Source organism: Balaenoptera physalus (genome assembly GCF_965194825.1).
Source record: "Balaenoptera physalus genome assembly, chromosome: 14".
Classification (NCBI taxonomy): Eukaryota; Metazoa; Chordata; class Mammalia; order Artiodactyla; family Balaenopteridae; genus Balaenoptera; species Balaenoptera physalus.
The window spans coordinates 9,532,710-9,646,562 of record NC_138893.1 but is presented as its reverse complement, the minus strand read 5'-3'; the positions used below and the strand labels follow the sequence as shown (position 1 = coordinate 9,646,562).

Here is a 113,853-nt window from a genome sequence, read left to right as displayed (position 1 = left end):
AAGAGGCTGGTCTTGAAGCCCGTGAAGACTGTTCAGTGAGTCCAACCAAACAATGCGCCTTCCATCTCCTTGGTGACAGCTAGCTGATGAGAGCGCCCTGGACCCCTGCTGTCCCCTGGGGAGCTGAAGATCCTGCTCCTCAGACAGTCTGTGGAGGTAGGGGCCCTGCTCCTAGTACAACCATCCATCTAACCTCTTTGCCCTGCCGCCCTCTCCCGGCACAGCACAGGCCAAAACACCGAAGAGGCCAAAGTGATCAGGGCAGTAGCTGGTGGATTGGGCCAAGTTACAGAAAATCATCATACGTTTGCTGTGGACTCAGTAAATAACAACATGGGAGAACCAACTGGACCAGGTAAACGAAGAGAAATAAATGGCAAAAATTGGTTCTTCCTCTACATGTATGTCTCTGAAACAAGCCAGATCAAAAAAAGGGTTAGTTTTCTGGAGTGACCGATTCAGACAGATTTTACCTCTTTTAGATGATTTCTGTTTCTAGTTTTAATGTTAAAAAGACACTAATAGAGGAATTCCCTGGCGGTCCAGTGGTTAAGACTCCGAGCTTCCACTGCAGGGGGCGCGGGTTCGATCCCTGGTGGGGGAACTAAGACCCCATGTGTGGCGTGGCCAAAAAAATTAAGAAGACACTAATAGAAGAAACCACATTAGTTCAGTCAACAAACATTTACTGAGCATTTACTGTGGTCAGGCCCTCAGCTCACTTCTGAGAATGCAATGACAGCTCTTGACAGCCCCCAGCCTCAAGGGGCCAACAAGTCCAGAAATGAGGACAGACAAGAAGACAGGCAACTGTCGTGTTAGGAAGCTAAAGGTTATCTTTGATAGCTAGAATTTAGAATTTCTACTTGTTTCAGTCAGTGTCTTTTTGGAGAAACAAATGGTAAGTTCCATCAGGGAGATTTAATAAAGGAACTAATTACAAGAGTTCAAGGAAACCAGTGAGGAGCTAACAGATGGAGGCGTCTTTAGGTCTAAAGGAGGAAGGTGAGGGAGAGGTCAGTGGGAACATGGCTTGGTAGCTCATTTCTGGTTTTTGGGGGGTTTTTTGGCCATGCCACACGGCTTGCATGATCTCAGTCCCCAACGAGGGATCGAACCCTCAACTTCCACAGTGAAAGCACAGAGTCCTAACCACTGGATCGCCAGGGAATTCCCCGGTAGCTCATTCCTTTTTAGCACTGATTATCTGGTTGTAACACAGTTTATTTAACCACTCACCTACTGAGGGACATCTCGTTTGCTTCCAAGTTTTGGCAGTTATAAATACAGTTATATTATACTGCTGTATAAACATTTATGTGCAGCTTTTTGTGTAGACATAAGGTTTCAGCTTCTTTGAGCAAATACCAGGAAGTGCAATTGCTGGATCATGTGGTAGGAGTATGTTTAGTTTTGTAAGAAACTGCCCAGCTGTCTTCCAAAGAGGCTCTACCATTTTGCATTCCCACCAGCAATATATGAGAGTTCCTGTTGCTCCACAGCCTCACCAGCATTTGGTGTTGTTAGTGTTCCAGATTTTGGCCATTCTAATAGGTATGTAGTGTTATTTCATTGTTGTTTTAATTTGCATTGTCCTGATAACACACGATGTAGCGCATCTTTTCGTATGCTTATTTGCCATCTGCATGTCCGCTTCGGTGAGGTGTCTGCTCAAGTCTTTTGCCTATTTCAAAATCAGGTTGTTCATTTTCTTATTGTTGAGTTTTAATAGTTCTTTGTACATTTTTTTTTTTAAACTTTTATTTTTTTTTTTAAATTTTTATTTATTTATTTAGTTTTAATTTATGGCTATGTTGGGTCTTCGTTTCTGTGCGAGGGCTTTCACTAGTTGTGGCAAGTGGGGGTCACTCTTCATCGCTGTGCGCGGGCCTCTCACTATCGCGGCCTCTCTTGTTGCGGAGCACAGGCTCCAGACGCGCAGGCTCAGTAATTATGGCTCACGGGCCCAGCCGCTCTGCGGCATGTGGGATCTTCCCAGACCAGGGCTCGAACCCGTGTTCCCTGCATTAGCAGGCAGATTCTCAACCACTGCGCCACCAGGGAAGCCCTCTTTGTACATTTTGGTGTCTATTGAGGTCTTTGACCCATTTTTAAATTGGGTAGTTTTTTGTTGTTGTTAAGCTTTAAGAGTTCTTTATATATTAATATTTTGGATAACAGTCTTTTATCAGAGGTATCCTTTGCCAGCATTTTCTCCCAGTCTAGGGCTTATCCTCTCATTCTCTTGACATTGTCTTTTGCTAGCAGAAGTCTTTAATTTTACTGAAGTCCAGATTATCAATTATTTATTTCATGAATCGTGTCTTTGGTGTTGTGTCTAAAAAGGCATCACCATACCCAAGGTCATCTAGGTTTTCTCCAATATTATCTTCTAGGAGTTTTATAAAAGTTTTGCATTTAACATTTAGGTCTAAGATCCATTTTGAGCTATTTTTTGTGAAGGGCCTAAGGTTTGTATTTAGATTCATTTTTTTACATGTGGATGTCCAGTTGTTTCAGCACCATTTGCTGAAAACACTATCTTTACTCCACTTTATTCCCTTTGCTCCTTTGTCAAAGACCAGTTGACTATATTTATATGGCTCTATTTCTGGGCTCTCTATTCTGTTCCATTGATTATTTGTCTATTCTTTCACCAATACCATGGTATTCTTGATAACTGTAGCTTGAAATCTTGAAATTGGGTAGTGTCAGTCCTTCAATTTTGTTCTCTCCTTCAATATTGTGTTGGCTATTCTGGGTGTTTTATCTCTCCATATAAACTTTAGAATCAGTTTGTCAATATCCATAAAATAGCTTGCTGGAATTTTGATTGGGATTGCATTGAATCTATAGATCAAGTAGGGAAAAACTGACATCTTGATAATATTGTCTTCCTTTCCATAAACATGGAATATCTCTCCATTTATTTAGTTCTTTGATTTCGTTCACCAGAGTTTTGTAGTTTTCCTCATATATATTTTGTTAGATTTATACCTAAGTATTTCATTTTCGGGAGTGCTAATATAAATGATAATTGTCGTTTTAATTTCAAATTCCATGTGTTCATTGTTGGTATATTAGAAAGCAATAACTTTTGTACATCAACCTTGTATCTGCAGCCTTGAAATAATCACTTATTAGTTCCAGGAAATTTTTTTGCCACTTCCTTCAGATTTTCCACATAGATGATCATGTCATCTGTGAACAAAGACAGTTTTATGTCTTCCTTCCAAATCTGTATACCTTTTATTTCCCTTTCTTTCCTCATTGCATAAGCAAGGACTTCCAGAACAATGTTAATGGGAAGGTTACATAGTTTTTCAAAATTCCATAAGAGGTTATGTGAGCAGAAGTGTTTAAAGACCACTTACCTGAGCTAGTGTATCGTCGAGCTAGGATTAAGTTCCTTGTCTCTCTCAATGCCGAAGCTCAAGATCTTACACATAAAGATCTATATCATCTCCAGGTATCTCATGGTTTGCTGTTTTTCCTGCTTCTCCCATCTCCAGATAAACAAAAGTACTAACATGCGTCACCTCACACAACCCTAAGGTTTAACCAGTTGGCTGTTTAACCTGGAAACCATTTTTATTAGAACAAACCATTTTATTAAAATAAACAACTCTACTTGTGGCTCAAATGCAAAAGACCATAAAATTCACCCTCACTTTCCTAAAGTTCCTTGCGCTTTAAAAGTGCAATATTATAGCTAAATTATAGAAGAAAAATGAATATAACTACTAAGGTGGGAGGAGATGTTGAGTGATTGTTGCCCATTCTGCATGGCCCGTAAGCCCAGCTAACTTGGGCAAGGCCATGGCTGGACAATGTGTCACCTTTGTACAAATTAGAAGAAGGTGGTCTACACCCTACCACTATTCCTTTGCACCTGAAGATGGAGCACTTCATCGGTTCGGTGAGTAAAGTAGAAACTGGGTTTCAGCTACCATGTCTTCCTTCAGCTAATCACCCTTGTGCATTTTATAAACATATGCAGTGACTCTGTGACTTTGCATTATGCTCCAGCCAGCCAAGAAAAGAATGTAGAAAAGCAGCTGCTCTTCTGGGTCATTACCTTGACTACTTCCCAGTTTGCTCCCAACCTTTGTGCATTCATTATTCCCACACTTCTGTTCCTGGATTGAAGCTTCCATATCTCCTCCTGGTCCCTATTTGAAATCCCCTAGATTTCCTTCCTGGCTTCTTGACTTTGACTTTCCATGTGTTTCCTGGTCCTGTTTACTCCTTTGGTTATTTTTTGTGCCTCTCTCATCTCGGATGAGAGGTTTCTCAGTACAGCTTCTCAGGCCTCACCTCCAACACCCCTTTCCCATCAGAGTAGCCTGGATCTTCTTCTATAGTAGAGTAGGGACAGAGAATTTGAATGAATTCTCAAAAAGTGCTTGGACACATATCTAGCAAAATTACATAGCATTTAACCTTTGACATAAAAATGCCACTTCTAGGAATCCCACAGAGGCAGTGTGGCAAATATACAAGGACATGTACACAAAGTTATGTGCTGAAGCATTACTTACGATAGATAAACAATCCAAATGTCCACAGGTTAAGTAAACTATGGTATGTTGACACCATGGAGTAATATGAAGCTATAAAAAGAAATGAGGAATGTCTCTGTAGTATACTAGTGCAGAGAGATCTTCAAGCTATATGTGAAGTAAAAAGAGCCAAATGCAAAACTGTTGATGGAGTGCCACCTCTTGTCTAAGGTGAGAATATGAATAGAGATAGAGGTAACCATCGACCTATGTTACCTGTAGAAAGAGGGAGGGAACAGGATGGAGAGGACAGGGGTGGAAGTTAGATTTCCTTGAATGTATCTTGTCTGTAAATTTGGCTTTGAAACCGTGTAATATATTTCACAAAATTATAAACCAAAATTAAACCAAAATGAAATAAATGAAAAGCAAGGCCCAAGAACTGAAAGCAAGATGAAACCAATGAGTCTAATGGTGTATTGAGATGGTGGCTTCCTCACAGAGATACATTGTTTCAAATTACTTTTTTTAAAAAATTGTGTTTAACACATAAAATTTACCATCTTAACCATTTTTAAGTGTAAATTTCAGTAGTATTAAGTACATTCATACTGCTGTGCACCAAATCTCCAGAACTTTCAAAACTGAAACTCTCTACCCATTAAACAACTTCCCATTTCCTCTTCCCCCAGCCAATGGCAACTACCATTCTACTGTCTGTTTCTATGAATTTGATTACTTTAGATGCCTCATATAAGTAGAATCACACAGTATTTGTCTTTTTGTGACTGGGTTATTTCACTTAGCATAATATCCTCAAGATTCATCCATGTTGTAGCATGTGACAGAATTTCCTCCCTTTTTTAAGGCTGAATATATGACATTTGGTTTACCATTCATCTGTCAATGGGCATTTGGGTTGCTTCCACCTCTTGGCTATTGCGGATAATGCTGCTATGAACATGGTTATGAAAATATCTCTTTGAGATCCTGCTTTTAGTTCTTCTGGACATATACCCAGAAGTGGGATTACTGGATCATAGGGTAATTCTATTTTTAAGTTTTTGAGGAACCTTCATACTGGTTTTCATAGCGGGTGCACAACTTTGTATTCCCAACGGTGCAAAAGAATTCCGATTTTCCACATCCTTGCCAACACTTATATTTTTGGTAACAGCCATCCTAATGGGTGTGAGGCGTATCTCGTGGTTTTGGTTTGCATTTCTCTAATTACTAGTGATGTTGAGCACCTTTTCTTATGCTTGTTGGTCATTTGTATATCATCTTTGGAGAAATGTCTATTAAAGTCCTATGCACATTTTTGAATTGGGTTATTTGTCTTTTTGCCGTTGAGTTGTAGGAGTTCTTTATATATTCTGGATATTAACCCCTTATCAGATATATAATTTACAAGTATTTTCTCACGTTCCACAGGTTGCCTTTTCACTCTGTTGGTTGTGTCCTTTATGCACAGAATTTTTAGGTTTGATGTAGCCCTATTTGTCTATTTTTAAATTTATTATCGATGCTTTTGGTGTCATATTTAAGAAATCATTGCCAAAATCCAATGTCATGAGGTTTTCTTCCTATTTTCTTCCAGGAATTTTATAGTTTTAGGTTTTTGTTTAGTTCTTCAATCCATTTTGAGTTAATTTTTGTATATGGTATGTTAAGGATCCAAATTCATTCTTTTGCATGTGGACATCCAGTTTTCCCAGTATCCTTTGTTGAAGAGACTGTTTTTCCCCCGTTGAGTGGTCTTGGCACCCTTGTTGAAGATCATTTGACCATATACACGAGGGTTCATTTCAAGGTTCTCTATTCTGTTATGTTGGTCTGTGTGTCTGTCTTTATGCCAGTACTACCCTGTTTTGCTTACTAACTTTGTAATATGTTTTGAAATTGGGAAGCGTGAGGCCTCCAACTTTTATGTTCTTCTTCAAGGCTGTTTTGGTTTTTCAGGTTCCCTTGAGATTTCATATAAATTTTTGGATTTTTTTTTCTATTTCTGCAAAAATGCTGTTGGGATTTTGATAATGGTTGCAGTGAATCTATAGATCACTTTGGGTAGTATTGTCAAATTACTTTAAAACACAAAAATTTGATTATATATATCTTGTGAGATATAGCCTCAGGACAGAAAAAGATGGCAAATAAACCTTAGTTTGGTTATGTAATCATATTGTTATGATAATATTTATATTTTTATCCTGAAACTATTATATATGACAGGATAAAGTAAATAAGTAATTTTGTTAGAAACTAAGATTTTCATAAGAAAAATGAGGTATAAATATAAAATAAAAAAGCTAAATGAAAACATTGTAATCCTAAATTGAATGAAATCAGTATAAACTCAGATATTAAAAACAAAAAACAAAAATCAAAAAACTTTTTTCCTAGCTCTATCCACTGAGGAAGTCTAGTAACCAACCCAGTTGCCATGAACACCCCTTTCCAAAACTGTAGTCTCTGTATACCATTGCCCACTAAAACTTTCCTTGGAGAAACTGCTAAGTCCAAGTTTGGAAGGAAATGAAAAGGATATCGTGGGATATTTTGTCATACCAGGAAGCAAGGAAACTAAGATTACTATGTTGTGTCAAAAGAAGACAGATGCCAGCTCAAAGGGGTCCCCTTTGGTTATAGATGGGATAATTTAAGTATCAGGAAAAAAAAGAAACACATCAAATATATTAATATTCATGAATTCATAATGACATTTTAAAAAACCAACTCATTGGTTACCTTTTGTGGAGGCTAGGAAAGCAGCTTATTATTAAGAAAACTCCTAAGTAAAGGGAAGGAATCAAGCATTTGGCCTGCCTTTCTGGCATAAACTCCACCTTGGGGTCGCCAAATAGGAAACAATATTTCCTTATAGAAGAACTCTAACTCATAAATGCAGGAGGAATGTTGGAATTGATGTATCACCACTTTTCAATTTCTAATGAAATAATGGCTCTAGGCAGTGAACATCAATAGCCAGCTGCTAAAACCATTTGATCAAAACCCGATGGGAACTTTGTAATAGATGGATGGATCAGGCTGAGAACAGCTGAAACCACTGACCAGTCTTGATATCATACAAAGAAAAACAACCAGTATTGGCGTAGTTGCAGTGTCGTCACCAGTGAGGTTTATCAGAGGAGTGATTATTGCTAATAGAAAAACAACCAGACCTTCAGTTTCTCCTGCTGACTTGCAGTTGGAAACACATACCACCTGTGAAGCCTTCTGGCCAAAAAAACTGAACCTGGGTCTTATTAACCTTAAAGTCTAACAACCAGTTTTGAAGTTTTATAGATGAAATGAAGTGTGAGATTTGCTTCAAAGTGGGCCGGGGTGGGGAGACAGTAGGTGAGGAGTAGATGAACCAAGATAGGACGTGTTGATAAGATATGTCCATGTTGGAGCTGGACCGTGAGTGGATGGGAATTCATCACACTATCTCTTATGTGTATGCTTTGAAATTTCCAAAATAAAAAAAATCTTAAGTATTTGGACTTAATAACATTTTTCTGTTTGGAAAAGCCACCTGGATTTCTTACTTGCTTCAACCTGTCACAGAAATTCTTCCCTTGAAGTTTCGCTTGTCACTTTATTTTATAATGAGTTGTGTAAATACAAGCTGGAAGGAAATTAGCTATGTGCAAGACGGGTTGGTTAAATATTGAGAGAGCGAGGCTGAGGGAGGCCTTTTAATGGTTTTATGAGTTGCAGCAACTTTGCAGGAGCAAAGATCACAATGAACATTGACAGTTACTAACAGCACTCTTTTGCACTTTTAAAATTCCATATATGTGATTACTGAATGTCTAACTCCCACTGGATTTAAGCTCCAGGAAAGCTATATTTTTTACCTACCGTGTCTCTAGAGCCTAACATGTTGCCCAATTTATATATATATATATATAAACTTTTAAAGGATTCTGTTTTGTTTTGACTTGTAGATAATTTCAGATATATTTTCATGTCAAATAACAATACAACATTTTCTAGATAACATACCATAGTGTGCCAAGCCATTCAGGAAAAGTATTTTAAAAATGGGACAGCATCTCATTCTTTGAGCCACTGGGATAAATTAATCCACACTACTCTGAAGATTTCTCCCATCTCCAAGATTCTTTTATTTTATGACAGAGCCATAGTTCTAGAAGCTTGTTTCTCACACCTGAAAAGACTAGATTTGGGACATGATCCTGTAGAACATAAGAGGTAAGCCTGATCAGTCTGAACACAGGGTGTCTGGAGGGTGAGAAAAGAGTTTGAGTCCTTATAGGTGGTACTAGTATTGGTGTGTGGGAGACATGAGTTCAAAGCATGACGATTCAAAGAGGAAATGAGTCCATTGAGAATGGGGAAGATAGAGGAGGAAGATGACGCCAGCCATGAAAACTTCCCTGGGAAGTAGACATACGCATGAGAAATATGAGTGCTGTGATTTTGTAAAGAATGCACTCCTAAAGACTGCATAATTTAAAACCTGCATAGTTCAAGACTAATTTTTCCATGGGAATAAATGGAAAGCAGAGTATGTGTTCTCAGAGTTCATAAGTCTATAACTTTTGTGGCAAGCTTTTACTTTAATATCGCTTTTATTTATCATTATTATTGCTAAAGGTTCTAGAGTTCTGGCTCCGAAGTTCTAGTGAAAAAAATTGAAGTAATTATTTAAAGTTCTTTACAATGTTTTATCACATCTAACTTGTATTTCAAACTTATTGATTTGGGAGCATATTTTCCTATCAATGGCACCACCATTTAATGAATGTTTGGAAGGCCAACATTTAAAAAAATTACTATTATTATAATAACAAAAATAACACAGCAACACAATAATAAGCAAAATCACTACCAGAGGTGTTTCCTAGCTTGAAACAACATAGTTCACATTGTTGACAAAATATGGCAGGTATTTGTTTAGTCAACTAATCCTGCCAAGTAGCAAGAGTATATACAGTTTCAATTCATAAGTCTAAAATCATGTGATTTTTTTTTACTAGTTTTTTGAAAATTGGGGCAATATATATTACTTCACATTTTAATTTTTTTTAATTGAAGTATAGTTGATTTACAATGTTGTGTTAGTTTCAGATTTACATCAAAGTGATTTGTTGTTATATATATTCTTTTTCATATTCTTTTCCATTGTAGGTTATTACAGAATATTGAATATAGTACCCTGTGCTATACAGTAGCTTCTTGTTGTACATCTATTTTATATAAAGTAGTGTGTGTATATTTAATATTTTTATATCACACTATTTCTAAATTTGTACTTTGTGAATGTGGCTTCTTGGGTAAGGAAAGAGGACAATAAAGATAGATGGAAAAGAAGTTGATCCAACCAGAAATAATCCCTTCATCTCTGGAAGTCTAAGGCAGTTGTCTACAAATAATTTGTAACATCTAGTCTTGCACACATTTTAGTGAGTTATAAGCAATATTTTTTTTAATGAAAAATTAGAATGCTTCATGCATAACAAGAGTATCGTTTTGTGAAATTTTTTTTCCATGATTTTAAGTACATATGTAACAAGTCACAATGTAAATGTATTTCTTTTTATTTTTATTTTTTTGGCTGCACCACACGGCTTGTGGGATATTAGTTCCCTGACCAGGGATCAAACCTGGGCCCTCGCAGTGAAAGCACAGAGTCCTAACCACTGGACTAAATTTAGTACTAAACCACTGGACTAAATACATTTAGGTTCCCTAAATGTATTTATTTCTTTTTTTTTTTTTAAACATCTTTATTGAAGTATAATTGCTTCACAATGGTGTGTTAGTTTCTGCTTTATAACAAAGTGTGTATTTATTTCTTATTGTGGTTTACTTGATAAAAGTCTAAAAGGCACCACTGTAGTATCTTCTCTTTTAAAAAACAGACAAAAACAAGACAATCAAAATATTCCCTTTACCCCACTGCTTCCTTAGCCTCTGCACTTCTTTGTTCACAGCGACACTTCTTGAGATATTTATAGTCATTAGTCCCACCACTTCTTTACCTCAGGTCTCAACCCACTTCAGAGTCAGTCCCCAATGACCTCCATGTTGCTAAATCTATTGGTCACTTCTGTGTTCCTTGACCCCAACACCACAACTGGTTGTTCTACTCTCTTGAAACACTTCCTTTCTTTGGTTGCTAAGACACATTTTCAGCAGGTCTCCATGGTCGCCTCTTCCCAGCCTCTTTTATTGTTTTTTTTTTTTAATCTCCCTAGGGCTCTGTCCTAGGTCAGCTTCTCCGTCTATCTACTCGCCCAGGTGACCTCATCAAATTCCATGACTTCATCTCATATAATTTCCCCCTCTTTTACTATGCTTAGCCGTGCTGGTGGCCTCTCTGTGCCTGAACACACTAAATGTCTTCTCAGGAGCCTTAGAGACTTTGCATTAGCTGTTCCTTCAGCTGAGAATGCTCTCCCCCAAGATCTTCATGTAGCTGCCTCCTTTCTTTTCTTTTCTTTTCTTTTTTTTAATTGAAGTATAGTTGATTTACAATGTTGTATTAGTTTCAGGTGTACAGCAAAGTGATTCATATATATATATACTTTTTCAGATTCTTTTCCATTATAGGTTATTATAAGATGTTGAATATAGTTCCCTGTGGTATACAGTAGGACCTTGTTGTTTATCTATTTTATATATAGTAGGGTATATCTGTTAATCCCAAACTCCTAATTTATCCCTCCCCCCTTTTCCCCTTTGGTAACCATAAATTTGTTTTCTATGTCTGTGAGTCTGTTTCTGTTTTGTAAATAAGTTCATTTGTATTATTTTTGTTAGATTCCACATAGAAGTGATATAGATATTTGTCTTTCTCTGACTTCACTTAGTATGATAATCTCTAGGTCCATCCATATTGCTGCAAATGGCATTATTTCATTCTTTTTTATGGCTGAGTAATCCATTGTATATATGTACCACATCTTCTTTATCCATTCATCTGTCAGTGGACATTTAGGTTGTCTCCATGTCTTGGCTATTGTAAATAGTGCTGCTATGAACATTGGGGTGCGTGTATCTTTTCAAATCAGTTTTTGTCTTTTCCGGATACATGCCCAGGAGTGGGATTGCTCGATCATATGGTAACTCTATTTTTAGTTTATAAGAAACCTCCATACTGTTTTCCATAGTGGCTGCACCAATTCACATTGCCATCAACAGTGAAGGAGGGTTCCCTTTTCTCCACACCCTCTCCAGCATTTGTTACTTGTGGACTTTTTGATGATGGCCATTCTGACTGGTGTGAGGTGGTGCCTCGCTGTAGTTTTAATTTGCATTTCTCTAACAACTAGCGATGTTGAGCATCTTTTCATGTGCCTTTTGGCCATCTGTATGTCTTATTTAGAGAAATGTCTATTTTGGTCTTCTGCCCATTTTTTGATTGGGTTGTTGGGTTTTTTGTTTTTTTTGTTTTTTTTGATATTGAGCTGTTTATATATTTTCGAAATTAAGCCCTTGTCGGTTGCATTGTTTGCAAATACTTCTCCCGCGCCATAAGCTGTCTTTTCCTTTTGGTTAGCTGCCTCCTTTCTTTCATTCACTAGCAACTTAAACTTTACCTTTTTGGAGAAGCTTTCCCAGGCATGCAACTAAAGTAGCCACCCAAGTGCTCCCAATTATACATCATCCTATCTTAATCTTCTCCGGAATGTATCACTGTCTGTGTCGCCCACTGGATTAAGCACCATTGAAACAAGAACAGTCAAAACTCCCTGTCCTCATGGAGTTTGTAGTCTGGTGGATGAAGTAACATAAAATAAAAAGGTAAATAATGTAGCATATTAGAATGTGGTAAATGCTAGAGAAAAAACAAGAGTGATAGGGATTCTGTGTGTGTGTGTGTGTGTGTGTATGTGTGTGTTTTGGGAGGGTGTTTGCAATTTTAAATACGGTGGTCAGGAAGGGCCTCACTAAGAATCGACATTACTCACTGTCATTACTCAACTTTAAGGAGGTAAAGGAAACATCACATGCAAAAGTTCTGAGCTGAGAGTGTGACAGGCAGGCGGTAAGAACACCACAAAGGCCAGTACGGTTGGTACAGAATAAGGGAGGAGGAACTTAGTAGGGAATGAAGTCAGAGCGTGTGGAGGTGGAGGCAGGTCATGAAGTGTAAGGACTTGGATCTTTACTCAAAGAAGGAGCAAAAGCTAGTGGAAGGTTTGAGCAAAGTAACATTGTTTAGGTTGTGTTTCCCCATGAGCTCTCTGACTGTTGTGTTGAGAATAGACTGCAGGGGGAAGGGCAAAAGCAGGGAGATCAATGAAGAGGCTACTGTAACAATCCAAGGAAGAGAAGTGGGACTTCCATATATTTATATCACTTCTCTGCGTCTAGAGGGCCCTGTACGGCAAATACTACAAAGCCCTTTGTATACTTGTCACTGTGCCTTGTCATGGTGGACATCGAGTACATATTTGTTGATTCTAAAAGATAGAAAAAACATACGGAGCTCGTTGAACAAAACCGGACCAACGAAGGGGTTTTTCTAAGATAAATTCTCTGGATTTGTGGATCTTTTAATGCAGAATTACTGCACCAATACAGGATTTCTGGCCCTTTTGCACAGTCCCATTTATACCTAAATTCTACTTACCAAAGAAGTGGAGCATTGATGTGTATTTATTTCAACTTACTTTGTAGGGGGGAGGTAATCAACCCAGGCAAAGTTGTGAAGACATTCAATTGCTCCTCACTTTATCAATAACCTATCATTTCAACCTAATATTTACAGAATGTCTACTTCATGCAAAGCATTACACTAGGCATTGGGGAATATTCAAGACAGTTTCCTCTCAATTTAAATTCGAGTTGGATAGATAAAACACAACACACAGAAAGATAAGTACAAATCCCAGGCAGTGTATGTTAAGGGTTAAATACAGCTATCGAAGTTGGATCCTAAAGAGTGACGTAAACTTGGAAAATGAATAGGAGAGAAAAGTAATAGGGAATCAGAATGTGAGTTCGATGGTATTGGGTGTGTAATGAATTTCTCAATTTAAATAAAAAATAATAAAACCCAAAGCTACAGAGGAGAAAGCCCAGAGCAGGGACACCAAAACATGCCTTTCAAAGGAAACGTGGTTAAAAATCAAGTAGAGACAAGTAGGAAGATAAGAACTTTGTGATCCCTAACAGAAAACAAACTATACCAGCTGTTCAAGGTAGCTTACATAACTTTATTTGTATTTCTCGCTGACGTTTTTTACAGCCAACAGGTCAAACTGGCAGTCATGATGGGCACTTGCCTGAAAAGTTGGTTATTTCTGAACATCTACCGTGCTCAGAATTGTGCTCTCTACTGCTGACATTTTCCCCGGGGTAGTATGTAACTTAGAAAACAACAACACACAAAATTGGCAGATAAGCCGCAGTGGCTTAAGTCCAAGTTAGACTCACTGGATGGGGGCTCCGGGCTGGACTCAGTCCAGCTATACTGAACCCATTTCCCCCGTCATTTTATTTACACCCAAAGGTGTGGCAAAAAAACCCCACCGGGATGCCTGCAAGTCAGCTTCTCCTTTATTGCACTGTATGTACTGTTTGGACTCCGACCCAAGGCAGACAAGGAAGCAGACCTTGAGAAATACCTGGCACCGACCCCGTTGACCCGGGCGACCAGGGAAGGTCACAGACGGCCCCTCTGGCCGCGTGGGCCCCTCTCGGCCATCGCCGGGTCGAGGCGGGGCCTGTGCGACGTCCACACCGGCCCTGGAGGCCGGGCACACGCGGGCCGAGGGAGCAGAAGGTCTCTCCTTCTCTCTTCCCCATTTCCCGGCCCCCCAACCCCGGCGGCGGAGCAGAGGCGGCCAGATCCACCCGAGAATTTTGGAAGCACACACTCTGCCCCCTCCCTCTCTGCTCGCCTCGCAGCAAGCCGCTGGCGGTCCGAGTCCCCGAAGCCGTGCAGGGGGCCCAGCGGGGGAGGCGGCCAGCAGCTGACCCGCCACCAGCCCAGCGGAGCCGCGAGCGCGCCCCGCACGCAGACGCAAGGCCGACGGCGACGCCAGGGGCGCGCGAACCAGGAAATGGCGGCGGACTGACTCCTCTCGCTTCCCGTCGCCGCCCGCGCACGCCCGGCCGGGAACCCGCACAACGCGCCGCAGCCAGAGAACAGCCTCCTGCGCAGAGCGTCCGCGACGCCAGTCCCGGGGTGAGTCGGGGGGCGGTCACGGCGGTGGGCTCGCCGGCCGGGGAGGGGATGCGGTGTTTCTGGCCCCGTGTCAGAGTCAGACGGGCGGGACCAGCTCCGGTAGCCCCGTCGCGCGGGTCCTCACCGCGGAGGGTCGGGCCGGGCGGCGGGCAGTGCCCCGCGCGCTGCGCCCCGGGAACGAGCGATGGTCGGGAGTCGCGGTCCTCGGGCAGCCGGCGCTGTCCCTGTGGGGAGCCCCGCTGTCGACCACCGCCTCGCCCGGGGCTGTCTTCGCACCTGCGACCTCCCCGCCCGGGACCGAGCGCCGCCTTCGCGCAGTGGAATCCGGGGACGTTTCCTTACCGATGTTTTAAATGACGGGTTCTTTAAATTTAATGACAGACCTCCGTGGCCCTCCCGGGCTCTGAACATACTCTTTTGAGATGCAGAGTCATTTCCTGCAGTGTGAAACGTTAGGAAACGTTTGTCCTCTGAATTGCAACAGCATCGTGATGGCTTCTTGGGAAGCGAAGGAAGAGTTAGTAACAGCGGGACCCGTGCCTGTGGATGTTTCTGGGAATGATTGGTTTCACGCGGGCCCGTGGCTTAAATTGGGTCACTGTCTACTAACGATGTAAATTATGAATGTGGCTATGGCATCTCTGTATCCTTTGTTTTTGCTCTTGTTGATGCTTCCTGAGTTTGATGGAGCAAGACAGTTCTGAGGTGTTGACTAACGTGTAAGTTAATAGATGGGGTTACATTTATAAACCAAGAGGGATGCAGGGTTTTTGTTTTTCCAGCTTTATTGGGGTATATGTGACAAATAGAAATTGTATACATTTAGCGCATAAAACTTGATGTTTTGATTACACCCACTTATTTTCTTAACAGATCTTAGATCAAAAATTAGGGGGACCAAAAAAAATTAGGGGGACCAGGCTGAGTACTCTGATTAGGGTGTCACAAGCTGAAGTTCAGGTGTTATCCAGTTTGGGCTCTATTCTCTGGGAAAGAATCAACTTACGGGATACTTTAGTTTGTTTTCTAGGTTTGTTTCCTTCTTGCAGTTTCCGTGTGTGCCCACCCGCACTCCATCGAAATGCCACCAAGAATGTGCTGAATCCTTCTCAGGCTTCAAATCTCTGATTTCTTCTGCTACCGCATCTCTCTGGCTTCTTTGTTTATTAAGGGCTCATGTAATTACATTGGGCCCACCAGTTAATCCAGGACAATCGCCCTATCTTGACATCAGCTGGTGTCAATTACACCTGCAAAATCCCTCTTGTGAGCCCATCTGACATTGTTCAAAATAGAGTAATGCCTGTCAAAGGCCACTGTCAAGTCTCTTTCAGACACCCAAGGACTGAAAAATTACTGAAGACAAAAAGTTACAGATTCTCAGAAAAACCACATCCTATAGAAACACAGCAAGCCCCAACACAACTGTGGGCCAAAATAGATGTGAACCCACCCGCTCTTTCCTGCACTTTGCCCTTTGAAACCCGTTAAAAGACTCAGACCGCCACCCTTCAGGGCCGATGCCACTCTATGCGTCTGGCCCCTTTCCTCCCTTGGAAAGTGAATAAAAGCTTTCTTTTCTTCCCTTGTTAATACTTCTGTGAATTCTTTCACAACCTGCATCTGCTCACCTAACACCTCTTGCCGTAACTTAACCACTCAGTTTATGTTGCATCCAGGGTTGGAGATGCAGTTTTTTCTTAATAGAGAAAAAGTAATAGATGTGATCAGTGCGTATTGCCCTTTGGTATAATGACAGAATTGGAGGAAGTAAAATGGTAGGAAGCTTGAGTTTCGTTTCTCTTTTGGTTCTGCTTAGTCTTCAGGTCTTCCCTGGAGCTGTTGTATGTAGTACTGATGGGTACTTTTACCTTTAAAGCTTTTATCTTTTTTTTAGCCACATGGAAATTAATATTTGAGGCATTGGATTTTTTTTTTCCTTTTGACTTGTTTAATTTGGAAGAGGAAGAGCAATCCCTTCTACTAATAACAATAGATAAAACTTATAAAGCACGTGCTATTCCATTGCTTTATTAATTCATTTAATCCGCAGAACAAACCTGTGAGGTGAATACTATTATTCTCATTATACAGATGAGAAAAGTTAAATGACTATCTCAGATAGCTGTACAGGAGTATTTGCTATTATTTGGTTTAGTATTTTAATAGCAAGTTTTTGTTTTTGTTTTTTTTTTGGCTGCGCTGCCTGTCTTGCGGGATCCCAGTAGCCCGACCGGGGATTGAACACGGGCCACAGCAGTGGAAGCCACTAGGCCACCAGGGAACTCCCAGTAATAAGTATTTTTAATAAATTTTCCAAATTAGAAGTTTTCTACTGATGTAGTTTTAAAATCAATATTTCCTGTACTCATAATCCAAAATTATTTAGTAAAGTACATTAGATAAGAATTGGAGTGAGATCTTCGTAATAGCATCCTGTTATTTGGTAAATATCAGTAAAATAATTTCTGTACTTAAAAATAGTTATGAAGAAAAATGGTGCTTATTTTTCTTTCCCTCTATTTTGATTTTACACAGGTCAAGTGCCTCAGTTTCAATCTGGGAATTCTTTAAATGAAACTTGTTTAAAATCTTAGATCATACGCAAAAGAGAGACCCCAGTCAACAATAAGGTGGAAAAGAATGATGTCCTTAAACAGTCTACAGAATGTCGTCTATAACCCGGTAAGTAATTTCTGTAAAATCACTTTTTGCCTGTGGCAGGGTTGAGAGCAAGCCCAACTGGATAGTAATTACCCACTGCTGGGGGGTAGGGGCAGAAGTAAAATTCAGTAAACATAAAGCACCTGCTGTGTGGTGGGACTGCAGTGGGCCCTGACTGAAAACCAGATCCAGCCCTTGGAGCTCCACGGATGCTTAAGTTCCCTAGTCAGCCCTCCTCGGTGCCCGGGGTTCTGCCCCTGAGGATTCAGCCAACCGCCCATCAGGTGGTGTGTGTTTATTGAAAACGATCCGAGTGTAAGTGGATTCAAACCTGCGCGGTTCAAACCTGTGTCGTTCAAGGGTCGACTGTATAAGGCGATGAGACATGTTATGAACGGAGAACGTGGGAGGACAGTGGAGGGAAGGCTCAGACCATCGTAAGACATAATTTTCAGGGGAAAATGGATTTCTTTGTCTACACATTTTAATTTTCTTTTTTAATTAGACCTGTTCACGAGAAGTTAATTTCTCAGCTTTTCCCTCTGCCTTTCAAATCCTGCTTGGTAGTTGAGCAGGGGAATGTCAAAAGCCAGTGGTGAGATGGAGAATGACAAAAACTAATGGTCACGTCCCAGCCTCAGGCTGGTCCAGGAACCCCTGAATGTAATTGCTGGAAATTTCAGTGTACGTCCTGGGAAGTAACGAACTTGTTCCAGTTTCATGTGGTGTGCGAATCTTTAGAAATCTCTAGCTTCCATGTGTCTGAAGCTGAATCCTGAATTTACGTCTGAGATAGAGTTGCTGCCTTTTTTTGTTTTTGTTTTTGTTTTTTGTAAACACTTTATAAGAGATTCTTGGTAAGGCTTCAAGTAAGGCTTTAAACCAGTCCTATTAGTGTAAGTGGATTCAGTTTTTTGTTATTTACTTTGTAGCTGTAGCTCTTTTTTTTCCCCTGAGGTTTACTGTCATTGTGCAGGAATGAGGCTTAGAAGAAATAGCCTTCAACTGTAGTATGTTTAAAAAGGAAGACTTGCTGAATTTGAAGTCAGCTAGACGTTTAAAATAATTTCGTGCGTCTTAAGAGTTAAAAACATCTCAAAGTTGTAGACTGACTTTCTGCAAAGATTAAAAAAAAAAAAAAAAAAAGGCTGCCTGCCAAGGGGGACTGAAGTAATGTTGGTGCAAGCCAGGAGGGATGGATGGTCGGGTTAATGCTCTTCGGCTCTGCCCTTCATCACAGAGATGTCTTATTTGAATGTTATTTAGAAAATAATTTTATAGCTTAAAATTCCTGCATGTCTTGGTATTAGAGTGTAATGATGATTCCTGTAATTTCTGGGGTTAGCACCCTCGACTACAGAGTTGAAACAAAAATCAGCTGACGTATCATTTCCTGAGGACGGGGGGCCTGCAGAAGTAGTGCTGCTTTCCAGCAGAAGCTGCATTCAGGGCTCCTGGTGGCCTTGTGCTGTTCTGAGGATACCGTCATGATAACTTTCCAAAGTAAATATTTTGTTGCATTCTGGTTATTTTGTTAGTGATCAGTTCAACAACAGGGGAGTGTTGATTGAGTTTCTGCTATACTCTTTATTAAGCCTTGTGAAGACACGGAACTGCCATCTTTCTGTTTTTATTTCTTAATGTTTCCAAAATTTTGGTCCACATTGATTGCCTCCTATACCGTAAAATGTTAAATTTTAGTTCGTATAACCCTGAATACTATTCATTAATATCAGTAAAAAACTTAGCTTTAGGGCAGTTTTTTATTTTGAAGCATGAAGTACTGAATGTGTCAATGATAAAGCTGAAGCCTCTTGCAAAATGATTTTTTAAATGAAATGCATAAAGTCTTTTTGAATAATATAGTATGCTCTATTTACTTGATTATGTGATGTCAGAAGTGTAACTATTAAAAAAAAAGTATAACTATTGAAACAATATATTCCAAATACAAAAACAAACTGGATTACTTTGAGGATGTTGAATAGCATTCACAATGGCTTTGTTTTAGTTTGGTTTGGGGCAGTTGCCAACCAGGTGAAACAGTGTTATTAAAATTAATTCAATAAAAATGACTTAAAAATATATTTTAAAAATTGTGGTAGACAAATTCTGTCCATATTAACTGTTGGAAAAGATAAATTGTATAACTGGCCTGTGTAATTTTTTCCTACATAGTATATTTCATTGACTAGTTCAGTTGATAGAATTCCAAGACTTAAAAAAGTCCAGCTCACTTTTCTATTACTTTTTTTTTTTAAATTAATTAATTTTATTTTATTTTTGGCTGCATTGGGTCTTTATTGCTGCACGCGGGCCTTCTCCGGTTGCAGCAAGCGGGGGCTACCCTTCGTTGGAGAGCATGGGCTTCTCATGGCGGTGGCTTCTCTTGTTGCGGAGCACGGGCTCTAGGTGCATGGGCTTCAGTAGCTGTAACGCGCGGGCTCAGTGGTTGTGGCGCACGGGCTTAGTTGCTCCGCGGCATATGGGATCTTCCTGGACCAGGGCTCGAACCCGTGTCCCCTGCATTGGCAGGCAGATTCATAACCACTGCGCCACCAGAGAAGCCCAGCTCACTTTTCTTTCCACTCAAATTGAGTGAATAATTTGGAAGACGGTATCTTCATACCAGAAATGCCCTCAGTGAAATCTGTTTGGCAACTCAATATCTGCTTAAATACTTTATTATTGTTGTTTATAGAGTTAAGACGTGATTAAGTGTTAGTTGAGAAGTTATTTAGAAATTAAACCGATTGGTTGTCACTCCTAGTTAACAAACCACTTATTAACATTAATCCCACCTGGCCCTGAAAAGCTCATCGGTTCCAATTTCCTTCAGAACCTTACTTCCACACTGATCCTTTTTTCCTTAGTATTCTAAGTACCTCCGTTTCTACCTTGCAATTTAATACAACACAAAACAATAAAATCTTTTCTTTTTAACCTCTGAAGGTCCTTCCCCCATCTTTGTTCCCTTGTTCTTCTTTTGCTGACTTCCCTTTTTTGTTTTTTTAATATTTATTTTATTTATTTATTTATTTATTTATATTTTTGGCTGTGTCGGGTCTTAGTTGCAGCACACGGGATCTTTTGTTGCGGTGCGCGGGCTTCTCTCTAGTTGTAACGTGTGGGTTTTCTCTCTCTAGTTGTGGGGCGCAGGCTCCAGAGCGCATGGGCCTTGTACTTTGTGGCACTCGGGTTTAGTTGCCCCGCGACACGTGGGATCTTAGCTCCCCTACCAGGGATCGAACCCGCGTGCCCTGCCTCAGAAGCCGGATTCTTTACCACTGGACCACTAGGGAAGTCCCTGACCTCCATCTTGAGAGAGTCGATTTCTGCTGCCTTAATTTCCTCACCATGGCTCTGCCATCTGATTTTTTTTTTTCTGAATTCTAATTCTTTTTTTTTTTATTCTAATTTTATATTGGAATATGGTTGATTTACAATGTTCTGTTAGTTTCAGGTATACAGCACAGTGAGTCAGTTATACATATACATATATCTATTCTTTTTCAGATTCTTTTCCCACATAGGTTATTACAGAATATTGAGTAGAGTTCCCTGTGCTCTACAGTAGGTCCTTGTTGATTATCTATTTTATATACAATAGTGTGTATCTATTAATCCCAAGCTCCTAATTTATCCCTCCTGCCCTCTGATTTTTTTACTCTCTTAATTTCTTTATCAATCTTGTCTTCAGTGTCTGTCTTTATTTCTCTGATGTCTTTACTGACCACCTTTTGAATATGTATACAGTTTGCATACAGTCTGCATACAGTCTGCGTACAGTTCTGCCCTTTCACCCAGGGTGAATCTCCAGCCCTTTTAGATGCCCTGCCAGCCCTTGAACACTGTGAGTTCAAAATGAAACTCCCATCTTCCTTCCCAAACCAGCTTCCATTTTGTGGTTTTCCATTTCTCTCAGTGTCCTTCCACGCTGTCAAGCCCCTAACAGTTTGAAGATAATCTGTCTTTAAAATTTTAAATTCATTGATGTCATCAAACTCAGTGGCTTTTCCTTTTTTATTATTATTTCAAAAGTATAAAGAAAATACGTGTAAATCATTTTTAAAAATTCAAGCATTATTTAAGGGTTTCATTAAAACATGAATTTTCCTTCTACCTGGTGCTCAGTTGCCCTCCCTAAAGGCAATCATTTCCTCCCAGATTTTTGTATATCCTTCCTGAGAATACGTGTGTTGTGTGCATGTGTTGTGTGTGTCACCTTTTGTATACCCTGTTTCTTTACATGCATATATCATACTGTATAAACTGCCATACCCTGCTTTTTTTCATTTAACACATTTTGCAGGTACCAGCATATTTAGAGTTTACTCACTTTTTTTTTTTCATACACACACACTGTACTTTATTTTTACAAGAGATAAATAGACTGACACCAAGCATTGTAAATGGATGACCACAACAAAAGCAACAATGATTGCAATTACCAAACACGAAACACACTCATACTATGTCATAATATTGACATTCAGTCCAGTAATCCTCCACTGTAACAGCTCCTTTACTTTGCAGTGAAAATTGATTTGTATATTTTTGCCTCTGAGTCCTTGTGGGATTTTTTTTTTTATTCAAACAGAAAGTCACAAAAATTATAATCATCCTCATCAGTTCACTCAGTCCCATGTAATTAATTTTTTTTTTCATCTTGATAGTTTGCTAGCACTTTTATGAGTTCATCAGTTTTCCATTAGAGTTCTGAAAATGCTTATTCATTCACTTCAGCAGTATAGTCAGTTACCAGAAACCTGTGCTTGTCAGAGTCTTTTCCATGAATTCCTTGAAGATGAAACCCTTTTACAGGAACATATTTGCAAAAGCATCACAGTACACCCAGAACTGTCTGTAAATGACAAAAGACTTAAAAATGACCACGGTTAAAGATGTGATGAAAGTTCATAATAATGCAATTGACAAGGAAATTTAGCTATTTCTGAGATATACATTTTAAAGTAATAACTAGAATTATGACTTATTATACCAGAACATATAAGATTTTTAGAAATTTCATGTAATGTCTGAAACATTTATATTAACATATTTCCATACAAATAACCCAAAGAAAGTTTAGTATTAGTTGTTTTGCTTGTTTGTTTTTTTATACTGCAGGTTCTTATTAGTCATCAGTTTTATGCACATCAGTGTATACATGTCAATGCCAATCGCCCAATTCAGCACACCACCATCCCCACCCCACCGTGGTTTTCCTCCCTTGGTGTCCATACATTTGTTCTCTACATCTGTGTCTCAACTTCTGCCCTGCAAACCGGCTCATCCGTACCATTTTTCTAGGTTCCACATACATGCGTTAATATACAATATTTGTTTTTCTCTTTCTGACTTAACTTCACTCTGTATGACAGTCTCTAGATCCGTCCATGTCTCAACGAATGACTCAATTTCGTTCCTTCTTATGGCTGAGTAATATTCCATTGTATATATGTACCACAACTTCTTTATCCATTCGTCTGTCAGTAGACACTTAGGTTGCTTCCATGTCCTGGCTATTGTAAATAGCGCTGCAATGAACATTGGGGTGCATGTGTCTTTTTGAATTATGGTTTTCTCTGGGTATATGCCCAGTAGTGGGATTGCTGGATCATATGGTAATTCTATTTTTAGTTTTTTAAGGAACCTCCATACTGTTCTCCATAGTGGCTGTATCAATTTACATTCCCACCAACGGTGCAAGAGGGTTCCCTTTTCTCCACACCCTCTCCAGCATTTGTTGTTTGTAGATTTTCTGATGATGCCCATTCTAACTGGTGTGAGGTGATACCTCATTGTAGTTTTGATTTGCATTTCTCTAAAATCAGTGATGTTGAGCAGCTTTTCATGTGCTTCTTGACCATCTGTATGTCTTCTTTGGAGAAATGTCTATTTAGGTCTTCTGCCCATTTGTGGATTGGGTTGTTTGTTTTTTAATATTGAGCTACATGAGCTGTTTATATATTTTGGAGATTAATCCTTTGTCCGTTGATTCGTTTGCAAATATTTTCTCCCATTCTTAGGGTTGTCTTTTCGTCTTGTTTATGGTTTCCTTTGCTGTGCAAAAGCTTTGAAGTTTCATTAGGTCCCATTTGTTTATTTTTGTTTTTATTTCCATTACTCTAGGAGGTGGATCAAAAAAGATCTTGCTGTGATTTATGTCAAAGAATGTTCTTCCTATATTTTCCTCTAAGAGTTTTATAGTGTCCGGTCTTACATTTAGGTCTCAAATCCATTTTGCGTTTATTTTTGTGTATGGTGTTAGGGAGTGTTCTAATTTCATTCTTTTACATGTAGCTGTCCAGTTTTCCCAGCACTACTTATTGAAGAGACTGTCTTTTCTCCATTGTATATCTTTGCCTCCTTTGTCATAGATTAGTTGACCATAGGTGCGTGGGTTTATCTCTGGGCTTTCTATCTTGTTCCATTGATCTATGTTTCTGTTTTTGTGCCAGTACCATATTGTCTTGATTACTGTGGCTTTGTAGTATAGTCTGAAGTCAGGGAGTCTGATTCCTCCAGTTCCATTTTTTTCCCTCAAGACTGCTTTGGCTATTCGGGGTCTTTTGTGTCTCCATAGAAATTTTAAGATGATTTGTTCTAGTTCCATAAAAAATGCCATTGGTAATTTGATAGGGATTGCATTGAATCTGTAGATTGCTTTGGGAAGTGGAGTCTTTTTCACAATGTTGATTCTTCCAATCCAACATCATGGTATTTCTCTCCATCTATTTGTATCATCTTTAATTTCTTTCATCAGTGTCTTATAATTTTCTGCATACAGGTCTTTTGTCTCCTTAGGTAGGTTTATTCCTAGATATTTTATTCTTTTTGTTGCAATGGTAAATGGGAGTGTTTTCTTAATTTCACTTTCAGCTTTTTCATCGTTAGTGTATAGGAATGCCAGAAATTTCTGTGCATTAATTTTGTATCCTGCTACTTTACCAAATTCATTGATTAGCTCTAGGAGTTTTCTGGTAGAATCTTTAGGATTCTCTATGTATAGTATCATGTCATCTGCAAACAGTGACAGCTTTACTTCTTTTCCAATTTGGATTCCTTTTATTTCTTTTTCTTCTCTAATTGCTGTGGCTAAAACTTCCAAAACTATGTTGAATAATAGTGGTGAGAGTGGGCAACCTGATCTTAGTGGAAATGGTTTCAGTTTTTCATCATTGAGGACAATGTTGGCTGTGGGTTTGTCATATATGGCCTTTATTATGTTGAGGAAAGTTCCCTCTATGCCTACTTTCTGCAGGGTTTTTATCATAAATGGGTGTTGAATTTTGTCAAAAGCTTTCTCTGCATCTATTGAGATGATCATATGGTTTTTCTCCTTCAATTTGTTAATATGGTGTATCACATTGATTGATTTGCGTATATTGAAGAATCCTTGCATTCCTGGGATAAACCCCACTTGATCATGGTGTATGATCCTTTTAATGTGCTGTTGGATTCTGTTTGCTAGTATTTTGTTGAGGATTTTTGCATCTATGTTCATCAGTGATATTGGTCTGTAGTTTTCTTTCTTTGTGACATCTTTGTCTGGTTTTGGTATCAGGGTGATGGTGGCCTCATAGAATGAGTTTGGGAGTGTTCCTCCCTCTGCTATATTTTGGAAGAATTTGAGAAGGATAGGTGTTAGCTCTTCTCTAAATGTTTGATAGAATTCGACTGTGAAGCCATCTGGTCCTGGGCTTTTGTTTGTTGGAAGATATTTAATCACAGTCTCAATTTCAGTGCTTGTGATTGGTCTGTTTATATTTTCTATTTCTTCCTGGTTCAGTCTCAGGAGGTTGTGCATTTCTAAGAATTTTTCCATTTCTTCCAGGTTGTCCATTTTATTGGCATAGAGTTGCTTGTAGTAATCTCTCATGATCCTTTGTATTTCTGCAGTGTCAGTTGTTATTTCCTCTTTTTCATTTCTAATTCTATTGATTTGAGTCTTCTCTCTTTTTTTCTTGATGAGTCTGGCTAATGGTTTATCAATTTTGTTTATCTTCTCAAAGAACCACCTTTTAGTTTTATTGATCTTTGCTATCAGTTCCTTCATTTCTTTTTCATTTATTTCTGATCTGATCTTTATGATTTCTTTCCTTCTGCTAACTTTGGGGGTTTTTTGTTCTTCTTTCTCTAATTGCTTTAGGTGCAGGTTAGGTTTTTTATTTGAGATGTTTCCTGTTTCTTAAGGTGGGATTGTATTGCTATAAACTTCCCTCTTAGAACTGCTTTTGCTGCATCCCATAGGTTTTGGGTTGTCGTGTCTCCATTGTCATTTGTTTCTAGGTATTTTTTGATTTCCTGTTTGATTTCTTCAGTGATCACTTGTATTAAGTAGTGTATTGTTTAGCCTCCATGTGTTTGTATTTTTTACAGATCTTTTCCTGTAATTGATATTTAGTCTCATAGCGTTGTGGTCAGAAAAGATACTTGATACGATTTCAATTATAATAAATTTACCAGTGCTTGATTTGTGACCCAAGATATGATCTATCCTGGAGAATGTTCCATGAGCACTTGAGAAGAAAGTGTATTCTGTTGTTTTTGGATGGAATGTCCTATAAATATCAATTAAGTCCATCTTGTTTAATGTATCATTTAAAGCTTGTGTTTCCATATTTATTTTCATTTTGGATGATCTGTCCATTGGTGAAAGTGGGGTGTTAAAGTCCCCTACTATGATTGTGTTACTGTCGATTTCCCCTTTTATGGCTGTTAGTATTTGCCTTATGTATTGAGGTGCTCCTATGTTGGGTTCATAAATATTTACAATTGTTATATCTTCTTGGATCGATCCCTTGATCATTATGTAGTGTCCTTCTTTGTCTCTTGTAATAGTCTTTATTTTAAAGTCTATTTTGTCTGATATGAGAATTGCTACTCCAGCTTTTTGATTTCCATTTGCATGGAATATCTTTTTCCATCCCCTCACTTTCAGTCTGTATGTGTCCCTAGGTCTGAAGTGGGTCTCTTGCAGACAGCATATATACGGGTCTTGATTTTTTTATCCATTCAGTGAGTCTGTGTCTTTTCGTGGGAGTATTTAATCCATTTACATTTAAGGTAATTATCAATATGTATGTTCCTATGACCATTTTCTTAATTGTTTTGGGTTTGTTATTGTAGGTCTTTTCCTTCCCTTGTGTTTCCTGCCTAGGGAAGTTCCTTTAGCATTTGTTGTAGAGCTGGTTTGGTGGTGCTGAATTCTCTTAGCTTTTGCTTGTCTTAAAGCTTTTGATTTCTCCATTGAATCTGAATGAGATCCTTGCCGGGTAGAGTAATCTTGGTTGTAGGTTCTTCCCTTTCATCACTTTAAGTATATCATGCTACTCCCTTCTGGCTTGTAGAGTTTCTGCTGAGAAATCAGCTGTTAACCTTATGGGAATTCCCTTGTATGTTATTTGTCGTTTTTCCCGTGCTGCTTTCAGTAATTTTTCTTTGTCTTTAATTTTTGCCAATTTGATTACTATATGTCTCGGCGTGTTTCTCCTTGGGTTTATCCTGTATGGGACTCGCTGCACTTCCTGGACCTGGGTGGCTATTTCCTTTCCCATGTTAGGGAAGTTTTCGACTATAGTCTCTTCAAATATTTCCTCTGGTCCTTTCTCTCTCTCTTCTCCTTCTGGGACCCATATAATGCGAATGTTGTTGCGTTTAATGTTGTCCCAGAGGTCTCTTAGGCTGTCTTCATTTCTTTTCATTCTTTTTTCTTTAGTCTGTTCCGCAGCAGTGAATTCCACCATTCTGTCTTCCAGGTCGCTTATCCATTCTTCTGCCTCAGTTATTCTGCTATTGATTCCTTCTAGTGTAGTGTTCATTTCAGTTATTGTATTGTTCATCTCTGTTTGTTTGTTCTTTAATTCTTCTAGGTTTTGGTTAAACATTTCTTGCATCTTCTCGATCTTTGCCTCCATTCTTTTTCCGAGGTCCTGGATCATCTTCACTATCATTATTCTGAATTCTTTCTCTGGAAGGTTGCCTATCTCCACTTCATTTAGTTGTTTTTCTGGGGTTTTATCTTGTTCCTTCATCTGGTATATAGCCTTCTGGCTTTTCATCTTGTCTATCTTTCTGTGAATGTGGTTTTTGTTCCACAGGCTGCAGGATTTTAGTTCTTCTTGCTTCTGCTCTCTGCCCTCTGATGGATGAGGCTATCTAAGAGGCTTGTGCAAGTTTCCTGATGGGAGGGACTGGTGGTGGGTAGAGCTGGCTGTTGCTCTGGTGGGCAGAGCTCAGTAAAACTTTAATCCACCTGACTGTTGATGGGTGGGGCTGGGTTCCTTCCCTGTTGGTTGTTTGGCCTGAGGCAACCCAACACTGGAGCCTACCTGGGCTCTTTGGTGGGGCTAATGGCGGACTCTGGGAGGGCTCATGCCAAGGAGTACTTCCCTGAACTTCTGCTGCCAGTGTCCTTGTCCTCACGGTGAGGCACAGCCACTGCCCGCCTCTGCAGGAGACCCTCCAACACTAGCAGGTAGGTCTGGTTCAGTCTCCCCTGGGGTCACTGCTCCTTCCCCTGGGTCCCAATGCGCACACTACTTTGTGTGTGCCCTCCAAGAGTGGAGTCTCTGTTTCCCCCAGTCCTGTCGAAGTCCTGCAATCAATTCCCACTAGGCTTCGAAGTCTGATTCTCTAGGAATTCCTCCTCCCATTGCCGGACCCCCAGGTTGGGAAGCCTGACATGGGGCTCAGAACCTTCACTCCAGTGGGTGGACTTCTGTGGTATAATTGTTCTCCAGTCTGTGAGTCACCCACCCAGCAGTTATGGGATTTGATTTTACTGTGATTGCGCCCCTCCTACCATCTCATTGTGACTTCTCCTTTGTCTTTGGATGTGGGGTATATTTTTTGGGGAGTTCCAATGTCTTCCTGTCGATGATTGTCCAGCAGCTAGTTGTGATTCTGGTGTTCTCACAAGAGGGAGTGAGAGCACGTCCTTCTACTCCGCCATCTTGTTTCCTCCTGGAGTCCTTAATTCTTCTACTCACTTATTTTTAATGGCTGCATAACTTGTCCACTGTATGGACGTACTGTAACTTATTTAACCAGTCCCCTGTTAAAGAGCTGTTTCCTTTTATGATTGTATCCAGTGCTGTGCTGTACATCCTTGTAGATGCATCTTTCTGCGCATGTGCTAGTGTTTTACAGGATAAATCTGTAGAAGTGGAATCACTGGATCAGAGGGTATGATATCCATTTTAGTATCATTTTGGGGGCAGCGGGGGGGATCTTCCTTATTTTTCCATGTTAAAGACATTGACAGTCCTCCCGTTTTTGAAATCGACTTCCTTGATATGCCTGCCCTCTCTGATGGATCCTTCTCTCTTCTTTTTCTTCTCACCCCCTGCATCAAGGTCTCCCACACACCCTCAGTTTTGATGATTCACCAGCATAGAGTCATACCCATGGCTGTGATATATCCCAGTGAAAGGATGTAAAGCAAAATCACAAAGGGAAAAGGCACATGGGGCGATGTCCAGGGGGAACCAGTGCAGGATTTCAAGGGTATTATGCCAGTGTCACACACGATGGACTTAAATCTCCCAGCAACTAGTTGTGACAGCACGTGTGAAATGTTCTTTACCAGAGAAGCTCATTAGGGACTCACTGCCCAGGGTTTTTATTGAGGGCTTGGTGTGTAGATAGTGTCTGCCTAGCACGTACCCAAACTCCAGACTCTAAACAGGAAAGCAGGTTTTTAGCATAAACCATAGTGTTTGCACAAACAGTTTAGGTGGGTAACCCACCCTTCTCACCTAAGGTGGTGGGTGCTGTCTCCAAATCCAAGTTCCTAGACAGCAGCCACGGGCCAGCCTTGGACGGAGGCCTTTCAAAGATAGCAGCCAGGTCTTCTGTGTTAACTCTTTATGCACACCCCCTAATCTGACAGCCTTTGAGGCTTTGCTCCTGACTTTTCCTCTCTCTGTTTATCTAGTAGCTCTCATTTTACTTAGTAATCATCTCTACTCTGACTTCTGAGTCTTGGCCATTCACTTATTGTTGGTCCTGAGTGTTCCACTTCTTTCAGTATGTTCCCTCTTAGATGTCCTGCCGACCCTTTACGCTAAAGGTATTCCAAGCTAAACTCAGCATCTTCCCTCTGAAATCTTTCTTCCCCAGTGTTACCATTGTAGGTGGTGGCCCCAGATAGACAGTTTCGTTTGAAATAGCTCGTGTTTATCTCCTGCCTCCCCTTTCCCCTCAGTGTCTGCCACCATCAGCCTGGATTATGTCCTTATCTCCTTGTGCCAGGCTTACTGGAAGGAGTCAGCCTCACAGATAATCCCCTGCCCTCCAGTGAATTTTACCCCCACTGGATTGTTGTTCCCAAACCCCACTTTCCTTATGTCCTTCCAAAATCTGACCCTAACTCTGTCTGTCTTTAATTGCTCCCTTACTATTTACTGGCTCCCAGATACGTTTTGTCTTTTCCTGCCTCTCTGCTTTTGTAAACGGACATTTCTACCTGAACTGGCTTCCTTCTCCTCTCTGCCTAACCATATTCTTCCCAGCTCAAATCATACCTCCTTCATAAACTTTGGCCACCTCAGAATTCTTTATACATTTTTCTGAAGCATTTGTTCAACACTTACTTACTGCCCCATTTTTGTGGATGTTGAATTGGTCAGAGTTTGTGGTTGTAAACACGGAAGCCAACCCCTAATTTAAGCAGAAAAGGAATTTATTAAGTGATATCTATCAGCAGGCAGGACTGAAGAACCAGGCTGTCAACTACAGCATCATAGACAACAGCCAAAATCAGGCTGCAGGGCTGTTCTCACTAAGAGACGTCTGTCACCACCACTGAACAAATGTGGTACTTCTTGCACTGGCGACACCACCGGTGCCACTGCTGCCTCTGACCCTAGATGTAGCTGCTGCCCCCTGGCCAGAGCGAATACTGCTTGATTCTGGCTGCTGCTTGTCACGAGTTCTAACTCAGAGTCTGAGCTGGGGGTACCGATGGACAGATTTTCATCGTATGCTCTCGCCACAGTTCAGATGAGGTCTCATGTTTATAAGGTAGAGGATTTTCCAGCTGTGGAAGGAGATTCCAATTTGAACCGCTAAACAGTATCCCATTGCCACTCTAATCATCTTTCCATAGGTATCTGACTTCTTCCCAACTGTATCAGCTCCGCCCGGATGGACGGGACTCATGTTTCTTTCCAGCTGCGCGCTACCGTAACATGACCCTGGTGTAGAGCAGGCGTTTAATGAATGACAAAAAAAAGGCAAAGCAATATGAATCAGCTAGGATGTTTGGGCAGGTAACACCAAACCTAACTAGGGCTTAAGCTTATGGTATTGTCTCCAGTGTGTTCATATCTGTATTTTATTGTTTTACATCAATTATTTTTGAAACATCAAAGCCTCAAAGCTTGGAGTTGCCTAGAAAACCACCCTTCTCCCTTTCCTTAGGAGCAATGTTTGTGAGTAAGTGAGTGGGCTGTCGGGCATTTGTTTCCTTCACATGGTCCAAAAAAGTTGAGTATTGTTGATAGAAGTTAGGGTACTTTCCTAAGTAGACAGCGTTAATATGGACAACTGAAACAGCAATTGGCCCACGCTTGCAGTGCAGTTGTTTCTCAGACTGGAACAACTCATTAACAGTTGTAACAATCTGTTAGCAGTGATGGGAGTAGATGGTTGGTCTCAAAAAGCTCTTTCCACTTTGCTGTACAGCAGAGATGGGCACAGCATTGTAAATCAACTATACTTCAATTAAAAAAAAAAACTCTCACCCTAAAATTAAATATATAATAAAAAAATTTGTGGTTATAAACATTATAAGTACTTATTATATAAATCTGGAAAATATACAACTATATGAAGAAGAAAATTAAAATGTCATCCCTCAAGAAAAGTGTTGTAACATTTTTGGCTTATTTCTTTACAGTGTTTTCTTTTTCCCTTTTAATGTTTATTATTAACTTGGTTAAGACCATACTGTATGGAGTTTTGTAGGCCACTTTCTCACCGATAATTATATCACTGACATTTTTGTGTTATTAAATAATCTGCATAAATACAAGTTGAACATAGAAAAAAATCTGAAGTTACAAAAACTGTTCTCATTTTATTAAGAGATTTACAGAATGGAACATGCAGGTATTTATTCTTGGGCTGTGGCCAAGAGGAATAATTGCTTCCACATTCTCTATACACAAAAACCATCCACTCTGATGTGCAGCTGTAGCCGTGCTCTATACATGTTATATTTTTCGTTTTCTGGTCTGATAAGCTCTGTTCATCCCCCCCATGCTGCCCTCAGCAGTTGCCGTGACACCAGATGACAACTGGATTTGGTGATTTCTTGTCGTATTGCTTAAGGCAGCAACACTCCATTCAGCAGCCGCTTAGTTGCTGCTCCTCTGCACATGTGAGGCCTACATGTGAGGCCTGCCAGAGCCCAGTTTCCGGGCTGGTGAGAGCTCATTCATTCACCAAGTGATTATTGATCATCTCTTGACCTCTGTCCTGGGGGTGTAAAGGTGATGACCCAGTCCTGCCCCATGCAGCTCACAGTGTAGGCATATGTTTGCAAATGAACAGAGTACAGAGTGCCGTGATGACCTTCAGAGGGCGGCTAACTCAGTTGGCCCAGGGAGTCTGAGAAAGGCTCCACAGAGGAGATTTTGCTTGAGCTGAGATTTTCAGCCGATGAGCCACTGATTTACAACTACTTTTATACGACCTCTCTTGTTTTCTTTCTTTCTTCCTGACAGTCAGAGCTACCTTGGATCAATTTTAGCATAGATGTAACCCGGCTGAGCTTGGTGTAAGGCATGCTGGTGTCTGGCCTGCTTGGTGCGGTCAGAGGCTCCCGGGGGGAGAGGGAGGTGGCTGTGGTGCAGGAGATGCACCCACGTAGCCGGTGGCCCGGGAGGATGGCGGAGCACCTGGGGGAGGGGAGTGACAAGATCTGATCATGTCAGGCCCCAGACAGAGAGGCTGGCTTCCAGGTGAGCAGCGGGGAGGGGGACACCCGAATCCTGTGTGGGACCACCAGTCGGGGCCCAGGCCTGCACCCTGGACCAGGCGGGGTATGGAGATGCTGTGTCTTGAGAGATCCAGAGGCGCCCACAGCGCATCCTTCAGACCATGCAGTTCTCTGGTTCCTGGCAGTGCCCTGTGGGGTGCAGCCTGGAAGCCCAGGGGGGAAGGCGAGGCACGCAATCCCAGTTGCGGCAGAGTGGCTGAATTTGGAGCGCCCTCTGCAGGCAGTGAGTGCTTGTCATTTTCTCTGTCAGCACCGGCCTAGGGCCTGGCCTCTTCTGGATCCTGCTGTTGGGATCAGTGGAACTTTAGGAAAGACGGAGGGGTGGGGCGTGGCATTTCACAGAACCCTCAGCCACATAAAAAGTACTGTGAAGAATATGTCTTCTCCTAAAGAACTGGGAGTGGTGTGCAGGTGTTGCGAGTCTCCTAGCCATGTTGTTCCGGTGTAGCTGTTTGAATGGTGAGGAGGACCTGGAAAATGCTAGGGTCTGAGCAGACTTGTGTGCAGCCTTTTTTTTTTTTTTTAATTAATTTTTATTGGAGTATAGTTGCTTTACAATGTTGTGTTAGTTTCTGCTGTACAGCAAAGTGAATCAGTTATACATACACATACACAATCCCCTCTTTTTTGGATTTCCTTCCCATTTAGGTCACCACAGAGCACTGAGTAGAGTTCCCTGTGCTATACAGTAGGTTCTCATTAGTTATCTGTTTTATACATAGTAGTGTGTATGTGTCAATCCCCTTGTCCCAATTCATCCCACCCCTGCTTTCCCCCTGGTATCCATACGTCTGTGTCTCTATTTCTGCTTTGCAAATGAGTTCATCTGTATCGTTTTTCTAGATTCCACATATAAGCGATACTATACAACATTTGTTTTTCTCTTTCTGACTTACTTCACTCTGTATGACAGTCTCTAGGTCTAGCCACGTCTTTGCAAATGGCACAGTTTTGTTCCTTTTTATGGCTGAGTAATATTTATGTGCAGCCTTTAAGAATGTAGTCTTTTGATTCTGTAAATGAACATTTGTTAAAATTATTTTTTTCCTAGATAATCCCCTATGTTGGGACCATTTCTGAGCAGTTGGAGCCTGGAACTTTGATTGTACTACGTGGGCATGTTCCTAGTGACTCAGACAGGTAAAGTCATTCTGTTAGATGAGAAAAGAACAAGAATAAACTCGTTGTGATTGTGGGACAACAAAAAATCATGAGGGAGAGACCATTTTGGATACTCGGAGGCCTGATTTTGCTTTTATAGCAGCCCTGGCCAAGGTGCTGAGGAAATTGGAATGAAAAACTGAAATACAGGTTATTTGGATTTTTTGTTGCTATAAGTCAGATTTTAGTATAAAGAATTATAGATACGGTTAATGAAGGGAATTGTGGTCAGATGACAGGGACACAGTCTAGTTACAGTGTAACATTCCCACACCATCTCATAAGACCTGTTCTGGGTGGTTTTATCTAATGCTTGCTTTGGGTAAAGTCTGGACGAGGCTGTATCAGCTAGAGTTGGGCTCGGCTTTATGTGGTGGATGCCTGAACAACAGTGGTTTAAATAAGATGTGAACGTGACATCTAAAGGGGACAGTCCAGAGGGCTGAAGGCCGCGCGCCAGCAAGCTGTTGGAGTGGGCCTCTTCACGCTCTCACCCTGCCATCGCAGGGTGAGGTCCTCTTTCTCATGGTTCCGGGAAGCTAGGACTCTGGTCCTCACGTTGTGTTTGGGTAGCTGCGTGGGACCATGTGCTATTTGGGGGGAAGGGGTGGGGGGTGGACAGAAGGCAGATGCCAACTGACTTTTGGGACCGTTTCCAGGAGTTTTCCTTGCACACTTCACTTCTACCGCATCGGCAGAGCTTGGGGCACCTGGGCGAACCCACCTGCGGGGAGACTGCGCAACGTGGGTGCTTGTGGTGGACCGCCCCCAAAAGCACGCGCGTGAACAGAGGATCCGTCAGCTGTCGCTCGGCCTGGGTTTCTGCGCTGCCAGGCCTGCGAGGCCGCCTTCCTTCCCGAGTCCTCACGCGGCCTGTGTTTCTTCCCCTCCTCAGGTTCCAGGTGGACTTGCAGTGTGGCAGCAGCGTGAAACCTCGAGCGGACGTGGCCTTCCATTTCAACCCGCGGTTCAGAAGGGCCAACTGCATTGTTTGCAACACTCTGAAAAATGAGAAGTGGGGCTGGGAAGAGATTACCTATGACATGCCTTTCAAGAAAGAAAAATCTTTTGAGATCGTGATCATGGTGCTGAAAGACAAATTCCAGGCAGGTTTTGGAGAACAGGGGTTAGATCCTCATTTGTGAGAATAAGCACGAGGGAAGCTTTTCATGAGTGAACTCACCCTTGTGTGTCCTAAATCCAGAAGAAGAGTTTACCTTTATCGTGTTCCTCCAGAGGAGGGCCCGGCGGGGACCTTGCTGTGAGGCGGGCACAGCCAGCGTCCCTGCCAGGGTCACCGTGCCGGCGGAGGGCGAGGCCAGCGCAGCCGGCTTTTCTGTTACATCGTTGCTCCTCGCGGGGCTGAGCTTCCTTCTGACCTGGCACAGCCTTACACTCAGGATGGGAAAGTAAACCCCGGGCAGCAGGACCCGCAGGGTGGGGGAGTCTGAACTGACAGACAGTTGGGATCCTGGCGTAGGAGTCGGGGTTTGTAAAGTTGCGTCCTGCCGCGGCCTAGTCCTGTAGGATCTTGAGATTCTAGACCCAGAGGAGCTCGCAGCAACCCCGCTGCGTGTCGTCAGTGCTCCCTCGGGTGTGTGTGGTCTGGGGGGCGCCTCCACCCCCTGGCCCGTGAGCCTGCGGGGGACTTGACGGCTCAGGTGGAGACTCCCCACCCGAGGTGCAGACCCCTCCGACCCTCAGAGCCCGCTCCCACCAGCGCTTCTCCCCTAACCTCCTCTCTCCCCTCATCCTTCCTCTGGCCGTTGGAGTACTTGGGTCTGTATCGTTCTTTTTAATGCTTGTCCGTGCTGTTGAGCTTTGGTTTTTTTCTGTGTTTCTTTTGCCTGCCAATGGGATTTTCAGCTCCTTGAGATCAGAGACTGTACTGTGTTCGGTGTGTCTTCCCGACACTCCTGCAAGTACTGACATCTGGCGGGAGAGGGAGGAGCCCCGTGCACTGGTACCCGCTAAAATGCATTTATTAACTGTTTTATTCGGGGTGGGGGGGCCTGTCTTCTGTGTTTGTCCAGGTGGCTGTCAATGGAAAACATACCCTGATCTACGCCCACAGGATCAGCCTAGAGAAGATCGACACCCTGGGCATTTATGGCAAAGTGATCATTCACTCTATGGGTTTCAGCTTCAGCTCCAGCTCGGTCAGTGCCCTTCCACAGGGGGCGGCGGGGGGTCTTTGGTGATGTTTTCTTGAAAACTGTGTAAATATGTCCCTCACTAATGTGTTAATTTCTTGGAAGTAAATCTTTCAGACTAGTAGGATGCTAGTCATTGCCCAGGGCTTGTCTGTAGGATCTCAAACCTAGCATGGTCCCAACAAAAACCCAAAACAGTAACAACACAACAAACAGCCTTTACAGCTGGAGAGGGGCTGTTTCCTTGACACAGGAGCACAGTGGAGCAGTTCGCTAGGATCGTTTCTAGAAGTGGGACGTCAAAGGATACCTGCATTTTAAGTTAGGATTGAAATTGCTAACCTGCCCTCCAAAGAGAGTAAAACAGAGTAGTCTCAAGATCTGTATTCATTTGCTCACATTCTTCTTGACATTAGTTCTGATTTTAACATTTGCCAGCTTGAGAGAGGGGAGAAGGAAGCTAATGTTCATGCATTTTTGGATCATAATTTTCTATCATATTTTCATGTTTAATACCATTTATAATTTTTTTTGGTATGCCAAGCAGGTTATATTTAGAATTCTGATGGATGTTAAATATTAATCTGAACTTTTCTTCAGGATTTAAGAAGTAGCCAAGCATCTACTGTGGAATGGACAGAGATAAGTGAAGAAAATGTAAATATTAAATCTCTTAATGAACCACCAGTTTAAAAATGTTTTTTTAGTTGCCATGTAAATTAGGTGGCAGGCAGGCTGAGTTTTAAAAAAACTATGTTTTTAATATGAAAACTTATGTTTTTAGTAATTAATAGGCTGGAAGTAATCGTTTGAAAATTGAGGCATATACTTCAGGGTGCCAGGTGCTGTAAGTTTTGCTGTTTAGACTCTCAGTGGATCTGAGCACTACCCACCAATCTTCTGTACAAAGAACTCTCTGAACTGCTGAATAGGGCTGTCAGGAGGTGTTTATAAATAGTGAGCAAAGCCAGTGCATCGGCGAACGAACTTGCACGTGTATCTTCTCCCCCTGTGGAAACAACTGCGGTTCAGACATTTTTTGCTGTTATTAGAGTGGAGAACGTGAGGCCTTACTGGCCTCAGCACGTTCCTAGACAGACTAGAAGCTCAGCATTTGCGGAGCACCAAGAGAAGGAAGGTGTGTTTGAAGCCCACATGTGCGTTCGGGAAATGCTCAGCTTGTGGTGGAGGTTACAGGGTTCAGACGACCAGGACAGTCAGTCTGGTCCCAGCTTGAGTGGCACTCTGCAGCTCCAAAGCACTCGGTCAGAAAGCACTGGCCACCTGCATGTCCCCCCGGAGTGGAGCAGGCACTGCCAGCCCAGGCTCTGGGTGGTACAGCCAGTAAGACCCAACTGCTCATGTTATAAAATGTATTTTTTCCCCGTCAGACGTCTGTATTTTTTCTTTCTCTTCCAATAGGTACAAAAGTCTGGCGTGTCACAGTTTGTAAGTATTTTTGCTATAACATGTGGAACCTTTTATAAGATTGCCCAGGAAATGAATAGTTGAAGCCTTGGAAGACAGCTTCATTCATTCCATACCTTATTGCAGAACTGTTTCCCTACAGCCTAGTAATAGAGGAGACATTTCTAAAATCGTCCCCAGAACTGTCTACACCAAGAGCAAAGGTTCGCCGGCCAATCACACTTTGACTTGCGCCAAAATACTACCTACCGACCGTTTGTCAAAGGTTTGAAGAGCCAAAATTTTCTTAATTCTGTCTAACAAGTTAAGTGTTAGTTAGCTGGTATGTGTAACCTCTACCCTCAGTACAAGCCCAAAGCAGCCACTCTGCGTTTGCATTGGTGTCCTGGACGGCTGTCAGTCAACTGGACATCAGGTCCCTGAGCCATTAGTGTGTTTCTGTAACTCCCCCTACCTCAGCCGCTTCCCCTCCAGGCTGAAGGCAGCGCACGCTTCAGGCCAGCCGAGGTGACTTTCTCAGAGGGCATTTCACTCAGGCAGAGGATGTCAGGTCCCTCCCCACATCCATTCATTTCACTGTCTGAAACATGGAGCGTTTGCTGTGAGCCAGGGACCCACCTGGGACCAAGGCAGACTTGGTCCGTCCCTTCATGGGGTTCACGGCCTTTAAACATTTCCCAGTGTCTTAAGGCAGTTTTCCCTCAAGATCCCTTTTTGCAGGCTTCCTGATGCTAACTGAGGTTTCTTTGCAGACTCTGCCGTTCGTGGCGAGGTTGAACTCCTCAATGGGCCCTGGACGGACTGTCGTCATAAAAGGAGAAGTAAATACAAACGCCAAAGGGTCAGTATCAGTAAGTGGCCGTAATAATGCAGCTGCTGCTGCGTGTGTCTCTTACAGCTGTAACCCTGTCAACAATCTCGTGAGGTGTAAGTCAGCCTAATGTCATAAGCTTCATTTGAAAAGTGAAACTGTTAAAGCCAGAGGAAGTTGGACTGCTGACAACTAGTAGTTGGCGGCACCTAGGCTTTTTGTGGCCAGGCAGGAGGGTGGCATTTTTGTCCACGAGGCCCACCCTTGTAGAACTGCAGGGCAGCTCTGCGAGAGCAGATCACTTTTATTAGGGCTCGTTCCTCTTGCCATGGGTCTTATAAGATTCCTGCTTTTAGAACCTTTTCCAGAGGTGTTCAGAGTTCTGAAAGCTTGAAATGAGAGCTATTTTCTAGCAAGTAGTATACTTTGAAGAAGAACAGTGCACTTGTAAATGAAGAAGAACAGTGCACTTGTAAATGCTGAAAGACTTCCTGCTTGGAATCCAGGACCCTATTGCAGCAGACGTGATCCTTTGGGTCACTTGCTCTCACCCTTTAATTTCTTCCCATAGCCTTAAACGTGGATTTTAAAGTTCTTCATATTTTTATTTTGCAAATAACATACTTATACCAACGGTATGCTGACTCGGAATTTTAAATTTCACCTTCATCGGCATTCCTGGGTCCTTGTGTGTACATGTTTTGTGTAATCAGAGTTTAATTCTGATTGTTAAAATTGCAGAAACTGGACTCCTCTCTTCTACTTGGCTAATTAGTTGTTTTAAATTCTCTCAAAAGCTTTGCTGTTGATCTACTATCAGGAAAATCCAAGGATATTGCTCTCCACCTGAACCCACGCCTGAATGTTAAAGCATTTGTAAGAAATTCTTTTCTTCAGCAGTCCTGGGGAGAAGAAGAGAGAAATATTACCTGTTTCCCTTTTAGTCCTGGGATGTACTTTGAGGTGAGATAATTATCTTTTTTGAAAATGGGACAGGAAAAAGAATCCTGCAGGCAGGGGTAAGATGTAAGATAAATGGTCCATTTAAATTGAGTCCAACTTAATATGTAGAGATTTTGTGTGGTTTTTGTTTATTTGGAGATTGTATTTTGAATGCCATCTTTTATAACGCAGATAATCAGCATAAACGGCCAAGCCAGTCGAGTGCCACGTTATTTGCATTGGAATTATCTGACATTTGTTTTCATAATGACAATTTCTGTGTAGCCCCATATTAGTTAATAGGAATTTTAACAGGAACCTTGTCTCAGGGCGGGAGTAGCGCGTTTAATCCTAAGTGAACGTGAGGACGTAGGAGCCACGAGACTGGCGGCACTATCCGTCGTCCCGGTGACACACAGCTTAGGTGGCAGTACCCTCTTCCAGGCAGTCCTGTTTGTATATATTCAAAGAAAGACACATTTAGACCATCGGGACTTGAAGGCATGTAGTCCTGAGCCCCCAAAGATGCGAACATTCTAACACAGCCTCTCCCCAGATGTGCTTCCGGGTAGTCTCGCCACGTGGGTGCTGCGTGGTTGGCTGGGTGCCCTCACCAGCTTCCGTGACTCACTGCTCACGTGGTCATTTAGGGTCACTGATTTCGGTCATGCTTCTCCAACATTTTAAACTGTCACATGCTCTGGACTGTCGGAGCTCACAAGACTCCTCAGAGTTGTTAAAAGCGTGGACATCAGGCTGACCGGAAGGTGGTGATTTGGCGCTAATATTTATTCGTAAGTTCCCGTCTAATGCAGCGCCCTGGTGTGGGGAGTGACAGACAGGAGTGAGCTCATCACGGGTTCCCTGGGAGTGGTGGGTACTCGTTTGGAATTCAGAAGGAGGTGGGGGGGAAGGTCATCTGGGTTTTCCGGATTTCGGGGATGGTACGGGCAAGTCGCTGGAGGTGGGAAGGGCGGCACAGGGCTTGCTGACTAGGCGGCCGTCAGGCTGTGAAGGGTGGTGTGGGTTCACTGGAGGCAGAGGCGGCCGCTCCAGCAGGAAGCTGATCCTTGTGGTTGGTGGCTGGAAACTCGTGACCTGGTTTTTGACCTATTTGAGCCCCAAGTTTGGGACTACTATATTAAAAGAGGACAATAATACATCCTTTTAAATAATCTCCTCCTTTTGTTAGTTTTCTACTTCAGGAAGAAGAGTAGCTGTCCTCATGTTGGGTCATTGTTGTCAGTTTTTTTGTAGTGATAGCTTTTTTCCAATAGCTTTAAACTCCTGCCTTTTTAATAGGCTTTCATTGAGATTCTCACATCTTTCCATTAAAGCCATTGTTTTGCTTTTAAACAGTATCTTCTGTTCCGTGGCATTTCAGATTCACCTATTAGTTCCAGCTGTAATCATTTAAAAAATATCTTTCGGTTTTATAACTTCATCTGTGAGCTCTTTATCAAATTCATGTTCTTAGGAGCTGTTCAGGTGGTTGAGGGATCTTGGTGTTCCATGTTTGCATGTATGTACTTTCCTTTTCTCTTTGTTTTGCAACAGTGTGTCCACTAGGCTGCCTGCCATTTCTCTTCCATTTGTAACAGAACGTGCTGGCGCTGCACTTGCTCTGACTTAGTCTAGAGAACTCTTCTCCCGCTGCCTCCATCTAATGCCAGTTTGTGTTCCCTTCTGAGCATGAGGCTGTGTGTTTCGTGTTCTCTTGAGATTTTGTTAAATGTCCATCACCAAGATCCCTTCCACCTGGTTGAAACTGGGATTTCCACCATCGTTGTGGGCATATAATCCCCAGTTACGGCTATTTTCCCCAGTTCTCTGTATAGCCCTGCCGCCTTCATCTGTGTCAGTTATTGCTGTTATCCATGGAACTTCCCCCTCTTCCTAATCTCCCCCAGCAGCCATTTCCACTAGTCCTAGCAAAAGAAAAAAGACACTCAGTTGGCTGCTTTGCAGATCCAGATTTTGTGCCTCAGTCTGGCCTCCGGGGAGAGCACAGTGTGGGTTCACCCAGCTGGCCCGTGCAGTGTGGGTGGGAAACAAATGGTAGTCAGTGGCCAGACTGGCACGGGGAACGTGGTAGCAGAAGTAAGAGGTTTAGGTGTACGAGCGACTTAAGAGGATAGCAGTTAACTCTGAAGGGCTAACACCAGTGAGGACGCTGAACCGTATCTCTGCCAAAACTCATGGGCTCGTGGAACACTGCGCTTTGGAGAGCTTTGGAGAAACGGGCAGGATGCGCTGCGCTGGGTGGGAATCAGGGTCACCAAGCAGCAGTGCAAGCCCTAGCGAGCGCCCTAACTTCTGAGATTTCACAGTGTCTGAGTTGCCCAAGACCCTCGAGTTTGAGGCAGCGAAGTGAGGATCCAAGCCCCTTGGCTCCCAGCCTGTGACTGGGAACCAGCTCTTCTGTGAACGAGTGTCACGGTCAGCCAGTTTCTCCTTCCCAAGTGTCGGCGAGGAGGGCGGCTTGCCGCTTACCCAGGAGCACGGGGCAGGAGCGGGCGCGTGCCGAGGACAGGAAGCCAGCAGGCCCTGGGGACAGTGTGAGGGTCCAGGCACGTGAGAGTCACTTCCTGGAGTGGGACAAGGCAGAAAGTGCCACTACAGATACACGTGTGTTAGTCAGATCCTGGAAACTGCAGCAGGGAGTCGGTGGCGGCAGGCTGGGAGAGGAAACCAAATGGTTTACTTTTTGACATGCCGTTCGTGTGCGGGAAACAAACTCTTTAGCCCAGGGGCACCACTAATGTTGTGTATACTTTCCTTCCAGATGATAATTTATTGTGATGTTAGAGAATTCAAGGTTGCAGTAAATGGTGTACACAGCCTGGAGTACAGACACAGATTTAAAGACCTGAGTGATATCGACACGCTGGAAATCGATGGCGATATCCACTTACTGGAAGTAAGGAGCTGGTAGCTGACGGGTGTGCTACAAAAACTGAAATACAGATGACTTCTGTGTAACACTGGCCTTGTTAAAATGCATCTTACTCTCATGATATGGTTTATATCTATTGTTAAAGTGAGCTGAAGTCCTACTGGGTGTCCTCAGTCCATGTCACGCAGTGAGGCTTTGTCAAGCAAAAAATGAGGACATTTGAGGCAAGAGCAGCTTATAGCCATTATTACAACAGGCCTTTCTGCTCGCTCTCCTGCACCCTGGCCGCCTCTTTTTTAAACCTGCTTCACATTCAGCAAGTGTTTACTAAGAGCCTGCTGTGACACAGTAGCCACCCTGCATGGGGCGCTCGTCTTCTGCCAGCACCGTGCTGGGAGCTGGGAGGACACAGTGGGGCACGTACGTTCCCTGTTCTGTTCAGCTCAGAGCCTTCCGTGCTTTGCCACTGTGCCGTTGTTTCTCCTCCATGCACTATATAAACCCACCAGGCACTGAAAAGAAAGAATTATTCTATTAGATCACCTAAGGACACTAATCTATAGGCGACACCACTCTTCCTCCAGTGCTGCCCTTCATACCCAGTGTTTGATCGTATCCCGTAATTGAGAGGATTGACGTTGACCTACATCTGGCGATTTTCTTTAGCATAATATCTAGCTCTTCTAGCTGTAAGCATTACCAAATATCATTATGAGATCTGAACACAGCACAAGATAGAGGCAAAAAACAAAGCAAAATGAACAAAACCAAATGGTGCTGAAATAAACTTGATGTCAATCTCCAGGCCACTGATCTTCTGTACCAGTATTATTTTAGAATATTGGAATTTAGGGGGAGTCAGAGGTCTCCTCTGCATATACTCTATAGAAAGTTTAAGGTAGACGAGAGATGGATTCAATTTGTAAAATGTTTGCGGGTAACAAAGCAATGCCAACGTTAGACTTAATGGTTGATTACAGAACAGGCCCTATCAGAAAGTAAAATAGACCAGCAGAGACCAGTGGAGTAGACAGAGGCGGTGTGTGTCTGTTGCTTGTCCGCACGCAGACCAGCACGGCCTCTCCTCCTGTAAGACGACCCCATCATCGTTAGTGACTGAGATCAAAACGCCGTTCTCCCTTCAGTGATTAAAATCAAACCTGTACCAGCAAGTTAAACTGTTGTTGCATTTCTGTAATTTTTTCTGTTATTCTTTGAAGCGAGTTGGCAGAAGTTCTTTGTAGAATTCTTACAGGTCAGATCTTGTCACAGGGAATTTCAAAGCCTTGGGAGTGGGGAGGTAAAAAGCTAGATCAGTCAGATCATTTTATATTAAATCGCTGGGCTGAATTCTGCCAGGATTTGGGAATATTTTCATAACAGCTTTTGGTTAGGTATTATTTGTATCCCTATAGTGGAAAGAATACTATTACCAGTCTTACTTTTAAAAAGTACTCAGTGTAGAAACTTCTAGCACCTAATTCTTTTCCACCTTTTCATATTAATTTATTATGCTCAGTCTTGCCAAGCTCAAACAAACAAACGAAAAACACTGGTGGAGGAGAGGATGTTGGGAAAGCTATAGAAGGCAAGAAGGGTCTAGAATCCCCCAAGGTTTTTTTCCCCCTCCAGAAAAGAACATCAGAGGGCCTGGCAGATGGTGGAAACTGTGGACCACTTAGGAAAAAAGAAAAGCCCACTTGCCTTGCTTCCTGTAAGTCTTAAACGTAGTTCATTTCCGTTTTATGTGGATGACACTAAGAAGTCAGACCATTTCTTTGATAGAATAAGTACAAAATCTTAAGATTGTTTTTGAAAAGACTCTATTAGCATTTATTAATGAATCATGTTGAGATGTTTCATAAAGAGAAATATGCATTCCTAGCAAGCTGTCTCCAAACTGCAAATCAGCCTTTTGCTTGTCACGATTCCACACTAAGTTTCTGTATTAAATTAGATCAAGGGCTTTCAGACTTGATTTGAACATCTATGGAACAGTGCTTAGATGCCTTAAATTTTAAAAAGGCATAAATAAATAAAATGCCTTAAACACAATAAAGGCAGATTTGTTTACTTTTCTTTGCGCCCTCACTTTGCAGCTTCACCACGACATAGTACAGAGATTAGAGAACTTCAAAGCTTTGAAAAAAAATCTGTTGTTTACTTTACTCCTCATAAAAGTAATCCTTGGTTAACCACCGATAGAAATGTGAGCATTTCTAACCCTGAAGGGGCTCCTTCTTACCACCTGGTGTTTCCGGGCCCTCGTTATTTGTGGGAGCAGTCAGGTGTGGCTGTCTTATAAACAGCCTACTGCCTCCACCCCCTGCCCCCCAACAGACTGAAGGATAAAGGAGAGACGATCATAGTCGAGAGTAGAAAATGCATTCCAGAACGACTCCCCTCCACGAGCACGCGCAAAGATTGAGACTGACGTGTCATCTACCCAAAATGAAAAGTACAAGTCCAAATGGCTTTACAGTTCAAAGCATTCTTGCCGGGTGCTGAATAACTAACTCTCATTTTCTTGAAGTAAAGAGCTGCTTTGAGTGAAATCTCTGACACGGATACCACGTACAAAAGATAGTCCTTTACCAGGAAAGTCAAGGCTTTACCGTCTAAATGGGGGTTAGCTTTGGGTGCTAAAATTAATCATGTATGTAATGGTAATAACATCACTCAGAAAAGACCATAATCGATGGTCTTAATTAAACAAACAGCAGTCTGTATAAAAATACCATGTATCATTTACTCTTTTTGTATATTCTGTACAACTGGCAGGAGAGGGTTATGTGGTAGCACAAACCAGGTGGGAATTTTGTAAAGAAGTCCAAGTAGGTGTTACGGCACCAAAAGTAATATGGTCCTAAACACCCAAAATAAAAATATGAAAAATAAGTCTGACCTCTGAACAGAGCATGAAATACCAGAAGCCCGGGTGTTAGAAGTAGCTCTGGAGCGGCTCTCCCAGGACGGTTTCCAGCTGCTGGACAGTCTTCTGGCACTGGCGCTCCACCTCTTCACACTCATCTAAAAACACAATGAAAATGAGTCCGTCTTCCTGCCTCAGTTCTCAGAGCCTGGTTCTTCACGTCTCGCATCCGCTGGCCGTCGGCCAGAAGAGAGGAATGAAGCGCAGTACTACATGGAGGCGGAAGCCGTCCTGGGAACCCCTCCTCTGCCTTCCTCCTTCCTCCTTCCTTCCCTTCTTTCGGTCTAGGACTTGGGAAGCAGAATAAGACAGACCCCAAAAGAGTGGTGCACAGATGAGAATTCCAGATGCCTAGCGAAGCCACTCTTTTTAGTAGTTCACACAGCCCCTCTCCAGGAGGGAGGAAACAAAGGTGCAGGCACCTGGTTTTGGATCAGCAGTGAATTGCTAACGTGAAGGCATCTGCCCGCTCGCCTCCATCACCCCGCTAATAAGCTGCGCTGTTATTTCTTGGGCTGCGTGGTGGCACACTGCTCGTCCTGCCGTTTGTCCAGAACTGCCCAAACCTGGACTTAAGCCCCAGTTCCACCTGTCACACATTTTTATCAGCTAGATTACTTAATCTCTTAAAGCCTCTAGTTTTCTCCTTTATAAAAGGGGGATAACGGCATCATCCACATAGAGCACGGAGTAAGTGCTGGTCGTTAACACGCAGCCACCCCACTGCAGCCTTAGTGGCACTGGATGTTTTGGTATAATAACCCTATATCTGTGGACCAAAATATTCAATTGTAGACATGCATGAGGTTAAAGAAAAACACTATCATAGACTGCACTGTCAGCAAAAAACACAAAAGTAAAGATAGCGCGATTAGGCTATAAACAAATCTCAAACGACAGCGAGGCGGCCCCTGCACCCCACTCAAACCAGGCGCTCAGCCTCTGCACAGAGCGCTGGAGACACGAGCTCAGCACAGGCTATCCAAATGTGCATTCTCATTGGGCACGCTCCCACAGAAGTTCACTCTAATTATTTCTTAATAGTTTGGGAATTACCTTCCATCAATTCAGCTAAGAAAGGAATGGATTCTGGTAACAAGATGATATAATTCTCTCTTAGTTTTTCAGCCAGTGCCAGCACCGTAATCAGAGCAGCAAATCGAACCTGAAAGGGATAAAAAAAGGTGAAGAATAATTTAAAAAAAAACAACAAAACTAGTATTCTTGTATTACTTTATGATCTAACTTGAGATGAGCTCCGAATTTTAAAACTGTTACCTCGCGTGAGTTTATTTCACTTTCTGGCCAACTTTCATCTTGGAATAGCAGTTTGTTTAACAATTCGGGATCCGCCTATAATATGGGCAACCTTATAAATCAGTGCTTTTCAATCTGTGTTCTAGTACTACAAGCCTTTCATGTGAATGTCTTTTTATAACATTTTTCTTAAAACAAACCAGTAAAAATGCCACCTGCAAATTCAAGTCTGTCATCAGATGTGACTGCACTGGAGCCGCCGGCGGGCCTGGCCGCTGGTGACGCTGACCCGGCAGGACCGCGTCCCCGGCCACTGCAGGCAGGACTCCCGCCCTCAGGACCCTGCGTGGGGTCACCGTGTGGTCGTGTGAGGGGCCAGGCGCCGGCTCTGGCCGCACCCTCACCCCAGCCTGACTGAAAAACACGCTCATTGTGTCATAAATGTCCTAGTTTTGGAACTTAAAGATGGGAGTGTTGCTCACATGACTTGTCTAGGACAAGGAATGCAACCAGTTGTTTGTTTTGTTAGTGATTCACTTTGAAACAAAAGCTATGTTAGTCTTCTTTCTGGTTTTGGGTTATTCTGGTAAAGAATATATGGATAGAGCAAAGTGAGTTGTTGAAAAAACGTTTGTTACTGCCTGTGTTCAATCAGGATTTTCTTGATATTGTACAATCAAAACAACATATTACAAAACAAATTTAATGCTGCAACTTTGTAAGATCCTACAATTTAAAATTTGGGGGTTCCCATCCATACATCTGTGAAGAAGAATTAGCATAAGAAGAAGAAAAATATATTTTGTTAATTACATTTTACTTCCAGGATCTTTCAAGCCAACCTAGAAAAAGAAAACCTTGGGCACTTCGATCCTTTCATGTGTAAAAAGGAAACTGAACTAGAAAAATTAAAGTAATAAAAACATTAATCTGAAAAAAAAATAGAATAAAATAAAATTTGGGGGTTCTTCGAAACAGCCTCATTGTTTTCATACTTCCTAATAAAGAAATGCTGTGAATTTCAACTAATAAATTTATTAACAAAATTCTGCTTCAGTCTGTTTCATCCACTGAGGTTCTAGTGTGATAATTAGCTTGAGGAATGGCGATTCATTGCTAGAACAGTTTGAAAACTTCCAAACTTCCGCTCATCCCCCCCCCCCCCCCCGCCGCGTTAATGGGCATCAACCGCTAGCCCTTACCGTGCGTTACTCCACCAAGTCCTAAGCCTGAGATCGATACACAACAGGGATAATACTCTGCTCTAACTCAAAGGAATGTTCTGTAGACAAAGCATGCTGTCTCTGGGAGCACACTGACATTTAAATGGTGCATAAGAAACATGAGGAATTCAAGTCTTTTCAATATTTAAAAGTGTAAAGTATTTTAGTGCTCGTGTCTAGCACACCATGGGGCTGGGGGAGGACTGCCATTATTTATAAATGGCCTGTAAGTGAAAACCAGGTTTCTCAGCTCAACCTTCGGCCTGACACAGCTGGACCCTGGTGCTAGAAGACATGCAGCAGTGCAGACCGGTGAGGCCCCAGGGAGAGTGCACAGCGTCCCCGCTGGCACTGCGGCTCCTAACCTTGGGTGAGGAGTCCCTCATCTTCAGCAGGATCTGGTAGTTGAGTGGTTTCCAAAGCGAGTCGTCTGCCATGGCCACCGAGAACTGTGCAAGGCACGGGATCAGGTGCTTTGTCACCCGTTCCTGGAACTTCTCTTCTCCTCCAAGCCTGTTTTCCAGCTGTTAACAGTGAGACAAGGACTGAGCAATGGGTCTCATTGCTGTTTGAGAAAATACTCAATGTATATAGTACTTTACTACCCTTCCTGATATCAGCAGGCTCAAAACCCAAGGTGCTGTTTATTCTCAAAAACCAGGTACTGTTTGCTCGAGAGAGAGAGAGAGAGCGCGCAAATTTAACTACCTTCTAAGAACTCAAATGGAATCACCGCCCTTAGCAACATCCCTTTCCCCCTGCAGAACCTCTGAGAGGAGGGCAGCCAGATCCTGACACATTCTCAATGAACCCAGTTATTAAGAATTAAAAACTTAACTAATACACCTTACATCATACCTCTTATTTGAAAAAATTTAAAGTAAAACTCGGTAAATGCCACTACAAAGATAAGTTATTAATACATCCATGAAAAATGAGAAATCAATTTTGAAATAAAAACTTCATGAAAAGGAAAAAAACACCAGCAAACTGTGGTTCTAGTCGATATAAACCCTGCAGGCATGTAACACTGATGGCTTCCTTGTCTTTTAACAGAAGATGATTCCACTGGTTACCTGGTCCACCAGGGGCATCATCAAGGCTTCTGCTCTCTCTTTACTCAGAAAATGCTGGGTGTCAAAGAGGAAGATTTTATATAAACAGTTCAGAATAAACTGCAGTAGCAAGCAGCACTTTTCAGGGTCATTTTCAGAGTCAAAAAACGCTTCATCTGTAGATAGGGGAGAGAAAAAATGGAAACAAAAACAACAAGCTGAATTTCACAACTTAATCTCCAATGTTTAACTTCAAATCGCTATTAACAGAACTATAACCAGAAGGTTATTTCTAAAATGATCCAGAAATCACAGTCAGGACGAAGGCAGAGCACAAATTAAACGGACGGTCTCTCGGGGGGGTGATTTGTTCTTTCAGAGTTAAGATTCTTGGTTATTAAGATTGCTTAGTTTGGTAATTGGACTGCTTATTAGCATTAAAGAATAAACCAATCTTAATGTTTTAGAGTTACTTCCAATAACACAGGACTGCCCATTTATTCTTCCTCGCAAGTGAGTCAGTTAATTAATAACATGCTAAAACACTTCAGTGTCTGACAACTGACTATAAAGAATTCACCTTCCTTATACTTACTGTATCTCACGTAAGGTTCACAGAGCAAGTGTGCCAACTGACCTGGAGTCAGCTACCTACCCGTTTTGGAGATGTTCACCTGGTTCAAGGTGTCAGCGAAAGGCTTCACTAAGTGGCCAGCAAACAGGGTAAAAAGCCCTTTCAGTTTTTCAGCAATGCAATCTGCCAAGTTGTAAAATGTCAACAGTCTGTCCTTTGGGGCGTCCTCTGTTTTAGCCCAATCAAACAGCTAAAAAGACAAAGTAGCATTAGTTTCTTCTTCAGATCTTGTAACTGATATGTGAGTAAAAGGAGAAGTAGAGGAAAAGAGCTCACCTTGAAGAACAGGGGCCTGAATGTGACCTCAGAAAGTTTTACAACCATGGCCATGAGACAGTCAATGATGTAATTTTCCGTTTTTCCAATTTCCTCCAGATCATTCTGAAACCAGAAGAGCTGATTTATTAGCCAGAGTAGTGACATCTAGCTCTAACTTTGGCAAGTACAACAGGTCTGAGTTAGGTGAGAAGTTTAGGATGGGGGGTGGGGGGAGAAACACGCCTACCTCAGAGTGCTGGGCGCGGAAGTCCAGGGCCTCCAGGAAGAACGTGGTGAGCTGGGGCTGGTCGGAGGCGACCTCCTCCTTCCTCATCACCCCAATATGCTCGCGCAAGATGCTCATAAACGGGCCCATGAGATTCTGAAAACACAGTCAAGAGACACGCCAATTGTTAATATTCCTCTAGTTCATTAATGCATTTATAATGGAACTAAACCACCACATTCTTCTTTAAGTGAAAATCTAAACATTTCAGTACCACATCTCCCTCCTCCAAAGTCTAATACCCAGTACAGTCTAACCTTCCAGTTCTTCTCAATCTGCTTGTATGTCTTGTTGATGGCTGGCAGTAAGACTCGGGGTGACAGCGTGGTAGCCAGGGTCTTTTTAAGGGACGTGAGATGGACATTAGCCTGGGAGGCAGGACCGATTTCACTAGTGATTTTCTCCAAGTGAATCACCTGTAGGGATGTAACAACAACGATCAAGGCCACCGCGGGTCCTCGCCGGGAGCACCTGTCTGCACACCGACAGGAAGTCCTGGTAAGGACGGAGAAGGCCGTCCAAACGCTGCTGCCTGGGAAAGCTCAGCGCACTTACCATCAACGCAGCGTTCCTGTCAATGCCAACCCCGGATGTTAAAATAAAAGGAATAAAAATAAATATTTATTTGTAGTATTAAATAGATAAAAATGGACCGATGCCTCTTTCCAAGAGGGAGTCAGGGATGCAGGCAGATGGCGGAAGGCAGGACACAGAGCACTCAGAACGACGATCTTAGAGAACAGGAGTCCGGGGACCATGAGGACAGAGTCACGTTCTTCTTTGCTAAAGAATCTAGAAACCTCCTCAGATGCAGAGGTCCCTTTCTATAAGAAGTCTGCCTTCAAGGCCTGGCTGGAGAGTATGTGCATCGGTTAAGTCATCTGCGTCACGGCACTTAAGGCTCCTAACCTCATAAATGGCCAGTGATCAATGCAACAGCATGGGGTGGGGCGGGAGGCCACTCTCGGGCATTTGCATTCCGTTGGAAACGCCACTAGCCCGCCGTCTGGACTGCAACACAGGCATTCCGCTCTGACAGACGCCTTAGGGTTAAGAAACCTTCACGTGAGGAACTAAGTGGGCATGCCTGTTTCTACAAGAAGCTCTACCAGACCAAGGCCAAGGAGCTCATGGGGGGGAAAAGCAATAAAATACATCCTGCAAAGTCAAAAAGAGAAGAGCCTCATGACAAAGTGACACCCATACCAACGTCACGACTGAACAGGAGGGATGATGGCAGTGACAAAGGGACACATTCACTAAAAACAAGCACCTCTTTTCAGAAATAAGAATCTTCCTGCCAAACGAAAAACATCAAGCACGAATAAAATGATCAGATCTGTAAGCTTTCCCCTTTCCCCCCTGTGGTCACCAGCTCACCTGCAACAAGACACCTTCCAGGTAGGGGCTGATGAAGTGCGGCAAGGTCTCAACCACCTTCTGCAGGGCCGCCAGGGCGCTGAGCAGGTAGACCTCGCCCGAGACCAGGTCGCAGGTGCTCCTTATGGCTGTCAGCAAGGGTGGCATCAGGCTGGAAAGAAAGGGCACAAGCTTCAGAGGAACTTTAAGCAGAAGTAGAGAACAGAGAACGGAGCAGAAGTCACTCTGAAAAAATCCAAATAACCATGCCCGTTACATCTCTGACGTCCCACAAAACGTCTACACGGTTTATGTGACCGAGAGCAAGAGCTCTCCCAGTGCCCGCAGTACTGACCCAGCATCACCTTAAATAATAACACCACCTTTCAGTTTAACACTTGCTGTGTGTCGGGCAAAAAAGCCCCACACGCACTGCCGCACGGGCATCCTGTGAGGTTGGTGCTGCCTCGGTTTGTAGACGGCAAAGCTCTGACAGGCTGCGTAACCCTGGCAAGCTGGCGAGGCTGCACGCTGGCAAACACCAGAGCCAACGAGAGAGCCAGGAGCGGCCACTTCTGGCGCGGCCAGCACCTGGCAACTGTGGCCCAACCGGCTGGGCCCCTCTACGAAGCAGTGTTGTCACCTACTGCTTCCTAGGAACGCTGGTCAAAGGGGAGCAAAAACTGGGGGACAATACACATCAGGTAAACGAGAATGTTATTATTTTCCAGTTTGAAGAAAAGGTCACTTCTCTAACAAATCTAATTTTATGAAACTTCTACTGACAGTCAGGAAAAAGTCACTAAGGTTTTATTTTCCAGCTGATACCAGAAACCTCGTGCGGTGGTCTTGTGTCAGGTCCCCTCGACATACCTGGGGAGCTGAGGGATGGCCAAGGCTTCCAGCGTGGAGACCACCTCGGCCACACACAGCAGGGCACCCCCCAGGACGTTCTTCTCCTCCTTTGTTCCTAGAGCAATCAGCCTCACGGCAGTGTTCAGCACAGGGACAAAAGGCTCTGGATTTTCTGCACCAAAATTCTTGCATAAAAGCTTCAAGGTGTATAAAGCTGTCTGTCTGTTTATTGGTTGTTCTTCTAATGTCTTTCTTTTATGCTTCACCATGGCCACAAGGACTGGGACCAGTTCCAGGAAATGGGAAACCTGAAAAAGAGCCAAACTTCCCAAATAATTAAAGCTACAAACAAAATGCTAGTCCTTTTCTCCATGTTTACTGCTTGAGACTGCCTAAATGGAGATCAGACCAAGACGTCCTACGCCACATGATTAAACACAAGCGACCTTTTCTCCATCTGCTTTATTTACCAATAAATGGACGCATGTGCTTGTGACCAATTCTGTATTTATATAAAGCACCTTACCCATGTGGAGTGAAAGAGGATTAGAATCGTGCTAAAGTTAAGGCAACATATGGTCCATATTAAGCAAGAATACTACTAGGCTGCAATTCCACTCTAAGAGCTCTTATAACACGTATATACGTGCTCCTATCAGAATTAGCATCACATTTTAAACACACATGCATCACAGCATTGTATTTGGATAATAATATACTTATTTAAATTGTACCACTGGAGAAACTTCAAGGAGTTAAATGCAGCTCTGATAAAGCCAAGAATGGGAAATGGGTCTGTAGCACAGTCTTCACTTACAATTTTCTTCTTCCAGGAGGTTTTCTGCTGTAGTTTGTTGTTCAAAAGATCCAAAGCTTTCCGGCGAACAGACGGCAGTGGGTTCTCCAGCAGCCCTCTGATCACAGGGATGAAGGTTTCTGTGGGCAGCAAGCCATTGACCTACACAGCAGTTTTACATTTAACAAAAAAGGAAAATAAAAAATACAAAAGGGAGGGTGACTGATTTAAGACAGACTTCCATTCGCTGCACACCTTCTAGGTGCGAGGCATTTTCCCTCACTATCTAGTTGTTGCACTAACCCTTTAGGGAGGCATTACTAACCACATTGATCAAACAAACAACAACAACGACAAAAGGATGCTCACACTATGAACTGCTCAGCGCCACGCAGCTAAGCGCCTCAGCTGGATCTGCAACAGCAGTCTTGGCCACTGATTTTACTGGTGAACTACAAACTCCACTGAATAGCTATCTTTTATTCCACTTGAATAAAGCGAACATTATATAGCAGGACATGAATCAGTATTTAAAGCATCATATTTATTGAGGCACATGTTCTCACAGTTGGTAGGGAAACAACTGTTTTCCTGATAAAATGATCTCCAGTCATCAAGAGATTCTTTTCCAAGAAAAATCTGGGCTGCTTTCTGTTAAGCTATTGCTAAGTTTACCCTTAAAGTAAAACTTTCTGTTAAATAACTTTACGATGACATAGAACAGCAACAAAACACAGAACACAGGGAGAAATAAACACCCACCTTGTCCAGCATGTCATAAGCTTTACTGAGGAGCGCTCGCCAGAACTTCCCAGTGAGCTTGTCTGCGTTTCTCTCCATGGACTGTGCTACAGCATTTATGTAGCCAAGAACCATTTCTAGCAACCTGAAACACAGGAGACGCATGAGAGAGTCTTGCATACTCTTCTTCCAGCTTTCTGATTAAAAGTTTGAAATTATTTCCAAATACAAATTTTTAAAAAGGTAACATACCTCTGTTCAAGGCCTGTCAACACCTTAGGACCGCCACTTTCAACTACCTAATTTTTAAAGAAGGCGTCATTAGAACAGTATGACAGCCGATGATGAAAAATCATTTGAAGTGCAATGAAACATCGGAGACCGACCAACTCACTCCCCAGTGTTTTCTGACATTACAATTTAATCAGGTCCAGATCACCCCTGTCATACTGTGATAACTCCATTTCCCCTAATTTAATTAGTCTTTTCACTTATTTTGATTACATTCTATAGATATTCATACTATCTGTAAAGTACTACAAAGATTCAGAAAAATACAGCAAGCGATTAACACCTATTAGTTTCCTGAAATGCTAATCTTTCGTTAGCCCATATCTAATTTTAAGATGTTAAACTTAAGGATACAGCTGTAGTCCCCTCTGTATCATTCCCTAATCCCAATCTCCTTCCACCCCAAGCCCCACAGACTTGAATCTGCGGCTGAATGTTACCAGAGTACGTATCAGCCGGCAACACGCTTTGTTGATTACATTAGATTTTTGAGATCTATGGTGACTTACGTTGTTCTAGTTCATTCGTTTTAACTGCACACAGTATTCCTCTCCATGTACCACGACTTATTTATTCACTCACCTCTCTTGGTAGATATTTAGTTTTATGGCCCTTTTCTTCCCCCTTTAGTAACAGTGCTAAAAAAGAACCTTTCTCCTTGAGCATCCAGGCAAGTTTTCGTAGAGAACGGGAACTGCTAGATGGCAGGGGTGAGCATCTTCACTTTGAATGGACACTGGCCCGCACTTTCTGAAGTGGCTGTACCGCCTCCTGCTACCCATCACTGTACACAAATGACCGTGTCCCCCCAGCCTTGCCACTTCTTGTATTAACAACTTCAAACTTCCTGCCAGTTTGATAACATCATGGTGGTATCCTCTATAATCTGAATTTTCCTTCTTACTAGGGAGGTTGTTTCATCACATTGGCCATTTGTGATTCCTCTTCAGTGAATTCCTATTCTTGGCCAGTTGTTCTAACAGAAACGGACGCTTCTTGATTTATAAACAGCAATACCCTTCTTTTAGTCTGTGGCTTTCTTTTCATTTTGTTTATGGTGGCTTTTGGTTGAAGTTCTTAAGAAATTCTTTTCCACCCTCCAGTTACAACGATGTTTTTCCCTTGGTTTTCTTCTCAAAATGCTAAGTACTTCTTTTCACACTGAAGTTTTTAAGCCACCTAAAACTGTCTTTTGTTTATATATGAGATCAGTCTTTCTTCCCCCCACTTGGAAAACAAACCGTGCCAGCTCTGGCTCTTGGACATTTTTCTCTCCCCACTGCCATGTGGTGCTACCAGCCATGGAGCACGTGTCTTACATCGCGTGGGTGTGTCCGCCTGGTGTCCAGTCACACTGACCCACCCACGTGCTTGGGAAGCACCACCATCCTCAGCAAGCCTGCTTGACACAGAGCAGTGTCTACACTGATCACTCTCAAGTGAGCTTGCTGAGCTAACTACCAGTTCTACAAGCTCATCAATTCTCTTTTTTTCTGATTCTTACACTTCATTTCTTTTGCTGAGTAGGAATACTGACAGAGGGCACCTTTGTTCCAGACTTTAACAGGCACATGTTAATGTCTCATCATGAAGTGTGCTGTAAACCACAGGCTTCTGACGGATGTCTTTATCAGGCTGAGGAGTTCTGTCCATCTCACAATGGTAAGGATTATTTTTCTGAAATCACGAATAAGCACTGGATTCACTAAATTCTTTCTCTAAATATTTCAATGATCATAGGTTTCCCCCTGGATCTGTTCATGCGTTATAACAGAAACAGAATACAGATATTTGAATGCTCAGCCATTCTTATGTTCCTGGTCATGACCCTGGATCCTCCTTTGTTTCTTTATTTCTTCATTTTGTTTCTGTATTTCCTTCTTTCTCTCTAGTTTAAAGTTTAGCACACAAGCAGAAAGGTGCACAAATCATGTGTGTAGAGCTCACTATATTTGGGTAAAGAAACAGCATGTTATCAGCACCTCAGAATCCCTCCCCTACTTGACCCTGCCCTTTCCTCCTTCCCAAAGATAGACACTGTCGTTATGTCTAAAACCACAGGTGTGTTTTGCCTGTTTCTGAACTTCATACAACCGGAATCACAGGATGCATTCCTTTGTGTCTGCCTTCTCTCCTTTGATATTATGCTGATGAGAGTCACCAGATGGCCGTGTGTCCCTGAGGTTCACCCACGTCCAGCTATGACGAGACGCTCTGTCCACTCCACTGATGATGGACACTTGGGTTGTGGCCAGTTCTGGGCACCATGAACAATGCTACCACAAAGATTCTTGTCGATGTCTTTCAGTGCACATGTTCACACACTTCTGCAGGTATATACCACTTGAGAACAGAACTGCTGAGCCACAGGGTTTACGTATATACAATCTTAGTAGATCGTGCCCAACAGGTGTTCATGTTGAGGTGAACAGCACTGTCTGTTTCTATTACAGGCATGCCTCACGTTTTCATGAGAGACTTGCCAAGCTGTTTTTCCTAGCCTAAAACACAGTTCCTTCAGAAAAAGCAAACACATTTAAAGAACATCTCACCTTTCTGATAAAATTATTGGAAGCCAGGAGCTGAGACATGAAGGACACTGACAAAAATTTAAAATGCCGCAGTTGCTTGCTGGTGTGAGCGTCTATGTTAAAAACCTGTAGCATTTCTTCTTGTGAGTCACTCTTGTAAGATACTGATGTGGGAAGGGTTTCTGAAAAAGAGCAACAAAACAAGTGACCTCACTCATCTTCGACCTGATTCTTTGGTATTTAGATACAGACATAATGAGCAGGGTAAATGGATACAATTTTTAGAGAGAAATTTGTTACTCTGTTATACACATAATATACGATATGTATATTATTATACATATGCATGTGTATATATAATTTGTTATACCCAGTTTTTCCTCTTCTAAACCAGTGAAAGATAGGAGTATATTTACCAAGAAAGTACCCAAACAGCCCTGAGAATAGAGTATGTAAGACAAAACCAACCAAAAAACAAGGTAACTCAGACAAACAAATAGAAGACAAAGATACTGCAAAAGGAGTCTAAACTGGCTCCATGCCCCATTTCCGAAGCTGCAGAGACATTTACTTTGATGGCCCACAACAGACTAAAGGGGGGGTCATCCCTTGCCTTCAACATTTAACTCTAAAAGCTGCAGGTGTCTGTCCTAAAACTGTAGAATCCCACATTCAAATGTATCAAATACGAAAGGGGCTGGGGTGCCATGGCTGTGGGTCCGTGATGGGCCCCTTAAAAACCACCATCCTAGAGAGCGACTTGAATGAAGGCTTCGTCCTCCGCACGTCACCACACACGGCTCACCGGCGCCTCCCAGCTCTGCCCCTCCCAAACCCGGCCAAGCAGGGCAGGCAAGGTAAACGGCCGGTCACCCAGACAGCAGTCCCTGAGGAGTCTTCAGACCCTTCTTTCTAATGTACCTCACTGTTCTGCTCCAAAGGGCAGAGAACTAAGAACAGTCAACACGTCAGCCCTTTCTTTTTTTTTTTTTAAAGAAATTCACGTTCTTTTATTTATTTATTTATTTATTTATGGCTGTGTTGGGTCTTCGTTTCTGTGCGAGGGCTTTCTCCAGCTGCGGCAAGTGGGGACCACTCTTCATCGCGGTGCGCGGGCCTCTCACCGTCGCGGCCTCTCTTGTTGCGGAGCACAGGCTCCAGACGCGCAGGCTCAGTAATTGTGGCTCACGGGCCCAGTTGCTCCGTGGCATGTGGGATCCTCCCAGACCAGGGCTCGAACCCGTGTCCCCTGCATTGGCAGGCAGATTCTCAACCACTGCGCCACCAGGGAAGCCCCGTCAGCCCTTTCTTAAGCCAACCTCATCGGTGCTGCAATGAGCGGAATTTCCTTCAAGACCCCTACGTGGTAAAATTTTCATATTTAGTTACCACTGCCGTGGTACCTGTTTTGTTTTTCTTCTTATAAAGGTCTTCACGGGAACTCCCTGGCGGGCCAGTGGTTAGGACTCTGCGCTTTCACTGCCATGGCCCAGGTTCAATCCCTGGTTGGGGAACTAAGATCCCTCAAGCCGCACGGTGCGGACAGAAAAAAAAAAAAGGCTTCACATTTTAATGGGAAACTAAGATACAGCTAATAAGATGCTGCTAACTTGCTGTCACTTCACCGTCAATTCATCCCAGACGCTTGGAACACGCCACAGCCCACACATCAGCGCAGAGGCACAGAGGCCTGAAAGCCAACGTGTGAGGAACGGCAAGCAGAAATCCTGCTCACTGTTTTCCATAAACATTGGAGAAGGTAACAACCGTATACTCGAATAAAAATTACTAACTTACTTAAAAAAATCCTTCTAAAGACGCACCATGGGTTCTGAAGACAAGCTGCATTACCTCCTGCCTCTCTCAAGCTTCCAGATTAAACAGTAATTAACATCAGACTTAACGCCCACCTTCTTTTTCCTCTGGCAGCTTCATTAAGTACTCAAGGATATTCATCAAGCTTTGGATCTGATGCTGGACACTAAATTCACAACAGACTGAAATCCAAAATTCAGTGTCTGCCTCTAAAATAGCATCCTGTGTAGGGGAGAGAAATAGGTAATAAACTGTACCTCTCAAATTTATGTTACTTAGTAAGTACAAATAAGGGAAATGTTTTAAAAGTACTTCTTAGCATACAAAGCCACTCCACGCTGTTCCTTATGGTCACGTGTATGACCAGAGGAATCAGGTGCTGAGCTTCTTACATAAAAAAGCCAATTTATGAGAATTATGAGGCATAATTCCAGAATACACTGCATTATGATATCTGGCAGAAATGAACATACTACTTTACTTGGAGTAGGTTCTAGATCTATTCCTGGATCCCACGTCTAAGAAGCCATTTAAAAACAGCCCTGGACGTGTAACTTCTGCCCTCATCTCTCTTCAAAACAGGGCTCTTCAAAACTGTCACCTGCATCTCACTGACTTCAGTGACACCGACCTTCCTCCCCTGCCCCCTAAAATGCCTTCAAAACCATGTTCAAGAGAGACAGTTTAATTCCTGTACAGCTGTACTCTTTGGGGCTTAATTAAAATACACCCACCCAGCACGGCACCAGCCTAGTTTCTTAGACAAGTCAAGTCACCCTCAGGAGAAGCCCTGTTGCTCCTGAGGGTATTCCGTGCCTCGGGCTCTGGAAGCGATTTCAGAGAATGCTAGAAACACCTTTAAAAGCCCTTCTGAGCACACACTGTTAAGTAACGCACACTAAGCATCACCAGCCCCACGTTTCAAGTGGAAAGTGACACAAAATCTGTGTGAAACACCACCCGTTTTTTCTTGTCACCGCGCCCTACGCTCTGACCTTTTCTCCGAAGGCAGCCACCAGCGCGGTTTTAGTGACATACTGTTCAAAGAGCAGGAGGAGGAGAACCCAGAGAAATCTCTCTGCGCCCAGTGTGTCCACAAGCTGGACGAGGACAGGCAGACGCCTGTGCTCGGGCACGTGGGGCAGCGCGTCCACGAACACGTTAATGATCTTGACCACGATGTCCTCCACGCTCCTCGTGACTTCTGCAGAGGTGCCACCGTCAGACTGCAGGGCAGCAAGCAGGGGCAGTGAGTAGAAGCAAATAACCCTCCGCGAGACAAGCTATAAGTAGACACGGAAAGGCCTTCAGATGTGCCCCCAAAAAGTTGTCAAAGGAGTTCTAATAATCAGAGACCAATCGGTAAGTATTCAAGGAGTACACAGATTACGTCCTCGGCACTCTGTGGCCCCGAGGGGACTACAAAGTGCAAGGCGTGAGCACTTCCCCAAAGGAGATGTATCATCTCCACGAGACACAATACACCTGTGAAAAGGTAACAGGCGGCACTAGATGGCAGATGCCAAGGACGGGCCCTGATAGCAAGGCTGCTCTCGGGCCGTCCTGCAAAAACCAAGCAGGATTTGAGTTGTGCCTCGAGAAGAACGGTTTAATCTGAAAAGCAGAGCACGGTAAGGCCATCAGCTCCCTGCTGCTTCCAGAATAAAGTTCAAACCATCTGGTATGGGTGCTGAGAAGATAACAGCCTAGCGGATGAAAGGATGAAGGAACAGACACCTGCACGAATGGCTAACCCGGTGCCCCTACTTCCACCCGCTTCGGCTCTCCGCATCCCTCACACACACTGCGCACACCATCCCCAGGCCGGGACTGCCTGCCGTTTCAGGGAGCAAATCCTACCTCCTCTTCAGACCCATTCAAAGTCCACTTCTTAATCAAGTCTGTGTGATCATCCCGGCCCGCGTGGACCTTCCCCTATTCTGAACTCTTCAGCGTGTATCAAATTCCACTGGCATATACCATATTAATGCGTATCGTTATTTTCCTTTTTATACACGTCTCCTGTCGTGGCTAACTTGCTGGACAGAGAATACCAACCTTATACCAAGATTAAAAGGAGGAGGTGCTGGGTATGGTCATCGCTGAAATGGTCAATAGCATGAGGAAAGACAGTGACAACAGTGGGGGTAAACAGAAAACGCAAGTGGACAGCCATGCCCATTCACGTTCAAGGCTACTTTTTAGTTTCGAAGTCTTCACTCCTTGCTGAGACTAGTCTGGCAGAGACCAGGTCTCACTCATCTCTTTGCGTACTGAGCTCTCAAGGGAATGCTTGGTAAATGTTTGTTGAATTGTATGTTAACACATTTGCTCTAAAACTTCCTATTTCATCGACCTACACAGGGGTCTTATCAAACTGACGCGATGTCCTGAGATACACGGTAAATGTAAATTCACTTGTCAGAGGAATGTTCAGGCACTTATAGAGTTATACCCTGGCAGTACAGCAGAACCAGCCTGGCATGTTTATAGGTATTTCTGGAAAAGACATTGTTTCCAAGATTACTCCTTAGGTTCACCACTCAAATTTAAGGGGCACAAATACCTGAGCATTTGAGAAAGGCTTTTCATGTCATGTATTTACCACTTCTTGAATTTCATGCTATGTAAAATCTTAAAAATCTTAAAAATCAGAAAAATAACACCAATGATGGTGGAAAGACAGCTTACCTGCATAAGTGCTGGAATTACCATTTTCACTGTCTTGTTAATAACTTGAAAACTGTAAGTATCATCTAGACGCATCACATTGGCTCCCATAAATGTAAAAATAGACATGATATTGTGTAGAACTTTATCCTGAAAGAAAACACATTTTTCAATATTTTCCATTTTAAGCACATCAAGTATCAAGATTCATTAAACTCAGCAATAAAAAGAAATAACTCAAATTAAAAATAGGCAAAGGATTTGCAAAGACATTTCTCCACAAATAAACAAATGGTCAATAAGCACATGAAAAGATGATCAACATCAGTTATTAAGAAAATGCAAAATCCAAATCGGAAGACACCACTTCATACCCACTAGGATGACTATAATAAAAAAGACAATAACAGCTGTGAGGGAGTGGGGACATAGAACCCTCAGACACTGCTTGGTGGGTACAAAATGGTACAGATGCTCAAATAGTCTGACAGTTTCTCAGAAAGTTAAGTTGGCATATGACCCAGTAATTCCACTCCTATTGAAAACACTGAAAACATGTTCACACAAAATCTCCTATACGAGTGTTCACAGCGGCATAATTGTTAACAGCCAAAAAGTGGAAACAACTTAAATGTCCGTCAACTAATGATAAACAAAATGTGGTATACACGTACAATGGTATATTATCCAGCCATAAAAAGAATACTGATTCAAGCTTCAAAATGGATGAACCTTGGAAACGTTACAGGAAGTGCAAAACATCAGACACAAAACATGCCACGTATTATATGATTCCATTTACAGGAAACGTCTAGGATAGAGAAGGTCGATCAGGGGTGCTGGTGGTAAAGGAAACGGGCAGTGAATGCTAATGCATACGGGGTTTCTTTCTGGGGTTGATGAAAAAGTTTAGGAAGTACATAATGGTGATGATTGCACAATTCTGTGAATAAACTAAAACCACTGAATTGTATACTTTAAATGGGTGGCACTTAACTATATATTCATATGGCATATGAACTATATTTCAATAAAAACAAAAGAAAAATATCAATGATTCTTAATTTTTTCTGGATTATCAACCCCTTTGAGAGCTACTGACTCTACACCAAGGGGGAAAAAAACCCGTACACATTAAATCTTGCATATGATTTTAGTAGATTAAGAGACCCGCTAAAGGTCATGGAGAACCAACTCCAGGTTAAGTACATCTGACCTAAATCCCCTACATGAAAATAATTTCAATCTCTTCAAAAATTTTTAAACAACGTATTTCTATAAGGAACACGATTTCTTTAACTGAGGTACTTTATAATCAAATTAATTTTAAGTCACTGGTTGAAAGCTGTGTGAGGATTACCTGAGGATTCACGGGATTTTTTCCAAATAACACTAATACCACCACTTACTGGATAGCTACATTGCACCAAGCACTGTGCTAAGTGCTAACAATAAATTATCCAATCCCATTCTCACAACAATCCTACGAAGAAGGTTACTATTATTCTCCACTTCACAAAAAGGGGAACCAAAGCTTAGCAAGATCAACCAGCTTACTGTCTCAGCTATTGAAGAAGCAGGGCCAAGAGTCCCATCAGCGCTGTAATATCCAAAATGTCCACTGAATTCACAACAGTGCAGGCCTACGCATTTCCACAGAAAAAAATATCTGCGTAAGTCTTAAATCGTTAACACTTACAGGAAATATTCCAGCAACAGTACCCAAAAGTAAAAGGGCATGGTGATGGGTCTGAGGCATCTCAGAAACGCGGATGCACTGAACTATCAATTCCACGTTGAACTTCTCCTCATCGAGAACATCTACAGGGCGAGAAATAAAAAATCTCTAAGTGGTAGGTACATTCATACTCAGAGTAGATAATCCTTCCCCCCCTTTCCTTCCAACAAAGTACACACCTTTTGGTATTTTGCCGCCATCTGGAGAGAGTTTTTGGCAGATGTTAAGCAAACAACTTAGAATTAACTGTTTGGTGTATTCCATACTTCCCTGCTCTGGTGGCAAAGGCTCTAAACACCTTCAGGATGCCCGGAACAGAAATGATGGGAAATGAAAGAGTTGTACAATCTCAGTGCTGCATTAATGATCACTGTCCAGAACACATATTAAATAAACATTTAATTTAAAACATTAACATTAAACATTTAATGTTAATAAAACATTAACATTAAACTTCAAGTCTAGAGCCTGCGCTCTAAAGCCCATGAGCCACAACTACTGAGCCCACGTGCCACAACTACTGAAGCTCACGTGCCTAGAGCCCCTGCTTGCCACATCTACAGAAAGCCTGCGAGCAGCAACAAAGACCAAACCAAAAATAAATAAATAAACTTATTAAAAAAACCCAAAAACATCAAGTCTATAAACATGATGTAAGATTTCTAACTCTGATTCTTCTAGTGCAGGCAGGCGCTTACATCACATTACCTCTCCTCTCTATTGCACCTTCCGTCAACCTATTTTAAATCTCCTTAGAGGACAACCTTGAGAATTACTTTCTTTTTTGGACGAGAGCACACATCTGCGATGCAATGCATACACTACAGCTATCTAATAACGCACACCTACAAAATATAGCGGGTGTCACACTGTATCCTTAAATACAAGTAATGATGCCCCCGGGGACATGGTGTTGAAAGTGAGGAAGGAAAGTAGGCTGGAGAAAGCGCTCATTTATTATGTAATACAGGATGAAGGTTAGTTTCGGGCCCTGGCAACCGGTTCCTATAACCATTCTTTAAATCTTTCAACTATAGTATTCAACGTGCTCTATTTTACAGACTAGCTAAGCAAGAAGAGAATGTGAAAAGAGAATGTTAAATAAAATAAGATGGGCAAGAATTAGAATCTCATTCTCTCACAGATCAAAGGCAAGTGTCACTACCTTGAGAGCAGGTTAAAAAGTGTCGGTATCAATATCTGAGGACTTTTGAGTTTCTTTTTGTGCTGCAGTAATTCTAGGATGAGGGTTGTTCTTTGCCAGTAAGAACCTCCAACTTCCTGAACAGATTCTAGATCTTGTGATTTTCTGGGAAACAGACAAGACAAAAAGTTAGAAGAGCAAACATTATCAACGCTAATAAGTAAAAATTACTGTATCCGATTATGCCCAATTGATGGGTATCAAAAAATCACAATGGTTCCAAAACATCCAAGGCCTGGGGGACAACAGTGTTCTCATGCATTCATAGCTCTTACTTCTGCTGCATTTTCTGCCTCCTTGTTTGCTGAATTGTGCCTAAGGACTTAGTTTTATCTGGTGGCTCCAGTTCTATTCTGACTTGTTCAGCATTAACAGAAATCTGGAATATGAAGGAAGAATGGGTGATGACAGGATTCCATGGGTGAAAATTAGAGCAGTTTACGTTGATTCAAACAGATACAATGAACGTGTTTCTGTCCACTCTGTCCCCCTACAACCCTACAGCCCAGCCCAACCTCCAAAGGCAAATATCATTGACAATTTCTTATGTATTCTTGGGAAATTTTCCATATACCAACAGCTCTATAAATATTAAACACAGAGAGACAGACACACACACACACACACACACGCACAGAGGAGCATATTATACACACTGCTCTGTGCCTTAATTTGTTCCACTTAACTCATCTTAGAAATCTAAGTAATTATGTTAAAATTCTGAAAACTGCAGAATCTGGATACTAAGACTTTACCACACTATTATCTATTTTTGTGAAAGTATTTTCCTAAAAAAGCACAACAAAGCAAAACACTGAGTAACTAGGTGGTTATTCTGATCTACAGCTAGGTTTTAATATACATATAAACCAATGAGCAGATTCTCAATTCCATTCTATATGTCATTAAACAACTATTTAAATCAAGCAGAATAATCCACGACCCAGCTGAACATGGAGCCACCATTCATTCCTGTTCTTGCATAAGAGGAAGATTCTCCCTAATATGAATAAGATCCAAACTAACATACACCCTACGTGTTCAAAACTATATTTCATACAATAAAAATAATGATGAAGACTTATAACGTTGATATTGCACTTCTCTATGACCTCCTTTTCCATGATTCTGGTTAATGGGAACATCTGACTTCCTAAAAGCATTATAAAATGGAGGAAGCTTAGGGCTTCCCTGGTGGCGCAGTGGTTGAGAATCTGCCTGCCAATGCAGGGGACATGGGTTCCAGCCCTGGTCTGGGAGGATCCCACATGCAGCGGAGCAACTGGGCCTGTGAGCCACAACTACTGAGCCTGCGCGTCTGGAGCCTGTGCTCCGCAACAAGAGAGGCTGCGACAGTGAGAGGCCCGCGCACCGCGATGAAGAGTGGTCCCTGCTTGCTGCAACTGGGGAAAGCCCTTGCACAGAAACGAAGACCCAACACAGCCAAAAATAAATAAATAAACAAATAATAAAATCCTACATCAAATGTATAAAAAAAAAATAGAGGAAGCTTAAACATGGTGTTACTTGCCAGAGAGTAAACATCAATAAACAAATGGCAGGAAGTTTGCAACTTACCCCTTTAAAAACACTGCTAACAGTCTGAGCACAATGTGAGTTTTTACAGTTCACCAATAAATCAAACAATGTGCACAAAAGCTTCTGCTGAACCTTTTCATCTGAAATAGCTGCAAAAAATGGCTTCGTAATCTAGAGGCAGAAAAAAGGCAATTGAGATAAATGAACAAACTTGAATTCCAAACATGATCTTTCTATCATTCTCTTTTACAATGTGAAACTGGTCTCCATTTTGTCAGTTTAAATGACTCATGAACATCATTCAGTTTTGCAAAATGGGTCAGATATATCATATTCCTTTAAGATATGCCCAGTCTATTTTCTTGAAGTAAAACATTACAGATTTTTGAAAGCCTGAACATGCCTCAGTTTCTGAAAGAAATCACTAACCTTTTCGAGGGCTGTAATCTGAACGGTTGGCATTCCTGTGCAAAGTTCCTTTGTTGTGTGCACAGCTTTTATAAATATATCTAGACTCTTCGGGTCCTTATGTAAAAGGGAAGCTGAATGTTCATTATATTTTCCCAGAATGAGATGCAGAGCAATGAGCTCATCTTTCAGGACAACTGTGGGCTCCTTCTGCATCTTTTCTAACAGTTGCTCAATCATAGGCAGCAGCTGAGAAAGCACCATCTAAAGTTTGGAAAATTTATTAGTAAATAGTTATCTATATGGATATAAGTTTCTGCTTGCTGTACAAAGATATCCAAAGATATGCTGCAAGACTGCAAGCTTAGCCTGGAGGAAAAAAAACAATAAAATAATGACCTCTTAAGACACAGGGATAGCTATTAATCCAACTAAGGCACCCAGGTCCCCTCTGACAGTTCAGTCTATAACAGTCAAAAGATCCAAACCCTTTAGAGATGACAGGAAAAATAATCTGTGAGCATCCTAACACCTTCTGAAAACAGGAAATACAAACTAAAGTTTTGGACTATCAAAATAAATTTTAGTTTTTCTACACTACATTTCCAATGCTGTGCAATTAATATTAATTTAAATTATGTATCTGAAGTCTTTAATAACTCAACCAGGAGCCAGCAAATTATGGCTTGCAGGCCAAGTCCAGAGGACCATCTGTTTTTGTCAATTTTGTTTACTGAAACACAGGCATGCTCGTTTGTTTACATACTGTCTGAGGCTGCTTTCGCAACACGATGGCAGAGCTAAGTGGCTGCAACACAATCTGTATGGCCCACAGAGCCTAAAATATTTACTACTTGGTTTTTTACAGACCAAGACTGTCAATTCCTTGTTTATACCAGGGATGACACAGAGCTGATAAAGGCCATCTGTTTGCTGACAACAGGACAATATAATCAAATGGCTTTTACTCCATTTGATCCCTCTTTTAGTTCTGCAAGTTGCAGTCAGTCCAAGAACGGTAAGGTCCACGGGCATTTTTGGAACACGAGGATGAGGAGCAGTTTTTGTGTACCAGCACAAACCACCACACAAACATGTGATTCACAACCTCTTTCTTTTGAATCACAGGCTTCCTTGACAGCATAATGAAAGCTTTGGATTCTCCCCACAGAAAAATGTACAGCCACATACATTTTAAAAATGAGTAAATGATTTTGGAATGTGCACAGACTTTTATGTTCAAATATATTATTTTGTGGAGGATTTTCACCTGAAGAACAAACAAAAACTAACAGTTTTTCAGCAGTGCATCGCCAGTGTTTTTCCCTGTGTAACTGTAAAATTCATTTAAAATCACATCAATGACGAGACAGGGATAACACACAATTTTTAAATGGAAAGAAACTCACTAATATTTGCTTTTTGTATCCTGTATCTCTTTTCTCCACCTCAACTCTTCCCCCTCCCAAATTAATAAAATGTTCACATCTGAGTGTATATATGCAACTCTCACAAAGTCTTACGCACACGTGAGCAGTTACAGTAATCTTTAGTAACATCACGTGGATTGGACAGCCCACTTAAATTGCACATACCTCACTGTTGACCTCCTGAAGTACTTTCATCAAATCTTTTGCAATATAAGATGGGCAACTATATACACAATAAAGTAGGTTTTTCAAAGTTTCAGACAACTTCTGATGAGATTTCAGCTTCTTTTCTCTCTGTAGTTCCTCAAATAAAGTAGCCAAATCCTGGGATACAAAAAAAAAAAAAACCCGATTGGAAAAAAAAACGTTACATGTACTACTTATGGAAGATTCTTTCCCAAATGATGCGACACTGCTCATGATTTTCAATACCCTTAATAGGAAAGGGTATCACTACCCATCAGGTAGCTTACTATCAAAAACTAAACATTGGCCTTTTAGCCATTAAAAAGATAGCAGAAATGAAACATGCAATTGCTATCTTTTTAAAATGGGGGAAGAAAGATGTGCAGACATTGACATATCAATTTCTAAATTCAATGACGTAGTCAATAAAAATCCCTGCAAAGCAGAATGTCAAGAAAGGAGAAAAAGGTTCATGTGTCCACACGGGCATACACACTCTCAATCTTCCTTGCTACTGAGTTTACCTGAGCAACATAGGTGGCATCTGAGGTGATCTCCTCTGCTTTAGGAACCACATGATCTATGACCAGATGAAACTGGGATGCCACTCCGCTGAGGGCCTGGAGACAATGAATGGCGGCCCTACGTACTTCTTTTATGGGGCTTCCCAGATTAATGAGTAGAGATGTCACCACTAAAACCAAAGGGAAAAAAATTTAAGTAACGATTGAAAACATTGAAACAGGGCTTCCCTGGTGGCGCAGCGGTTGAGAATCTGCCTGCCAATGCAGGGGACACGGGTTCGAGCCCTGGTCTGGGAAGATCCCACATGCCGCGGAGCAACTAAGCCCGTGAGCCACAACTACTGAGCCTGTGCGTCTGCAGCTTGTGCTCCGCAACAAGAGAGGCCGCGACAGTGAGAGGCCCACGCACCGCGATAAAGAGTGGCCCCCGCTTGCGGAACTAGAGAAAGCCCTCGCACAGAAACGAAGACCCAACACAGCCAAAAATAAATATAAATAAATAAAAATTATAAAAAAAATTATAAAAAAAACAAAAAAACCCCACTGAAACAGTATAAAACTTCAATAGTACCAAAGGGTGCATGATGCAAGTTTTCCTCTCAACTCAAACTCCCTCTCTGAAGACCAGTCACTGTTTAATTATTTGTTTTCTATGCTAGAGAAGTGTTAGACATTTTCTGTTATATTCTTTTGAAAACACACAAATGAGACCATAGCATACATATCCTGTTCTGCACCAACTGCTATCACATCTCAATGTATATTGGAAGGGTTTTCCATTTAGGTACATACATATCTACATTAAATATCCTTTTAAAACTGTATACAAATGCTCCATTGTATTTTACCTTACTGGTAAAAGTTTAGATTGTTTCTAGTCTTTTGGCATTAAAACTGCTGCAACAAACACCCTGTATATACATCCTTGCACAAGAGTGCAGAGGAAATAACCCACTTGTGCGTGATACTTTGCAGGTATTTTGTCCTGAATAGATGTTTGTTTTCACTTTCTTTTTGATGTGGAAATTTTATAGCTTTACAGAAGAATTTTTCTTCTAGTTTTACATGTTGCTTTGAAAGGTGCTCCCCACTCTAAAAGAGTTTTTAAAGTATCTACCTCTAGTACTCCACATTTTCTTCTAACACTAAAGCTAAGTTTTTTCTAATGTGAAATCTTTAGTTCAGGTGAAATTTTTGTCTAAGGAATAAGGTTAGAGTTAAGCTTCTTTAATGTTTGCAAATGGCTAGCAGATGTCCTGTTTAACAGTCAACCTAAGAACCCCACAGATCTGGGATGTCAGCTTTGTCATTCATACATCTCATTAGTATCTGAAACGTATCTATTTTTGCCAACTATGCTTTTAGAACCATGTTCAATAAAAATGATGAATTTAACAGGAATGCTTTTGTTTCGCCAATTACGTGGCAAAAATACTAGCTTTTGATTTGAGAAGTATTTTCATCATGTTACTCCTACTCTGCTGTCACTTAATTAGGAGTAATTACTGATTTTTATCTCATGCCTTTTCAGATCTTTGGACATGATTATATGGGTTTTCTCTAGCCAATTATATAACAGAATATCTTGTTTTGAACCAACTTTGTATTTTTGGAATGAACTCTGGGGAAATGTTTACTTTCTAAAATAATGTTGCTGGACCCAGCAAGTATTTTATTTAGAATTTTTGCATCATTATCAAATACAGCCATCGCCTTTTATCTGTAAGGATGTTGTGCTGGTTTTAGACAAAGAATCTGGTAGCTTTCCTTGGTTCTATGCCCTGCTCAGTTCAATAACACTGAAATAACCGGCTTCAAGGACCTGGTAGAAATCAAGTGAATCAGGGTTTTTTGAAGAAAAGTCTCCAGGATAAAGAGACATCTAAATTCCTTTTATGGTAATTAGTTATTTAAGCTTTATTCCATACTATCTACTGGGGCAAATTTTGGTGATTTTTATCTTGCTAGAAATGATCCATTCTACATATACTACTTCTGGAATGCTAAGAAAGAGTGTGACAAGCTTTCATACTCTTCCAAGAAGGTCATATGAAAGCTGGAAATCCTTCCTGGTCTCCATGACATTAATTTATAAAGTAAAGCCAAAAATGAACAGCTGAGAAGTTGAATTCATACAAAGGGCAGCATCAGGCCATGATATCTGTTTGCTAAAATTCCCAGCAGAGTGGGGCAGAGCTTTCAGAAAAAGCCAAATTCAAAAACAAAGTACTAACTACTATGGCTGCTATGTTCAAGTAAGTTACTGGAACCCAAGGTGGGTTAAACTACATTATTTAAGCAATCAGCTGTTAAGTATGTCCTTCCACTTAAAAATCTATGTGACTTCATTCTCCCAACTAATTTTTTTCAGATTTGAAATAGCATATTTTACATAAAAGCTGAAAAAAATACTTGAGTTTTGCTTTTAAACATGTAAATAAACTTACTATATTGATAAGGCATAACAAACCAACAGCAGCCTCCAGCTTACAAACGTTAAACTCTTATTCATTTAGCAAAGATTTGCTCTATGCAAGCCTGAGCTGGAATACATATTTGCACAGAAAGTAAAGAAACTGGTTAGATTCCCAAGCCACTGACAAAAAGTTAACTCATACAATTATATTAATATTGCAAACCCTTTTTCTTTTGCACAGCATAATATTTTCTTGTAAATATATGAAAACAAATACCAGCCAACACTTCCTAGACTCCTAAGGGAAAAGGTATGGCTGGAAGCTCACTGTGGATTCACAGTGGAGTGCTCTGAGGACCGGTGCACTGAGGAAGCGGCCCTCTACTTGAGGCCCTGGGGGACACTAGTGGTCCTTGAGCTTGCATGAAGAACAGAGTGCATCTCTCCTGTTTTCAGTGGAGTAACTGTGACATATCTAGGCAGCATAAATGCAAAAGTGCTTCAGGAAGTGGGGAGGTGACAGAAGGCAAGACAGCAGGGGTAGGAAGGGAGCCCATCTTGCAGCAATACCAGAGGAAAAGTTAGGTCCTTTGGTCATGCTGTTTACAAAGAGGCATATACTCCTCAGAAGCCACTGCCTTTGATGCCAAAGGATAGCACATTTCATACCTAATTAGAAAATCTAACTACTTGTGACTTCGTTTTTTTGAAAACTCATAAGTTTAACAGTAGATAACTATTTTAATAAACTATGGTATCTCCACACAGAATACTTTGCAGACATTTAAAATATATATATAATTCTGTATTTATTAATATAGAAAGATGTTTACAATGTATTCATTCAAAAAGTTTAAATGCCCAGAACATATACCCTGAGAAAACCATAATTCAAAAAGAGTCATGTACCATAATGTTCACTGCAGCAATAGTTACAATATCCAGGACATGGAAGCAACCTAAGTGTCCATCAGCAGATGAATGGATAAAGAAGATGTGGCACATATACATAATGGAATACTCAGCCATAAGAAGAAACAAAATTGAGTTATTTGTAGTGAGGTGGACGGACCTAGAGTCTGTCATACAGAGTGAAGTAAGTCAGAAAGAGAAAAACAAATACCGTAGGCTAACACATATATATGGAATCTAAAAAACAAAAAGAGAAGGTTCTGATGAACCTAAGGGCAGGACAGGAATAAAGACACAGACGTAGAGAATGGAGTTGAGGACATGGGGAGGGGGAAGGGTAAGCTGGGACAAAGTGAGAGAGTAGCATGGACATATATACACTACCAAATGTAAAATAGCTAGTGAGAAGCAGCTGCATAGCACAGGGAGATCAGCTCGGTACTTTGCGACCACCTAGAGGGGTGGGATAGGGAGGGTGGGAGGGAGACGCAAGAGGGAGGGGATATGGGGATATATGTATACATATAGCTGATTCACTTTGTTATACAGCAGAAACCAACACACCATTGTAAAGCAATTATAGTCCAATAAAGATGTTAAAAAAAAAAAAGTCCAGGAAATTCATATCCGAAAAACCTGAATAAACCTTCTTTAACGTAAATCCACCTAAAAAAGGGACTGCAATATTTCAGTAAGTAGTGGAGAAAAAATTACATTCATGGGATTTTATTGTGTAAGTAAAACTTAAAATTGTATACCTATCTCACATATAACAAAATTTTGGTTACAACTGTAATTATGTGCTCTTTCAAGGAGCCAATAAAAGATAAATATTGAGAAATTGTTCTGGGGAAAATGTATGGTCATTCACTTTGCTTTCACAGAACATTTATAACAAGTGATTTGGGAATAAAAAACTTAATCAAGAGCACGTTCAAATTCTCCACAGGCCACTGTCATTCCTCTGGTACTTAAATGATTCCGTCATCCTCATCAACTTGCTCATCTTCAATCACTATAGGGTCTAATTCTGACAGATCCTCTCATTTGTCAATAGCTTTGCAAGTCAATCCACTTCTCAACAGCATGTTTATCAACTTTGTGAAATTCTGCATCTTTTGCAAAATTTACAACTTACTTTATAAAAACAGAAGTTTTATTTTTGGGAGTTTCATTAGTGAGCGCCCAACCTGAAAATTACTTTATACCTGATAAAAGAGATAAATCCCGGAGGGTTGCCTGAATGGAGACCAATTTTATAATTAATCAGTTGAATGCTGAATTGTATTATGATGGTTTGGCTTCCCTAGACAGCCCAGTTACTATTCAAAAAATGAACAGATGGATATTAAAAACCCATGGTTAACCACCTGCCATTTTTATTATCTGTTTTGGTGAGATTTTGCCATTGACGTTTAGAACTTAAAGCAATACTTAGGAGTAACCAAAAAGTCTACAAATACACAAAAATATATACGCACACAAATACATACATACACAGACAGAAAGAGTGTGCACCCACACTAATAAAAAAATAAAAAGAAATTCTCCAAACTACCACCTTCACACAGCACACGTGGAGAAAGCATTACCATCTGGTCACGACGGAACAGAACGATGCTACTTGTAGTACCTGGAGAAGACGCGGATGCCAGCTGATGTCTACACTGAGCCTTCTGAGAAGAGAGCATTGCACAGCCCACATAAAGAGCTTGAGTCTGCAGCACGGTTGTCACCCTGCAGTTAAGTGGATTTGAAAGGCTAGAACCATAGGTCCATAAAACAGAAAAGAACTTGAATAACTGGAAAACATCTTCTAGATGTACCTAAGTTAAAAACAAAACACAGTGAAGGTTAATTTAATTTTTACTCACATAAGCTGGTTCCAAATCCTCTTCCCACTAGTGTACAATTACAGAAAACAATTTATTGCAACGTTTTGCTTTGTCTAGTCACTTAAAATTATTCTCTGCTTGGTACTTTAACCGACTGGGAAGGGTGTGAAGGAATTCAGACGACTCACTATAACTTTGCACTTGAACACACTTAACAACAATGGAAAGGATGAGGTCGCCAAGCAGAAAACCGAGACAAAAGTGATGTCGGGAAGCCTCACTAAGAAAGTACCGTGACGGTGGAGTGAGCAGTGTCAACTGTGTCAAATGCTGTCGAGAGGGCAAGTAAGACAAAAGCAAAGAACTGACCACTGGGCCTGGCAGCACGGAGGTCAGGGTGCCGTGATGAAGTCTCTTCACTGAGCGACTGCATATCCTAAATCACCTCTCTGAACTGCAGTTTCTCGCTGGTAATGACAGTAGTCAACCGAACGTATCTGGCCACTGTGATTATTAAACACCTGAGCAGGCCTAACACGTGAGGAGGCCGGCAGCAATGTCAGTCTCCGTCCAACCTACCGACTGGTGTCACGAATCAGCACTGCTTTACAGGGTCTGCATCCATCACCACACGCTCCTCACTGTCTAAAAGTCTTTCATGTTCATTAAAAACTGTCATAACTCAAAGAATCTACAACATCTTCTTCCAGGGGAGAGTCTGCCTGAAAAAGGTGAGCTGGTACCTTCATGAAAAGTTTCATCAGAACCCGAAAATGGACGGTGTCAGCACCACTGAGAACCATCTCGAAGAGCCCCATGAGCAAGCACAAGTAGTCTCTGCTGTCTTCGTTCAGCTGTTCAGGATTCCACCAGGTATCGTCTACGGGCACGTGAAGAGAAGGAGAAACGGTGCATAAACTTATGCGAATACACCGCTGGGAACTTCTCATTCAAGACATAGAACAAGCTGTGGAATCAATAACTCAGTTTTCCACAGTATCACATTCAAAAGATTCACAGCTTGTCCTACCTTTAGGAAAAGATTTAGGAGCCTTTAGTGCATGAATAAAATTTTTCAGTGAAAACACGAGTAAAACTGAGTCCTCCACAGCAGTCCTCCGGGCGGTCTTGAGCTCTTCTACATAATGTGCCCACAGCTCCAATGGTATCCCTCTGTCCATCATCAGCTCAAAATTCCATTCCGAGGGGATCTCCTGAAATGTCAAAGGAAGCAAAAACAGCACAAGTTTAACGGGGTTCTGAACGTGGGTTATACAGATGGACTGCAATGGCTATATGACTGGTAATTTGCAAAATTCTGTCTATATGTGTATTTGGGTGGGGAGAGGAATAATAGTTTTAATCAGATTTTTAAAGAGATCTAACCATCACTATTCACAAGACACAAATAAGTTCATCATGGCTTCATTTTATCTATGTTTTCTTAAAACACCGTCCCTAAAAACAAATGTTATTCGTATAATTTATCCTTGTCAAATAAAGGGTAGGCACGTTTCTAAACAGAAAAATAAGGTACTGGATTTCCAAGAGATCCTTAAAGGGACTTTTCTCGTTTCATACTTTTACTGCTTATCTGAAGAAGGTACATGGTCAAATCCCCAAACTTGCAGATAATTCTAAACAAGAAGCAAAACGTTAAGGTGCTTAGCTATCACACTACAAGTGCCAAAAGGAAGCATGAGAAATGGCGCAGGAAAACAACAGACGAGGCTCCACATAGGTGAGCGCAGAACAATAACTTGGTAGTAAAATAACCCAAAGCCAGACTTTTAAGATAATGCCTCTGGTGAGGGATTTCACTGGCTCAAAGTGCTGCTACCGCCGAAAAGATGCTCGGGTCTCTCAGAAAGGGCATCAAATATAAAACCACCTGTTATCTACGTATGTATAAAACACTCGATTTGTCCACACTTTACCACTGAGAACAAATACAGTCCAGGTCACCACACTTTCAAAAAAATAAAGAAAGAAGTTAAGAAGGGCTCATCTGGGTATGTGGGTGTGTATGTATGTATTTATTTGCCACGCTACGTGGCTTGCAGGATCTTAGTTCCCTGACCAGGGATCAAACCTGGGCCCTGGCAGTAAAAGAGTGCTGAGTCCTAACCACTGGAATGCCAGGGAATTCCCTGGGTTACTTTTTAAAATATGAAGATTCAGTCTCTTAAAGTTTACATAAATTTACCTATAATGGCTATGACCAGAACTTATAAAATCCTGAGGGTATAAGTGAACGTCAAAAAGATGGGATTTGTTGAGCAACTCCTACAACAAGGAACCAACCCTCTGAAATCTGGAGAACAAATAAAAACAAGATGCTATTAAGTACAAGACACTATTCTATGGCAGATATTAAAAGAAATAATCTATAACCCCAAGGTGTGGTGTTTGGTAAAAATATCAACAATTGAAACATGTTCCTTAGTAAGACTGTCAAAGATAACAGTACGCTGGCAAAATCCAAATTAAAATAATACAAAAGATCTATTCCAGTAAACAACAGAATGAAACAATACTTTATTCAAGCACTAATATATCTGGTGAATTCCTCACCACTAGACGTAGTTAAGTATAGCTTGGATAATTACCCAATAAAGATGATACAGGGGAGAGTCAACTATCAGACACAAACACCACAAACGTGAAATTCCATGATTCAATTAAATTTCTTGCAAAAGGAAGACAGCACCTAATCCACTATCTACTGCTACCCAAGGCTGCCTCACATTTCACCCCTAGAATCCAAAGACTCAGCATCTCAGCCCCCGATTTTCAGTTCTGCTGTGATTAACAGGCCAGGCAGTCACTTTTCTAACATTTAACTTTCCAGAGAGTTTGCACTCCTTACCACTGTAGTAATGACACTTTCGAGCGTCTTTATTTTTTTCTGCAACAAACTGAAGACTCTTGTCGCAAATGGAAAATGAGTTTCTTTTAAAGATGAACAGCAGGAGACAAGTACAGCCATGATCACGTGAAAAGTCACTTTCTGCTTCAGGCTAAAGGACTCCTTTTCTCCAACACTTATTAAATCCTCCACCTTGAAAATTAGACAGACTCCGTGAATGGTAGCTCTTGGTTTGCATAAAAACAATTTTCTCTACCTCTGCCTATCTAGGTATCATGTATTTCATATTTAGAGTGAGATGATAAATATAAAACCTTAAAAAAGTAGTAAGCATTGATTTCTGGGTAACTATAAAAATAAATAATTTCAGAAATTATAACGAACACAACTGCACTTGCCAACTGGATGTTTTTATGCCTTTAAAAGATTTACTAAGGCAAAAGAAAATTTCTCCTCTTTTAGATTATATTTTGCTATTTTAACAAAAAATATGACTTTAATATTTTAAATGAGAGGAGAAAAGGTTTAAAAGTAGACATTATATTCCTACTGGTCCAATATAAAACCAGGATGAAATAAATTACATAAAATGTTAAGGATTTCAAACAATCTGCAAAATATACTAAACACTATGTTTTTAAAACAAAACAAAGTACTCAAGAATGGAAAAGTTATTTTAAAAAAAGAAGAAGAAGAATCTAGTAAAGCAAACACTGAGAATCCAATAAGATTATGAGAAGGAAACCCAGGGGGTTGACTTCGACAACATACCTACCATCTTTAACATTGAAGAGGGATCCCCTGAATTTATATTGTCAGCCAGCAACTCAATCATCTTCTGACTTGCTACACCAATTAGTTCTCCTGACTTTGTGCTTTTAATCACATTTTCAAGAGCTGTTTAAAAAAATAATAATAATTGAACACCAGAGGGCCCTTATGTTACTAACACTCACCTAAATATCATGTCAAGTAAAGAATTTAGGCAAAAGTTTTACAAATTTCCTACGAAGGTTTGCTTTTTATTTTTCTTTTCATAAAATTACTAATTCTTCAGTGGGTCAGTGTTCTTTTCACTGTATACTTTCCATATTAGCAAAAATTTTTTTAAATCTTGCTGGCATGTAACACAATGAACAATTTCAAATAACAATCACTGCCAATTTTTAATTACGGTTATCTTCTTTTTTTAAAGTGTCACCTGTTCACTTTTTCTAAAAAACAACTGAATTTCTTACCTTCTTTCCAGCCTCTTAATAAAGGATGCAGAGAGCAAATTCCTGATTTTGATAAATATATAGCCATTTTCACCTCAGCAGATTCCATATCATCATTGTCGATGACCATAAATGGCAGCAGGTGCACCACCACCTGATTCGACAACTGATCATTCTCACTCAGTATCTCTGCTTTAATTAGTATGTCTGCTGCTATCTCAAGCACACTGTACCTAAAAGATACATAAACACATTTGGTTGAGACACATGAGAGACTTCAGTTCAGCAAAAAATCATTGTTACATTTTTCCAGCTCAACTGACACCATCCTGGTCTCTTTACCAAACACATTATTGAGAAACATCAAGATATCACTTAAAATCCATGCTAACAAAGGAGTTATTTGGGACATTAATTTTAAACCAACTCTGTCAAATCTTTCTTTTTAAGAAATCATTAGGTTAACTGTAACATAAAACATATCACACTATACATCTCAACTCCACTAGAAATCAGAGATTCACTCATCAGTTCAAAAAATATTATCTGAACACATACTATACGCTAAGAACTAAACAGGACACAAAAACCTGTAAGACATGCTCTCATCCTCTAAGGAGCTTAGTCACTTTTCCATGCAAAAAGCTTAGGTGCCAAAAGTGAAATAACGAAAGCTCATCAAAACATTACAGAAGGTATCATGTGCCTCTGAGCTTATTTTTTATTTAATATATTTGTAATTGTTTTAATTATAAAGTGTAATATATTATCCTTGTAAAGTAGAAATACATTATATAAAGCAAAAAATTAAAGCGCCTTCCCATCCTACTTCCCAGATCTCAGTATTATATCATACACTATACACTTCTTTTTCCATTTTATTAAGAAAAATTTCAAACATAGAGAATACTACAACAAATCCATACAAACCCAAATAAAAGCGAACTTGATATAAGAATTTCAGGCACTTCCCTGGTGGCGCAGGGGTTAAGAATCCGCCTGCCAATGCAGGGGACACGGGTTCAATCCCTGGTCCGGGAAGAGTCCACATGCCTCGAAGCAACTAAGCCCGCAGGCCACAGCTACTGAGCCTGCACTCTAGAGCCCTCGAGCCACAACTACTGAGTCCGTGCGCCTACACCCCGTGCTCCGCGACAAAACAAGCCACCGCAATGAGAAGCCCGCTCGCCGCAACTAGAGAAAGCCTGCGCCCATCAAAGAAGACCCAACGCAGGCAAATATTAATAAATAAATATATAAATTTATTAAAAAGAAAAGAATTTCATTAATTTATTTAGGAGATACAAATACATACCATCCCCTATTTTTTGAAAGTTCTGCTCTTTGAAAGAGATTCAGGAGATTTGAAACTGTCACTTCTGAACTAAACTGTTGTTTGAAAATCTAGAGAGAAAAAAATACCCGTAAGTAAATTTTTGCTTGCTTCAAATATGGTGCTTGTTAAACGAACTTTAAAAAATTATGAATTATAAAGAATTTATCTCCCAAGAATTCCAGTATAATTTAAAAGTTCTATGAGACCAATTTCTTAAAAGTGCCATTCAGGATCCAATTTCCCAGGATCCCTACATATTTACTACTGATAAAAATTCACAAAGCACTTTTCCTTTTTAAAAGAACTTCCAAATATATAAAGTTGTATAATCTAATTACTCCCATGTGCTTTCCCCAACCAGGCTTAAGTCTATGCTCTCAACAGAACAAATTTCCAGTGAAAGCATAATTTCCAAATATGTTGCTGCCTAGAGCAGAGATTCATGTGAGAAGGGTAAGTAAATATTTACAAACAAAACATGCACGTCAATGAACAACAAGTTCACTCACCTCAAATGCACTTATAGCTGACAAGACAACATCTATGCTGTCATCTCCTAATCGGGTTAAAATAGCTTCTTTAATGAAAGACTCATCGATACTCTCCTGAGCAATAGAAAAAAAATATTAACTTAGTTGTTGCTAAAACCTCTGAAGACTTTACATTAGAAAGGAAGTATGGTTTTGTGAAAAGCACTCCAGAATTCCAGTTAAGGAACACAGGTTCTGCTGCCCCGGATGCAAATTAAAAACTAAGCACACTTGCGTTGAACTAGGCCAACTCTAGAAGTCCTTTTTAGATGAATAATTGTTTGGTACAAACTCTTTCCAGTTTCCATTGAAAATATAATAAGATGTGCAATTAAAATACAATTTTTGCATTAAAGAGTTCATCTTGTTAAAATGAGAACCTAGATTTTGGGAGAGCACAAACTAAAGAACCAGAATGTCTAAGTTTAAATCCCAGTTCCACCACTTACTAGCTGTGCGACCTTGAGCAAGTTACTTAACCTTCCTAGGTCTCATTATTCTCATCTATAAAACAGGGCTAATAATCATACCTACCTCAAAGGGTTGTTACAGGATCAAATAATACATATCAATACTTAAAACAGTGCTTTAGACATAGTAAGCAGTGTTAAAGGTTAGCTTTTAATTTTCAAGGTTTTTACAAAGATGATGACAAGTGCTGATGACTGCAGTCTGCCCCAAAAAGTTCATGTTTTTCTTTTAAGTAACAAAAGAAAATAAAGCATAAAATCATTCACAGTAACAGAAAAATAAGACTGCTAACCAAACTGAATATATCTCTACCTGTAGGTGGTGAAAAGAAAAAAAAAACAAGTAAATAATCCCACAGAAAATAATGTAGGTCAGAAGGCTGGGAGACAAAAAGTAAAATCCCTAAAATTCACAAAACTGAAGTCAAAGTTTAATGCCAAATGCCAAAATTTTCTCAAAAGCTAATAAGTAGCCAAATAGCTCAATCTGGAATTCGAGAACAGAACAGAACCTATGTCCAGACATTAACAGAGAAGGGAAAAGGAAATCAAAGCATGCAAAGACAGACATTAACTGCAATTACAATACTAAAGCCTGTAAGTTGAATGTATACACTGCCCTTCACTGAAAAAACTAACAAATCCAGAGGAGGACAGGGTAGGACGGGATTAAGAGTAAAAGCAGGAAGGATAAGAATGGCTTCAAGAATATTAGGAGATTGTAAAGCAATTATACTCCAATAAAGACGTTAAAAAATAATAATAAATAAAAAATAAAAAATAAAAAAAATTAAAAACTAAAAAAAAAAAAGAATATTAGGAGATTCCAGGAATCCCGCTTTTTATTCTAGGCACTGAAATCTTCCTATTACAACAAAGAACAGTATTCACTGAGTTTAATTATCCAACAAATCAATGAGACAAACCTACCAGCAATTTATGAAAGAAACATAATTTGTACCAGATCAGAAATGAATCAAGCCAAGCAATATTTTTCAAATTTGAATACATCTACCATTTTAAAAATTAAGTATAACTCTTTAAAAATATAAGAGAACAAAAATATTTTTAAATATTTTTAAAATTACAAATTGAAAAGTAAAAAAACTAAAAACAGTAAAATTCAAAATTAAATAAACTTAACGTGGTAATTATGATTAGCTGAAATTAAATTCTACTTGTAATACGAGTCTGGTTTTAATGGCCATGACACAAGTTTAGAGTTCAGTGTGTTTACACTACTATGTGCTATGGAGAAACTAAACTCTGCTAGCATTTTTCTCTAATCTAGAAATTTTCCAAATATGCAAATGGTAGTACATGAGATGATTTTAGATATTACACAGATGAACATTCTTATTTCAAACTGTATTAACTACAGTAAAATGTACATACAATTAGCACTTCAAACGCATGATTTAAAAGCTATGTGAAATAGATGAAGAGGATAATGAAGTATAAACTACTAGGTATAAATTAAGTTACAAGGATATAATGCATAGCACAGGGAATATAGTCAATATTTTGTATTTACTTTGTATGAAGTATAATCTATAAAAATACTGAATTACTATGTTGTACACTTGAAATATAACATTGTAAATCAACCATAACTCAATTTAAAAAAAAGAAAGCTATGTGAAAACATGAGTCCATTTAAAAGAAACTAAAGAAAAATTTAAAAAAAAATTAACATCAGTGGTCAGCTAATACAGCAAAAAATTTGCTTGAATGACTAAAGTTTGGAAAATACTGCTCTATTTGAATCACTGCAAAGTCTTTGTAAAATATCATTTTGTTATAAAGGCTTTATTTACAAATTAAGTCAGCTTCTGTACTTACTACCAGAAGCCACCAAAATTTTAAAGACAAATGCAACTTGCAGGTACCGAAATCATGAACAGGGCTCCAAAAGCTATCATTCTGATGTCCCCAAATACACTCATGTTAAACTTAAGACTATCAAATTCAAATTTCAAAACTAAAAAATTCTCAGACAGTTTATGCCCCTCTGTAAATTAATCTATAAATCCCAGGTTGAAAAACTCTTAACTAAAGCTAACCTAATCATCTGCAATGTGGAAACATATACAGGTTAAAATGGTGGCTTCTGGCATGTATGGTCCTAAATCTTTGTCCAGTGAATGCCCATATTCTTTATTAGGCTTATCTCTATAATTAAACAATATTGATTCTAGGTGGTAACTTCAATTTCTTATTCTAGAATTACACTGCTCATCATAAGGATAAAAACATCACAAATGAAGGCTATCTGACACAAACCTTTGATGTTGTCATGACATTTTTCAGATGATTAATGGCCAGAAGTCTCACAGGAGCAAGTGGGTGATTCAGACTGAGCATCAAGGAGGTATCAGAATCTGCTAAAAACTACAGGATTCAGCACAATTACCACATGATCTCGCCATTCAATCTGAGCAGCACATGATCAAGAAGAACCAGAGAAAACCACCCCGAGCTGCCCAACTTATTCAATAACCACCATCTAATTTCAGAAACCAAAAAGTAAACCAAACTGAAAGTAAAAAGTAAAGCAAAATCTTTGTCTCCAGAACATAGTATGAGTAACAGCAGATAAAAAAAATTTGTTTTGTGAATGTTGTGATTTCATGTATACTTGTGCCTACATGTAGGTTTAAATTAGTGAAGTAATTCTATGAAGTAATTTTGTATTCTTTATGTATATCTGAATCCAAGGTGAAAAGCACCTAAGATAAATCACTGTATTAGCGCCTAAATGAAATTATAAATCAAAAAAATTGATCACTGAAGAGAATGCAATTCATCTAAATGATGTGACAGTGACACTCAAATTAGTGGCAACTTTATTTATGTATTGATAATTAGACTACGAAGGAAGTCTATCAACATATGATTTTGGAAATGAAATACCATTAAAGACGAAAGTCTAATTATGGAGGAGAAAAACCCAAACAATCATATTTCTCATCCTAACATTTATTTTCAAGGCTAATTATAAGAACTACTTAAATGTCTAACTTCTAGTATAAAGACTTAGGGCGAATCACCAGAAAATTTCTGAAGTTCTAACATAATCATGAAACAAAATCCACTTCCCTTTTCCTAATCAATGACTTAAATAGCCACACGTGGCTGGTGGGTACTGCACTGGAAAGATAAGGGTAGAGGAGAAAGATAAGGAACACTAGAAACCTAAGTTAGGCCATCTTTTGGTGATTGCTAATGAGCATCATATGCAAAATTTCCAAACAACGCTTTACCAGAAATAAGTATCAGGTTCACAGTTATCTAAAAATTACTGTACCCTTCTCCAATTACTTAATTCCTGCCTCAAAGTCTTACTTCAGCTAACTAGGCAAACTGTATAAAATCTTCTCTATGAAACTTCCCAAACAGAAGTGAAGTAGCAAATTTCCTTCCGGAACTCTTCAACTAACCACACAAATACCCGTAAGTGTCATAATTCCCCTGAAAAAAAGTTACCTGATACTTTCCACCACTTGCAGAAAGAGAGATAAATTGGTGAAAAAGCTCCTGTTTTTTTAGGTCTGTAATTTCCTTTAGGCGTTCCTCTAATACGGCATCTAATGTTTTGGGATATCTGGGATGAAATTAAAGAGTTAGTTCATTACTCTTAACAAAGTTATTAACCACACACACCGTATATGTATAAAAGAAAAAATATAATTTTTTAAATTACTGAGATTGAGACTTAAATTTTTGACAAATGGAATACGTAAAACCAAATGATATTGATCAAGTTTGTTACTATGACTCTTTCAACAACAAAAAGTCTATATAAAAAAAATTATACTCTCCATAGTCCCCACACAACCCCTATTTTCCCTTATATTTCAAATATATTTGAATCCTATAATTGTCCCTTCCTGAAAGGTAGAAAAGAAGAACATTATCTGGGCTTCCCTGGTGGCGCAGTGGTTGAGAATCTGCCTGCCAATGCAGGGGACGCGGGTTCGAGCCCTGGTCTGGGAAGATCCCACATGCCGTGGAGCAACTGGGCCCGTGAGCCACAACTACTGAGCCTGCGCGTCTGGAGCCTGTGCTCCGCAACAAGAGAGGCCGCGATAGTGAGAGGCCCGCGCACCGCGATGAAGAGTGGCCCCCGCTCGCCACAACTAGAGAAAGCCCTCGCACAGAAACGAAGACCCAACACAGCCATACATACATACATACATACATAAATAAAAAGAATGTAAGCAGACAAGAATAGCATTAAAAAAAAAAAAAAGAACATTATCTTTACAATTCATTCACTATATTAAGTTGAGATTTGTGAATTATCTCTTTATAAAACAAGAGGTACACATTAAGAAGGGCACAAACACACACACAACTCACCTGTTTTCTACAAGTCTGATAAGTGGAAGAAACTGCTCATTAAGCAAAGATACTTTATTAGAATCGATTTCTTCCTGCGAGCTATATGAAATATACTCCTCAAAAAGAAGGCTGCAGAACAAAACAAATACCGCAGACATGAGAGTTACTATTTATTGAATACCTACTACGTTCTAGCTGCTTTAGAAATATTCTCTCTGTCAGACCTCTACAAGATAGAAATTAGACTCATTTTACAGATACAAAAACTCAGACTAAGAAGTCTTACAATTTGCCTGAGGTCAAACAAGAACAGCAGCAAGAGGCAATACTCAGTGAGCCCTGTTGAGCCATATAAAGTAGAGCAGGTTTTCCACCCTTGTCTGACTCCAGAGCCAAGCTCTCAACAGTACTTTGCATATTTAACCTCACTGAATTCACAAGCCAACTGTGGGAGCAAGGGACACAAATGACACGCCCACCAGATAGGTACCTGCCCAACGATACACAACGGCAAACCGAGACCCACGCAGCCTGACCGTCAGAACTTATTATTCTACTAGCCGGAGGTGATAAGATTTAAACCTACATCCGACCACCATGACTACATTCTTTTCACTGCATCGAGTTGCCCTTCAAATAAGAAAAGAAAACGGGAGGCTGAACTATCTTTACTTCATGCCAACCCTCAGTATTAAGTTTCTAATTGGTATTTACTGACTACCAAGTGTGATGTATTGTTTCAGGCATTTTGGTCCACTTAGTACTAGAAAATTTTAAACAACCACAAATTACATGCAGTATAACCCAAATTTAGTTTCACTGTTAACTTTCCATGACCACGTATAAGCACTAAAGACAAACAAGAGAAATTACATTTTCTGTTGCCACAATTATTGGACTAAGTACTTATAATTAGATGAAATGGCACGGACAAAGCAGGAAATACATTATAAAGGGACACTGGAAAACTGTTAGCCAACCCTGAAAAGTAAACTAAGCCACAAACATACAAATCAAGAGCATGTCAAAAGTAACAGCTTACCTAGCCAACAAATGGTCTAAGTTGTTCTTCAGGGATATATTTGTAAGTATGGCTTCTAAGAGTCTCCTATAGATTTGACCATCCATCTCTTCAGTTTCTTCTCCTTAGCATATATAACAAATTAAAATTGATTGGGGAAAACGTTTCCCGCATGTGTATGCTATTAAGTTTTTTTACAGCAGAAAATCTTTCTACAGGAATAACTTTAAAACTTGTACATAACGACATCCAGCTTTTTACCTATTTTCAAAAGTGTACTTCACCTGTTTAGTCATTTATATCTTTTCAAACCACCTTTGTATACATTACCCTCATTTATCCTTTACCTGATATTGCCTATATTTTTTAAAAACAAGTACTATCATGCCTCTCTCACGAATGAAACGGAAGTCCAAAGAATATAGTCTTTCCCCAGGCCACATTACAAGCGGTGAAGTTGGGACCTGAATCTACATCTCAATGAACTATCCTGAACACAGGCTAAGCTTCATCTCAAAGCCTCCTTACCGAACCAAGAGCTGTCATCTTCCGTTCCACATTTATGAATGAACGTTAGCCCTGGCTTCATTACTCATCACCATCAGAACAGGGAAAGTACACTTTCATTCGTGCTAGTCATGTTTCTGAAACTCACGTTTAAACTGAGGTGGAATTAAGCAAATCTTATTTTCCAATAAATGGACATAACTTTAGAAATGACTTTCTTAGTATGTCTTTCTTAGTCCAGTAGCAACAGGACCAAGTATTTCTTCCTTGTCTTTCTATATTTATTGAAGGGTGAAAAATGTATAATGCAAATAATTAACTTTTGGGCTTTTTTAAAATTTGGATTTGCACGAGATTTTCTTGGTCTTATATTTCCAGTGACTCAAGGGAGAAAAACTGTTTTGGCAACTGGATGTTTATTGTAAATGAATCACTAAAGTTCATTAAATACCTAAATGAGAAGGGAAAGTTTTACTGAGTAATGTGTTTTGTTTTAAAATAATTCCAGTCTTTTTCATGTAGAGACTGTGTGAGAACACATATTTAAAAAAAAAAACAACACTGAGCATATTACTCATTTAACAAGGATTTCCTTTAAACCTGCTCCCCACCTCAAATGTTTCTCTATTCAGAAAAATAGATACATTACACAAAAACAATTAGCAGAAACTCTAAATATCTTCAAGATATTAACAAGGATGTGGTTCCTATTTTAAGAGAATCACAGCTGAGAAAGGAAGTTTCTGGACACAACATGTAAAACCACATACCTGTAACATGATTAACAATGGAGACAACCAGATGGGGAAGCATGTAACGCAGAAGAGGACTGATGTCGTATGTTTCAGAAATCCCGTGAAGTAGCGTAACAAGATCAGGAACAGTACATAAGTGAGGAAACGGCCTTTGAAGAAGCAAGACATAAGATGTTGACTTCACAAGTTAGACAATGAATGGCAATTTTTAAAAATAGTGTAAAATTTATCTTAGGAAAAAAACTATTCAAAATAACTTCATTCACTTGTAATTATTATCATTGCCAATTCAATTATACGTACTTTTTCCCCAGGCTCTCTGGCTTCTGTCGCTGCAGGAGCACTATCAAACAACCCAATCCATCCTTGATCAGAGAGGGAATTCTGGTCAGTGTTTTGATGATCTGTGAAGCCAAGGAATTGACGAAGGTATCTTCCATGGTCACTTTCACCGAAATCTGACATATTATCATGTACGTTGCAGCTCTGTAATCTGGTAAAGATGATTTCAATCCCTAAATATATTTTTAAATATAAGGGAAAAAAAGACAAACTGTGTTATTTTATCCTACTTAAAATGTTACTTTACTTTGACAAATTGGAAATGTCATAAATTAGAGATTAATACAACCTAACACACACTGAGAGTCAACACTCCTCGGAAGTGGAAAATCAAGATGTTGGCCCCTTTTCCTGAAGGGACATGGAAATGAGACAAGTCTCTTGAATGACAGAAGGGATCTCAGAAGGTCTCCCAACTCAAACCTCCACTACACATCCTAACAGGAGCCAAGGAGTCTTCTTTTATATGAAAACATCCACCTGTGTAAGGGAGACTTCAATCAGGAATAAAACAGTGCCTGATTAAAGACAATAATTTTGGGATACTGGTGGGAAGCAAAGCAGTTCCTCCACTGGGAATCTGGGATGGTGGGAGGCAATGAGGCACTTGGGGAGAAGAAACACTGAGAAGCAGAAGTCAATGCAAAAGGAATGGTAAGAGAGCCTCTGCCCTGAAGAGATTTTCTAATCCGTTCTCTTTCCACTGAGGTAACATGAATCTGGGAGAAGATGGCAGGGCCAAACAGCCAACATTCATCCCTAAGGAGCCCTAGCTAAGATCCCACTCTGGTAAGTTTTTAAGAAGTCATATTTTTTACCTATAAATTAAATCTCATTAACCACCTGAAATAAATTGTCAATGTAAAAACACTGATGTCTAAGTGAAATTTTCAAAAGCAAGAAAATTCCTTCAGGTACAAAATAATCTACTTTACACATGAGCGGGGCCAACCTTTTGAACATACGGGAACAGCTTGGCGACTGTATTGTCGGGTAAGTCCTCGGCGGTCACCAGAGCAGACACGATGGTAGAAGCATAGAAAGTTAAGAGAACCCTCAACTGAGCTGAGCTCCCAGGAAACTCAGCAAAAACCTGGGAAAAAAACCACAAACCACACACAGTTTTAAGAGTGACAGGCCAATCAGATGAAAGTATAAAAATATTTACAGCTCTCCTCAACTCCTTCAGGCTGACACTTTAATTTTACCATATGTAACATTACATAAACACATCTAATAGTTCAATTAAATATGACAAGAATGAACAACCTTCCTGACATTTTTAGATTGTGTCTTTGTTTAAACAGTCACTGTAAATAGGATCTGGCAAGGAAGAGAATAATTTATTTTTGTAGAAAAACAGCTTTGGTGATGAAAGACTGATCAAGCTGCTCATGCGCCAAAACAGCAGTTCCTTTAAAAAAAGGGCACTTCTTCAAAGTCCCACTGTTATTAGAGAAGGCCTTCATTTGTTTTTCTCTATGAAGAGGAAGCAACCTTCTAATGGAATTATACGTTCATGAAACAGTTTACTACTCACCTTCACAGATCTTGTCACCAGACTACAAATGAAATCCATGAATCCAAGATCTTTGTAGCAGTGGGTAACCAACGTTCCTTTAGCTAAGGGCACTCCAGATTGCTATTATAGACAGAAAGAACCAGCTATTACTTAGGACATTCATCAACTCATCATTATTTTTAAAGTACCTTCCAAAGTAACAGCTTCAAACTGCTGCAGTTCATAAATACGAAATATAGTCTTTCCTCATCGCTGTTGGTAAAGATGAAATTAACACATAAAATTGTGCAAACTTTAGAAATTCAAGAGAAGGCCAAGCAATGAGTGTGGAGGTACTCAGTGAAAAACGCTCACTTATCACATGTTGCATTTTGATATGTATTTATCTAAATCTGGATTCTCTAGATTCTCAGTAACTCTACTGGTTAAATTTGGTTTTTGAGCCAATGTGATATGGTTCTGTCACTGCTTCACAATAACACTAGTAATAGAAACAGAGAGGAACACGGTCAGCTTATACTGCTCTTCCCACTGCCTAGCACTGTGCATGGCATGTATTAGCGTTCAATAAATTTTGAATAAATCAATGAAAAAATAATTTGAAGTGAACTTTAATAGGTAAGGGGGGTTTGGATACCTGAAACAAGTGTGCCTAGAGAACAGCAGGGTCTGTGTGTAGACTACGGGAAAAATAATTTTGATGTTATTAGCAGAGTGAACGTCGAGTAGTTGGATTAAGAAGCTTTATTTTAGGTTGGCCTTCTCTTCTTGAACATTCTTTAAGTTCAAGTGCTTTACATGCAAACACTTAAATTTTTCTTCTAATTAAAAATTCCCATTCCCTTTCTTTTTACTAATTCTGACCATGGACCTCCTGTCATCACCCATCAAGTTAACTCATTCCACAGGCCCAGCCTGTTAACCTACTTTCATCCCCATTTGCCCTCCTGCTGGCCTGAATCGCCGTGTCCAACATTCAGTAAAATTCTTGCTAACAACATACATCTACTTTCCTCTACTATAGATGCAAACAAAGTGATAATGGCAAGTCAGTTGTTTTACTACAAAATCATGCTATCTGATCTCAGCCAGAGCTTTCCTGTAAGACAACCATCCTATTATTCATCAATAAATTAATTTTCTAGCATCTTCTTCACAACTTTAATAATTTCCGGAAGTCCTTCAAGTATCCTTATCCTTTTAATTTTTGTAAGTATTTTATGCATTTCTTCACCTCTAACTTGTTTTAAGCTTCTCAGTTCCAAAATTTAAAATGCCAGACAGCATGGTAATAGTGGAAAGACAAGCTTTACAATCAGATCTGGATGCAAATGCCAACTCCGCCACTTTAGAGTTACATGAACTTTGGCAAGTAACTTAATTCTCTGAACCTGTCCTCATCTGTAAAAATAGAATTTTGTGAGAATCCAAGATAATAAAATACAAATTGCCTATCCTGATATCAGGTACTAAATGAAAGCCAGCTATTATTCATAACAGTTTCAACTGGAAGTTAGGAAATAAAAGTGATGGAGGTAATACTTGGTCTACTCTCAGGAGCACCAAAGACTTAATTTTTTCCAAATTATACCTTTAATGAAGGTTTGCAATGATTATAGATACATGTCATTCAACAAGCATACCTTAATTGGCAATAACCAGAACCACTTGTGCTTTGAATTATTAATTTTTAGAAGCTGTATAACCCGCACAAATATTCTTGTCTCGTGGTATGGGAGAACACAGGCAATGAGGCTATCCTGATTATAAAGATGGATATGGAACCTGGGGAAAAAAAAGCAAACAATTCTAACTGACACAAAACTTACAAGCGTGTATTTCCTTATGTGTCCAAACGGTGTAACAATGAGCTAAACCCACTTAAAGCAACCATACAACTATAAGCAAGGTATAGCGCACTTAAAGCACAGGCATGAAAGTACTCAACAGGGTTTGCCAATTCTCATGCAGTAGCATTTTAAAATATTCACTATCAAAATTGACATCCATTCACTTTCTCTCAACTTTTTTTACAATCCATTATTACATTAACATGACTTTGGGATCAATGCAGTCAAACCAACAGAAAACCAAACTGGTCAAGTAGGCAGCAACACTCGGCTTCTCTCCATGCTCCAAAGTTCACCTTCCACAGCTCAGTTTCCTCACCTCACCTAACTATCATAATCCTAAAACCAGAAGACTAATTATAAAGAAAATCATATTACTTTCTTTGAATAAAAAAAAAAAATCAAATTACAACCATATTTAATTTGTCTATGAACTTTACAAAACTTGGTATTGGTCATGCCACCCTAATAACATAAGACAGATTTATTAATTCTGTCAGATCCATTACATCCTGTCTAGCCTTTAAGATCTAGCTCAGATGCATTCTTTTTCAAGATGCTTTTCTTAATTCTCCCAGCCAAGTGATCCCTCTTACATCTGTCTTAACTCTCCTATCCTTTCACCTGTACCTTTCTTACAGCACCACGCCCCTTGCCTTTTATTAGTTCTATAATATGGCTTTAATACTAGCCAAGACATCACTTTCTCCATGAAGCTTTCCTCAACTACTTCAGGCAGCAGCACCACATGCCCCAAACTTTGTATACACCCTTATTGTGGCATTTCTTTCAAAACAGTAAGAAAGGGCAGCCTATTCATCCTTGTATTGAACTTAATGTTTGCTAAATAAATAAGTTACATGAATAAATAAATGCAAAACCAAACGAAAAAAGTACTCCTTACAGTAACGGTCTATTTGGGGTAAATTAAATGCTAGAAGACAGAGGGAAATAGTACAGGTTTGATTTTTTTTTGACTGATGAATCTAATGATACGATAATGAGAAGACCCAGGTTACACTTATGTTTTCTCAATGATTCACTGGCTTCCCTTACCCCCATGCCTCTAATTAATGAAGTGGAAGCCCTTCTACTTTTAAAACATACCTAGGAGAAAAAATTAAAATGTGTCAACTATGATGTAATACCAGTGTAATGCAAATAAATGAGAAAATAAACTGAATAAACCTACTGAGACAATTTCCAAAGTAGAGTAAAGATCAGACCTTGGAAACAAAATTTGCATCTCTGCTTACCAGTCATGTGACTCAGCCAACTTAACTCTTCTACACCTGTCTTCTCAACTGTAAAATGGGGATAAGAGAAGCATCTCCCCACAGGAATGTCGTGAGTGCTGAGATAATGCACGCAAAGTGCTTACCACAAGGCCTGGTGTATAAATGTTCAATACACATTAGCTATTATTGTTTTTCTTAAGTTATGGTATTTTAGAGAATACTCTTACTCTGTTCCCAAACCATTCTTTTTGTTATTTTGGCAAGAAGTTTAATAACACCCTTTGCCCCAAATATGCAGTAACAATTTGTAACGGCAAACTGACACGAGCCCCTCAGAACTAATGAGGCTAGACTATTCACTCAAGATCTTCAGTAGCTCTACTTCTCAGTATCAACAGAAATGAGTTCAACAGTAGAAGGGCATGCTTACCTCACCCAATACAAATCGTGTTAATCTCTTAATACACCTGATTTTTCAATTTTAAACTTTAAATGTAAAAAGATCAATGTTATTAGCCCATAATTATTTCCGTAATTCCATTTGCTACCTGTGGATCAACCACTCCAGACACTTCTGTGCCGGCTTCAGCAGGAAGTAAGGAGACAGGTGGATAAGAAATAATGAAATGTTTTCATCCAGCTGTTTGTTCACTGCTTTGGTCTGAACGCTCCGCTCCAAGGTTTTTGCTAGCTGGCTGAACAACGGTGCTTCAAAACGCTCAAAGGAAGGATCGATACCAAGCAGCTCTTCCAGGCCAGTGCATCCTAGGAAAAGGCCACTTTATTTAACAATTCTTTGCGAGCAAACTCATCTCACCCCTCTTTTACAGTGTTACTTTTGCCTAAAACTCTCTGAATTCTTTTAGCATATATAATCTGTAATACAGTCCCAAACATAGACTTCTAGTTTCCAACATAGAGAATAAATCTCATCTCACCAACTAGGAGAACAGAAATACCTTTCGGCAGGGGGCCTTTTTTCTTTTTTCAATACAATACAATTTCAATACAATAATTTGGCCAGTCCTAGGAAGGCTCCTTCCCTACCCTCCAGCCACAGCCTCCCGCCCCTTTTGACTGTTCCTCCTCTCTACAGCTTAGATGACCCCCCAACCTTGTTTATCACCTGTGACATTCAGATGCCGCTGCCTATATACATTTCACGCATCTAGCGCATGGCTTTTCGTTATTCTCTTTCCCTTAACAACGTAAGTCAGGTTAGCAAGTTAGAAACCGCTAAGGAAGAGGGCGGGTCAGAAAACAAAACAAGAAAATACACCAACATCCAGGAAACACACGCTTCCCAGAGCTTTCCTAAGTTAAAGGGTAGCTCACCAATGGCAAAGGCGGTGTCCCTGTCGATGGTGGCCGCTTCCTTGGGGTCAAACAACAAAGAGGCAACTTCATCTCTAGATAAGAGGCTGGGATCACTTTGAGGGAGGGCGAGTCGTTGGAGCTGCTGGGCTAAGGACGTCATCTTTCAGGCCAGCGGATTTCTAAACACACAGGCTAAGAAACATAACCCCGTGAGAAGCCTCTACAAAATTAAGAAGGTGGCTTAACGGTAAGCAGCAAATGCCTCACGTACAAGCAACCTTCCTCCGTACTCAACGCGGCCGCGGACACATCACCTGCTGCCCAGGGACTCGCGGACGCCGGAGGTGCAAACACTAAAGCAACAGCGTTAACAGCTAATTACAGCCCCGGGGGCCGCGCCGAACGTTTCTCAGCCCCGACTCCGCGGAGACTCGAAAACCCGCGGACACTTTACGCTCCCCTGTATACCAACCCGACCCACAGCTCCCGCTCACCCGGAGCTCCACTTCAGTCAGGACTCAAAAGCCAGCGAATCTTCACAGCAGCTCCCACGTGGTACCAATAAGTCCAGCTCTCGCCCGGAAATGTGGCGCACTCCTCGCGCGAACTTCCGGTTTCAGGCACTACGGCAAGTGAAGAGGTACAAGCTTGCCCGAATGAGAAAAGGCGACTCCGCCCCCAGACGGCAAAGCCCCGCCCCTCCGCTGCGCCGGACTTAAGGCTCAGAATCTGCGGTCCGCTAGCTGGGAGCTACTGGTCTGTTTTTGGCTTGTGGCTGGAAGTTTCAGTTTCTGGGCGGGCCTTTTGTGAGCTTTAAGGTTCTGTAGCCGGAATCATTCATTCAACATATACGTATCCAGCTTTTACTAGGTACCGGCAGCACCGCGCAGTGGTTAAAACTGTGAGCTGCGAAGTCACAGCCCGGGTTCGTATACCCGCGCTAACGCCTTTGGGCGGTGTGAGCTACACCGAATTCTCATCTCTCTGTTTCTTACCTCCTCTATAAAACGAAAAGAAGCTGAGAATTTCAGGCGATGAGCTACTACTGATCGCGGTGCGAGCCGCTCCGCAAATTCTGGACACAACCGTCCTGGGGCTTGGGGGCCATCCCTTCCTCCACTTTGCATTCTTGGAGGCCACGCATTGCTTTTTGTTTGTTCGTTGGTTGGTTTAAACTAACCCTGGTGAGAAGTAATTTACAAACGAAATCACACACTTCAGTTAAGCAATTCGATGAGTTTTAACAAAAGAATAAGCAGGTAACACTATCTCCCCATTCAAGACATAGAAAGTTTCCATCGTCCCTAAAAAGTTCCCTCTTGCCCCTTTGCTGTGCTGCCCACCCCGCTGCCGGCCTCAAGTAACCATTGGTCTTCTTGGTGTCACTATAGATTGGTGTTGCTGACGAGTGTCCCATATGGATATACCACAATCTATTCCCAAAGCAGCGGTATGTGCCCAAATGGAGTGAACTGGCCTCTGCAAGAAGCTGCACCGGACACAGGAGTGAAACTGGATATCCTACCTATCTTTTTTGGATGCATTCGTTTCTCTTAGGATGTGGAGCTCTTCGATGCCAGGGTGTCAGTCCTCTTCCTTGGAGACTGGTGGAAACAGAGTTACAGTTTGGGGGGCTCACTTCTATACTCCATGCCTATCTCTCCCTTTTGTGAACACAATCTTCTGTTGTGCTTTGCTTTAACAGCATTTAAAACAACCAAAAAAATCTTTTCAGTTATTTCTACAGAGAGTTAATGATCTCCTTTTGCATGGGGTGTTGATTGCCTTGTAGTGTGGTTTTTCAAGTTCTGGTGGTATCTCTTTCATCCTTAACAACAGATCTCTCAAAGGAATTTTTTTTTTCTTTACCAAAGTAGTCAGTTTGGGGAGAAGTGAAAGTAGTGAGAAATGAAAATCAGGCCTATTTTTATCCACAAAGACATATTTGTTTTTTTGCCTAAAAAAAAAAATCTTCATATATTTAAAAGCTTCATCAAAGTGAAAATAAATGGAAAGTTACCGCAAGTATTTGGTTCAACCATTTTTATGTCAGTTCCAATGGTGTATGGTACCATCTGAATTTTACTTTAGAAGCAAACTAGCAGGGCTTCCCTGGTGGCGCAGTGCTTAAGAAGCCGCCTGCCAATGCAGGGGACACGGGCCCGAGCCCTGGTCGGGGAAGATCCCACGTGCCACGGAGCAACTAAGCCCGTGCGTCACAACTACTGAGCCCGCATTCCACAACTACTGAACCTAGAGCCTGTGCTCTGCAACAAGAGAAGCCACCGCAATGAGAAGCCCGCGCACCGCAACAAAGAGTAGCCCCCTCTCGCCGCAACTAGAGAAAGCCCACGCACAGCAACGAAGACCCAACACAACCAAAAATAAATAAATACATTTTTAAAAAAAGAAGTAAACTAGCAAAGTAAAAAGAACAAGTCAGAGATCCATAAATGTAATATTCGTTTCAAAAAGCTTTGATTTAAAAAAATATGCCGTGATCTTGAGTTACATCTTCTTCTCCAGAATTTCTCTAGAATTCTCATCTAATTTCTCCAGAATTTAAAAAGAATTCTTTTGATATATTCCTGATTGTTTTCTGATTATCACCTCCTCAGTTTTTGTGATTATAAGCCTGTCTCCTGGTTTGATTATTCAGCCGAGGACCAGAGCAAGTGTCCTTTCTCAGTTATTTGAATTTAAAATATTGGTTATAGATCATCTGTAGCTCTGCAATTCCTCCTATCTTATAATCCTCTTAATGCCTTGTGCCATTTTACATTCATTAAATCCAAAATTTTAGCCATAGCGATACATATTTCTTGATGCCAGTGTAAACATTGTTTTCAGAGACGGTATTTTAACCCTGCATTCTTACATCTTATGGGGGATGTCATATGGCAGAGTGATGATTCTACTCTGTATTCAATCACTGTTCATAGCAAGGACTCTACCCCAAGAAAGCAAATTCGTAAGTGATTTGAATGAATGAGTTCTTTTTAAAAGGATTTTTAAAAAGGACTTTAAAAAAGCCCTTCCTCACCCCACTCGCCTTTAATCCAGAGCACGGATACTTTGCTTCATTCCATGTGTACTTATACCAGGCTAGGCATATGGTGGTGAACAAGACAGGTAAGTTCTCTACTCTTGTGGCGCTTACATCCCACCAGGAAGAGACAGATAAAAGGCAAACAGATAAATCAGAAAACCATCAGGCAATGTAATAAGGGGTCTGATGACAATAATACAAAGCCATATGATGGGGGTCACAGAGGGAGGGCATCATTAGTCTGAGTGGTTGGAGAAGGACCCTCTGAGGAGGGAACATTTATGCTAAGACCCCAGTGACAAGTCTTGATAAAGTGGAGATATCTCAGCTAGGGTTGATCTTGACATTTACTCCAATCACAAGAGGGCTAATTTCTGCCCATCAAATACACCAAGCTTGTATTTTCCTCATGTCACTGACGGCTACCTGAAATGATCTGATTTGTTTGCATACCTATTTGTTTCTTGTATTCCCTCACTAGAATACTGTCTCCATATAGGCTGGCATGGAGCCTACCGCTATGATATTGGAGCCAGGGCAAGGGTACAGAGGGACACACACCTGTCAGTCTAAATACTTAAGAGTTATAAATCAACCTAACACACTGTTACCTCGGATATGTTATAACCTCCAATTTTGACAAGTAAACATAATGATAAAATGAAAATGTTTTCATACGGCTGAAAGACAGCAAAATACAAAAGACGACAGCATTTAATTACCATTGTAACTGTCTGGGTACAATATTGATTGGCTGATGATTGTGGATGAGTAATAAAGATATGTAGAGCTAATACATATCCTATATATTTAGCCCATAAAATTTTGCCTTCATTTCAGCAAAATTACCAATTATGTTGTTTAATCCAGACTAGCACTATTTGTGTTCTATTGGCAAAAATGATCAAAGAGATTAAAAAATAAAATTTAATTACATTCAAAGTGTACAAAATTTGAATATATTTTCATAAAATATAAATTATGTAAAAATCAATACATTTATTTTTCACTTGTTTTCAAGAGAATTATATTCAAGAAGGCAAAAGTACAGATTATAATGACAACATTTTAAATAAAATTAAATTAAGTTAAAGTTTTTTAAATTTTTTGGGAAAATTTTATAACCTTATTTCAATAAAATATTTTCATAAAAAATTATTCACAAGTTTATTAATCCATATCCTTCTAGTTGCCAGTGTAAAGAATCAGTATCACCCTTCATTCATGTTATATCTATGTTTACCTATTTTTAAATGTAAGAGTCTTATGAATTGTTTAATGTGGTTAAAGGATCCTCAGCTACCACATCCAATTTTTGAGAATATGTAGTACAGTAATTCATGAGTACCTCCAGAACCATAAATTGGAAAACAAAAGGAAACGAGAAATTACATGTTTGGAACTACTTAGAAATAATACTTTACTATGCAAAAATCTAATGTGTACATGCAGTCTGAAAGGAAGATTGTGACAAGTTCATCAATTTATCCTTTCTCTTATCTAAGCACTTCCAGATTCAAATCTTCCCCCTGCTCTGAAGCAATGTCCAGAAACAGTACAATCCACAAACCAGAACATTCAAACAGGCTTTTTTCTTTTATTTGAGGACACAGGGCAAGAGACCTGGTTCCCTGAAATTTAAATAAAAAATCAGAGACTGGAGATTCAGAGTTATAGGATGTGCAGTCCTAAGTGGCAGTTTTTGAGGGACAGGCTTCCACACTAAAAAAATATATATTTCTTATGTATTTGTGATATCCATGTGCAGACCTTATGCTGGTCCAAGGATGGTGTTGAAGACAGGGCTTTCTCAAGTTTATGGTTGAATCCCTGCTACACAGTAAAGTGCATGGCATATGGTTGACAATAAATATTTATGAGCTGAACAAATGAATGAATGAATGTAAACGTGTGTAAGCTCTATCTGTATCTCCTTCCTGTTCAAGAAATATGTATCAGAATGCAAGTAAGAGTAGCATTGTTACAGGAATAACTTAGAATTATTCTAACTATAATAAAAGTAAATCATTCAGAAAATTCAAAATTGTATTTTTAGCAGATTATTTGCATCATATATTACAACTGATGGCATACTATCTCCTTGAAAATGTATCTATTGATGACAAACCAAGTAAGATGTACCTAATTAACACTGTAAATGCAGCATGTGAAATCTACATTTTAGTCAAGTGCCAACAAATACATGACTAGTTCAATGACTGAGAAGTTAAGAATTTGTTTCTTCATGTTGTGTCCCAAACAAAGTAATCTACATTATTATGAGGTTGAGCACTGTGGTCTTGCCACCCAAAATTGCAATGATTTTTCTGGTTATTTTGAAAGCCATTGGTAGGGAGCTGGGAGTTGAAAGAAATGGTTTGGAAATCAACCAGAGTAACTGGTATATCTTCAGGAACCAGCAGATGGCACCAGAGCATTTTCCTGACCCCGGAGTGCATTCAGCTATACCTCCAGGTACCTTCTGTGGAGCAGTAGTTTTCAAACTTTCTAAATTTGAAAGTTATGTACAATCAAATAAAAATTGGTTCATTAACTCTTCCATATATTATAACATGTAATAAAAATAATGTTTTTCAACGTTATTTTAGAGAACCACGGGACTTTAAAATGTTTATATTTTCTTAGCTAATGAGAAGCATTCAAAGTCATCTGTTTGCTAAGTACATTAAACGGTAGGTGTGGGTAGCCTGAATCCACCCCCCGCCCCTGCCCCAGCCCCATCCTAACTTAAATTCCATTGAATATTTGCCACTGGAAAGATTTTTTTTTGTTGGTTAGGGTAATGGTGAAGTAGAGAACCAAGAAAGCCAGCAAAGTGGAATTAATAGGGTTATCAGAAAATCCAGGAAACTTTGGGTGGTGCTGGTGGGGGAAGGACTTGGCTCTATGTGAGCTGGATTTGAAGAAGAATGTGGGGCAGAGAGAGGAGCTTTGGGGATAAATTGAAGGGCAGTTCCCTGTGTGAGATGATATTAGATAGACAAGAAGTAAATAGAAAAAATAAAAATCTTTTGCTTTGTGTTACATTTGGATTCTTCCTTGGGTATTTTTAAAAGGATTCTATGAAGATTTCAATTTATTTTCAGTTCAATTTGGGATCCAGACTAATATTTCTTGTAATGTAACTCTATGTTGTAGCTAGTTTCACGACCGATTTTATGGAATTATTTAAGTATTGTAAATAAAGTGACAAAAATACCATTATTTCATAGTGACATGATTATATACCTAGAAAAGTCAAGGGTTCAGTTCTAAAAACAACTGGATATAGTATGGAATATGGGAAGCCAGATCAGTGCAAGTATATACACACAGACACACAGGCACACATGTGGCGTCAAGAACATTTTATCTGTAATTGTAGAAAAACAAATTGACAAAATAAAGGTCAATTTCCAATGGCAAACACACACACAGAAGTACCTGAGAGAAAACTTATATTCACAAGATCTTTGTGAAGAAACTATAAAAACCTTTAGAAAATTAAAATGAAAGATTTGAATGAGTGGTGAAGATTGATAGCTATATTATGCTCCTGGATAGGAAGACAAATATTATATAAAATTTCTGTGGGCCATCCTCAAGTTAATTTCCATATTAATTTAGTCTTAAGAAAAATCCCAGAATGGTTTTATAAATTTGACAAAATGCCTCTTAAACGGATATAAAAGAATAACAGAATAAAATTTAAAATTCTCAGAGGAACATTTAATGGAAAAGTATAATAGGGAAGATTAGCATTATCACATATTAAAAATATATGACAAAGCACCTGCCAGTAAAAGAGCATACCTCTGGGGCAAAATTAGACAAATAGATCCCCAGTACCCAAGAGCTGATCCAGAAATAAACCCCAATTTAAGTGAGTGTTTAAAATAGTGCAATGTAAATATCAACAACAATCAGGGAAGAAAATTTTCACTAATTAATGTTGGGGTAAATAATTTGGATGGAGTAAAAAACAAAAATCAAAATAGATATGCACTTCAACCCATATGCAAGAAGGGATTCCAGATACCTAAAGAAATTATAGTTCTGAACTGAATGGAGTAACAGGTACCATTTTTACACTCTCACTGGAAACAACCAAAACGAGGACAAAATATATGAAACAATGGTTTTCAAGACACTGTACATCAGGCAACTAAGCTGTCAGTGATCCTAGAAAGACATGACATAAACGAAGTGAACCCCATGGTTGCCCCAGTTTACTGCCTTGGGAGAATCTTCTGGCTGCAGCCCAAGAAGAGGAAACCCAGGCAGAACACAACGGACCCTCTGAGTTGAAGAAATGGAGCTAAGAGTCCAGGGAGGACAAGGTGGCTGGAGTTTGTGGGTCATAGTATGAAGAAGAAAGAACCTCAGAGAAGGCTCTGAAGATATGCAGAGGGTCCGCCTCAGGTAATGGTCAGCACTTGCTTGTGAGGAAGCTATCTCAAGCTGAGGAAAGAGTCATCTGAAAGGATCAGAGGGAACAATATCTGTATTCACCAGGAATGAAATTCTATCCAATCATGAGGCTTTCATCTCACTCATGTCACCAGCAAGATGAAAGTCTCATGACTGGGTAGAATTCATGGAAAGATCTTGGCCTCAGAAGTGGGGAATAATTGCCCCTGACTGACCACTGCTCCAATCCCACCTAACATCTCAACAGCAAGACATAGAAGATGAAACTCTTTCCAAGTAACCTAACCGCATTCCAGAGCAAAACTCAAGCATGTCTAAAGGAAAACAAAAATAGCCAGCACCCAACAAGGTAAATTTCACAATGTCTGACATGCAATAAAAAAAAATTATGAGGCATGCAAAAAAAGGAAGAAGACACAACATGCAGTGAGGAGAAACATCAATTGAAACAGACACAGAACTAACACAGGTGTTAGAATTAGCAGACAAGGACAATAAACAATTGTTATAACTATATTCTGTACGTTCAATAAGTTAAAAGAGACATGGGATATTAGAAAGAAAAAAAAAGACCTACATTGAACTACTCGAGAAGGAAACTACAACGTGTGAGATGAAAAATACACTGCATGGGTATAATGGCAAAGTAGATATCACAGAAGAAAAGATTAGTGAACTTGAAAGCATAGCAATAAAAACTATTCAAATGAAACACCCAGGGAAAAGAAAATTTTTTTAAAAAATGAACAAAGCATCAGTAAACTATGGGACAACTTCAATTGGACAATGTGTTTGTAATTGGAGTCCCCAAAGGAAGGGAGCAGGCAGAAAAAACATTTGAAGAGATAATGGCTGGACATTTTCCAAATTGATGAACAATGATGAATCCATAGATCCAGGAAGCTCAATAAACACCCATACAAGAAACAAGAAGAAAACGACACCAAGTCTCATCATAATCAAATGCCAAATCAAATTTATATAAAAACTTAAATATTAGAAAACCCAGAAAATAATGGAATTGCATATTTATCAATTTGGGGGATGTCATGAGAGAGGACTTCCTAGAAGTTACAGAAAACAATTATTGAGGAAAAGGTCAGCAGGTATAACTACATATAAATGACAAATTTAAGTACTTCTGCTTTTTAAAATAACATGTAAACAAACTAAACAACTTTTAAAAGACAATCAACAGGACTTCCCTGGTGGCGCAGTGGTTAAGAATCCGCCTGCCAATGAAGGGGACACGGGTTCGAGCCCTGGTCCGGGAAGACCCCACATGCCGCGGAGCACCTAAGCCTGTGCGCCACAACTACTGAGCCTGCGTGCCACAACTACTGAAGCCGGCATGCCTAGAGCCCATGTTCCGCAACAAGAGAAGCCACTGCAATGAGAAGCCCACACACCGCAATGAAGAGCAGCCCCCATTCACCGCAACTAGAGAAAGCCCGCGCGCAGCAACGAAGACACAACGCAGCCAAAAATAAATTAATTAATTAATTAAAAAAAAAAAAAGACAATCAACAGAGTGAGAAAACAGCAAATATAGAAGATAAAAGGATATTATATATGTATATATGTATGCATATGACACATAGTTCATAATAATAATGAGAAAAACACTAAGATTTCAATAGACAAACAGCCAAAAATCATAAACAAATGATTCACACACACAAAATCCAATTATTAAATTTACAGGAAAATGTTGAACTCTGTTAGAAAGCAAACAATGTAGATTAGAATAATGCACCAAATATCTACTAAATTAGCAAACATTTTTTACAAAGTAATATTGTTTATTCCTGGAAAAAGCAGATTTTTAATTTATATTTTCATGCATTACCAGTGATACTATAAATTGGTGTCACCCTTTCAGAAGCAATTTGGAAATATGCATCAGGAATTCAAAATATGTTTGGACCCATTAACTTCCTAATTCCATATCTGGAAGCCTGTAACAGTCCAACATTCCACAGCTGTAAACAGACTGTTGTCACTTTATTGTGTGGAATGGTAGATTTTAAAAAGCATAATTATATATAATTAAATATACAGTTAATATAAGTATAAAATTTAAATTATAAACTTAAAATTATAATTTGATAGTTTTAAACAAAAATAATCAAAGATCAATTAAAAATGAAAAATATAATCAAAGGTCTTTTTCTAATTTATCTATGCATACAAACCATTTTTACATGTCATTTTCCATTTTAAGTCAGCCTCTAATATTTGAACCTTAATTAATATAGTTAACATTTTTCTTCATAAATAACTCCATATAATTGATTAGAGAATATCTATTAACAAGTATTTAAATAAAAATGGACATTTTGTGATATGCTATTTTTTTCCAGTTTGATTGAGAAATAATTGACCTACCACCACACTAGGTTCAGCTAAAATCCATCTTCTCGTGTAGATAGATACAGTAAAAGGAAAAGAAAGAAAAGAGGAAAAATTTTTCTTATGATGAGAACTCAGGATTTATTCTCTTAACAATTTTCCTATATATCATATAGCAGTGCTAACTATAGTCACCATGTTGTACATTACAACCTTAGTACTTATTTATTTTATAACTGGAAGTTTACACCTTATGCTATTCTTTTTTAAAGGCTTTTCTTTAGCCTGGGAACAAACAGCATACTTTGAAAAAGACATTCCATTCTGGGAATCAGGTTTCTATTACAGAAGAAGTAATGAAATGAACTAACTCCATTTAATATACTTATAAAGACACTGAGAAATTTTTCATTATGTGTCTCAGAGGACCTTTCTGTAAAAGTCATTATACTCATAAAAATTTTAAGCTATCAGCATAATTGCAGACATTAAGGAATTGAAGGCCTTAGATTAAAGGGTGAGGTATTTATGTATAGGCAGTTATTATTTTGGACTGTCAGATAGGTAGAGGGTGAATCCATTCCATTAAAGCTCCAAAATTGGTCACGTCAAAATTCTTTGAACATTTTAAAGGTTGGGGATGGTGGTATACCTTTAAAAAATTAATTGGATGAACACTAACAAAGCAAATTGTATTTTACTTTGCACATGTGGTTAGTCTTGTGTTTTCATTGAATGTGCTTTCAAACAGCTCAGAAGATCACAGAACCTTTAGGGAACCATGGCTATTGTACAAGAAGTACATCAAAGAAGATTGTAAAAATAACAGAATGAAATCTTTCTCATACCTCCTTCTCCCAATAATAAGGAGCCGGGGATCACTGTGCCACAGACGTGATTCGTTCGGAGTTTGCATGATTTATAAGTGTAGTTTATATGACAATGCTTTCTTGGAACTTATTCCATGATCGCCAATAAAATGAGTCTCCAAATACACTCAGATTTGCCACTATGTCATTCAATTCAAGTCAATTCAATGAACACTGATTACGTCTGTACAGTATGCCCGGCACTTTGATAAATGCTGGAAAGATGACCGACACACAGAGCCTATATTTACCCAGAAAGAGGCGTTAGCAGAGTCTAGTACAGAAAGCAGCCATTGAAAGTAACCTCTGCCATCTGTTTAACAGGCACGAGACCAGACATTGAGGGCACAAAAGGGGTCAGCTTTCCCTGGAGAGTTCATCTTCCCCGAGAGGGTGACATTTGAGCTGCATCTTGAAACGTTGAATAGAAACAAACAAGGGGATGACATGCCGGGGGACAAGTCATTCTGGGTAGTGGGTCCACCTGTGAAAAGGCATGGAGATACAGAATAGAGAGTTCAGAGAACTGCCAGGCTGACACGCCCAGAACGTGGGGTATGCTAGAAGGAAAAAGGCGAGGAAGGAAGCGGGATCGGGAGACCAAGATCAGATACGGAAGATGGTCTAAGCCAAATCTTCTATAAGACAGGGACGTTGTAGGTTGGTCAAAGGAGCGAAGGCTGGTGGCAGAGAGGCCAGTAGGAGGTGATTACAATAGTTCAGTCCTGGGGTTATGTTAACATTTTAATAAATTTCCCTACAGGGACTTCCCTGGTGGTCCAGTGGTTAAGAATCACCTTCCAATGCAGGGGACTGAAGTTCGATCCCTGGTCCGGGAACTCAGATCCCACATGCTGCGGGGCAACTAACCCGTGCACAGCAACTACTGAGCCCATGGGCCACAGCTAGAGAGCCCAGGTGCCGCAACTACAGAGCCCACGTGCCCTGGAGCCCGTGCAACGCAACTAAGACCCAATTCAGCCAAAAATAAATAAATAAATAAAATATTTTTTAAAAAATTCCCTACAGGTGCCATTTAGAAATTATTTCCTCCATTTTTATAGTATGATTGATTGAAAATTTGAAAGGTAAAAGTTTTAAAACTGCACAAGGATTTTATGAAATAAAAAGAGCTACCAGAAAGGAAAGCATTAAACAAAAACCAACAGTGATTAAGACGTAAGCCTTTACCGACTTTCGGAGCTGGAGGGAAACTCAGGAGTACCTTAAATCTAGGAGACAGCTTCCAAACTGCTACTTAAAAGACACTGTAACTCTTAATAGAGCAATTGAGTGCCAAAGCCAGAAGGGCACATCAATCAAACTAACCTTCCCCTGGGTAGATTTTCCATTGCTCTGTCATAATCTTTTTTTCCCCCTAGGGCTAACTGAAAGTTTTATTAGCATTAGCCTAATATCTACATACCTAAAGTTTAGCCAGAAAGAAGCCATTAACAGAGGTAGTTTCATCAGTAGAATTATTACCAATAGTTAGAGAGTCCCTGTCAAATGCTAGATCTTAAGTACCGAGCTTTTGTCCTTGGTTTATTTATAACATACAGTATTGAAAGAAGGATTATATATTTTTAGCCTTTTTGTTACTTTTTTTTTTTTGGTACTGTTTCCTCCTTTTTAGTTAAAATTGCTGAAAATAGCAACAATTGTCTTCGTTCACTTCAGATGAGATCGTCAGGTCCCATATCTCTAAATAGATGTCCAACCTCCTCTGGAACCCTCAGCAAAAACTCTCAGGACTGTGCATCATAGTTTTGCAGATGGGTCAGGAAGGGCCCGGAAAAGTCCATCATGATGGCAGACATTTATGTCCTTAGGGAAAGCAATTATGTTTTCCACATGATTCCACATGTAACATTTTAGAACCCAGATGTCCTTAGAGAGCATGCAATCCAACTCTTCCTTTTATAGATTAAGAAAGTTTCAATAAGGTTCCATTTTCACTGATCAGACTGGCAGAATATAAGAAGATATGTGATATTTAATGTTGGTTAAAGTGTGCAGGGGGAGCAGTCTCATACTTGATTAGGGGAAACATCAAATGGTATGATTTTGGAGTGCAGTTTCTCACCACCTACACAAACTTAAAATATATATACCTTTTGGCTCATTTTAAAAAAGCTATCCTAAAGGAACCTAATACATACACATGAGAATATATATTCCAATGTGCTTGTTTCATGATTTCTTACTTTTTATTTTCATTTTTTACTTTTTGGCCACACCGCTAGGCACACAAGATCCTAGTTCCCCAACCAGGGATCAAACCCACACCCCCTGCAGTGGAAGCATGGAGCCTTAACCGCTGGACCGCCAGGGAAGTCCCTGTTTCATGACTTTTAGATGGTGAAAAATTGGGGTCAAAGTAAATGTCCATCAGTAATGGAAACTGTTTCACCAATTAGGGTATCTCTGTACCACGAAATGTAAGACTGCAGTTGGAATGTCCACGATACAGTATTAAGTGGAAAAAGTAAATTATAAGAATATATAGAGTTTGATCCTATTTTTATTTTTAAAATATATTTAACTGCTTATAAAGAAATGTATAGAGTGATGTACACCAAATTTTAAACAGTGGTTATACCATGGAGTAGACTCAGAGAGTGAGGCAAAGTACATTTTTACTTTACATACTTAAATGTTGCTTAAAAATTTTACAATAAGCATGCATTATTTTTGTCTTTTCTTTTTCTTTTTTTGGAAGAAAACTCTGAGCCTCAGATAAGTGAAGTAACTTGTTCAAATCACTCAAATGGTTAGTGAAAATGACAGGACGAGAACCCAGGTCTTCTAATCCAAATCAGACGCTTTTTCTCCTACAGCAAGGCCTTGAGAGACTTTACCTAAACATCTCGCTTCCCGCAGACCTAGTCAGATCTCATATTTCTTAAGAAAGTAGGTAAAATGTGTGGTTTCCTGCTTTTATCAAGGCAAATAAATTTTTGGGTCTCTTAAACAACAATATATCCTTCTCAAAAATTTTTTCTCTATGTACTATTGTAATCATCATGGAAATATTCATTGATGGTTACCATATTTTACTTAGATGACCAGTTCTGATCATTTCCCTAACCACTAGCTCAGAAAGACAGGATCGAAATTAACCTGGATATTATTTCATAGTTGAACAGAAGACCCAGACTTTCCAACAGAGCTCAAAAGTCTATTCTCAAACTACAGAGGTATTTGCTATCATGCTTCCTCATCTGTCCTTAGAATATCTTCTGCAGTCTTACTATTGTTGTTATTTTTAGCTGCATTTTGGTATTCATGATGGATGGCACCATTAAGTAAAATAAAATATATGAAATCTTTGTTTAAAATCTACAGCAATAGCAGCTTTTTCTGTATGTTTAATTTTTAAGTTACTTTTACTGATTAAAAATTTCCCAGTGTGGAGTTAGAATTTTCAAACTTTAGGAATGGCCATAATTATTGGGCTGATCTTTTTCCCAATTAATAGATGAAGAGAAACATCTGAAAGTAATTCAAGGGTAATTACCTGTTTAATTGAATATTTAATTATGTTGGAAAATGTCTCTATGCTAAATAAAAAAAGATACCAAAAGTGTGTATCACAAATTATCCCTACTCAGTAAAGATGTATTTTTATATGCAATCATACATGCATAAAATAAGATCTTGAAAGAAACGTATGCCAATATTAGCATTAACTCAGGATGATGAAACTCTGTTTTCTGTTTTCTTCTCTGTGTTCCTTGCAGTTTCTGGTTTTGTTGAAAGAATGTTTACTTTTGACATCAGAAAAAAATGTTTGAAGACCTGGAAGCCAATTTAACTTAAAACAATACTTCCTGAATGTCATTTCTTTTTTAAAAAAATTAATTTATTTTATTTTATTTATTTTTGGCTGCGTTGGGTCTTCGTTGCTGCATGTGGGCTTTCTCTAGCTGCGGCGAGCAGGGGCTACTCTTCATTGCAGTGAGTGGGCTTCTCATTGCAGTGGCTTCTCTCGTTGGAGAGCACGGGCTCTAGGCGCACGGGCTTCAGTAGTTGTGGCACATGGGCTCAGTAGTTGTGGCTCACGGGCTCAAGAACGCAGGCTCAGTAGTTGCGGTGCACGGGCTTAGTTGCTCCGTGGCATGTGGGATCTTCCCGGACCAGGGCTCGAACCCGTGTCCCCTGCATTGGCAGGTGGATTCTTAACCACTGCGCCACCAGGGAAGTCCCCTGAATGTCATTTCTGAGAACAATAGTCAACTTTAGGCACTCCTGGAAGGGCATGACATAACCTCATATTAATTTGTTAATATGAGGCGAGGTCTAATTGAAGTTTGACCTTTTTAAAGAAAAAGTGGACTTCAATAGAGAGAGAGAAAAGGAGACTAAAAGACAAGAAAAGAAAGAAAAGAGGTAAGTAGACTGTTGATTTGCCTGGGTGGAGCTCAGATTTCAAACATAGGACGTACAAAGCCGGGGGGCTTCCAAGCAGGGACTTGTGGAAGATGGTAGAGAAAGAAGGTGTGTTATAGAGTGAAAGGGAAAGGAAAAAAAATTCTGGCCACAGGAAGGCATCAGCTGTAACTGGGTTTTCCTTTCCTCACCCCACCCTTCAGCCAGGCCTTACACAGTGTCTAGTACATGGCAGGGTCTTTTTTTTTTTTAAGGATGATAAATGAGGAAAGTGCAGCAGCTGTTTGAACCTAGATGAGATTGAGGTAGTAGCTACAATTACAGGGGAAAAGCCAAGATGGAACACACCAGCAAACTCTTGCTGGGATCATGACGTTGGTAGACAGCTCTGTTACTCAGCCAAGGCTGAAGAGTCTGTAACTGAAAGCCCCATCTAGGGTCCTGACAAAATGATTAGGCAGAGTAGACTAAAAAGGGGAAACTGAGCTAATCATCATAAAATATTAGGATTGTAGAAGGAAAAAGAAAAGACCAATGATCTAATTAGTTATTTGTTGTTTTATTTTCCTAGGAATCAAGAAAACGTTGAGTAGCATGGATGGACCTAGAGATTATCATACTAAGTGAAGTAAGTCAGAAAGAGGAAGACAAATACCATATGATATCACTTATATGTGTCATCTAAAATAGGACACAAACGAACTTATCTACGGAACGGAAACAGACTCACAGACATAGAGAACAGACTTGTGGTTGCCAACAACGGGGAGAGAGAAGGATTGAGAGTTTGGGATTAGCAGATGCAAACTATTATATATAGGATGGATAAACAACAAGGTCCTACTGTATAGCACAAAGAACTATATTCAATATCCTGGGGTAAACCATAATGGAAAAGAATATATATATGTATAACAATCACTTTGCTGTACAGCAGAAATTAACACAACATTGTAAATCATCTATACTTCAATAAAATTTAAAAATTTTTTTCATACATTAAAAAAAAGAAAGAAAACATTGAGTAGGAGGTAAAAAGGTCTTAGTCATACTAAAGACAGATTGATCAATGATATTAATAGCTATCATTTGATGGACCACTGACTTTCAAAGTAAAAATATTAATATCTATTATTTAATAGGCCATTGACTTTTCCATCTTGTAAAAAATTTTTAGCCTCTTTCCATGCTTCGATATTCCCCTCTGTAAAATAGGACCCAAGTTATACTTGCCCTTATTCCTTAAAAATAGTGTAAGCATTAAAATGCAGTGCTGAGGGCTTCCTTGGTGGCGCAGTGGTTAAGAATCCACCTGCCAACGCAAGGGACGTGGGTTCGAGCCCTGGTCCGGGAGGATCCCACATGCTGTGGAGCAGCTGGGCCCGTGCGCCACAACTACTGAGCCCACGTGCCGCAACTATTGAAGCCTGTGTGCCTCGAGTCTGTGCTCTGCAACAAGAGAGGCCACCGCGGTGAGAAGCCCACGCACTGCAACAAAGAGTGGCCCCCGCTCTCTGCAACTAGAGAAAAGCCCACATGCAGCAGGAAGAACCAACACAGCCAATAAATAAATAAATTAATTAAAAAAAAAATGCAGTGCTGAAATAACAACTTATAAACATATCGTGATACGTTACCATCTAGTACTCTTGAGGAAAAATTCTCTAGCCCACTCACTCTTGGTGAATAACAGTTTGTTTTGGGTGAAGTAAAAAATAACAAGGAATTATTTATAGTAAGTTCCCAATATTACAAGGGTTATTTACTTGGTTCCTTATTTTTCCTCCTCATTCATCCTTAAGTTCAAAATCAATTGTATACTCATTACCAACTCCTAGAGTGGTGGTCCGAAATAGGAAATGTAATGACAATTCCTTCCATTTTTCTTCTTCTTAGTACTAATTTCAGAAGTCATATCGAGGAAGACGGTTGAAACTATAGATTAAAACAAGAAAAACTAGATTATCTGTGAATGTCACTTGTCTAAACTATCCTTAACCAGGAACCATGCCATCTGCCACCTTTGCCTCCTATAATAGTTGATTGCATTGGGGAAGGTGGAGTGGAGTTGGTTCCTTAGAAGTAGTGGAGTGCAAGTTTTGGAGATTTTTTTTTGTTTGTAACACTGCATATAAATTAGTATTGCTGCATATCTCCACAGAATATCTTGACATTGGTTTTAAATCTTCTGAAACCCATATGTTTGTCAAAAAACATTTATTAAGAGCTTAATATGTCCAAGGGAGTTTTGCTAGGGGGCTAGAAATACAGAGATACATAACACAGTCTTCAGTCTCAAATAGATCACACTCTCAAATAAAAATGAGCAAAAACTTCTAAGGCTTGGACTTTCAATACAAAAGTAATACATTTCACTGTATTTTTTTGATATAGCTAAGTCAAAAGAAGAACTATAAAATCACCTATTATCCTTATCACCTAGAGATAACCACTTTTAACATTTATAGACACATACATGCATATTATTTAAAAGGAATCATGTTTGAAATATCTACTGTTTTTTCAAACTGTTCCCCCCTCTCCAGGAACATTTTTCCATGGTAAAATCTCTGTTAATAGCTACATAGTTTGAGTGTACTATAATTTGTGGGTGTCAAATTTATTTAAATATTTTCCAAACACTGAAGCTGTGGAAAATATTCCACGTTACTAAAAAAATGTATTTAAGAGAGGATTCTGGATATGTGCCACCTGAGTGAGGCTCACTTGTAACTTTACTTTCTGTGCCTCACCTGGACCAGGTAGCTGTAGCAGCAGCTAGGAGAAGCAGACCCTTTGCCATGTGTGAGGGCGAGCTGCTCTCCAGGTACCAGGGAAGAGCATGGAGGCTAAAATATCAGGAAACTCTTATGTGAAGACCATAAAGGAGAGGCTCCTGGGTAGAACATATGCTGCTAAAATCTATGCTCCTTCCTATGGTAGGTTGACTTTGAATGCATGAGTGTGTCTGGTCTTCCTGGCCCCAAGAGGCAGACACATCCTAAAGTGGTCCCCACAGCCCCTGTACTTGTCTTCATGCCTTTATATAACACTCTCCTTTTGAGTGAAGATGGGACCTATGACTTGCCTCTAACCAATAGAATATGGCAAAGGTGACAAGATATGTGTGATTACATTGCATACAATTGTGACATTAATCTTGCCAGGAGACTCTCCTCCTTGTTGGCTTTGAGAAAACAAAGAACTGTTGGGAAGACCCACCTGGCAAGGAACTTAGGGCAGCCTCCAGCTGACAGCCAGAGAGAAATGGAGGCCCTCAGTCCAATAGCCCACAAAGAAATGAATGCTGCCGACAACCACATGAACTTGGACGTGGGTCCTTCCCTTGAGTCTTAGATGAGCCCAAAGTCCCTGCTGATACTTTAATTGCAGGTTTGTGAGATGCTGAAGCAGATGACCCAGCCTGGCTGTGCCTGGACTTCTGACCCACAGAAAGTGTGAGATAATAAATGTGTTGTTTTAAACCACTGTTTGCAGTAATATTGGTACCTAGCAATGATTACTGATACACAGTTCAATAATGTCCTGAGTCATCACTGATCTTGAGGCTAGGAAATAAGAAGAAACTGAGAACAGAAAGATTTTGTCTGTGATCCTCAATGGGACTGTCCACCTACCTTGTTCTATATTGTCAAGCCATAGGAGGAGAGACATCTTCAGCTTTTATTACACAAAGGGAGTTATCACCTTAGGCAATCTAATATCAGACCAGAGCCCCATAAGCCAACAAAGAAAAATACATCTTACTTCAGAAGAATTGCCAAAAAGAGGAGTTTAAGTCAGAACTAACAAAACACATGTTGCTGAAGATGACAGCCAACATCTTGAATTTAAAAAAAGTAATAAAAGAAGTCTCACTTCCAGTACTGGTATAGTACCTAAGATGGACTAATTTTTTTGCTGATAAAAATCATTACATCTTCATGAAATATTTTTTAAAAACCTAATAATTTAAGGGACTAGAGAATGACCCATAGCAGGCAGACACTGCAGAGAAGTTGATCCTTGAATAATGAGCCGTGTACCAGTAAGATCTCTTAATGTGACCTCAGCCCATTTTCTTATTTATTAATTCTCTGCAAGAAGCCAGCCAGGCACTGCTGAACCTCTGTGTCTGGAGTTTGTTAATCCTGCCCTATGTCCTGGCCTTTCCTTGAATCTTCTTGTCTCTGTGGACTCAGGATCTCAGTGTTCCTCACTTACCCCCAGCCAAACCCTTGATCCAGTAGTGCAACCTCTAGCCCTTCCCTTTCCGTGGCTCATTTTTCCTTTTTTTCTCAGGGCTGCAGCATGCTTTTCCTAACGACTCCCAAATGACAACCATCCTTCTTAACTACACACGAGGTGAACTTGGCCTCTGAACATCACCATACCAAATTGGTGTAGTCTTATTCGTATTGTAAGTCAATGACCTATAAGGCCCTACCTACCCCTTACATTTCTTTGGCTTCTTCTCCTGTTTCTCTCTTTTCTCTCTCAATTTCAGCCACATTTGCCTCTTTGATGCTCGCTGCTTTTCCAACGCAAGAGACACACTTCCACCTCAGGGCATCTGCACTTGCTGTTTCCTCTGCCTTAAGTGTTCTTCCCCCAGATATCTCCATGGCTCTTTCCCTTTTTTTCAGGTCTTTGCTCAAATTTCACTCTTTTGGTGAGCCCTTACCTGGAAATTCCATCTAAAACTATCAACCCAACTCCTCTGTCATGACAGGCCTACCTCCCCTTAGCACTTATTACCTAACATGCTAAATGTTTTACTTATTTAGCTTGTTTGCTATCTGTCGCTCCATCTAAAATATGTGTCGTGTATGCATGGATTGGTGTCTGGTTTTTTTTCTTTTGTTAATTCTGTAGAGTTTGGAACAGTGACTGACACATGTCAATCATTACTTGTTGAATTTCTCAACTTGGCTTAAAAGTTTCATTTTCTCATAGTGTAACTTCTCCCATAGATTGGTAGGCTGGTACTAAGTTGCAGAGGTGTCTTGATGATCCACAATTATGGTTTTAATATTTCAGTTCCTTTTGGCTAGAAGTATTGATACTTGATCCTAAGTGACTAAGGCAGAAGGAAATAGAATATCTAGGGCTTCCCCAATGGACAAAGTCATGGGTTCCAAAGTTCATTTATAAGTCAATTGTTTGGACATCCTGAACTTATTTTCAGAACACGATTGGACACAGTTAGTTAACTGCAGGGAGTCTGAGCAGACTGGAAAATACCAGAACTTGGAACCAGATCTGCCCACTGGGATAGGGCAGGCCCCGAAAGGACAGGAACAGGTGCACTGCACGCAGAGGGTGTTCAACGCAGCCGGCAGGAGACATTGTCCTAAAGGCAATGGCACAGGCAGCAGTTAGGTTAAAGAGAACCCAGAGAAGTGGGGGGACCCCATTGGGAAGTCGAGTTTAGCAACTGGCCATCTAGGAGTAGCGATACTTAAAAGACAAGTTTATCTAAAATCACCACTAAGATAGTGCAAAGGCAGGCCAAAGATTAGAGAGAAAACATTTGCCATATGTATATCTGACAAATGGCTCATATGCAGAATATTTAGGGAATGGCTTCGAATCAAAAAGAAAAGATAGACAACCCAATAGAAAAATGGGCAGAACTCTTTAACAGTCATTTCAAAAAAGACAGTCTCTAAATGTGTAATAAATATATGGATATGTTCTTAGCATCGATTATAAACAGTCAAACTAAAGCCACGGTGAGATTTTACTACACATCCACCAGAATGGCTAGCACTGGGAAGACTGGAAATAGAATGGTATTGGAATAAAAACAGATACATAGATCAGTGGAACAGAATTGACAACCCAGAAATAAATCTACACATGTATTATCAGTTAATTTGTGACAAAAGAGACAAGAACATACAATAGGGAAGGGGCAGTCTCTTCAATAAATGGTCTTGGGAAAACTGTACAGCTACATGCAGAAGAATAAAACTGGACCACTCTCTTACACCGCACACAAAAAGTAACTCAAAATGGTTAAAGACTTGGACATAAGGCCTGAAACTATAAAATTCCTAGAAGAAAACATAGTCAGTAAGCTCCTTGACATCAGCCTTGGCAATGATTTTTTGGATTTGACACCAAAAGCAAAGGTGACAAAAGCAAAAATAAATAAGTGGGACTATATCAAACTAAAAAATTTCTGCACAGCAAAGGAATCCATCAACAAAATGAAAAAGCAGCCTACCAAATGGGAGAAAATATTTGCAAAGTATATATCTGATAAGGGGTTAATATCCAAAATAGATAAAGAACTCACACAACTCAGTAGTAAAAAAAAAACCAGCCCAACTTAAAAATGGGCAGAGGATCTAAATAGACATTTTCCCAAAGAAGACATACAAATGGCCAACAGGTATATGAAAATTTGCTCAGAGTCAGAAAGAGAAAGACAAATAACATATGATATCACTTACATGTGGAACATAAAATATGACACAAATGAACCTATCTATGAAACAGAAACAGAATCAGGAACATAGAGAATAGACTGGTGATTGCCAAGGGGGAGAGGGTGGGGGAGGAAATAATTGGGAGTTTGGGGTTAGCAGATGCTAACTGGTATATATATATAGAATGGATGAACAACAAGGTCCTACTGTAGAGCACAGGGACCTATAGTCAATATCCTGTGATAAACCATAATGGAAAAGAATATGAAAAAGAATGTATGTATATGCATAACTGAGTCAATGTGCTGTACAGCAGTAATTAACACAACATCGTGATTCAACTCTACTTTAATAAATTTTTAAAAAGAA

General features: G+C 40.3%; 2 protein-coding genes across 9 annotated transcripts; one reads left to right on the top strand and one right to left on the bottom strand.

Annotated features, from left to right (window-relative positions):
* Nucleotides 1-14,030: 14,030 nt before the first annotated feature.
* LGALS8 (galectin 8) lies at nucleotides 14,031-43,291 on the top strand (the record flags this gene model as incomplete). 5 transcript variants are annotated; one of them, XM_082425659.1, is made up of 11 exons in its annotated part: nucleotides 14,031-14,673; nucleotides 17,212-17,358; nucleotides 33,402-33,490; nucleotides 34,407-34,617; nucleotides 35,545-35,670; nucleotides 36,265-36,321; nucleotides 37,087-37,113; nucleotides 37,235-37,357; nucleotides 37,845-37,933; nucleotides 38,701-38,866; nucleotides 41,631-43,291. In XM_082425659.1, the coding sequence occupies 10 exons, from the start codon at nucleotides 17,317-17,319 to the stop codon at nucleotides 41,778-41,780; spliced, it is 1,080 nt and encodes a 359-aa protein (XP_082281785.1). In that variant the 3' UTR covers nucleotides 41,781-43,291. The 5 variants fall into 5 exon arrangements, with proteins under 5 accessions (XP_082281785.1, XP_082281786.1, XP_082281788.1 ...); XM_082425660.1 differs by lacking the exon at nucleotides 36,265-36,321; XM_082425661.1 differs by lacking the exon at nucleotides 37,235-37,357 and having other exon boundaries at nucleotides 14,043-14,673.
* HEATR1 (HEAT repeat containing 1) lies at nucleotides 21,677-92,552 on the bottom strand. Of its 4 annotated transcripts, none has more exons than XM_082425658.1 (46): nucleotides 92,449-92,552; nucleotides 91,973-92,146; nucleotides 91,186-91,402; nucleotides 89,193-89,334; nucleotides 87,568-87,669; nucleotides 86,980-87,120; nucleotides 85,989-86,200; nucleotides 85,701-85,834; nucleotides 84,445-84,547; nucleotides 83,421-83,531; nucleotides 82,545-82,662; nucleotides 81,342-81,449; nucleotides 78,568-78,663; nucleotides 78,038-78,126; nucleotides 76,744-76,955; nucleotides 76,281-76,402; nucleotides 75,506-75,697; nucleotides 73,667-73,850; nucleotides 73,380-73,516; nucleotides 72,435-72,627; nucleotides 67,474-67,643; nucleotides 66,929-67,087; nucleotides 65,355-65,597; nucleotides 64,965-65,096; nucleotides 63,662-63,765; nucleotides 63,348-63,491; nucleotides 62,362-62,480; nucleotides 62,144-62,265; nucleotides 60,466-60,594; nucleotides 58,770-59,000; nucleotides 57,870-57,996; nucleotides 55,981-56,141; nucleotides 53,390-53,436; nucleotides 53,159-53,282; nucleotides 52,418-52,558; nucleotides 51,619-51,908; nucleotides 50,767-50,917; nucleotides 49,644-49,802; nucleotides 49,348-49,482; nucleotides 49,119-49,223; nucleotides 48,864-49,032; nucleotides 48,230-48,384; nucleotides 47,519-47,677; nucleotides 45,730-45,838; nucleotides 44,647-44,771; nucleotides 21,677-22,201 (listed from the first exon to the last, which is right to left on the bottom strand). In XM_082425658.1, exons 2-45 carry the CDS (start codon nucleotides 92,112-92,114, stop codon nucleotides 44,683-44,685), a joined length of 6,429 nt encoding a protein of 2,142 aa, XP_082281784.1. In that variant the 5' UTR covers nucleotides 92,115-92,146; nucleotides 92,449-92,552; the 3' UTR covers nucleotides 21,677-22,201; nucleotides 44,647-44,682. The 4 variants fall into 4 exon arrangements, with proteins under 4 accessions (XP_082281784.1, XP_082281783.1, XP_082281781.1 ...); XM_082425657.1 differs by lacking the exon at nucleotides 21,677-22,201 and adding an exon at nucleotides 29,647-30,542; XM_082425655.1 differs by lacking the exon at nucleotides 21,677-22,201 and having other exon boundaries at nucleotides 44,471-44,771.
* Between the last annotated feature and the right edge of the window lie 21,301 nt (nucleotides 92,553-113,853).

Excerpts from the sequence above, each read along its gene's own strand:
- HEATR1 (XM_082425658.1), bottom strand. The coding sequence starts at position 92,114 with ATGACGTCCTTAGCCCAGCAGCTCCAACGACTCGCCCTCCCTCAAAGT. Across the intron at positions 87,121-87,567 it reads TGGTGACAAGATCTGTGAAG|GTTTTTGCTGAGTTTCCTGG; the intron begins GTGAGTAGTAAA and ends TTTTTTTCCCAG. Across the intron at positions 51,909-52,417 it reads CCTCCTGGAAGAAGAAAATT|GTTTCCCATTTCCTGGAACT; the intron begins GTAAGTGAAGAC and ends GCTCTTTTTCAG.